This window comes from Salmo salar, chromosome ssa06 (genome assembly GCF_905237065.1).
Source record: "Salmo salar chromosome ssa06, Ssal_v3.1, whole genome shotgun sequence".
NCBI classification, from domain to species: Eukaryota; Metazoa; Chordata; class Actinopteri; order Salmoniformes; family Salmonidae; genus Salmo; species Salmo salar.
The window spans coordinates 26343055-26487233 of NC_059447.1; the positions used below are offsets into that span (position 1 = coordinate 26343055).

General features: G+C 43.3%; 7 protein-coding genes, 1 long non-coding RNA gene and 1 pseudogene across 13 annotated transcripts; 6 read left to right on the plus strand and 3 right to left on the minus strand.

Annotated features, from left to right (window-relative positions):
- Window positions 1–2024: 2024 nt before the first annotated feature.
- On the plus strand, window positions 2025–40330 carry LOC106606774 (calcium-binding mitochondrial carrier protein SCaMC-3). The gene is made up of 10 exons (XM_014203132.2): window positions 2025–2915; window positions 25653–25776; window positions 26530–26617; window positions 26830–26941; window positions 27320–27478; window positions 27666–27818; window positions 28287–28400; window positions 28539–28706; window positions 32404–32554; window positions 35816–40330. The coding sequence occupies exons 1-10, from the start codon at window positions 2697–2699 to the stop codon at window positions 35995–35997; spliced, it is 1470 nt and encodes a 489-aa protein (XP_014058607.2). The 5' UTR covers window positions 2025–2696; the 3' UTR covers window positions 35998–40330.
- Window positions 40331–44020: 3690 nt separating this feature from the next.
- On the minus strand, window positions 44021–44679 carry LOC123743547 (uncharacterized). The gene is made up of 2 exons (XR_006770403.1): window positions 44608–44679; window positions 44021–44099 (listed from the first exon to the last, which is right to left on the minus strand). It is a non-coding gene; the product is annotated as an uncharacterized lncRNA (long non-coding RNA).
- Window positions 44680–53001: 8322 nt separating this feature from the next.
- Window positions 53002–67549, plus strand: LOC106606759 (pyridoxal-dependent decarboxylase domain-containing protein 1). Of its 5 annotated transcripts, none has more exons than XM_045720046.1 (24): window positions 53002–53216; window positions 54662–54738; window positions 54892–54960; window positions 55109–55189; window positions 55753–55899; window positions 56210–56399; window positions 56553–56621; window positions 59452–59530; window positions 60034–60118; window positions 60229–60277; window positions 60405–60506; window positions 60713–60838; window positions 60946–60996; window positions 61689–61769; window positions 62621–62681; window positions 62898–62968; window positions 63047–63152; window positions 63434–63605; window positions 63793–63911; window positions 64060–64181; window positions 64406–64498; window positions 64620–64716; window positions 64807–64905; window positions 65058–67549. In XM_045720046.1, the coding sequence occupies exons 2-24, from the start codon at window positions 54662–54664 to the stop codon at window positions 65345–65347; spliced, it is 2436 nt and encodes an 811-aa protein (XP_045576002.1). In that variant the 5' UTR covers window positions 53002–53216; the 3' UTR covers window positions 65348–67549. The 5 variants fall into 5 exon arrangements, with proteins under 5 accessions (XP_045576002.1, XP_045576001.1, XP_045576003.1 ...); XM_045720045.1 differs by having other exon boundaries at window positions 53004–53216; window positions 55750–55899; XM_045720047.1 differs by lacking the exon at window positions 61689–61769 and adding an exon at window positions 61310–61354 and having other exon boundaries at window positions 53006–53216; window positions 55750–55899.
- Window positions 67550–69270: 1721 nt separating this feature from the next.
- Window positions 69271–84466, plus strand: erf3b (Eukaryotic peptide chain release factor GTP-binding subunit ERF3B). The gene is given in 14 exon segments (NM_001140159.1): window positions 69271–69709; window positions 71710–71757; window positions 76292–76540; window positions 76925–76958; window positions 77106–77183; window positions 77298–77478; window positions 77709–77863; window positions 79544–79684; window positions 79920–80013; window positions 80325–80405; window positions 80672–80845; window positions 80975–81064; window positions 81211–81379; window positions 83622–84466. Coding segments are annotated over 14 exon segments (1740 nt in total). The 5' UTR covers window positions 69271–69516; the 3' UTR covers window positions 83675–84466.
- Window positions 84467–85336: 870 nt separating this feature from the next.
- On the plus strand, window positions 85337–87017 carry LOC106606776 (phosphoinositide-interacting protein-like). Its single transcript, XM_014203133.2, has 2 exons — window positions 85337–85404; window positions 85675–87017. The coding sequence occupies exons 1-2, from the start codon at window positions 85402–85404 to the stop codon at window positions 86017–86019; spliced, it is 348 nt and encodes a 115-aa protein (XP_014058608.1). The 5' UTR covers window positions 85337–85401; the 3' UTR covers window positions 86020–87017.
- A 521-nt stretch (window positions 87018–87538) lies between these two features.
- Window positions 87539–90253, plus strand: LOC106606777 (transmembrane protein 238). Its single transcript, XM_045720050.1, has one exon. It carries the CDS (start codon window positions 87903–87905, stop codon window positions 88425–88427), a length of 525 nt encoding a protein of 174 aa, XP_045576006.1. The 5' UTR covers window positions 87539–87902; the 3' UTR covers window positions 88428–90253.
- Window positions 90254–96539: 6286 nt separating this feature from the next.
- On the plus strand, window positions 96540–105491 carry LOC106606773 (zinc-binding protein A33). 2 transcript variants are annotated; one of them, XM_045720051.1, is made up of 6 exons: window positions 96540–96896; window positions 102822–102917; window positions 103073–103303; window positions 103447–103469; window positions 104533–104651; window positions 104805–105491. In XM_045720051.1, exons 1-6 carry the CDS (start codon window positions 96717–96719, stop codon window positions 105344–105346), a joined length of 1191 nt encoding a protein of 396 aa, XP_045576007.1. In that variant the 5' UTR covers window positions 96540–96716; the 3' UTR covers window positions 105347–105491. The 2 variants fall into 2 exon arrangements, with proteins under 2 accessions (XP_045576007.1, XP_014058606.1); XM_014203131.2 differs by lacking the exon at window positions 96540–96896 and adding an exon at window positions 101050–101894.
- A 675-nt stretch (window positions 105492–106166) lies between these two features.
- Window positions 106167–119192, minus strand: LOC106606772 (long-chain fatty acid transport protein 1). The gene is made up of 13 exons (XM_014203130.2): window positions 118694–119192; window positions 118095–118262; window positions 117500–117894; window positions 114587–114754; window positions 110669–110738; window positions 110428–110519; window positions 110156–110265; window positions 109795–110004; window positions 109453–109579; window positions 109116–109253; window positions 108799–108963; window positions 107978–108124; window positions 106167–107831 (listed from the first exon to the last, which is right to left on the minus strand). The coding sequence occupies exons 2-13, from the start codon at window positions 118259–118261 to the stop codon at window positions 107674–107676; spliced, it is 1947 nt and encodes a 648-aa protein (XP_014058605.1). The 5' UTR covers window position 118262; window positions 118694–119192; the 3' UTR covers window positions 106167–107673.
- A 1114-nt stretch (window positions 119193–120306) lies between these two features.
- Window positions 120307–121845, minus strand: LOC106606758 (prostaglandin E2 receptor EP1 subtype-like; annotated as a pseudogene).
- Window positions 121846–144179: the final 22334 nt, after the last annotated feature.

Below are 144179 nucleotides of genomic sequence, written 5' to 3' on the forward strand. Positions count from 1 at the left end.
GGGAGTAAGAGAGAGACGGGGAGAGAGAGATGTGGAGAGAAAGCAGGAGGGAGTAAGAGAGACGGGGAGAGAGAGATGTGGAGAGAGAGCCGGAGGGAGTAAGAAAGACAGGGAGAGAGAGATGTGGAGAAAGATGTGGAGAGAGAACAGGAGGGAGTAAGAGAGAGACGGGGAGATGTGGAGAGAGAGCCGGAGGGAGTAAGAGAGACGGGGAGAGAGAGATGTGGAGAGAGAACAGGAGGGAGTAAGAGAGAGACGGGGAGATGTGGAGAGAGAGCCGGAGGGAGTAAGAGAGACGGGAGAGAGAGATGTGGAGAGAGATGTGGAGAGAGAGCAGGAGGGAGTAAGAGAGAGACGGGGAGAGATGTGGAGAGAGAGCCCCCTCTGAAATGGTCACCTCTGAAAATATTGATAGTTTCGACGAAGATGCACACCGACAGCAAGACTCATCCATCTCACCAGAGAAAGCATTTCGCTACACCTGCAATAACATCTGCTAAACATGTGTATGTTACCAATAACATTTGATTGTATTTGATTTTGAAACAGCGCCCCTCTATCTTAGTGTGTGTGCCTCATGTATATGATACTGTCTGGACAAAAAGGGTGTGACAGGTCATATTATTTTTGGCCCGACAGCATCAGATACATGGGCTACAGATACTATGACAGAGGAGAGCTGTTTGTCTCGCCCGGATGCTTTCTCTGGTGAAATTGATTCAGCTTCTTGTGAACTGGTGGAAAATTATGAAACACGGATAGACAAGAATGATTAATAATACGTTTTTCCCTTTTTTTATTGTCACATTTTTGGTGGAATCCTGGCCTCAATTGGCATCCATGAATACGTGCCACTTGGTAGGCTGAATTTCATTACACTTATGGTGTTTGTAATAGATGTCCCTTACCATTCAAATGGCGTGTGCACAGTGTACTGGTCGGATGCTGGACTTATTTTGGAGTAGACTAATGTGAGCAGGTGACCTACTTAACCTGCTTTTTTTAAGTGATTTGTTTCACTACATGTACATATTACCTCAGTTACCTCGACTAACCGGTGCCCCCGCACATTGACTCTGTACCGGTACCCCCTGTATATAGCCTAGCATGTTATTTTACTGCTGCTGTTTAATTATTTGTATGCTAATACCCTTATATTTTAATGCAAACACTGCAACAATATTTTTGGAATTGATTTATGATTTATTTGAACAAGGAAATGTGCCTAAGCTGAAGTATTTAATGCGTTGAACCATCATAATTATATTGAAAATATCCACCTTGCATCGATTAAGGTTCAAAATGTTATGGCCCCACTAAACTGGGTCTGTGCCCCATCTTGGCCACCCCATTCAAAATATTCTGGACATGCCACTGGTGGAGAGAGAGAAAGGGAGAGAGAGAATCTTGTAGTCCACTTTGGTTTTATTGAGCTACTACTGGGCCATGTCAACATTTTTAGAACTGTGACATGAGCCTCCCTCCTACTGTCTCTGCATAATCTGTCATATCCCATGCATGCTGACCAGCGGTTTCCGCCAGAGCCGCGTCACGGCGTGCAAACCCCATTATGTATCTATTAATACCCAATAAGAGGCTATCAATGGGTTCAATGGGGATGGGGCAGCCAACAGCACCCTTTACTTTCACTGTGAAAATGGAGATCACATTAATGTTCCTGTATTACAAATTCAGAATTAATTTGAATGAAATGTCAGTCAGGTGTTTAGGCCTAACATGCTGACAAGACCGGACACGTTGCGTGCGCGAGCGTCGCAAAATATATTTAGAAATCCATGTTATTCAATTATTGCACCCACATTGCTCGCGCCAACGAGCGTCTGCGTTGCCAAGGGCTAAAAGGATACTGTGGTAGCCTGTTGTGTGGTAGAGGCTAGATTGCAATTACAGTTTGAGGGATTTGATGCTGGTGTGTGTGTCATATGAGCAGCTGCAATAATGATAGCGGCTATGTAATGGACAGAAGGAAGCATCATAATCTTACGAGAGAGGGGGGGAGAGGATGGACCTGCTGAGGTGAAAGTAGATGATTTTTGTTAGGCTTCTACTACTACAGCTACACCTAACCACTCTGTTCTAACATTCGAACCTTTCAAAGTAAAAGGGAACTCTTTCTCTCAGGAACACTCACACACAAACACCGCATTGAGCACGTTGTCAGAGATGACAGCATAGAAGTTCCACCCGGGTATCCTACATGCGTGCACAAAACTGTAGCTGTGATAAAATATAACGAACACCGGGAGCTTGGTTCGCTTCGTTGCATGGGGGACTCACTGCATATCCAAAAGGCAGAGCCAGTCCCCTGACCAACAGACTAATTCATTTGAATTAGTTCACGGATTTAATCATCGCCGATGTCACGAGATACGTAACGGATACGGGGATTAATATTACAGGCACCGATAGTTTACACCGCGCCCGGTGTACTGACATTCTCGGCAACGACTCGGTATATTAAACCAGTGCCTCGGTAATGAGACAAAGGGAGAACATCAGTTATTTCAGTAAGACTATCGTGTCATTTCGATATACCATAGTTCCGGGATTTGAATAGGTAGGCTATCGTAACGATTAGAACAAAAAGCGCTCCTTCAATTTTTCCACGCCTGCTTCGCTGCAGCAGGTTGGGATAATAGCCACCACCACCAGGATTGCACAAGTCTCCCATTCACATGGGCGAAGGCAGGGCTCGGTTCTGCTTTGGTTGGACCCGGGCTCGCTGTCAAGACCAAGACAAAGGTGTGTCGGACCCTGGGAGGGAACCGGAAACGCGAGAGAGATGGGCCGAACTGTTCGACCAACTGGACCTCAATAAAGACGGTAAAGTCGACATTAACGAGCTGAGGATAGGACTCGCTGCCCGCGGTTTACTTCGCAGTGACGCGGAGGAGGTGAGAGGAATAGTGATGATGGGGGTATTCTCAATAGACGTGTATCCCTTGAATTATAGCCTGCATGGCACATTAATTGTGTGTGTGTGTGTGTGTGTGTGTGTGTTTGTTCTTGGCTGAGTAAGGAGTAAAACGATTATGTCCTGTCAAACAACACAAACGGATCATACACTATGTATGACATAGGCCAGGGGTTCCTAAACTTTTATTTTCTGATAGCAAATTCATCAGGGACCCCCTCAAAATCAGAACACAACTCAGACTTTAGAGTGAGGTAAAAAAAAAAAATAGCATACAAGAAGTTTCATGACTGCTGCAGTGCATGCATGGCCAGACTAACCAATACTTCAGCCATGGAAAGTAAAATGTAAACAACAATTGGATGGAATACAATAAGTTTTTAGTTGAGAACTGGATCATTGATGGAGTACTGTGGATCCCTGTGAGCCTCCCAGGCCCTGTTGTGTGTCTATGGGTATATTGTAGATTAATAATATTGTATTGTATTCTATTGCACCAACTTCTTGAACAGACCCCTTGGCCAAATGTGTGTACATTTGTGTAAACTGTTGTTGTGACAACTGTTCTACATTTCTTAACGTTTAAACAACACATTTTTTAAAATGTTTTTCCGTTAAAGGTCCGAACAGTGAACATCATGTTTTTTCATAACCTTTGAGGATATTTGGATGAAACCAGTGAAAAATTACTGTAGCCGGTACATTAACAAAGTTGATCATGAAGTTACTGGTCCCCTCCCCCATATCAAACACTTGAATTCAGGGATTACTTCTGTCTTTATTTAACTAGGCAAGTCAGTTAAGAACATATTCTTATTCACAATGACCGGGGAACAGTGGCTTGTTCAGGAGCAGAACGACAGATGTTTATCTTGTCAGCTCAGGGATTCGATCCAGCAACCTTTCGGTTACTGGCCCAACGCTTTAACCACTAGGCTACCTGCTGCCCCTTTAGGGCCGTAAATGTTATACACCAATGGTAGCGGCTTGTAATCTTAACTAATTTAAATATGTAACGCCTTAAAACCGCCATCACATGTGCGCATCATACGGCTTTGTTTACAAACCATAATAGCTCAAGTAGAACGTGGCATAACGATACTGGTAACTAAACTTTTCATCTGTGTTGTAACTTATAGCTAGCAAGCTACTTACCATCCTGTCGGAAAAAACACACTGTGTTGTGACTGGATGCCATAGGGATAATTTAACATTACACTATTTTCTGAAGAACGAAGACATCCAAAACAGGATCATAACACCGGTGTGCAGTGCACAGTTCGAGCGAAGTTGATTTATTAATTGGGGAGAACATTTGATGTCTTGCCAGGAAGCTAATCCTGAAGATGGATGCTGAACCATCATTGACAGTGGATCAGTTTGTCTTGCATACACTGACCATAATGTAAGTATGAGTCTGACATGGTGGCTGTAACTGTGGCTACTTTGACGGTATATTTTCTGCAACACAGCTGATAGTCACTATATGGTTTTGTTCTTCCATCTCTAAGCCCCCTACATTGAGTCTGAGGACTGACAGCACACAGCTGATATGAAGGAATGTTGTCCACAAAAGGAGTTCTGGTGTGCATAGTATTTGTAATTTACCCCTGAAAATTATATTCTGCCATTCAATTATGTGGGTTGTTGTCTTATATTTGCTGAAGCTTGTGTTATTGGGGTTCTAATGATATACATTTTAGAAAATTCAACATCTACTCGGTTTGCACATCTTCCAGGCAACCACGGCAGCAGGAATGCCATGATACAAAATCAGCTTTCCCAAGGCAAAGGGGGGATATGCTGAAAAGCCTGTGAAGACAGAAAAAAGAAGGGGGATATGCTGTGAAGCCTGTGAAGAGAGATCGAGTGAAGACAGAAAAAAGAAGGGGGGATATGCTGTGAAGCCTGTGAAGACAGTTCAAGTGAAGACAGAAAAAAGAAGGGGGGATATGCTGTGAAGCCTGTGAAGACAGATCAAGTGAAGACAGAAAAAAGAAGGGGGATATGCTGTGAAGCCTGTGAAGACAGACCCAACAATACTGTAATAATAATATTTATTGTTTACATAATTATTCACTTCAAATCAATTGAGCATTTCAGGCACACACAAATTCCAATTACAAACATTGAAAAGTTCACTAAATATTGCATATTTCAAAATGAGTACTTCAAAAACACCAGAAAACACATTGTAGAATGAGTAGATCACTACATCAACAAAATTATAACGTCATAACTCAGAACAGTGAATAAAATGAAATTAATTTCACTACCCATTTAACAAACATTTCTCTTTTCAATACCCTTACAGGCTACGTAGACAGGCTCCTGGATCTCCTCTTCAACAAGGTCACCCTTGATCCAGTGCCGTATATGGGGAAGATGTGCGAGCTGTCCATCCCAGAACCCCTGTCTGCCCAGTGTGAGAGGCCTGACAAGGAGGAGGCCATACCTGGATTTGTCACCAGCTTCAATCTTCGGGGTGACTGAAGCCAAGTGGGTGACTGAAGCCAGTTTGATTGAAGTGGGGTACATGGGTCCCCTTCCTCTCCCGATCCCGTCCCATCAATCTCTGTAGTTGGTTGCATTTCCCAAAGCCTAAGTCATTTACTTTTACATGATATGATATCACATTTTCTTTTATATAGTTTTTCTAACATTTGGACGGGAGATGAGAGTTAAAAATTGTAAGAATCAATGGGGTCCTGTACACTGTAGGGCAGCCGGGTGCCTATATTGCGGCTTATGGCTCTATTTAATTGTTTTATGTCAAATGATATCTTACCATTATTTCTCACCTTTATTTCTCATGAATGTCCATGTTGATCAATATTTCAGATATGCTTGCCTAATGTAAATGAACAAATAAATGTCTGATCAATACATACAATTCTGAACATATTGTCATTTATAATGCTAATGCAGAGGCACCAATCAATTGTCCAGTACTCTTATTGTATGCTTTTTTTCATGTACATTCCCTTATGTCTTAGCTTCTAAGGGGACTCAGACTTGACTAATTCTGCTGAAGAAGTGTATCAGTGAACAGTATTCTGTAATTAGTTACAAAACAATAGAAATGCAATTGTGTATTGCTGCTGTTTGACTGATATCTAACAGTCCATTATCAGCTTTGTTGAGAACATTTTGCTGAGAAAATGGATTGAGGAATACTATTTAGGTTCAGAATGACATGTGGCCCATTGTTTAGCTGGTCATCATTGACATGTGGCCCATTGTTTACCTTGTAACCTGGCAACGACCACAAGGGTGTTTCAAAGAGCTGTCATTCAAGGCGAGCACATGATATAAGCTCCCCGCCCACTCAGCCTGTTCTTTCAGGCTTCCTGATAGTTAGAGATGGGAGAAAGGGTACAATTTCTTCAATTCTGAGCATTTTAATAGTGTAAAAATGTTATGGGTGATGTTTCGGTCATTCAAATTTTTACTTGGGAAATAGGATGACTGTGCGGGACCTTTAAAACAATAAGGAAAAATAATACAATTCCACATGCACAATGCAGAATAGGGTCCTATTGTATATTGTATCCTTTTCCCTCTTGCTCTCATCCAACACTTCTCACTCTGCCCCTACTCGGATGGTATTGCGCCGTCCCAACCTTCGCTCTCTCTCTCCCGCTACTCTCTCCTCTTCCATCCTATCATCTCTTCCCTCTGCTCAAACCTTCTCCAACCTATCTCCTGATTCTGCCTCCTCAACCCTCCTCTCCTCCCTTTCTGCATCCTTTGATTTTCTCTGTCCCCTATCCTCCAGGCCGGCTCGGTCCTCCCCTCCTGCTCTGTGGCTCGACGACTCACTACGAGCTCACAGAACAAGGCTCCGGGCAGCCGAGCGGAAATGGAGGAAAACTCGCCTCCCTGCGGACCTGGCATCCTTTCACTCACTCCTCTCTACATTCTCCTCTTCTGTCTCTGCTGCTAAAGCCACTTTCTACCACTCTAAATTCCAAGCATCTGCCTCTAACCCTAGGGAAGCTCTTTGCTACCTTCTCCTCCCTCCTGAATCCTCCTCCCCCTCCCCCCCTCCTCCCTCTCTGCGGATGACTTCGTCAACCATTTTGAAAAGAAGGTTGACGATATCCGATCCTCGTTTGCTAAGTCAAACGACACCGCTGGTCCTGCTCACACTGCCCTACCCTGTGCTTTGACCTCTTTCTCCCCTCTCTCTCCAGATGAAATCTCGCGTCTTGTGACGGCCGGCCGCCCAACAACCTGCCCACTTGACCCTATCCCCTCCTCTCTTCTCCAGACCATTTCCGGAGACCTTCTCCCCTTCCTCACCTCGCTCATCAACTCATCCTTGACCGCTGGCTACGTCCCTTCCGTCTTCAAGAGAGCGAGAGTTGCACCCCTTCTGAAAAAACCTACACTCGATCCCTCCGATGTCAACAACTACAGACCAGTATCCCTTCTTTCTTTTCTCTCCAAAACTCTTGAACGTGCCGTCCTTGGCCAGCTCTCCTGCTATCTCTCTCAGAATGACCTTCTTGATCCTAATCAGTCAGGTTTCAAGACTGGGCATTCAACTGAGACTGCTCTTCTCTGTGTCACGGAGGCTCTCCGCACTGCTAAAGCTAACTCTCTCTCCTCTGCTCTCATCCTTCTAGACCTATCTGCTGCCTTTGATACTGTGAACCATCAGATCCTCCTCTCCACCCTCTCCGAGTTGGGCATCTCCGGCGCGGCCCACGCTTGGATTGCGTCCTACCTGACAGGTCGCTCCTACCAGGTGGCGTGGTGAGAATCTGTCTCCGCACCATGCGCTCTCACCACTGGTGTCCCCCAGGGCTCTGTTCTAGGCCCTCTCCTATTCTCGCTATACACCAAGTCACTTGGCTCTGTCATATCCTCACATGGTCTCTCCTATCATTGCTATGCAGACGACACACAATTAATCTTCTCCTTTCCCCCTTCTGATAACCAGGCGGCGAATCGCATCTCTGCATGTCTGTCAGACATATCAGTGTGGATGACGGATCACCAGCTCAAGCTGAACCTCGGCAAGACGGAGCTGCTCTTCCTCCCGGGGAAGGACTGCCCGTTCCATGATCTCGCCATCACGGTTGACAACTCCCTTGTGTCCTCCTCCCAGAGTGCTAAGAACCTTGGCGTGATCCTGGACAACACCCTGTCGTTCTCCACTAACATCAAGGCGGTGACCCGATCCTGTAGGTTCATGCTCTACAACATTCGCAGAGTACGACCCTGCCTCACACAGGAAGCGGCGCAGGTCCTAATCCAGGCACTTGTCATCTCCCGTCTGGATTACTGCAACTCGCTGTTGGCTGGGCTCCCTGCCTGTGCCATTAAACCCCTACAACTCATCCAGAACGCCGCAGCCCGTCTGGTGTTCAACCTTCCCAAGTTCTCTCACGTCACCCCGCTCCTCCGCTCTCTCCACTGGCTTCCAGTTGAAGCTCGCATCCGCTACAAGACCATGGTGATTGCCTACGGAGCTGTGAAGGGAACGGCACCTCCATACCTTCAGGCTCTGATCAGGCCCTACACCCAAACAAGGGCACTGCGTTCATCCACCACTGGCCTGCTGGCCCCCCTACCTCTGAGGAAGCACAGTTCCCGCTCAGCCCAGTCAAAACTGTTCGCTGCTCTGGCACCCCAATGGTGGAACAAGCTCCCTCACGACGCCAGGACAGCGGAGTCAATCACCACCTTCCGGAGACACCTGAAACCCCACCTCTTTAAGGAATACCTAGGATAGGATAAAGTAATCCTTCTAACCCCCCCCCTTAAAAGATTTAGATGCACTATTGTAAAGTGGTTGTTCCACTGGATATCATAAGGTGAATGCACCATTTTGTAAGTCGCTCTGGATAAGAGCGTCTGCTAAATGACTTAAATGTAATGTATATGGTGGTCCTATAGATCCGGTAAAGAGGTCAATCGAACTTGAACAAAACAATAGAATTGCCATGGAAACGCGTGGGGGAAAGGGCACCTCATTGCCCCCAGTTAAATTAGCCTACATTTAGGCTATCTTTTGCATGTGTATTTCGCACTATGTTGGGGTAAAAATCGTATAATACTTGTATAGATGTCAACCCCAACATGATGCTAAATTGTAATTATTTCGCCTCTATGGCCTATTTATTGCCTTACCTCCCTAATCGTACTACATTTGCACACACTGTACATAGATTTTTGTATTGTGTTATTGACTGTACGTTTGTTCATTCCATGTCTAACTCTGTTGTTTGTGTCGCACTGCTTTGTTTTATCTTGGCCAGGTCGCAGTTGTAAATGAGAACTTGTTCTCAGCTGGCCTGCCTGGTTAAATAAAGGTTCAATTAAAAAATGTATAATAATAAAGTGCTAATACGTCATCAAGTTGGAAAAATGGCAGAGAAAGGCAAGCGACATCCGCGAACAAAGCTACACAGTGTTTATCAGTGCCGTTCCCAACATCCTTAGCTAGCTAGCTAACATTCAATCCCTGTGTTTGTCAGTGACGCTAGCGACCAGCAAGCAGGCTACAAGCTAAATCAGCTGATGAAATCACTAGCGACGATATACTTCCACATATTTTGTGCAGGAGTAGAGAGGTGTTTTGTTTGTACAATTTTTTCACTATCAGCGCATGCATCTGTCCCAGTGCCCATGTTTCATAGCGAGTGAGTCATGCACAAGACAGGTTGTGTGAGACAATGCTTGCGAATGGATTTAGAATTTTGGAATATTGATAAAATGTCAGTTGAGATTTCAAATGCGCATCGTCTTCAATGCTCATTTTGGCCAAGACACTTGCAGACTCGATTGAGGTATATCGAACACAACAGCAAGTGGCCACTCGATAAAGGGTTTAGGGGCCAAGTGTTCTGTTTGAGATTAAACCTATGACTGCGGTAGATAGAACGTCATTGCCCCCTAGCGGTCATACGCAATAGATGCGGTAAAGGAGTCAATGGAACGCAGACGTTCCATTTTTTTAAATTTCACCTTTATTTAACTAGGCAAGTCAGTTAATTAAGAACAAATTCTTATTTACAATGATGGCCTACCCCGGCCAAACCCGGACAATGCTGGGCCAATTGTGCGCCGCCCTATGGGACTCCCAATCACGGGCCGGATGTGATACAGCCTGGATTCGAAACAAGGACTGTAGTAACGCCTCTTGCACTGAAATGCAATGCCTTAGACGCTTTGCCACTCCGTGATAAATCATTTGAAAGATGTATATCTCTTACTAACATTACAGAATTGTTGCGTTAGGTACAGTATTTTAACAAAATACATTTTTCCCTTTATGATGACGATCGGGACCTGTTAGTGGTAGTTTTGTAATAACAGCACTGTGATAAAAAATATATATATAAAATACATTGTTTTTCAGTTAGAGATTTAAAAAAAGATTTATTAAAAAATGATGTCAAAAAATTGTTGATCTTGTCGCGGACCCCTTCAGTACCTAGTGGACTCCAGTTTGAGAAGTACTGACATAGGCAACTGTGTAGTTCCTGTGTTTACTATAAACAAGTATATTTGTTTATAGCCTACTAGTACAATGAACAGGAACTAACCTGCTTCACTTATTCCGAGTGTATAGGCCTCTCATATCAAGTCTTCAACTGCCTGAGCTATGAGCTATGGTCCAGTCTAGCAGGTGTCTCGGTGCTCTATTTTGGCCCTGTGATGTCACAGGAGAAGCAGGCAGAGTGTTCTACAGGCAGTGAGAGGCATTTTACTACAGATATTAAAAGAGTTCCTTGAAAGAGAGTGCTCATTCAAATGTATTTATAAAGCCATTTTAACATCAGCAGTTGTCACAAAGTGCTTATACAGAAACCCATAGATGACCAGCAGGGTCAAATAATAATCACAGTGGTTATAGAGGGTGCAACAGGTCAGCACCTCAGGCATAAATGTCAGTTGGCTTTTCATAGCAGAGCATTTAGAGGTTGAGAGAGAGAGGTCGAGGGGGGCGGGGGAGGGAGACGAATCAGCAGGTCCGGGACAAGGTTGCACGTCCAGTGAATAGGTCAGGGTTCCATAGCCACAGGCGGAACAGCAGAGATTGGATCAGCAGCACTGGATCAGTGCTCCATTACCCAGACATCTGAGACCTATTTCAAAACTCCACTGCTCTCTCTAACTCAAAACAACACAACATTAACCAGTGCTATTTTCACACATCCCTCCAACTCAAGTTGCCTGTCACCAGTGCTATCTGAAAACTCTATCGCTTCAACACAATACTGATGCATGCTTTTCTGATCTGCTTGTCCCAGTACATGACAGGAAAGCAACACTTTCCTGGATGAATATTTTAAAGGTACGACTAATGTAACAGTGTAGGTTCCGTCCCTCTCTTCGCCCCAACCTGGGCTCGAACCAGGGACCCTTGCACACATCAACAACTGACACCCCACGAAGCATCGTTACCCATCGCGCCACAAAAGCCGCGGCCCTTGCAACGCAAGGGGCAACCCTACTTCAAGTCTCAGAGCGAGTGACGTCACCGATTGAAACGCTATTAGCGCGCACCACCGCTAACTAACTAGCCATTTCACATCGGTTACACTCACCCCCCCTTTGACCTCCTCCTTTTTTTCCCCGCAGCAACCAACGATCCGGGTCAACAGCATCAATGTAACAGTGTAGGTTCCGTCCCTCTCTTCGCCCCAACCCGGGCTCGAACCAGGGACCCTTGCACACATCAACAACTGACACCCCACGAAGCATCGTTACCCATCGCGCCACAAAAGCCGCGGCCCTTGCAACGCAAGGGGCAACCCTACTTCAAGTCTCAGAGCGGGTGACGTCACCGATTGAAACGCTATTAGCGCGCACCACCGCTAACTAACTAGCCATTTCACATCGGTTACACTAACACAAACCTGGTGCAGCCTTGACCCCGCCTGACCTTAATATCAGTGTCTGGCACATACACACACACACACACACACACACACACACACACACACACACATCTTAACCTCAGTCTTCAATTCAAATTTTATTTGTAAAATGCTTTGTAAACAACAGGTGTAGACTAACTGTGAAATGCTTAGTTATAGGTCCTTTTCCAACAATGCAGAGAGAAAAAAGTAGTAATAAATACACAATGAGTAACGATAACTTGGCCATGTACACAGGGTACCAGTAGAGAGTCGATGTGCAGGGGTACGAGGTAATTGAGGTAGATGTGTACATATACTATAACTAGGAATAAAGTGACAGATAATAAACAGTAGCAGCAACGTATGTGATGTGTCAAAAAAGTTAGTGCAAAAAGGGTCAATGCAGATAGTTAAATAGTTAATCAAATAGCTACCCGGACTAACTAGTTATGGCTTGTGGGTAGAAGCTGTTCAGGGTCCTGTTGGTTCCAGACTTGGTGCATCGGTACCACTTTCCATTCGGTAGCAGAGAGAACAGTCTATGACGGTTGGCTGGAGTCTTTCTTTTACAGCCCTCCTCTGACACCGCCGGGTATAGAGGTCCTGGATGGCAGGGAGCTCGGCCCCAGTGATGTACTGGGCCGTTCGCACTACCTTCTTTAGCGTCTTGTGGTCAGTTGCTGAGCAGTTGCCATACCAAGCGGTGATACAGCCAGTCAAGATGCTCTAAGTGGGGCAGCTGTAGAACCTTTTGAGGATCTGACTGCCCATGCCAAATCTTTTCAGCGTCCTGAGGGGGAAGAGGTGTAGTCGTGCCCTCTTCACGACTGTGTTGGTGTGTGTGGACCATGATCCTTAGTGACGTGGACACTGAGGAACTTGCAGCTTTCGACTCGCTCCACTACAGCCCTGTCGATGTGAACTGGGCGTGCTCGGCCCTCTGTTTCCTGTAGCCCACGATCAGCTCCTTTATCTTGCTGACATTGAGGGAGAGGTTGTTGTCCTGGCACCACACTCCCAGGTCTCTGACCTCCTCCCTATAGGCTGTCTCATCGTCATTGGTGATCAGGCGATCGTTGGGGATCAGGCGTTGGGGATCACCGTCATGTCGTCGGGAAACTTAATGACGGTGTGGGAGTCATGAGTGGACATGCAGTCGTGGGTGAACAGGGAGTGGTGGATGTGTTGTTGCCTACCCTCACCACCTGGGGACGGCCCTTCAGGAAGTCCAGGATCCAGTTGCAGAGACAGGTGTTCATTGCCAGAGTCCTTAGCTTAGTGATGAGCTTGGAGTGCACTATGGTGTTGAAGGCTGAGCTGTAGTCAGTTTATAGCATTCTCACATAGGTGTTCTTCTTGTCCAGGTGGGAAAGGGCAGTGTGGAGTGCAATAGAGACAGCCTGAGCTGTGGATCTGTTGGGGTGGTATACGGATTGGAGTGGGCCCAAGGTGTCTGGGATGATGGTGTTGATGTGAGACATGACCAGCCTTTCAAAGCATTTTATGGCTACAGATGTGAGTGCTACGGAGCAATAGTAATTTAGACAGGTTACAATGGCGTTCCTGGGCACAGGGACTATGGGGTCCACTTGAAACATGTAGGTATTACAGACTGGGTCAGGGAGAGGTTGAAAATGTCAGTGGAGACACTTGCCAGCTGGTCAGCCCATGCTCTGAGTACGTGTCCTGGTAATCCGTCTGGCCCTGCGGCCTTGTGAATGTTAACCTGTTTAAAGGTCTTACTCACATCGTCTACAGAGAGTGTAATCACACTGTCGTCCAGAACAGCTGGTACACTCATGCATAGTTCAGTGTTGCTTGCCTCGAAGCGAGCATAGTTAGCTAGTCTGGTAGGCTTGCGTCACTGGGTTTCGTACTAGGATTCGAACTTATCCCGACCAGAAGCCATGGATTACAGTCAACATCTGCACTGAGCTAAAGGCTAGAGCTGCCGCTTTCAAGGAGCGGGACACTAATCATGATGCCCTCCGATGAACCATCAAACAGGCAAGGCGTCAAAACAGGACTATGTACTTTCGGTCACTGTGGGGAAAATGTTGTCGATGCACTCATTAATGAAGCCGGTGACTGATGTGGTAAACTCCTCAATGCCATCAAATGAATCTGAGGACATAATTCAGTCTGTGCTAGCGAAACAGTCCTCTAGTTTAAACTGTCATCACCAGGGATTTGGGATACTACTGTGTCACTGCGCGTCTGCACAATGTCATGAGTTCAACTCAGCCTGGCTGGCAGAATGGCTGGATTTCTGACTACTAAAGTCATCTCTTTTGCAGGACATTTTCCATTCAGTCCAGATAATATGGTTATGATAGTAGTTGATGATTGGGGATTTCTCTTCACTTAAAATTCTATACACCTTGCATCTGTGGTGTGCATAAACCGATTAGAAAAGTCCCCACAGAGGCCAGTAGAGCCACATAGCCCAGTAGAGCCACAGAGCCCAGTAGAACCACAGAGCCCAGTAGAGCCACAGAGCCCAGTAGAGCCACAGAGCCCAGTAGAGCCACATAGCCCAGTAGAGCCACATAGCCCAGTAGAGCCACATAGCCCAGTAGAGCCGTAGAGCCACAGAGGCCAGTAGAGCCACATAGCCCAGTAGGGCTACATAGCCCAGTAGAGCCACATAGCCCAGTAGAGCCGTAGAGCCACAGAGGCCAGTAGAGGCACATAGCCCAGTAGGGCCACATAGCCCAGTAGAGCCACATAGCCCAGTAGAGCCAGAGAGCCTCGCCGGATTCAAGGGACTCAAAATACATACTACCGTGCTCTGAGAACGTAAACTGGAACACAGGAGGGTCGGCGTATGAGTCCAAATCAATGTATGCGAAACGAAGCACAGAGGTCACTTCTCGAATACATACTCTGTTGTGCATCATTTGAAGTATGCATTGATGCAAGCTTCAATGCCAAGTATGCACAGAAATATGATGCAACCACGTAAAAAATTATGCAACATTTCTTGAAATCAATGGCGGCCGTTATTTGAGCAAAAGAGAGAGAAAATAAACGTGAACATTTTGTAATTATGTCATGGTATAAATCCATGACATAATTAGCTAAATATGCAGGTTTAAAAATATATACTTCTGTGTATTGATTTTAAGAAAGGCATTGATGTTTATGGTTAGGTACAGTCGTGCAACGATTGTGCTTTTTTCACAAATGTGCTTTTGTTAAATCATCCCCTGTTTGGCGAAGTTGGCTGTCTTTGTTAGGAAGAAATAGTTGAAACACTGTTCGCAACGAGCCAGGCTGCCCAAACTGCTGCATATACCCTGACTCTGTTGCAAGAGGTGACACATTTTCCCTATAACTTTTTAAGGTATAGGGGGCAGTATTTTCGATTTCGGATGAAAAGCGTGCCAAGAGTAAACTGCCTAATACTCGGGCCGAGAGTCAAATATTTGCAGATTATTAGTAGATTTGGATAGAAAACACCCTGAAGTTTCTAAAACTGTTTGAATGGTGTCTGTGAGTATTACAGAACTCATATGGCAGGCAAAAACCTGAGAAAAATCCAACCAGGAAGTGGGAAATCTGATGCTTGTAGTCTTTTCAAGTCATTGCCTATCTAACACACTGTGACTTAGGGTTCATTTTGCACTTCCTAAGGCTTCCACTAGATGTCAACAGTCTTTAGAACCTTGTTTCAGGCTTTTGCAGTGAACAGAGAGCGAACAAGAAGGCCGGGAAGTTGGTGACTCAGAAAATGACATGAGTTCAGTGGCGCGCATTCACGTGATGAGGTAGCTGTGTTCCATAACGTTTTTCAAGACATTGGAATCGTCCGGTTGGAATATTATTGAAGTTTTATGTTAAAAAGGCCCTAAAGACTGATGCTATACAACATTTGACATGTTTCTAAGAACGTAAAGAAAACTTTTTTTGACTTTTCGTCGTGAAATTTTCAGCGTGCTTCCTACATTTGGAGTAGCTTACTGAACGCGCAAACAACAAGGAGGTATTTGGACATAAATTATGGCCTTTCGAACAAAACAACATTTATTGTGGACCTGGGATTCCTGGAAGTGCCTTCTGATGAAGATCATCAAAGGTAAGTGAATATTTATAATGCTATTTATGATTTTAGATGACTCCAAAATGGCGGGTATCTGTATTGCCTGATGTATTTTTCTGAGCGCCGTACTCAGATTATTGCAAAGTGTGCTTTCCCCGTGAAGCTTTTTTGAAATCTGTCACAGCGGTTGCATTAAGAAGATGTTTATCTATAATTCTTTGAATGACAGTTTAATATTTTATCAACGTTTATGATGAGTATTTTTGTAAATTGTTGTGCTGATTCACCGGAAGTTTTGGAGGCAAAATGTTTTCTGAACATCACGCGCCAATGTAAAATGGTTTTTTTGGATATAAATATGAACTTTATCGAACAAAACATACATGTATTGTGTAACATTGAGTCCTAGGAGTGTCATCTGATGAAGTTCGTCAAAGGTTAGTGCTTAATTTTAGCTGTATTTCTGTTTTTTGTGACCCCTCTCCTGCTTGGAAAATGTCTGTGTGGTTTTTCTTGTGTTAGCACTGTCCTAACATAATCTAACTTTATGCTTTCACCGTAAAGCCTTTTTGAAATTGGACAATGTGGTTGGATTAAGGAGAGGTGTATCTTTAAAATGGTGTAAAATAGTTGTATGTTTGAGAAAACTGAATTATGACATTTTGTTGTTTTGAATTTGCCGCCCTGATATTTCACTGGCTGTTGAATAGTGTGAACCGTGGGTGGGACGGTAGCGTTCCACGTAGCCTTGAGAAGTTAAAAGAAATTCATGTTAGCAGGCAATATTAACTAAATATGCAGGTTTAAAAATATATACTTTTGTATTGATTTTAAGAAAGACATTGATGTTTATGGTTAGGTACACGTTGGAGCAATGACAGTCATTTTTCGCGAATGCGCACCGCATCGATTATAATGAACGCAGGACAGTCTAGATAAACTAGTAATATCATCAACCATGTGTAGTTAACAAGTGATTATGATCGATTGATTGCTTTTTATAAGAGAAGTTTAATGCTAGCTAGCAACTTACCTTGGCTTCTTACTGCATTCGCGTAACAGGCAGGCTCCTCGTGGAGTGCAATGTAAAGCAGGTGGTTAGAGCATTGGACTAGTTAACCGTAAGGTTGCAAGATTGAATCCCTGAGCTGACAAGGTAAAAATCTGTCGTTCTGCCCCTGAACAAGGCAGTTAACCCACCGTTCCTAGGCCGTCATTGAAAATAAGAATGTGTTCTTAACTGACTTGTCTAGTTAAATAAAGGTGTACATCTTTTTTTTAAATAAAGAAAAAAAATCGGCAGATCGGTGTCCAAAAATACAGATTACCGATTGTTATGAAAACTAGAAAACGGCCCCAATTAATCGGCCATTCCGATTAATCGGTCGACCTCTTGCACATACAGTGCCTTCAGAAAGTATTCACAATCCTTGACTTTTTCTGCATTTTGTTGTGTTACAGCCTGAATTTAAAATGGATGAAATTGAGATTTAGTGTCACTGGCCTACACACAATACCCCATAATGTCAAAGTGGAATCATGTTCTTTGAAATTTTAACCAATTACTTAAAAATGAAAAGCTGAAATGTCTTGAGTCAATAAGTATTTAACCCCTTTGTTATGGCACGCTTAAATATGTTCAGGAGTAAAAATCTGCTTAACAAGTCACATAATAAGTTGCATGGACTTAGTCTGTATGCAAAAATAGTGTTTAACATGATTTTTGAATGATTACCTCATCTCTATACCCCACACACACAATTATCTCTAAGGTCCCTCAGTCGAGTAGTGAATTTCAAACATTGATTCAACCACAAGACCAGGGAGGTTTTACAATGCCTCACAAAGAAGGGCACCTATTGGTAGATGGGTAAAAAAAAGCAGACATTGAATAACCCTTTGAGCATGGCGAAGTTATTAATTACACTTTGGATGGTGTATCAATACACACAGTCACTACATAGATACAGGCGTCCTTCCTAACTTAGTTGCTGAGAGGAAGGAAACCGCTCAGGGATTTCACCATGAGGCAAATGGTGATTTAAAAAAAGTTACAGTTTAATGGCTGTGACAGGTGTAAACTGAGGATGGATCAACAACATTGTAGTTACTCTACATTACTAACCTAAATGACAGAGTGAAAAGAAGGAAGCCTGTAACAGAATAAAAATACAACAAAACATGCATCCTTTTAGAAATAAGGCACTAAAGTAAAACTGCAAAGAAATTGGCAAAGAAATCAACTTTATGCCCTGAATACAAAGCATTAGGTTTGGGACAAATCCAACACAACACATAACTGAGTAGCACTCTTCACATTTTCAAGCATGGTGGTGGCTGCATTATGTTATGGGAATGCTTGTCATCGGCAAGGACTAGGGAGTTCTGAAACGGAATAGAGCTCACACAAATACACATCGACTGGGATATTCTGTAATGATGTCAGTGATCACTGTGCAATTGCTTGTGTTAGAAAACAAAAATGACCAAAGCCAAACCCCGTTATATTTTTAAAAGACATTTTAGACAGTTTGATGAGCAAGCGATCTTATATGATCTGTACCATAATATTGACAGAGTAAGTCTGATTCCCGATGTTGACACTGCCTGGGACTATTTTTAACTGAAATTTGTGTCGATTTGTGATAAGCATGCCCCTGTGAAGAAGTTTAGAATCAGTGGAAGGGACAGTCCCTGGTTTTCAGATAACTTGGCAGAATTAATTAGAAAGAGAAACATCTCTTGGGCTTAAGCTAGACATACAAATACTCCTGTTGACTGGGCCTCCTTCAGAGCGCTAAGAAACAAATGCACAGGATTGATCAGGAAGTCCAAATCAGATGACTATTTAAATGCAGTCACAGAGAACCTAAACAACCCTGCCAAGTTCTGGAAACTATTTAAATCAGTGTCAGGTTCTAATGTATCCTCTGGCCTTCCTGACCATTTAATGATGGATTCTAATGAAGTGAAGGATAAAGCCCATGTTGTAGGGGCTTTTAACAGGCACTTACATTTACATTTACATTTACATTTAAGTCATTTAGCAGACGCTCTTATCCAGAGCGACTTACAAAATGGTGCATTCACCTTATGGGGGGGGGGTTAGAAGGATTACTTTATCCTATCCTAGGTATTCCTTAAAGAGGTGGGGTTTCAGGTGTCTCCGGAAGGTGGTGATTGACTCCGCTGTCCTGGCGTCGTGAGGGAGCTTGTTCCACCATTGGGGTGCCAGAGCAGCGAACAGTTTTGACTGGGCTGAGCGGGAACTGTGCTTCCTCAGAGGTAGGGGGGCCAGCAGGCCAGTGGTGGATGAACGCAGTGCCCTTGTTTGGGTGTAGGGCCTGATCAGAGCCTGAAGGTATGGAGGTGCCGTTCCCTTCACAGCTCCGTAGGCAATCACCATGGTCTTGTAGCGGATGCGAGCTTCAACTGGAAGCCAGTGGAGAGAGCGGAGGAGCGGGGTGACGTGAGAGAACTTGGGAAGGTTGAACACCAGACGGGCTGCGGCGTTCTGGATGAGTTGTAGGGGTTTAATGGCACAGGCAGGGGGGCCCAGCCAACAGCGAGTTGCAGTAATCCAGACGGGAGATGACAAGTGCCTGGATTAGGACCTGCGCCGCTTCCTGTGTGAGGCAGGGTTGTACTCTGCGAATGTTGTAGAGCATGAACCTACAGGATCGGGTCACCGCCTTGATGTTAGTGGAGAACGACAGGGTGTTGTCCAGGATCACGCCAAGGTTCTTAGCACTCTGGGAGGAGGACACAAGGGAGTTGTCAACCGTGATGGCGAGATCATGGAACGGGCAGTCCTTCCCCGGGAGGAAGAGCAGCTCCGTCTTGCCGAGGTTCAGCTTGAGCTGGTGATCCGTCATCCACACTGATATGTCTGACAGACATGCAGAGATGCGATTCGCCGCCTGGTTATCAGAAGGGGGGAAAGGAGAAGATTAGTTGTGTGTCGTCTGCATAGCAATGATAGGAGAGACCATGTGAGGATATGACAGAGCCAAGTGACTTGGTGTATAGCGAGAATAGGAGAGGGCCTAGAACAGAGCCCTGGGGGACACCAGTGGTGAGAGCGCATGGTGCGGAGACAGATTCTCGCCACGCCACCTGGTAGGAGCGACCTGTCAGGTAGGACGCAATCCAAGCGTGGGCCGCGCCGGAGATGCCCAACTCGGAGAGGGTGGAGAGGAGGATCTGATGGTTCACAGTATCAAAGGCAGCAGATAGGTCTAGAAGGATGAGAGCAGAGGAGAGAGAGTTAGCTTTAGCAGTGCGGAGAGCCTCCGTGACACAGAGAAGAGCAGTCTCAGTGGAATGCCCAGTCTTGAAACCTGACTGATTAGGATCAAGAAGGTCATTCTGAGAGAGATAGCAGGAGAGCTGGCCAAGGACGGCACGTTCAAGAGTTTTGGAGAGAAAAGAAAGAAGGGATACTGGTCTGTAGTTGTTGACATCGGAGGGATCGAGTGTAGGTTTTTTTCAGAAGGGGTGCAACTCTCGCTCTCTTGAAGACGGAAGGGACGTAGCCAGCGGTCAAGGATGAGTTGATGAGCGAGGTGAGGAAGGGGAGAAGGTCTCCGGAAATGGTCTGGAGAAGAGAGGAGGGGATAGGGTCAAGTGGGCAGGTTGTTGGGCGGCCGGCCGTCACAAGACGCGAGATTTCATCTGGAGAGAGAGGGGAGAAAGAGGTCAAAGCACAGGGTAGGGCAGTGTGAGCAGGACCAGCGGTGTCGTTTGACTTAGCAAACGAGGATCGGATGTCGTCAACCTTCTTTTCAAAATGTTTGACGAAGTCATCCGCAGAGAGGGAGGAGGGGGGGAGGGGGAGGAGGATTCAGGAGGGAGGAGAAGGTAGCAAAGAGCTTCCTAGGGTTAGAGGCAGATGCTTGGAATTTAGAGTGGTAGAAAGTGGCTTTAGCAGCAGAGACAGAAGAGGAGAATGTAGAGAGGAGTGAGTGAAAGGATGCCAGGTCCACAGGGAGGAGAGTTTTCCTCCATTTCCGCTCGGCTGCCCGGAGCCCTGTTCTGTGAGCTCGTAGTGAGTCGTCGAGCCACGGAGCAGGAGGGGAGGACCGAGCCGGCCTGGAGGATAGGGGACAGAGAAAATCAAAGGATGCAGAAAGGGAGGAGAGGAGGTTGGATAAGGTTTGAGCAGAGGGAAGAGATGATAGGATGGAAGAGGAGAGAGTAGCGGGAGAGAGAGAGCGAAGGTTGGGACGGCGCAATACCATCCGAGTAGGGGCAGAGTGAGAAGTGTTGGATGAGAGCAAGAGGGAAAAGGATACAAGGTAGTGGTCGGAGATTTGGAGGGGAGTTGCAATGAGATTAGTGGAAGAACAGCATCTAGTAAAGATGAGGTCAAGCGTATTGCCTGCCTTGTGAGTAGGGGGGGAAGGTGAGAGGGTGAGGTCAAAAGAGGAGAGGAGTGGAAAGAAGGAGGCAGAGAGGAATGAGTCAAAGGTAGACGTGGGGAGGTTAAAGTCACCCAGAACTGTGAGAGGTGAGCCATCCTCAGGAAAGGAACTTATCAAGGCGTCAAGCTCATTGATGAACTCTCCAAGGGAACCTGGAGGGCGATAAATGATAAGGATGTTAAGCTTGAAAGGGCTGGTAACTGTGACAGCATGGAATTCAAATGAGGAGATAGACAGATGGGTCAGGGGAGAAAGAGAGAATGTCCACTTGGGAGAGATGAGGATTCCAGTGCCACCACCCCGCTGGCTCGATGCTCTAGGGGTATGCGAGAACACGTGGGCAGACGAAGAGAGAGCAGTAGGAGTAGCAGTGTTATCTGTGGTAATCCATGTTTCCGTCAGCGCCAGGAAGTCTAGGGACTGGAGGGTAGCATAGGCTGAGATGAACTCAGCCTTGTTGGCTGCAGACCGGCAGTTCCAGAGGCTGCCGGAGACCTGGAACTCCACGTGGGTCGTGCGCGCTGGGACCACCAGGTTAGAGTGGCAGTGGCCACGCGGTGTGAAGCGTTTGTATGGCCTGTGCAGAGAGGAGAGAACAGGGATAGACAGACACATAGTTGACAAGCTACAGAAGTGTTGTTTCTTGTATTATTGTCTCCTGTGTCTTTAGAGAACTGTTTCACTTTGATATCCTTTTTCTTCTGTCCTGATTTTCTCTTTCTTTTCTTCTGTTAACTAGATATTCTTTGTTGTTCTTCGTATCTTCACTTCATATCTGCTGGTTCAGTTTTGATAATGGTGGGGCCCAGGCCTCTAATGTAAGCTCTGTTATAGTCAACTATGATATAGGCCCTCATGTGATCCATTTTAACTTTGAGCCTGTCTTATACTGAGGTCTATAAAGCACTAAAGGCAATAGACACGACAAAGTCTGCAGGTCCAGACAACCTGGACCCCCAACTCTTTAAGATAGCAGCTGGTATTATTACTGAGTCTGTGGCTCACATTTTCAACTTTAATCTCTTGACCAATTACATACCCAGCATTTGGAAATCAGCTTATGTCATCCCACTGCTAACGGGTGGAGATCCTTCAGATGCTAATAACTATCGTCCTATCTCTAAACTCCCTATCCTGGCCAAAGTCTATGAATCCCTAGTGAACTCACAGTTAAAAAAACTTCTTAATTGAAAATAACATACTGAGCGGGGTTCAGACTGGCTTTAGATCGGGGCACAACACCACAACTGCAGTTATGGCAGTGGCAAATTACATCATTAATGGACTTGATAAAAAGCAACATTGTGGTGCTCTGTTTGTGGATTTATCAAAGGCCTTTGATTCAGTTGACCATGAATTGTTGCTAGCTAGACTCAGAAACATTGGTCTCAGTGAAGGGGCAGTAAATTGGTTTAGGAACTATCTTTCTGACAGAACACAATGTGTATATACTGACAATCACAAGTCTAGCTTTCTTGAGATTAATAGAGATGTGCCCCAGGGTTCCATTTTAGCTCCTGTGTTGTTCTCAATTTGTATTAATGATTTGGGAAATTAGATGCAACCAGCAAAGTTACATCTATATGTAGATGTTACAGTTATATATTAATGTGCTCCTTCTCTGGTTCAGGCTGTTGAAGAGCTCCAGACTGCTTTTCAGTCACTGCAGGCCTCCCTTTATGGTCTCAAACTGGTCTTGAATATACAAAAAACTAAATTCATGACCTTTACCAGAGCTAGAACTCTGCCAGAGAACATGAGCATTGTCACATCTGGTGGCTTATCCATTGAAAAAGTGTCATCCTACAAATACCTAGGTATTTGGTTGGATGACAAGTTGTCCTTTAAAGTTCATGTGGATAATCTTGTGACAAAGCTTAAATTGAAATTGTGTTTTTATTTTGGTAAAAGCTTGCTTCCCGCTTATGGCTAGAAAGAAGCTTGTTCACGCCACTTTTCTCTCTGTAATTGATTATGGTGACTTGTTGTATATGCATGCAACCTCCTCCGTCTTACAGAGACTGGACTCTGTTTATCATGCATCCTTGCGCTTTATTACAAATGCCAAGTCACTCATCCACCATTGCACAATGTACCATTGCACAATGGTAGGTTGGACCTCACTTTATATGCGCAGAAAGATACATTTGTATGTGTTCATCTACAAAACCCTTTCGGGTAAACTCCCTCTTTACCTCTGTAGTCTGGTCTCCTTCACCACCAGCAGTTACCATACCCAGTCTGCTAGGTGGTTGCTACTTAAAGTCCCCAGGACATTCACGGTATTAGGCAAGACTGCCTTCTCTTCTTGTGCACCAGATGCATGGAATAATCTACAATCCATGCTTCATCTAGATATGTTAGTGCCACTGAATGAATTTAAAATATTGATGGGATGTTACGGAGGAGTGTAAATGCTTTTATTAGGCTGGATCATGTTGTTGTATTGTTGTATGTTTTAATTCTGTAATGTATTGATTGTTTCTGCCTTCTTGGCCAAGTCTCCCTTGAAAAAGAGACTCTGGGTCTCAGTGTGCTTTTCCTGGTTAAATAAAGGTTAAATAAAATTGAAAAAAGAGCTAAGCACAGGCAGAATCCTAAAGGAAAATCTGGTTCAGTCTACTTTCCAACAGACACTGGGAGACAAATTCACCTTTCAGCGGGAAAATAACCTAAAACACAAAGCCAAATATACACTGGAGTTGCTTATTAAGACAACATTGAATGTTTGTGAGTGGCTTAGTTACAGTTTTGACTTAAATCGGCTTGAAAATCTATAGAAAATATTGTACAATCCAGGTGTGTTAAGCTCTTAGATACTTACCCAGAAAGACACTCAGCTATAATCGCTGCCAAAGGTGATTCAAATATGAATGATTCAGGGGTGTGTTTTTACTTTGTCATTATGGGGTATTGTATGTAGATATGTGATAGAAAACAATCAATTTAATCAATTTTGAATTCAGGCTGTAACACAACAAAATAAATCAAGGGGTATGAATACTTTCTGAAGGCACTGTAGGTGATAGTGCACTTGCTTTAAGTAACACTCACACAGAAGCACACAGATAGCACTCCTCAGGTTACATTTAATCAGTAATTTAGGTTAGCATAAAGGAAATTAGTTTAGGAGATCACTCCACCACACTCAGTAGTTTAGTTTAGCATCACTCCTTTCACATAGCATCATCCCTCCCCAGCCATGCAGCAGATTAGTTTAGCATTATCTCCACACTCAAATAGTAGGCTAGTTTAGCTAAGCGTCATCACCCACAGCTGTGCTTGTCCTTCAAATCTCCTCTGGGAGTTTTCAGACACCACAGGCAATATCACTCTAGACCAGAATGTATTTGTTTGGGAATGCTTAAATAAACTTTGCTCTGATTATATTTGTGTCATGGAGGGAGGGGGCCAATTCAAAGGCATACATAAAGTTATACTTGTCATGTGTTATACAGACAGCTTCCATCAGCTACACTTAGAGGTTACAATTCAAGCATTTATACCTGACAGAAAATTGAAATGGTGAGGATAAGTGGAAGGATAAGTAGGATAATCTCATTTGAATTTCATAAGAATATGCAAATCCTCCCTGCTATCTCATTAACAATGTCAAGGATTTTGTGGATTCTTGAACTGCTTATTCATCGTGGATGTATTCATAAAAAATACAAGACGGACAGACTCAGAAAGAACCCCTTGATAGGCTTAGACAAGATTCTGAAAACGTTGCTGCCAAGATTGAGCAAAATCTCTCCTTTCCGTGTGTGTGTGTGTGTGTGTGTGTGTTGGTCAAGTGCATTGGTTCAGGTCAGATTCCAGTAGCATGTGACTGTTACTGAAGATTAACTGGACACTGGGCACAGGAGTGAAGCGGATTATGACGAGGTCAGAGTAGGGGTTCTCTCACTCTCGCTCTCTTGCTCTCTCTCTATACTATTCTCTCGCTCTTCCTTTCTCACTCTTGTTCTCTCTCTATTCTTTCTTTCTCTCTCTCTCTCTTCCTTTCTTCCTCTCCTTGTTTGAGGAAGCACTAGAGAGGATGAATATAGAACAGTTCTGCTGATTGTTTTATGTTTGCAGGTTATGATCTTGTAAAACTGACCTTTAAAAGGTAATAACAATAGGCTTTGTTGTCATTTCTCACGCACTCCTTCCTGCTTCTTCCCTTCACTCCATTTACCTCTCACCCCCCTCAAACTATCACCTTACCCTAAGTCTCACCCCTGGCCCCAACCCACCCCACACTTTTTCACCTTGTCACATCCCCCTCAACCTCTCTCTCACCCCCTGTCCCCTACACTGTTTGACCCTTCACCCCCTCCCTATCTGCTATTTTTACCCCTCCTCTCACCCCAATCCTACTCCTGCAGATAGTGCGTGAGAGTGACACCAACCATGATGGCTTGCTGGACTTTGAGGAGTTCTCTCAGTACCTGTGGGCCCACGAAAAGGAACTGCGGCTCATGTTCCACACACTGGACCGCAACCACGACGGTCGGCATGGCCACCTCACTCACACACGCACATGCATACACATTTACATTTTACATTTTAGTCATTTAGCAGACATTCTTATCCAGAGTGACATACAGTTAATGCATTCACACACACAGAAAATAAGTATTTAAATAACATTATAAACTGGGTGGTTCGAGGCCTGAATGCTGATTGGCTGACAGCCGTGGTGTATCAGACAGTATACCACGGGTATGACAAAACATATATTTTTACTGCTCTAATTAAGTTGGTAACCAGTTTAAAATAGCAGTAAGGCACCTCTGGGGTTTGTGGTATATGGCCAATATACCACGGCTAAGGGCTGTATCCAGGCACTCCGCGTTGTGTCGTGCGTAAGAACAGCCCTTAGCCGTGGTATGTTGGCCATATACCACACCCCCCCGGGCCTTATTACTTAAATAATCATGCATTTGAACCCAAGTCTGATCTAAACACACATAAGTAGACATATGTAGGAGGGCCACTTGGATACAATGTCCTTTCACTCACAAAACACTGTTTAAATTGTTCATACATGCACAGAGCATTCTATGTCACATTGCACTGGTATGGTAATTTATCCGAATGTGTGGTATGACTGCATGAATGGTATTTAGTATCATACCACATTAATGCATGTAGTTCACAAAGTAGCCACACACACACACATCACTGTGCTCTAACTGTACTATATGCCTGTATGTACATATTACATATTGTGGGCACTGATGGGATTCACTGTTTATGCAGGGCGCATTGATGTCGGGGAGATTCAACAATCGCTGCACAACCTGGGACTGGAGGTGTCCACAGAACACGCCATCAAAATACTACAGAGGTGTGTGTTTGTGTGTGTGTGTGTGTGTGTGTGTGTGTGTGTGTGTGTGTGTGTGTGTGTGTGTGTGTGTGTGTGTGTGTGTGTGTGTGTGTGTGTGTGTGTGTGTGTGTGTGTGTGTGTGTGTGTTTATAAGCTTGTCTGTGTGTCTTTATGTCTATGTGTGTGTGTGTGCGTGCGTGTGTGTGTTGACACTGCTCTGTGTGTTCTCTCAGTATGGACAGGGACGGCACCATGACTATCAACTGGAATGAGTGGCGAGATCACTTTCTGTTTAACCCTCTTCACAACATGGAGGGCATCGCCCGCTACTGGAAACATTCTCTGGTCAGTCAGTACTGCCTAACTATGACTTCTATCTCTACACTCTCTGGTCAGTCAGTACTGCCTATCTATGCCTTCTATCTCTACACTGGTTTAGATCTTTGCTTGACATGAAGTAGCACAGATATCATTACATGGAATTTTCAATTATTTATGTAATAAAATGTAATTACAGAGTAGCTATAGAAACTAATAATTACAACTGTGGCCATTTTCTCGATCTATGTTATATAGTTTACATTGTTTCTGATGCTTTATCCAGGAATTTTAGTTTGGTAACCTTAGAGAAGGGATCATGTAATATACATTTGGTGAATACAGATAGTTCTGGATGTCAATCAAGTTTATTTCACTTACCAGTGTTTCTCTGTGATTTCTCAGATGTTTGACATCGGAGAGCACATGACAGTGCCGCCAGAGTTTTCCCAACAAGAGCGCCAGTCGGGGGTAGTGTGGAGGCAGCTGGTTGCCGGGGCGATGGCAGGGGCGGTGTCACGTACAGGAACCGCACCCCTCGACCGTCTCAAGGTCTTCCTACAGGTGAAGGGTTACTGTTGTGTTTACTACAGACTCAGAGGTTAGAGGTCAGTGCAGTGCTGATTAGTAGAATTAGGTGTGCTAGAGCAGGGCTGGAACAAAAGCCTGCACATCCAGTAGCTCTCCAGGAGGAGGGTTAGTCCTGATGTACAGAATGTTATTAGAGTTACTGACCCTGCTGTCTCTCTAGGTGCATGGCTCCAGCTCTAGGGGGATCAACCTGTGGACAGGGCTGAGGGGGATGGTCCAGGAGGGGGGTGTACGAGCCCTCTGGAGGGGCAACGGCATCAACGTCCTCAAAATAGCCCCAGAGTCTGCCATCAAGTTCATGGCCTACGAACAGGTGAGGGAAGAGGACTGTACACACCTGTATACAAATGTGGGTGTAAGAGGCACCAGAGGTTGATTTGGATTTATTACGGACCAATGTAAGGAGAACACTGATACACACATCTGTAAACAAGTTCTGGTGTATGGGGTAGTCATTAGTGAAGCATAGGAATGAAGGAGTCACACACCCACACTGAGGTGTGAAATGTTGCTCACACACACTCTGTTTCTCACCCTGTCAGACACACCCTGTGTCTCTACGTGTTGTGTCTCTGACTCTCCTCCTCCACCCCAGTGTGACTCACGTATTCCCTCCCCATCCCCATCTCCCCAATCTACACCTCCCCCTCACTTTATATCCCTGCCTCTCCCACCTCCCACAATCTATCCCCCTCACCCCTTAATCCCTGTATATCCCTGCCTCTCTTCCACCTGCCTGTCTCTCCTCTCCCCCCTGTCTCCCCTGACTCCTCCATCTTAGATCAAGTGGTTGATCCGGGGCAGAAATGAAGCGGGTACTCTGCGGGTGCAGGAGAGGTTCATCGCTGGCTCTCTGGCTGGAGCCACCGCACAGACCATCATCTACCCTATGGAGGTGAGCGAGGGGAGACAGACCGACAGAAAGATAGACAGACTTTTTATTGAAAAAAGAAACAGGATTTTCTCTAATTTTGCTTCTCTTCCTTGCACACCCTCTCTCTTTCCCCTTTCTCCTCCCTTTCTCCCTCCCCAGGTGCTGAAAACTCGTCTGACCCTGAGGAAGACTGGCCAGTACTCTGGCATTGTAGACTGTGCCCGTCAGATCCTGAGGAAGGAGGGGGTGCGAGCCTTCTACAGGGGCTACGTGCCCAACACACTTGGCATCATACCGTATGCTGGCATAGACCTGGCCGTCTACGAGGTGTGTGTAAGAAAGTGTGTGTGTGTGTGAGAGAGAGAGAGAGAGAGTAGGAGAGAGACCGTCATCAAAATTTTTAAACGTATATATTTTTCACACCTTTATATGTTTTAATAAAATCAACTATATGCACTGAGCTTGTCTGATGCTTTAAGCACACTGCTTGATGAAATAATTAAGACACACAAATGACTCAAGAGGCAGCCAGAGATCAAGATAACCAGAATTTAAAAAATCTGTTCTCGACCCTCCTCCTCCCGCTGCTGCTAGCCTTCGTAGATTCTGCTCGGAACGCTCCTGAAGTTGCCGGTAATAGGATAGAATGATGGACTGTGCCATGGCCTCTGCAATGTTTTAGTCCACTGAGACAGGCACGAGTCAGACAAGTGTCTCGTCGACAAACAGCCTATCGACCAAGCAATCGACCAGTCAACTAAATGGGGTCAGCCCTGTGTGTGTGTCTGCCTGCCAGCTGTGTTTGATGTTTTCTGGGAAAGCTAAACCTCATCACTGGCCCTGTCCCTTGTACTCAGGGGAATGCCAGTCAGTATGTATGCTGTTGTTACTGTTGCCCAGCTCTCTCGTAAAAATGACTTTTATGTGTTTAAGTGAACTTTGAGTTTTACTTTTACTAGCAGTCAATGAGCCGTGGTTCTCTTTACTACGTCCTCATTTTTTTTAATGCAATAAAGTATCTGTCAAATAAAAAATGTAGCCTATCTATCCCTTCTCTTATTCCTCTCTCGTTTCTACTCAAATCAAATTTTATTTGTCAAATACACATGGTTAGCAGATGTTAATGCGAGTGTAGCGAAATGCTTGTGCTTCTAGTTCCGACCATGCAGTAATATCTAACAAGTAATCTAACCTAACAATTTCACAACAACTACCTTATATACACAAGTGTAAAGGAATGAATAAGAATATGTACATAAAAATATATGAATGAGTGATGGCCGAACGGCATAGGCAAGATGCAGTAGATGGTATAGAGTACAGTATATACATATGAGATGAGTAATGTAGGGTATGTAAACATTAGTGGCATTGTTTAAAGTGGCTAGTGATACATAACATCAAGATGGCAAGATGCAGTAGATGGTATAGAGTACAGTATATACATATGAGATGAGTAATGTAGGGTATGTAAACATTATATGAAGTGGCATTGTTTAAAGGGGCTAGTGATACATTTATTACATACATTTTTCCATTATTAAAGTGGCTGGAGTTGAGTCAGTATGTTGGCAGCAGCCACTCAATGTTAGTGAGGGCTGTTTATCAGTCTGATGGCCTTGAGATAGAAGCTGTTTTTCAGTCTCTCGGTCCCCGCTTTGATGCACCTGTACTGACCTCGCCTTCTGGATGATAGCGGGGTGAACAGGCAGTGGCTCGGGTGGTTGTTGTCCTTGATGATCTTTTTGGCCTTCCTGTGACATCGGGTGGTGTAGGTGTCCTGGAGGGCAGGTAGTTTGCCCCCGGTGATGCGTTGTGCAGACCTCACTACCCTCTGGAGAGCCTTACGGTTATGGGCGGAGCAGTTGCCGTACCAGGCGGTGATACAGCCCGACAGGATGCTCTCGATTGTGCATCTGTAAAAGTTTGTGAGTGTTTTTGGTGACAAGCTGAATTTCTTCAGCCTCCTGAGGTTGAAGAGGCGCTGCTACGCCTTCTTCACCATGCTGTCTATGTGGGTGGACCATTTCAGTTTTCCGTGATGTGTACGCCGAGGAACTTAAAACTTTCCACCCTCTCCACTACTGTCCCGTCAATGTGGATAGGAGGCTTCTCCCTCTTCTGTTTCCTGAAGTCCACAATCACCTCCTTTGTTTTGTTGACATTGAGTGTGAGGTTATTTTCCTGACACCACACTCCGAGGGCCCTCACCTCCTCCCTGTAGGCCGTCTCGTCGTTGTTGGTAATCAAGCCTACCACTGTAGTGTCGTCTGCAAACTTGATGATTGAGTTGGAGGCGTGCATGGCCACACAGTCGTGGGTGAACAGGGAGTACAGGAGAGGGCTGAGAACACACCCTTGTGGGGCCCCAGTGTTGAGGATCAGCGGGGTGGAGATGTTGTTACCTACCCTCACCACCTGGGGGCGACCCGTCAGGAAGTCCAGGACCCAGTTGCATAGGGCGGGGTCGAGACCCAGGGTCTCGAGCTTAATGACGAGTTTGGAGGGTACTATGGTGTTAAATGCTGAGCTGTAACCGATGAACAGCATTCTTACATAGGTATTCCTCTTGTCCAGATGGGTTAGGGCAGTGTGCAGTGTGATTGTGATTGCGTCGTCTGTGGACCTATTGGGGCGGTAAGCAAATTTGAGTGGGTCGAGGGTGTCAGGTAGGGTGGAGGTGATATGGTCCTTGACTAGTCTCTCAAAGCACTTCATGATGACAGAAGTGAGTGCTATGGGGCGGTAGTCATTTAGCTCAGTTACCTTAGCTTTCTTGGGAACAGGAACAATGGTGGCCCTCTTGAAGCATGTGGGAACAGCAGACTGGGATAAGGATTGATTGAATATGTCCGTAAACTCACCAGCCAGCTGGTCTGCGCATGCTCTGAGGACGTGGCCGGGGATGCCGTCTGGGCCTGCAGCCTTGCGAGGGTTAACACGTTTAAATGTTTTTCTCACATTGGCTGCAGTGAAGGAGAGCCTGCAGGTTTTGGTAGCGGGCCGTGTCAGTGGCACTGTATTGTCCTCAAAGTGAGCAAAGAAGTTGTTTAGTCTGTCTGGGAGCAAGGCATCGTGATCCGCGACGGGGCTGGTTTTTCTTTTGTAGTCCGTGATTGACTGTAGACCCTGCCACATACCTCTCGTGTCTGAGCCGTTGAATTGCGACTCCACTTTGTCTCTATACTGATGCTTAGCTTGTTTGATTGCCTTGCGGCGGGAACAGCTACACTGTTTGTATTCGGTCATGTTTCCGGTCACCTTGCCCTGATTAAAAGCAGTGGTTCGCACTTTCAGTTTTGCACGAATGCTGCCATCAATCCACGGTTTCTGGTCGGGGAATGTTTTAATAGACGCTGTGGGTACAACATCACCGATGCACTTGCTAATAAACTCGCTCTCCGTGTCAGCGTATTCATTAATGTTGTTGTTCAACATTATGCGGAACATATCCCAGTCCACGTGATCGAAGCAATCTTGAAGCATGGAATCCGATTGGTTGGACCAGCATTGAACAGACCTGTGCGCGGGTGCTTCCTGTTTTAGTTTCTGTCTATAGGCTGGGAGCATCAAAATGGAGTCGTGGTCAGCTTTTCCGAAAGGAGGGCGGGGGAGTGCCTTATATGCGTCGTGGAAGTTAGAATAACAATGATCCAGGGTTTTGCCAGCCCGGGTCGCACAATCGATATGCTGATAGAATTTAGGGAGCCTTGTTTTCAGATTAGCCTTGTTAAAATCCCCAGCTACAATAAATGCAGCCTCAGGATATGTGGTTTCCAGTTTACCTCGAGTCGAATGAAGTTCTTTCAGGGCCGTCGATGTGTCTGCTTGGGGGGGAATATACACAACTGTGATTTTGATCGAAGATAATTCTCTTGGTAGATAATACGGTTGGCATTTGATTGTGAGGAACTCTCACCCCTCTACCCCTCCTCTTTCTCCTCTCTCTTTTCACTCTGTTTACTTTTTCCTTCTCTTTTCTTTCATCTCCTCTTCTCTCTTCCCCTCCCCCTTTCCATCTCAGACTCTGAAGAATGCCTGGCTCCAGCAGTACAGTAAGGGCTCTGCTGACCCGGGGGTGTTGGTACTGCTGGGCTGTGGTACTGTGTCTAGTACCTGTGGACAACTGGCCTCCTACCCCCTGGCTCTCATTAGAACACGTATGCAGGCCCAGGGTGAGACTGGTGTTCAACTGAACTGCAATTATACCTTCTACCTTACTACATAACATAGATGATATTACATAGATAATATAGATTCTATTATATTGTATAACATAATCTATAACAAATGAATTACTACCTACTATGTCAACCTATTACCCTATATCTACAGTGCCTTCGGAAGTATTCAGACCCCTTGACTTTATCCACATTTTGTTACATTACAGCCTTATTCTAAATTATCTTCAGCAATCTACACACAGTACCCCATAATGACAAAGCAAAAACAGGTTGTTAGACATTTTAGCACATTTATTAAAAATAAAAAAACAGAAATACTTTATTTACAGAAGTATTCAGACCCTTTGCTATGAGACTCGATGTTGAGCTCAGGGGCATTGTAGCTCTCTTCACGACAACAGACACAGGTTGGTTCTTTGAAACGGGCGTTTATTGCATTGCTCGTCTTTTTCTCCGATGCATCCACGTCACGCCATGAGAACTATATGTTTGAATGAACACAGTAACGTTGATAAATTATACAGTACTGAAACAAAGAAATACAAATGGCGCTCGGCGCAACAATACAAATGGCGCTTGGCGCTACAATACAAATGGAACTTGGCGCGACTATAAACAAAGTTCTATAGGTTGAACAAAATACCTCGTTGGCTGCTTGTCCTGAAAAGAGGTTCTTGAATTCTTAAAGTCCCTTGAAAGTCCCTTTACTGTCTTTCTTAGCCTCTGCCATCAACAATTATGACTCAGACTAAGATCTGCTTAAGTTAGATTGCACACAGTCAATTAACAAATTCCGTAGCAGTAACACAACAGAGAACGTTAGTTCCGGGATGGAACATAAAAACACAATCAATGGCCTAACGTTAATTTACCTGTTACATCACATTTAAATTCTTATCTATACATCAATAAATTATTTTTTTATTTACTACATCAAATAAACCTTGAATTATGTATTAATCATGCATAGTGAACACAGCATCTATGTAACAACACTTACAGGCATCATGTTTCCATTGATCATCCTTGAGATGTTTCTACAACGTGATTGGTCCACCTGTGGTAAATTCAATTGATTGGACATGATTTGGAAAGGAACACACCTGTCTATATAAGATCCCACAGTTGACAGTGCATGTCAGAGCAAAAACCAAGCCATGAGGTCGAAGGAATTGTCTGTAGAGCTTCAAGACAGGATTGCTTCGAGGCACAGATCTGGGGAAGGGTACTTAAACATTCCTGCAGCATTGAAGGTCCCCAAGAATACAGTGGCCTTCATCATTCTTAAATGGAAGAACTTTGGAACCACCAAGACTGTTCCTAGAGCTGGCCGCCCGGCCAAACTGAGCAATCGGGGGAGAAGGGCCTTGGTCAGGGAGGTGACCAAGAACCCGATAGTCACTATGACAGAGCTCCAGAGTTCCTCTGTGACGATGGGAGACCCTTCCAGAAGGACAACCATCTCTACAGCACTCCACCAATCAGGCCTTTATGGTAGATTGGCCAGATGGAAGCCACTCCTCAGTAAAAGGCACATGACAGCCCGCTTGGAGTTTGCCAAAAGGCACCTAAAGACTCTCAGACCATGAGAAACAAGATTCTCTAGTCTGATGAAACCAAGATTGAACTCTTTGGCCTGAATGCCAAGTGTCATGTCTGGAGGAAACCTGACACCATCCCTACGGTGAAGCATGGTGGTGGCAGCATCATGCTGTGGGGATGTTTTTCAGCTGCAGGGAGTGGGAGACTAGTCAGGATCGAGGCAAAGATTAACAGAACCACATACCGAGAGATCCTTGATGAAAACCTGTTTCAGAACGCTCAGGACCTCAGACTGGGGTGAAGGTTTACCTTCTAACGACAACGACCCTAAGCACACAGCCAAGACAATGCAAGTCTCTGAATGTCCTTGAGTGGCCCAGCCAGAGCCCGGACTTGAACCCGATCTAACATCTCTGGAGATACCTGAAAATAGCTGTTTAGCAAAGCTCCCCATCCAACTTGACAGAGCTTGAGAGCATCTGCAGAGAAGAATGGGAGAAACTCCCCAAATACAGGTTTACCAAGCTTGTAGCGTCATACCCAAGAAGACACTATACTGGAATCGCTGCCAAAGGTGCTTCAACAAAGTATCAAATCAAATGTATTTATATAGCCCTTCTTACATCAGCTGATATCTCAAAGTGCTGTACAGAAACCCAGCTTAAAACCCCAAACAGCAAGCAATGCAGGTGTAGAAGCACGGTGGCTAGGAAAAACTCCCTAGAAAGGCCAAAACCTAGGAAGAAACCTAGAGAGGAACCAGGCTATGAGGGGTGGCCAGTCCTCTTCTGGCTGTGCCGGGTGGAGATTATAACAGAACATGGCCAAGATGTTCAAATGTTCATAAATGACCAGCATGGTCAAATAATAATAATCATAGTAGTTGTCGAGGGTGCAACAAGTCAGCAACTCAAGAGTAAGTGTCAGTTGGCTTTTTCATAGCCGATCTTTGAGAGTATCTCTACCGCTCCTGCTGTCTCTAGAGAGTTGAAAACAGCAGGTCTGGGACAGGTAGCACGTCCGGTGAACAGGTCAGGGTTCCATAGCTGCAGGCAGAACAGTTGAAACTGGAGCAGCAGCACGGCCAGGTGGACTGGGGACAGCAAGGAGTCATCATGCCAGGTAGTCCTGAGGCATGGTCCTAGGGCTCAGGTCCTCCGAGAGAGTGAAAGAAAGAAAGAGAGAAAGAGAGAATTAGAGAGAGCATATTTAAATTCACACAGGACACCGAATAAGACAAGAGAAATACTCCAGATGTAACAGACTGACCCTAGCCCCCCGACACATAAACTACTGCAGCATAAATACTGGAGGCTGAGACAGGAGGGGTCAGGAGACACTGAGTAAAGGGTCTGAATACTTATGTAAATGTGATATTTCCTTTTTTTATTTGTATAAATTAGCAACAATTTCTAAAAACCTGTTTTTGCTTTGTCATTATGGGGTATTGTGTGTAGATTGATGAGGGAAAAAACAAATGAATCAATTTGAGAATACGGCTGTAACGTAACAAAATGTGGAAAAAGTCAAGGGGTCTGAATACTTTCCGAAGGCACTGTATTACTGTTCGGGCTATCCAAACAGAGTTGAATGCATTCAGTTGTACAACTGACTAGGTATCCCCCTTTCCCCTATCTATTAATAGCTATCTAACGGATATAACTGAACTGAACAACAGATGTTTTCGCCCTCTTTCCCTCTTTCCACCAGCCTCTACTGAGGGTGGGCCCAAGCTGTCCATGGTTGGTCAGTTCAAGCACATCATATCACATGACGGGGTACCTGGGCTCTACCGCGGCATCGCCCCCAACTTCCTGAAGGTCATTCCTGCTGTCAGCATCTCGTACGTGGTATACGAACACATGAAGAAGGCTCTGGGTGTGCAATCGTAGTGAGAGGAAGTGAGAAACAGAAGAAAGAGAGGGATATAGAGTGCAGCTCTTGGATTTCAAGATGGAGAGGAAGACAGCAGAGGTTTGAGGGATAGAAGACAGATAGTCCACCCTTTTCATACACATTCAGTAAGCTTCCCGTTTACACCTAGCTAGACAGATATACTCACTGTTCAAATCTCTCAGCCCCTCATAACACTGTACCGTCATTAAGACAGAGGGAAGAGTCTGCTATCAGGCTGAGCTGAAGTCTAAGAAACGGCTGTGTCCGAGACAGATTAGGAGGAGGAGCTGTGAGGGGAAGGAATGAGAGCGAGAGAGAGAGGGTGGAAGAGAGAGAGAGAGAGAGTGTGTGCGTGTGTGTCTCGGCAGAATCTGGGCCATTCTTCCTCTTTGTTTATGAGCTGTAACCCCCATTATAGTCACATCTCCACAATAAGTCTGTGGGTTGCCCTCCAACCAAACACAGTGAAGCACACAGTACAGTTTGTATACCTATATGTAGCCACTTATCTAAGGTCAGTTTCATGTTTCGTGAATATAAAGTGATCTTCCTCCAATGACCTTGACATGTACTGTATATCCGCTCTTTACTACACAACAGAATATGTAGGGTTGTTCCACAGTGTGCTGTTGCTAGAACACTACCAAGCCAAAGTACCCCACTCTTTATTTCAATATCTCAAAGGAGATTAGAATTGGATTACATGCAAGAACGTACATTCTAATGGGGGAGTTTCTAAAGTTCTTTAACGAGGAAACTTTTTTGACGTTTACATGATGTACTGTATATTGATACAGTATGTATTTTGTAAGGGAAAGATTCTGAACACATTTGCAAGAGATACTTATACAGGGTCTTATACAGGGTTGTATACAGAGCTGTTCCTCTGACCTAGTCAATGAATGGCTTTGCACTTTTTAGAAAGGGAATGTTTCTCCCCTATTTCAAGTGGCTCTTATATACATAGAGTCAGGTCCAAAATTATTGGCACCCTTGATAAAGATGAGCAAAAAATACTAAATAATACACATTTTGAGCTATATTGTCTGCTCCAATAAAATGGAACATTATATAATTTTATACTAAGACAATTACTGAGAGAAAGAGATTTTGTTTAAAGCTAGAATCCTCAAATAACAAAGCGGTCAACCAAAATGTAACCACTCTCAAACTCATAGACAGAGCTACGGATGCAAGGACTGACCATCAATGAGATGAAAATGATTGTTTTAACCATGTTTTGAGGCTCTACATTTACATTGTTTACAAACATTGGAGTAAAACAAGCTTATATTTTGGATTCTGATGCGGTATGACAGTAGGACTAAGCTCGTGAGGCATTTATAGGTTATATTCTTCAATAATCAATGGGTTTATATCATTAATTTATAAGTCCAAAAAATGGATGTAGCAACTAAGGATTCTTGCTTTAACAAGTAAAAAAAAACATTAAAAAAGGGGTCAAATTTACTGCCAGCCCTGTTTCCATTACCTTTCAATACCAAACCTTTGATGTGTGCTTGGGGTTATCGTCTTGCTGGAAGATCCACTTGCAGCTAGGTTTCAGCCTCCTGGCAGAGGCAACCACGTTTTTGGCTAAAATGTCCTGTACTGGGTAGAATTCATGATGTCGTTGACCTTAACAAGGGCCCCAGGACCATTGATAGCAACATTGCCCCATAACATGAAATATCCACCACCATATTTTACAGTAGGTATGGGGTTATTTTCTGCATATGCATTCTTTCTTTCGAAGCAAAATCCAGCACTGGTGTGCATGGCTAAAGAGTTATATTTTCATGTCGTGGAGTGCATGCTTAGTCCATGTTCTGTGTGTAATGGCTCCTGCATCATGTGAGGTAGTTAGATAAAGATCAGACCTGAAAGAATGGGCTCAGTTTGAGGCTTGGCCAACCCATTTTGTTGTGGATATTAAGAGAGTATGTTTGTCCTCCATGACACCATTGTGTTGTGTATTTATTTAGTAGGTTTTGCACTACAATACAGTTTGTTTCCTAGCTAACTAACTCCTCACTATAGTGTGGACCTCATAATAGCGTATACTGAAAGCAGTAGGATGAAACGTCCAGGAGGTATCTGACAGTGCCGCAAACCTTTCCATGACACCCTAATGCAAACATTGGGGAAACCAATTACTGTATAGGCTGGATGAATGCTCCACAGAGATCTTAATCGGTTCTAGAATTATATGAATAGTAACCAATTTTATGAGATTTTACATGTAATTCTATGAAATGCACATCATTATAATTTCATAGCGCAGGCACAATTAACTTTGACTGTAGTTTAATTTAGGTTTAGAATGAGAAAGTAATTACCTTTAATTCTATGATAAGTTATGTGATTAATATATTTTTTTTTTACCCATACTCTGCCCTCGTTGTATTGGGATACAGTAATGGCCTCTATGATGGATGTCAATAGGTTTAAATTAGAGCAGGAAATTGAATAAGCTGCTTAAGTGTTGTTACATACTGATGAGCAAAGACCATAACATAGATTCTATCAGACATTGCTGCTGACATAGATTCATATTAATTCATATGTCACACGTGTTATTTATCATTTGGAAGCCAATGACTTGCTTTCCCTGATGAGATTTCCACCATCATGTCCATCATGACTATTGAAAGCCATCTATTTGCCTAACTAACTGGTGATTCATTTTGAAATATCTTGTCTAAGCCTTTATATCTTTGCTGGCTCTTTGGCCAGACTTGTATCACTTTTTAACAGGATGGGAAATACGTGAAAGGGAGGAGTTTTAGATAGTAGTTCCTTGAAATGAAATAGGAAGGGAATGAAAAGGGTAGATGAGAGAGAAGTTATTAAGAGGTAACTGTAGACAGATGAGTGATGCATTTACTTGAAAAATACTGAAAGCAACTCCTGTATTTTGGATAAGAAATGAATTGAGCATAACCTCCATAGTAAACAAATGTAATATTGTAAAAAAAATGATATATTGTTAACATCGCAAGCTATGCTTGTGAATGTTTGCTTCATGGAGTATTGAAAGATCATATTTTCTTTCAAAATACTTTGAATGCTTGCTTGAATGCTTCTTAGTGTTGGAATGCCTTGAATTTGCAGAATGTCATCGTAGAGCATGATTAGTTCATGCTAGTATATTTAAAAAAACAGACTAAAACTGTATTTTATGTCTTTAGACTGCTCTGTCTATCATAATAATAATTATAGACATATTATACTTATTAACACCCTTTATAAAACTGTGCGGTCTAACCCTCTTCTTTATAATATGATATATGCCATTTATAAAGGCTACTGGTAGAAACCCCTTTCCGTTCAATGACTCGTCAACAGTCATTCATGTTCAATAACATCCATTTGTTCTCTCTCTGCACTTTATGAACAGCCATTAAGTAAAATTAGCCTTCACTCTGTTTTTATTGCATGAGTTGTAATTGCTTAATGACAGATAGTCTGTCATTGTTAATGTTCTCTGGAGCTCTTGCAGTGAATAAGGCTGCTGCTCTGTTCACAAGTCTTGTGTTTACTTATCTTCCTAAATCTATGTTATATTTACTTCATCTACAAACATATAATATATTTGCTGGATATATGTTTTGAATATAGCTGCTACCACCCCCTACCTACCTTTTCAGTCTAAGTAATAATATTCACTATCTAATCGTCGTCTTCATAACAGACATCGATGCGGGCGTAGATTGTATCAAGAAGTAAAAAATGGGAGACTAGCAAATGCACTTTTTTTTTTTTTCATTGCTTGATATTTTGAGGGCTACTGTATTGTATAGAATTCGGGAGGTTGTTGGTTCTGTCTGGTATGAAACCAGCAACTCCCATGCTGGGCATGTACACTACTGTAGCTGCAGTGCCAATAGGACTAGCCCTCTTGGCAGTGGTCGTAGTATGTGTATCACAGGGTTGCTACAATATGTTTATTGAACTCTGCATTACATATACTCTGCAAGTATTATGATCAGTATTTTTTCTAAAATGATCTATTGTGTATGTGTAGAAAATGATTCAGAACTGTAGTTATTGTCTATAGAAATGCATTGCCATGGCATGGTTGCTCGTATGGCACTTTTATTTTCAAGAAAATTGCTATTTACCTTGTCTGGTGAATGTGGTGGATTGGGTTGGCCCGAAATGGTATATCTACAAATAAATACATCATTTCAGGATTTTATTGCATGAGGTGATGCCTGTGCATCTCTGACTGTATATCTGCATTATATGTCAATAAGATGTACATACTCTTATAGGTACAGATACTGTAATTCTGAAATTGCGACAAATAAAGCTATTTTCAAGTCATTTTTCTTTGCAGTTGTTTTCATTTTCCATTCACTGTCTGTCAAACCTTTCCCACTTATAGGCCTGCTGTATGTGCTCACCCACTGGGCAAACCACTTAATTTTTTAATTTTTTTTTATTTCATCTTTATTTAACCAGGTAGGCTAGTTGAACAAGTTCTCATTTACAACTGCGACCTGGCCAAGATAAAGCAATGCAGTGCAACACAAACAACAACACAGAAATGTAATGTGATATCACTGTGCTTCATCTAATAGCACAACCAAATGACCTGAATTGTAGTTGAGATTACATTAAAAGTACATAATGCAAGTGATCAATGCTGTTGGGAGATTCTGTGCAGATATTTATATTGTGGAGATCTCCACCTCTGACCTTTGCCTGCCATCTTGAAATTCTATGAATACATAATAAGACTTTTATAGTTAAAGTACCCTCAAAATGTGGCCATGGATGAGTTACTCATTTTAAGGTTGAATTAAAACTGTTACATTAGTCTGTATTACAAAAGTCATATCGAATTGTGTTAGGTTGAAAACGCAACCAAATATCAACATATAAAGGAGATGTATCTAATGCTTGGACAGTTACATATGTGCCACTGCCTTAATTATATTCTTTAACTTACAGTTTTTGTTAAGTTGGAGACGTGAATCCAACATAATTTGTTAACTTATTGAGAAGTTAATAGGCTATTGACTGTATTGAAAAAGTTATATTGTGTTTGGTTATTAACACAACCAAATATCAACATTTGAAGAAGAGGTATATTTTGTGCCACTGTCTTAGTCTGACTTTAATTCCAGTTTGTCTAAAACTTTGTAATTGATATGTTGGATTCACGTCTCCATCTCAACCAAAAATCTAAGTCAAAAATAGGACTAAATCAAATCAAACTTTAAATGTCCTATTCTTTAACTTAGATATTTGGTTGAAATGGAGACGTGAATCCAACATATTCATTATTAATTTGAAGATTAAATTTGACATCAACCAAAGCATGAAACACATGTATTGTCTATTTTTTGTTATAACCCTATATGTAACCCTGGTTTGAATTGAAACAACAGCTGTTGATGACGTCACAAATTCTATATAGTTGAGGCTTGAATCCCGTTAGCGGGATCGATATGATGACAGCCAGTGAAAGTGCAGGGCGGCAAATTCAAAACAACAAAAATCTCAAAATTAAAATTTCTTAAACATACAAGTATTATACACCATTTTAAAGATAAGATTCTCCTTAATCCAACCACGGTGTCCGATTTCAAAAAGGCTTTACGGCGAAAGCATAACATTAGATTATGTTAGGACATTACCTTGACAAGAAAAACCACACAGCCATTTTCCAAGCAAGGAGAGGTGTCACAAAAAACAGAAATACAGCTAAAATTAATCACTAACCTTTGATGATCTTCATCAGATGACACTCCCAGGACTCAATGTTACAAAATACATGTATGTTTTGTTCGATAAAGTTCATATTTATATCCATAAACCCCATTTTACATTGGCGCGTGATGTTCAGAAAATGTATTCCCACCAAAACATCCGGTGAATGAGCACATCAATTTACAAAAATACTCATCATAAACGTTGATAAAATTTACAACAGTTATTGAAAGAATTATAGATACACTCTCCTTAATGCAACCGCTGTGTCAGATTTTAAAATAGCTTTACGGCGAAAGCACATTTTTCAATATTCTGAGTACAGAGCTCAGCCATCAAGCAAGCTATACAGTTACCCGCCAAGTTCTGGAGTCAACTAAACTCAGAATTAGTATTATAAATCTTCCATTACCTTTGCTGATCTTCGTCGGAATGCACTCCCAGGACTCCCACTTCCACAAGAAATGTTATTTTTGTTCAAAAAACTCCATATTTCTGTCCAAATACCTCCGTTTTGTTCGCGCGTTCAGATCACTAATCCAAAGGCATAACGCGTGAGCGTAAAACCAGAGACAAAATGTCAAATAGTTACATTACCGCTCGTAGAAACATGTCAAATGATGTTTACAATCAATCCTTAGGGTCTTTTTAACATAAAACTTTGATAATATTCCAACCGGATAATAGTGTATGCATTACAGAGGAAAAAGAAGGAGCGGTGCGCCTTCGTGAGCGCACAGTAAACAACTCACTGGCCCCAGGCAGTCCACTGATTGACTGAGCTCCTATTAACAGTAACAGTAGAAGGATGAAACGCGTTTCTAAAGGCTGTTGACAGCCAATGGAAGCCTTAGGAAGTGCAAAAGGACCCCACAGACACTGTAGTTTGAATAGGGATTAGATAGAAAAACTACAAGTCACTTGCTGGTTGGATTTTTTTCTCAGGTTTCTGCCTGCCATATGAGTTCTGTTATACTCACAGACATCATTCAAACAGTTTTAGAAACTTCAGAGTGGTTTCTATCCAAATCTACTAATAATATGCATATCTTACTTTCTGGGAGTGAGTAGCAGGCAGTTTACTCTGGGCACGTCAGTCATCCTAGCTACTCAATACTGCCACCATCCATAAGAAGATTATTGACAAGTTACAGTTTTTCTCGATTGTTTACACACATTTTCTGAAAGCATGCCTCATATTCTCAGACCTCTACACACAAATCAAAAAACACACACACAATGGGCAAAACCCCTCAATTCCCCAGCAAAATGAAACTTTACATTCAAAACAATGTTATTTCTTATCAAAATGGTATTTTGTTTTCAAATGACACACACAAACCATCATATGAATAGACATTTATAAGAACCAGTTGAACACTGATGTGCTCAATGTAAAACACTATGATGAATGGAAAACACTTCTTCTCCATTCATCATAATGACTTAGGCCTTTTTTTGGTTCAGTGTTGCCATTACTACAGACAGTACATACATAAGTGTGTTGTAAAATATTTGAGAATATTGTTTTTATACTCAAAACACACAAATACACGGTAACAAATATATTTTAATTTTCCCACAAAAACAATGTACACAGTGTACATCCCATTCCCAACCAACACAAAGTTGCACATACAGTGGTCTACATACAAAACAGAAGAATTTAATCTATACAGTTAAAGTAAAAAAATATATATATATATGTTTAAAAAACTATGCTGCATCCTCTCTTCTGTTGCGGTCTGGCCACAGCACCTCATCCACATCACAAGCAATGTTTTCCCTGGCCAAGCAGCGGGGGAAATATCGCCTAGCATAGCGATTCCAGCCATGAAAAGCATCAGCTGCTATATCTCCACATGCGTCTTCCATAACTTGGAGAAGAGGTATACGCGTTTGTGGATTTCGGTCATACACTTTCCATCTCCAGGCAGAAAAAAATTCCTCAATAGGATTGAGGAATAGAGAATATGGAGGGAGATAAACAACTAAAAAGCGTGGGTGGGCAGTGAACCAGTTTACGAACCAGAGCAGCTCTGTGGAAACTTACGTTGTCCCAAATGACAACGTACCTGAGCTGCTCTGGGCCATCTACCTGATCTGGTGGAATGAGTGTGTTGTGTAGGGTGTCCAGGAATGTGATCAGATGGGCGGTGTTGTAGGGGCCAAGGGTAGCATGGTGATGGATGACGCTGTGGTGGGTAATCGCTGCACACACTGTGATGTTCCCTCCGCGCTGGCCAGGGACTTGAACAATGGCACGCTGGCCGATGATATTCCTTCCCCTCTTTCGTCTTTTTGTGAGATTGAATCCAACCTCATCAATGAAGATGAACTGGTGCTCCACTGCAGCCACCTCTAGCTCAAGGACTCTCTGAAACTGTAACGGCCGTCGTCAAAATGAGACCAAGGTGCAGAGGAGGATGTGTTCATCTTGAAAGATTTGAATGGACCGAATGAACACTTACAAAATAAACCAAAAACGACCAGCAACAGTTCTGTCAGGTTACAAAAAACTAAACAGAAAACATTCACCCACAAAACCCAAAGGAATAACAGGCTGCCTAAGTATGACTCCCAATCAGCAACAACGATGTACAGCTGTTCCTGATTGGGAGCCATACCCGGCCGAAACAAAGCAATCCCCAACAGAAATACAGACATAGAATGCCCACCCAAATCACACCCTGACCAAACCTAAATAGAGACATAAAAAGGCTCTCTCAGGTCAGGGTGTGACAGAAACACACATGACAATATCAGAAATAGACATGGAGTGGTCACTATTGTGAAGCACAATCATTATGATTACAATACTGAAATATGTATAATTTATACAGTGTTGAGAGTATGCATCAATTGTGGGATTGTATAGGACTCACTTGCACATAGTTATATCGCAATTCTTTGACTCTTTCTGAATTGCGTTCAAATGGCACCCTGTAGACCTGCTTCATCCTGAGATTATTTCTGCGCAAGACACGGTCCAGTGTTGATAAGCTTACCCTATCAATATTTTGAAATATCTCATTGTTTTCTATTATTTTTCTTTGTATTTGCCGTAATGTTATGGCGTTATTTTCTAGGACCATGTTCATGATTTCAGTTTCCTGTTCAGGAGACAGAACATGTTCCCGACCACCTTGTGTTGGTAATCTTTCAGTTCTGCCAAACAAATAGTAAAATACTGTAAATACAAAGTAGGAATACATTTCCCAAATACTTGAAACATACTTTATTTTTACAGTCCTACAGAACAGTCCACAGGCAATACTGTACTACTGTACTCATTGAGTACTGTATTGATATGCAGTACTACAATTTTCTAGTGAGAGTAGATTTCTTACCTATTCTCATTTCGGAATGTCCGGATGATGGATGCTACAGTGTACCTGCTCAAATTTGGCTGTACTCTTTGCACAGCCTCCCTCATTGTTAGACCATGGTTGACCACATGATCAACCAAAGTGGCTCGGATCTCATCAGAGATTACGGTCCATGGCCTTCCTCGTCCTCTTCCTCGTCCTTGTCCTCCCCGTCCTCCTCCTCTTACTCTCACTCCTCTGGCTCTGCCTCTGTTTCCAATGTTGGCATCCATTGCTCCAAAACAGAAGAGCTCACCTGTTGCCCTTTTATGCTAAAGCTCTGATTGCTAATTGTAAAACTGTGTGACGGGTGTTTGCCCATGTGATGAGTCAGTGTGCATATTTGAATGGCAGTGTGTTCATTGTGAAAACAAGACATTTTCTGCATGAAAATTGTGCCAAATGCAAAGAATTGTGTGTAGTGTTTTGAAAAAAGTGTGTTTTAGAACTGCAATTTGAGTGTAAAGCAGGAATTGTGCTTGTAGTTTAGCAGAATTGGTTCAGGGGGTTGGTGCATGAGTTACATGTTGTGGTCATTGTGTCTCAAGTACCAGTATTTGTGTGTAAACAATTGAGAAAAACTGTAATAGGCTATTGACTGTATTGAAAAAGTTATATTGTATTGTGTTTGGTTATCAACACAACCAAATATCAACATTTGAAGGAGAGGTATATTTTGTGCCACTGTCTTAGTCTGACTTTAATTCCAGTTTGTCTAAAACTTTGTAATTGATATGTTGGATTCACGTCTCCATCTCAACCAAAAATCTAAGTGAAAAATAGGACTAAATCAAATCAAACTTTAAATGTCCTATTCTTTAACTTAGATATTTGGTTGAAATGGAGATGTGAATCCAACATATTCATTATTGTCACGTCCTGGCCAGTATATAAGGTTAATTGTTTTGTAGTTTGGTCAGGGCGTGGCAGGGGGTATTTGTTTTATGTGGTTCGGGGTGTTGTGTTCTGTGTTTCGCCTTGTGCCTTACCAGACTGTTTTTGTTGATCGTTCGTGTTTTGTTATTTTGTACGTTCATTTTGAAGATAATTAAAAATCAAGATGAGCATTCAAGTACCTGCTGCGTATTGGTCCACATTTTCTGATGGCGATTTCGCATTATCGTCAGAAGACGAAGACAACAAGTGTGACAGAATCACCCACCACCAAAGGACCAAGCAGCAGAGTAAGGAGCAGACGGAGTTCGAGTTGGACTGGCGGGAGAAGTGGATTTGGGAGGAAGTTCTGGACGGGGCCGGACCCTGGCATCAGGCTGGGGATTATCGACGCCCGCAGGGGGAAATTGAGGCAGCCAAGGCAGAGAGGCGGTGGTACGAGGCCAAGTACGCGCTGAAGGAGAAGCACGAGAGGCACCCCCAAGAAAATTTTTGGGGGGGGCACACGGGTAGTTTGGCTAGGCGTAAGAAGAGCCGGAAGCCAGCTACTCGTGGTTATATGGAGGAGCGTATGGGGTGGAGAGCGCTATGTTTCGCTGAGGAGCGCACTATCTCACCCATACGCACGCACAGTCCGGTGCGCGTTATTCCAGCCCCTCGCAGGTGCCGTGCTAGAGCGGGCATCCAGCCTGGTAGGAGGATGCCTGCGCAGCGCATCTGGTCGCCGGTACGCCTCCGAGGACCAGGCTACCCAACTCCCGCTCTACGCACGGCTACCATCAGGCCCCTGCACAGCCCAGTCTGCCCTGTACGGGCACCCCGCTCGTACAGGGCTACTAGTTCCATCCAGCCAAGACGGGTTGTGCAGGAGGTAAGATCGAGACCGACTGTGCGCCTCCATAGCCCTGGGTTTCCAGCTCCTGTCTCTCGTGCGGACCCGGAAGTGCGTCAACCCAGTCCGACTCGTCCTGTTCCCGCTCCCCGCACTAGCCTGGAGGTGCGTGTACATAATCTGGTAAGCCCAGTACCAGCACCACGCACCAGGCTACAAGTGCGTCAACCCAGCCTCGCCAGTCAACAGTCTTCATCAGAGCTGCCCGCCAGTCAACAGTCATCATCAGAGCTGCCCGCCAGTCAACAGTCATCATCAGAGCTGCCCGCCAGTCAACAGTCATCGTCAGAGCTGCCCGCCAGTCAACAGTCATCGTCAGAGCTGCCCGCCAGTCAACAGTCATCGTCAGAGCTGCCCGCCAGTCAACAGTCATCGTCAGAGCTGCCCGCCAGTCAACAGTCATCGTCAGAGCTGCCCGCCAGTCAACAGTCATCGTCAGAGCTGCCCGCCAGTCAACAGTCGCCAGAGAGGTCAGACTGCGCTGAACTGCCGGAGTGGCCAGACTGCGCTGAACTGCCGGAGTGGCCAGACTGTGCTGAACTGCCGGAGTGGCCAGACTGCCCTGAACTGCCGGAGTGGCCAGACTGCCCTGAACTGCCGGAGTGGCCAGACTGCCCTGAACTGCCGGAGTGGCCAGACTGCCCTGAACTGCCGGAGTGGCCAGACTGCCCAGACTGTCCCGAATTGCCAGACTGCCCAGACTGTCCCGAATTGCCAGACTGCCCAGACTGTCCCGAATTGCCAGACTGCCCAGACTGTCCCGAATTGCCAGACTGCCCAGACTGTCCCGAATTGCCAGACTGCCCAGACTGTCCCGAATTGCCAGACTGCCCAGACTCTCCCGAATTGCCAGACTGCCCAGACTCTCCCGAATTGCCAGACTGCCCCGACTGCCCCCCGGCGATGCCAGACTGGCCCAACTGCCCCTCGGCGATGCCAGAGTGGCCCGACAGCCTGGAACGGCCGGAACCAGAGCCACCTCCAGAAATAGGTGGGTTGGGGAGGGGGGGGTGTCGCACAGTGCCGTCGTTGACGGCAGCCACCCTCCCTTCCCTCCCTTTAGAAAAGGGGACTTTTTGTTGGTGTTGCTTGGGGTTATTTTTTGTTAAGGTGCTTCTGGGGTAGCACCTTTAAGGGGGGGGTACTGTCACGTCCTGGCCAGTATATAAGGTTAATTGTTTTGTAGTTTGGTCAGGGCGTGGCAGGGGGTATTTGTTTTATGTGGTTCGGGGTGTTGTGTTCTGTGTTTCGCCTTGTGCCTTACCAGACTGTTTTTGTTGATCGTTCGTGTTTTGTTATTTTGTACGTTCATTTTGAAGATAATTAAAAATCAAGATGAGCATTCACGTACCTGCTGCGTATTGGTCCACATTTTCTGATGGCGATTTCGCATTATCGTCAGAAGACGAAGACAACAAGTGTGACAATTATTAACTTGAAGATTAAATTTGACATCAACCAAAGCATGAAACACATGTATTGTCTATTTTTTGTTATAACCCTATATGTAACCCTGGTTTGAATTGAAACAACAGCTGTTGATGACTTCACAAATTCTATATACGCCTAAATAGTATCATTGATGACTTATAGAGTATGGTTATATTTCGTTTACTCTATTAAACCTACACTTTGGATTGACTTCAATAGCAACTGTGAATCTATTTAGTTATTAAGATATATCTCTGTAATCATTCTGATAATAGCACATTGGTAGTAGTCCGTGACAAAGCAAAGCAGGGCTGAACTTGGTTAAAACCCTGGATGGGAGATCAAATTGATAGCTGTAGATAGATCAACTCTCCAGTAGGAGGTTGTGGATATAACATTGAAGATCTGATGTGTTTCAAAGGTACAAATCCAACATATGTTATACAAGGTTTGTCCATGTTTAACATTTGTTACCATGAGGACAATTCTGTGGTTGAAATTTCATCCTCAAAACAACAGTTTACGTTGATGACTTTTTGTAAAAGAAAATATTTTCCACATAGATGCCACATCAAAATATGTTGACAAATTACGTTGAAACAATGCTGATTCAACCAGTTTGTGTCCAGTGGGCAGAATCAATACCTGATAAATGTGAGGTTAAGAAAATGTTATACAATACAGCTTTATTGCCCATATGTTACAGCAAACAACGAAAATGTGTCTTCTGCTCTGTACAAGTATGTGTACATCACCACACATACAATTGAGATGAGCACAGGGTCAAGCTGCAGTGCAGCATCCCTGGATGGAGAGTGGGGTTAAGGACCATGCTCAAGGGCTCCACCGTAGGGGAATAGCTTGAGGATGTGAACCCAGCAACCCTCCAGTTGTCGGATCAATTCTTCCCTTCTTCCAGCACCCGGCCCGGGACACGAACTGAACACTTTTCGGCTACAGGTCCAACTCCCGCTGGGCTACCTATAACAGTTGAATGAACTTTGGTTCATCTGCATTTGCACATTTTAACGGTGCCGCTATATACACTCCCCTACATATTTATTTGGACAGTGAAGCTAAAACATTTAAATGTAGCTCTATAATCCAGCATTTTGGATTACAGATCAAATATCCTTTTATTTGAGGGTATTTTCAGACATATCTGTTTTACTGTTTTTACTGAATGCACTTTATGTATCTAGTCCCCTCCATTTGATGGTGTCAAAAGTATTTGGACAAATTCACTGATATTGTATTCAATTTACTCACGTTTAATATTTGGTCCCATATTACTAGGACGCAATGATTACATCAAGCTTGTGACTCTACCAACTTGTTTGATGGATTTGTAATTTGTTTTGGTTGTGTTTCAGATTATTTTGTGCCCAATAGAAATTAATGGTAAATAATGTATTGTGTCATATTGGAGTCACTTTTATTGTAAATAAGAATATTATATGTTTCTGAACACTTCTACATTAATGTGGATGCTGCCATGATTACAGATAATCGTGAACATTGCACACTCACTGGACACTACCCACACACTCACACATACTTCCACTGACACTCCAACTCACATTCATACACTCAAAGACACAACCCCCCCCACACATGCATATTGACGCCACACATACACACACTGCACATACACTGCTTCTACTCTGTTATTATCTATTTTGATTTTTCTACATTTTGCTACGTTACAGCCTTATTTTTAAAAGAGATATTTAAAACATGTTTACCTCCTCAATCTACACACAATAACCCATAATGACAAAGCAAAAACAGTTTTTTATAATTTTTTGCAAATGTATTACAAATAAAAAACTGAAATATCACATTTACATAAGTATTCAGACCCTTTACTCAGTACTTTGTTGAAGCACTTTTGGCAGCGATTTCAGCCTTAGAGATGGTTGTCCTTCTGGAAGGTTCTCCCATTGCCACAGAGGAACTCTGGAGCTCTGTCAGAGGGACCAGAGGGACCAAGGCCCTTCTCCCCCAATTGCTCAGTTTGGCTGGGCGGCCAGCTCTAGGAACAGTCTTGGTGGTTCCAAACATTTTCCATTTAAGAATGACGGAGGCCACTGTGTTCTTTGGAACCTTCACTTCAATGCTTCATACATTTTTTGGTACCCTTCACCAGATCTATGCCTCAACACAATCCTGTCTCGGAGCTCTACGGACAATTCCTTCGACCTCATGGCCTGGTTTTTTCTCTGACATGCACTGTCAACTGTGGGATCTTATATAAATAGGTGTGTGCCTTTCCAAATCAGATCCAATCAATTGAATTTACCACAGGTGGACTCCAATCAAGTTGTAGAAACATCTCAAGGATGATTCATGGAAACGCACCTGAGCTCAATTTCGAGTCTCATTGCAAAAGGTCTGAATACTTCTGTAAATAAGGTATCTGTTTTTTTTATATGTAACACATTCATGAAGAAAAAAAATATTTTATCAATTTTAGAATAAGGCTGTAACGTAGCAAAATGTGGAAAAAGGGAAGGGGTTTGAATACTTTCCGAATGCACTGTATATACAAATGTATGTGGACACCCCATCAAATTAGTGGATTTGGCTTTTTCAGCCACACAGCCACGCAACCTCCATAGAAAATCATTGGCAGTAGAATGGCCTTACTGGTCAGTGACTTTCAACATGGCACAGTCATAAGATGCCACCTTTCCAACAAGTAAGTTCGTCAAATTTATTTCCTGCTAGAGCTGCTAAGGTCAACTGTAAGTGCTGTTATTGTGAAGTGGAAACGTCTAGGAGCAACATCTGGTCAGCCGTGAAGTGGTAGGCCACACAAGCTCACAGAACGGGACCGCCGAGTGCTGAAGCGCGTAGTGCATAAAAATCGTCTGTCCTCAGTTGCAATGCTCACTACCAAGTTCCAAACTGCCTATGGAAGCAATGTCAGCACAATAACTGTTCGTCAGGAACTTCATGAACTGGGTTTCCATGGCCGAGCAGCTGCACACAAGCCTAAGATCACCATGCGCAATGCCAAGCGTTGGCTGGAATGGTGTAAAGCTCGCCGCCATTGTACACTTGAGCAGTGGAGACACGTTCTCTGGAGTGATGAATCACACTTCACCATCTGGCAGTCCAACGGATGAATCTGGGTTTGGCGGATGCCAGGAGAATGCTACCTGCCCGAATGCATAGTGCCAACTGTAAAGTTTGGTGGAGGAGGAATAATGGTCAGGGGCTATTTTTTATGGTTCGGGCTACGCCCCTTAGTTCCAGTGAAGGGAAATCTTAACGCTACAGCATGCAATGACATTCTAGACGTTTCTGTGCTTCCAACTTTGTGACAACAGTTTGGGGAAGGCCCTTTCCTGTTTCAGCATGACAATGCCCCCATGCAGAAAGCGAAGTCCATACAGAAATGGTTTGTCGAGATCGGTATGGAAGAACTTGACTGGCCTGCACAGAGCCCTGACCTCAACCCCATCGAACATCTTTGGGATGAATTGGAACGCCAACTGCGAGCCAGGCCTAATCGCCCAACATCAGTGCCCAACCTCACTAATGCTCTTGTGGCTGAATGGAAGCAAGTCCCTGCAGCAATGGTCCAACATCTAGTGGAAAGCCTTCCCAAAAGAACGGAGGCTGTTCTTCTGGGAAGCAGCAAAGGGGGGACCAACTCCATATTAATGCCCATGATTTTGGAATGAAATGTTCGACGAGCAGGTGTCCACATACTGTTGGTCGTGTAGTGTACTTCTGGCACCTTCAAATGGGGGGACTTAATTCACAATCCTTTCATTTCTAAACGGTAAAACAGATATTTATGAAAGAAACTCAAATAAATTATGACATTCTGTACTGTTGCCTCATGTTAAAATGTTTATCTCAAATTCAAAATGCTGCAGTATAGAGCCAAATTAAAAGTTTCAGCATTACTGTCCAAATAATGACATAGTAATATAATTACATACACACATCCATATTCATTATTAGTCATCATCATCATCTATTCTAGGGTACTACCACTGAGGTATAATAATAAGAACGTGTACTGCACTCTGGGAGAATCTCAATTGCATTTCTTTGATTCTTCACTTCCCCTCCCCATTGAGCTCATCCAATTGGGAGTGGTTTCCCCTAGATAACACAAATCTGCTTTTTGGTCTTAATTTAAGGTCAGGCATTTTCTGTGTGGTTTAAAAAAATAAAAAATAACTAGTGAAGTCAGTTAAGAACAAGTTCTTATTTACAATGACAGCCTACCAGGAAACAGTGGGTTAACTGGCTTGTTCAGTGCAGAACGACAGATTTTTGCCTTGTATCGAATCCCAGAGCTGACAGCAATTTTTCAGTTACTGGCCCAACACTCTAACCACTAGGCTACCTGCCATGGTTAAGGTTAGGTTTAAAATCAGATTTCAAGAAGATAAATTGTAAAATATAGCCAATTTTGACTTTTTGGCTGTTTTATTCTCCCTCTGTTTGAATACATCCTACATTCACTGAAATAATCACTTATCTGTCTATGATGGACTGGTGCATAATGCACTAGATGCCCTGCTTTCATCCAAATAGATCATTACTTCAATGAATGGAGGAATTAATTACTCGGCTATTTCAAAGTATTACAGGGGCCCAATTTAAAAACCCTGCACTCCACTGCCTGCTAGTCAGCTAAGCACCTATCAGCCAATCAAGATACACACAGCACCACATTGGTGGTGTGGCAAGCGTAGCGATACGTCAACTCTGCCAGCGTGGAATACGGAGCGCCAGTCCAGGAAGTTAACATTTACAGGAGTTAGCGGGATAACGAAGCTGTTCAGCCGTCAATATTATAATATTCCCCACGTCCATAAAGAGTGGATAGGCGGCGTATCCTTTTCTCAAGCTTTTCAACTGTCTGAAGCCACCGCGTCACAAAGTAAGCACAAACGGGCTGTCAATCTTGGTGTGGTCCAAGCGGTAACGCTAGGCAAACTATGGCTAGCAATGCTAGTACGGCTAGCAGCACCAACAGCGGTAAGCCAGCTGTCATTGCTAAGAATTACGCGGAACTAGATGTATTTCCTTTATTCACGCAATGTGGCATTTAACCCTTGCATGTCCTTGTTTTTTCATGGCTTATGTCGTCAATTAAGAAGCTGCCACCTTCCATTCATAAAACAGCTTATCATCGTGATGACGATGCTGTTAATTTGTTATGGATGGTCACGGATAGCTGACTGACTAGCGCAGTTGCCGCGTTCAAAACAACTGGGAACTGTGAACTCTCCCACTTCAGCGCCCCCAAGACAACTGAGAACGCGGGGGGAAACGAGCTCCGACTGGGAAAATCGTTTTGAACTACAATACCGATGCTGTGTTTTAACATTTAGAAAGGTCAATAATCATCGCTTTCAAACCGATTTTCGAAACATGCTGATATGCCCCTTTTCATATCAGCAATAAATAAAATAAAAATATACACTTACTTTAGCAGTTTTGCACATATCCACAAGATGTGTGTGCCTCCAGTCGACGAACTACACTTTCCACAGTTACGATTACACACAGATATTTGGAGCATGCTAGATGGCTATTTAGCATAGATGGCTACCTATCTCTTCCGTAAACAAGTAATGCAACTTGGAGATATGGCTGTGTAGTATTTTAATTTGATATGGAAGATACGTTAGTTATGTTTCCAAAACCGTAAGGCAAGCGATGCGTGTTATAGAGCAAGCGTCAGGGCTCTTAAACTCCCCTGGTCAGAACATACTTCAGTAGACAACCAGAGAGTCATCATGATCAAGGATGTTATTTATTGGTTAACAGACATTTACTGAAAGACAAATATTTAGGCAGGACATAAATATATTGAGTGGCATGTTGTAGAAGCAGAAAATCAGGTTTGATGAAATCAGCCAGGTAATCCAACTCTATCACATAACAGGTGTATCCATAACCACACCCATTATCATTTCAGACAGAAATTAGGGCCTTGAGGCACCACTGGTAATGAATAGAAGTTATAGTCAGACTGTATTTACTTTCAACTGCTTCTCCAGTCGCCTGGAATTGGCAATAACATGAGCTAGACTATGGTAGAGTCTGTTACATCATGCCAATGTCAATATTTGACTAATATTAACAATTAGATTGACCTCTGTCTACTATACCTCTGATCCACCTCAATGTGCAGTCCAATAGGTGACAGAGGAGGGTAGAGGGAGGATTAGTGTTAAATATAAGGCTTTAGAGGGAGAGAGAACTGGAAGATGTGTTTTTAGCTAGTCTCTGGCTATGGCTCTGTCTAACTCTTGAGATGGAATGAGGTATCCATCTGCTTTAGTGTCTTTTTGCTCAGTCTCTGACTTCTGACCGTAGATGATGGTCGACCCCACACTCGCTGAAATGGGCAAGAACCTCAACGAGGCCATGAAGATCTTGGAGGATGGCCGAAAGTAAGCTTTTATCAATTGGTGTTTGTTCATAAAGATGTATTACACTGGCTGTTAATGACACACATATCTTCGCACATACTGTATGTTAACACAAGTCAGATGCACACACCTGAAGGACTATCTGACTTGTTTGTTTTGTTTGTTTCTCTCCAGGGCATCAGAACCGGATGCAGATAGACGACAGTTCAGCAGGTGTAGTATCCCTGGACCCCTACAGGGAGAGTGAGTACAGCAGATACCCCTGTTTCTCACTCTCAATCTAGTGTCTTTCTGTCTCTCTCTCTCTCAAACATACAAATGTGGATGGTATTTCACAGAAGCAATGAGTTCCCTCAAGCAACGCGTTGTGTGTTTTGTTCCAAACTTCCAGTGGGCAGGATGTGGCCAGTATACTCCAGCTGGTCCAGAATCTCATGCATGAAGATGAGGAGGAAGACAAGCCAAGCCATCGGTAGGTCTGACATTAAAACACCACTACTGAGAGCATATGTCAGTTGGAAGGCCATCTTAGAATTTTCTTATCAGTATAATAAGAATTTCCAAGTGAACAAAAAGAAGTCGTTGATAATATCAATAAAAAATCTATCCAGTTTATTAAAGTTGCAACAGGGAGACGCCTCCAGAACAGAGGCAGAGAAAATGTCTATCTGGCCTCTTGGAGACAGGCCCTTTATATTCTAATCAGTGTTCTGTAAAAAACAGCCTAAGAGGCTTGTAGGAAGTCAAAACAAATTGCAGTGACATTGTCAGCTGCTACAGAATCACACCGTGTTTCACAGAATACAGTAATAATCAGTGTCCTTGTACCTCTAGTCTGGCGTCAATCACTATCAACAGAACCTTGCACAAACAGAACGTGAAAACATATAAATATGCTAAGCATTGTGTTAATCACTCTTCACTGTATATGAACTTTATTCATCTTAAATATTCTCAATACAATCAGTATAATACAGTTTATCAACATCACGTCTTTGTGACCTCACTTCCTGTGTGTGTCTTGTCCCCCAGCAGGATGCAGAATGTCGGAGAGCAGGGTCACATGGCGTTGCTAGGACACAGCCTAGCAGCCTACATCTCCGTGCTGGACAGGGAGAGACTCAGGAAGCTGATCACACGCATCGCGTCTGACACAACACTCTGGCTCTGCAGACTCTTCAGGTGTGTGTCTGTGTAACAGTATAGCTTCCGTCCCTCTCCTCGACCCCAACCTGGGCTTGAACCAGGGACCCTCTGCACACATCAACAACAGTCACCAATGAAGCATTGTTACCCATCTCGCCACAAAAGCCGTGGCGAGATGGGTAACTACTTCAGGTCGCAGAGCGAGTGACGTCACCCGATTGAAACGCTATTAGCGCGCACCACCGCTAACTAACTAGCCATTTCACATCGGTTACATCTGGGTCTGTCTGTCGAGTGCATGTGTGTGCTTGTTCCTGGTGCATTGCTAATTTTGATGTCCTGCCAGGTATGAGAGTGGCTCAGCATACTACCATGAAGATGACAGAGAGGGCCTGCTGAAGGTGTGTCGCCTGGTCATCAACACCCGCTATGAGGACTACTCCACAGAGGGCTACACCGTGCTCAACTCCAGACAGCCTGTCATTTACCAGAGCGCCACCTGCAGGCCTGGCCTGGGACAGCACCTCTGCAGCCAAGTAGGCGTAGAAGCAGGCATAGAAACGCATTGCGTGTTCTTACATGAAGACACACAGACAAACAATTTTGATGTTACTTTAGTGTTATAAGAGAAGATATTTCAGAAGTTATTCAATGTAGATTGACTTTAACAGAAATCCTCTCTTCCTCAGCTGGGTCTGCCTCTGTCCAGCCTGTGCACCGTCCCCTGTAACACCATGTTTGGATCCCAGCACCAAATGGTAAATCAGCCTCATTTAGATAGGGCTCATACAATGTACACTACATTACCAAAAGTATGTGGACACCTCATTCCAAAATGATGGGCATTAATATGGAGTTGGTCCCCCCACTTTGCTACTATAACAGCCTCCACTCTTCTGGGAAGGCTTGCCATTAGACGTTGGAACATTGCTGTGGGGACTTGCTTCCATTCAGCCACGAGCATTAGTGAGGTTGGGCGATTGGGCCTGGCTCACAGTCGGTGTTCGATGGGGTTGAAGTCAGGGCTCTGTGCAGGCCAGTCAAGTTCTTCCACACCGATCTCGACAAACCATTTCTGTATGGACCTCACTTTGTGCAGGGGGGCGTTGTCATGCTGAAACAGGAAAGGGCATTCCCCAAACTGTTGTCACAAAGTTGGAAGCACAGAAACGTCTAGAATGTCATTGCATGCTGTAGCGTTAAGATTTCCCTTCACTGGAACTAAGGGGCCTATCCCGAACCATGAAAAATAGCCCCTGACTATTATTCCTCCACCAAACTTTACAGTTGGCACTATGCATTCGGGGCAGGTAGCGTGCTCCTGGCATCCTCCAACCCCAGATTTGTCCGTCGGACTGCCAGATGGTAAAGCGTGATTCATCACTCCAGAGAAGGCAGCGAGCTTTATACCACTCTAGCCGGTGCTTGGCATTGCGCATGGTGATCTTAGGCTTGTGTGCGGCTGCTCAGCTATGGAAACCCATTTCATGAAGTTCCTGACGAACAGGTATTGTGCTGACATTCCATCCAGAGACAGTTTGGAACTTGGTAGTGTGTGTTGCAACCGAGGACAGATCATTTTTAGGCACTACGCACTTCAACACTTGGTGGTTCCGTTCTGTGAGCTTGTGTGGCCTACCACTTCGCGGCTGAGCTATTGTTGCTCCTAGACATTTCTACTTCACAATAACAGCACTTACAGTTGACCGGGGTAGCTCTAGCAGGGAAGAAATTTGACAAACTGACTTGTTGGAAAGGTGCCATGCTGAAAGTCACTGAGCTCGATTTTAATACACATGCCAGCAAAAATAGACAAATCCACTAATTTGAAGGGGTGTCCACATACTTTGTGTGTATATATACATGTGTGTGTATATAAACGCGTGTGTGTGTGTATATAAACTCAGCAAAAAAAGAAACGTCCTCTTGCTGTCAACTGTTTATTTTCAGGAAACTTAACATGTGTAAGTATTTGTATGAACATAAGATTCAACAACTGAGACATAAACTGAAAAAGTTCCACTGACATGTGACTAACAGAAATGGAATGTGTCCCTGAACAAAGGGGGGGTCAAAATAAGTATCTGGTTTGGCCACCAGCTGCATTAAGTACTGTGGTGCATCTCCTCCTCATGGACTGCACCAGATTTGCCAGTTCTTGCTGTGAGATGTTACCCCACTCTTACACCAAGGCACCTGCAAGTTCCTGGACAATTCTGGGGGGAATGGCCCTAGCCCTGACCCTCTGATCCAACAGGTCCCAGACATGCTCAATGGGATTGAGATCCAGGCTCTTTGCTGGCCATGGCAGAACACTGACATTCCTGTCTTGCAGGAAATCACGCACAGAACGAGCAGTATGGCTGGTGGCATTGTCATGCTGGAGCGTCATGTCAGGATGAGCCTGCAGGAAGGGTAAAACATGAGGGAGGAGGATGTCTTCCCTGTAAAGCACAGCGTTGAGATTGCCTGCAATGACAACAAGCTCAGTCCGATGATAATGTGACACGCCGCCCCAGCCCATGACGGACCCTCCACCTCCAAATCGGTCCCGTTCCAGAGTACAGGCCTCGGTGTAACACTCATTCCTTAGTTGCCTTGGTTACAGGGTGTGGTGTCTTTCTCTCGCATCCCGCCGATCTCAGGGGCTCTCTAAGGGACTTGCTGGGCTCTCTCATTCTGTCTATTGTTGGTGGGACCAACCCTGTTCCCCCTGCCTGCTCATTCCTTCGAATCTGACCATCACCCCTGGTGAGACAAAACCGCGACTCCTCAGTGAAGAGCACTTTTTTCCAGTCCTGTCTGGTCCAGCGACGGTGGGTTTGTGACCATAGGTGACGGTGATGTCTGGTGAGGACCTGCCTTAAAACAGGCCTCTGTCCAGCCTCTCTCAGCCTATTGGGGACAGCCTGAGCACTAATGGAGGTGTTGTGTGTTCCTGGTGTAACTCTGGAAGTTGTTGTTGCCATCCTGTACCTGTCCCGCCGATGTGATGTTCGGATGTACCGATGCTGTGCAGGTGTTGTTACACGTGGTCTGCCACTGCGATGACGATCAGCTGTCCATCCTGTCTCCCTGTAACGCTGTCTTAGGCTTCTCACAGTACGGACATTTCAGTTTATTGCCCTGGCCACATCTGCAGTCCTCATGCCTCCTTGCAGCATGCCTAAGCCACGTTCACGCAGATGAGCAGGGACCCTGGGCATCTTTCTTTTGGTGTTTTTCAGAGTCAGTAGAAAGGCCTCTTTAGTGTCCTAAGTTTTCATAATTGTGACCTTAATTGCCTACCGTCTGTAAGCTGTTAGTGTCTTAACGACCGTTCCACAGGGGCATGTTCATTAATTGTTTATGGTTCATTGAACAAGCACGGGAAAGAGTGTTTTAAACCCTTTACAATGAAGATCTGTGAAGTTATTTGAATTTTTACGAATTATCTTTGAAAGACAGGGTCCTGAAAAAGGGACGTTTCTTTTTTTGAGTTTATGTATTTAAGATACTGGGGTGCCTGTATGTGGACTACCTACCATACTACCCTGATTTTTAAATGGAAAACAATATCTTTCTCCCTGGGTGTTTTGCTGTTTGCAGGACATTGCCTTGCTGGACAAGCTGATCAGAGAGGATGTGGAGACTGGGAAGCTTCCATTGCTGTTGATCGCCAACGCTGGTCAGTGGGGAATTCTATCATCTTTTTAATACAAGAAGTGGCAAAGAACACACATCTACTCTTTAAAAGTTTTATTTTCTCCAAGATTGTGTGCTTATTGAAAAACCTAGCATGGTGACACTTTAAAAAAAAATGAAATTTAACCTTTATTTAACTAGTCAGTTAAGAACAAATGTATTATTTACAATGATGACCTACCAAAAGGCCGCCTGTGGGGACGGGGGCTGGGATAAAAAAAAAAAGTGTATGTATGTGCACACACATCACAACAAGAGACAACACAACACAGAGACCTAAGACAACAACACAGCATGGTAGCAACACAACACAGTTTTACACTCTGAAGTGAAACAATGTTTACCCCTTGACCAACCAGGATGTTATTGTATGACTTACTTGGTTGATTTAACCTTTATTTGACATGTCAGTCCCTCTATCACTGACATATTGACCAAGACGTACTGCAGAGTGACTCAGAGCCTACTCACTGCCTGTCTTCCCAGGCACCCCTGGGGCGGGACACACAGACAAGCTGGGCCGTCTAAAGGAGCTGTGTGAACAGTATGGCATGTGGCTCCACATAGAAGGGTGGGTAACAACATTACACATACTTGTAATACTTCTAATATGTCTTTAACCAACCATATTGGAGGGGTTTGTAAATGCTTTATAACTGCTTGGTCTTTTCTGTCTCTCAGGGTCATCTTGGCCACCCTGGCTCTGGGGGAGGTCTCGTCCCCCGTGACGGTACGGATAGGATATGCTCTCCCATTCTGTGACCCTCCGAACTCTAAATTAATAAACTGTAAGATGCCTGTATAGTACGGTAATGTAATATGTCTACTATGTGTCTTTGCCCCCTCCCCTGTCCCAGGCGGCCACCAGGAGTGACAGTATGACCCTGACCCTGGGTCCGTGGCTGGGCCTGCCTGCTGTCCCAGCTGTCACCCTCTACAGACACGAGGACCCAGCCCTGGTACACTTTCTTCTTCCTGTTCTCTCTTCTTTGGTATCCCCTCTTAACTCTCTCCCTGTCTGTAGCTGTAGGGCCTTTAAACTTGCATCCTTTCTTCCTGCCTCTCTTGAAGTTACTAGAGATCTGACATGACTGGATTGGTGTAGGCTATGTGGTGGAATCTTTGGTTTCACCTATCCATTTGAGTTCTCTCTCTCCTGTGTTAGTCTCTGGCAGCTGGGTTGACCTCCAGTCAGCCAGTAGAGAAGCTGCGTGCCCTGCCTCTCTGGCTCTCCCTGCAGTACCTGGGCCATGATGGGATAGTGGAGAAGATTAGACACGCTGTAGAGCTCGTAAGTACTTTGGGTTAGTAATTACCATGTGGGTAAGCGATCTGTATTAATTTCTAACACCTTACTGCTAACAAACTGACCTGTGCCGTATCTCTTTTTGTCTGTAGAGCCAACAGCTTCTGGAGAAACTGAAGACTCTGGCTTCCATAAAGACTTCAGTAGGTCCACAACTTGCTGTTTAACTATCTACTACTATTAATGTATATGGAAAGCATTTATGCATTGAGGCTGTTCTAAGCAGTCATAAGCTGTTTATTGTATTTTATAACGCACTATGGGTGTAAACGAAGGCACTATAAAGCCATTACACATAGGTAGGTCATATGATGAAGGCCCCCAATATATGAGCTTTTGCTTGTTGAGTTTTAAGATTGTTTTCTAAAGTTATCCTATCATAAGATCACACAACTCTAACACATAAAACACCTTTATAAAGATGCGGGCGTCTGACGTCTGTTTTGTCATCATCAGGATGAACTTGACTCTGAGATCTCTTTCGTCGATGCTTTGACTATGGTAAAGAAACGGCACTGAGCCTCGCTAACAGAGACCTCCATCATACTGTCACAAAACAAAGACCTTGTTCACAGGCATCAGCTCTGAGCAGATAATGACCTTTATAAAATCTGAAACAGAGTGTGAATTTGATTGACAGATGTAGATGATATAAAGATCATTGGAACGGTGCAGTGCAGTAACTGCTGAAGCTGATCTGGTGAACAAGCAGTGTGTGTGGGTCTGGTTACTGTGTTGATGGTGGCTTTGAGTACCGTTTTGTTGTAGTGAGTGTCGTGTGTTGGAAGTGTGTGTATACTGTAGATAGTGAGCTGTTGGGTTGCCTTGGTTACAGGGTGTGGTGTCTCTCTCTCGGATCCCGCTGATCTCAGGGGGCTCTCTACGGGACTTGCTGGGCTCTCTCATTCTGTCTATTGTAGGTGGGACCAACCCTCTTCCCCCTGCCTGCTCTCCCCTTTCTTTCTCTGTTTCACTCCGTACCTGACCATGTTTGTCCACCTGAATGCCCTGAAAGGCACTGTATTTGAGACACCGCGCAAATCGAGGGCACTCATTTGCTAAAACTGCAATCAGTCCACTTCCTGATCCCTGTCCATTCATCACTACAGGCATGTTTTAGGCACAGCAGAGAATGTACTGTCCCTCCACCACCACGTCTTCACAGAATCCTGATGACTCTAAAGTTGAACTTTGGCCCAGGCGTCATCAAAGATGGACCTCACTGTGTTTACATTGTACCCCTAACAGGGTACAACAGTAACAATCCAACATTGTAGTACATACCCTTACTGTGAATTGTTAGAGGTGGGGAGAAATTACCAGAAGGAAATAGTAGTGTCTTTTCTGTGCTGAGATTTTCTCCAAAACTAACATTTGCCCGAATTAATGATTTATGTACAAAGTATACACAGTACATACAATATAATGGTCAGTTGTAAGAGTTAGTCATGTATATAAAGTCCATGGAAAACACAGCCATGTCCATTGTGAATGGAAGTCATAGGCATTGACATTTATGCCCAAACTTTTTTTAAAGTTGCATGATTTAACAATCTCCATGCAGACCAGTTTGACTGCTCAAACAGAGGATGTGTGTCACAAACCCAGGCATCTCCATAGCATCACATCACACAGCTTCTCCGGCCCATTCTCACACAGTACACCTGTTTGCATGTTAATGACAACAGAGTTTTAAAGGTCAAAGGTTATGATCCTGGATGTGTGGAACCTCACCTGTGTGTCTGTCTCACCTTTCCTGTGCTGCAGGTGGAGGATGAGCTCAACTCTCCAGTAGTCGTGTTCAGGTTCTCCCAGGAGACCAGTGCAGGTGAGTGGTTAACACTACTCTTCCTGTTCCAACACATTTTCCTCAACTAACCAGGAACTCTTATTCAGCTGCATCCAACTTACTTTAGATGCAATGTGTGCATTCAAATGATGTAATAATGCAATCAAATGAGAATCACGTAAATATACTATGTATTTGAATTTGGCATGTTACATGTAATAGGTCATAATGCTATGCCCTCTTCCCTCTACTCAGAATCCAGTGGTGGTTCTGTGGAGGGCTACTTTGCTGGAGAGAGAGAAGTGCTAGATTCCCTCAACAGATGGGTGAGCATTTGTATACATGTGTAACGGGTGAGACAATCTTGGTTGGTTGATTGGTTGATTGATTGTGTCTGCCTGTAGCTGTGTGAGCGGTTGGCACAGCTGGTGCCCGCCAGCGGGGTAGACATAGTGGAGTTGGAGGACGAGGGCACCTGTGTCCGCTTCACCCCTCTTATGACCGCCGCAGGTAACACACACAGACTCACCTGTAGGACACACGTACATACATCATAAAGAAAGGCACACACTCACCTGTAAAATAAACATTCACATGTAAGACACACACTCACCTGTTAGACATACCATAATTTGTATTACACACACTCACCTGTACAGTTAATGAAGAACACCTGATCATCGTCAGTCAATCCACCCACCATAGTGGGTGTTAGTCAGGCACAACTCTCCTTTTGTTGACCCTGTAGCTGTTGACCTCTGAACTCTGCCCTCTGACCTGTTCCCTCCCAGCCCTGGAGACCCAGAGGTGTGACGTGGATCTGCTGGTGGAGCGGTTGACTGAGCTGGTTCCTGTGCTGAACTGTACGCTGCGTCTCAGACTGGACTTCAGAGAGGAGGTGTACCGCCACTCTGCCCTCAGTTACATAGAGGACCTCAGCTGGCCTGGCCTGGGAGCCGTCAGGTAGGAATATACTGTTATTCATTCAGTATTAGTATCATTAGTAGCTATGTAATTACCATTTTACCATTCCATTTCATAGTAAATACCTGGTCATTTCTGTACAGTAAAATAATGTGCAACTGCAACCAAAATGTTTTGTGTAAAGCAATGTGACTTGTCCACAAAATGATTGTGTGTATCCACTCAGGTATGAGCCGAGGATTGAGGAGCTGAACGACAGTAAGAGACAGCTGGAGGTGGAGAAGATCAACAGTGAGCTGCTGGTGAAACTAGGGGATCTGGACGCAGACCTCATCTTCTCCACCGGTCAGTACTGTGCCTGTCCACAGCACAGAGCTCCTTTTATCACATCTGAAACGCAAGGTTTCATTCTTTCACTCAATTCAAGGAATGATTCAGACCTGGTTCTGATTCTGCCTGCTTTACCTCTTAACTTCTCTCCCTCCATCCTCAGGCTTGGAGTTCGGACCCGAGAAGGACTGCATATTTATTGGCATGGCAACGGAGGACCTAGACGTGGCAGAGCTAGTGGATATGATAGCCGCCCTGGGGAGGGACATAGAGGAGAACGGCAGGGTAACGCTATCTCCTTCTACTCTGTTTACCTACAGTCTGTCACTTCCTCCAATATGGCTGGTACTTCTGTTTACCTCCAGTCTGTCACTTCCTCCAACATGGCTGGTACTTCCAGATTATATAGATTTTTGATGATAAAATGTAATCAAATCTATGCAATACTACAATCCTATTGCATTGATTGAGTTGTAAATGACTTGTCTTCTGTCCCATCTTGTCACTAGCTATTAGAGAACATGACAGAGGTCGTGAGGAAAGGCATCCAGGAGGCAGAGCTCCAGCTCCAGAAAGACAACCAGGACAAGCTCATGGAGGAGGTGTGTGTGTGTGCGTATTTTTGTATGTGTATGACATTAATCAATGCTTTGTATACATGCACATTTTATGGACTGATTTGTATAAAAAATATTCACCATCATCTCTCTCTCTCTCTCTCAGGGTGTGTTGAGACAGATTCCTCTGGTCGGCTCTGTGTTGAACTGGTTCTCTCCGTTCCAGAGCACTGTGAAGGGCAGAACCTTTAACCTGGCTGCAGGTACACAACTGTGTGTGTGTGCCTTCTCCTAGGTTGCTCCTGTACATCTGCATTCCGGTGGTATAATAAGTGACTGTGTGTTTCCCATAGGTTCCCTGGACTCCACAGAGCCCACCTACTCCATGAAGGCCCAGACAGGTGGGCTGGCGTCACCAGAAACCCCTACCTCCTCTGCCAAGAGACTGCCAGGTATGGTCTCACTTAATCTATAGATGGGATATTCTTGTTATTTCGCAGTCATTCTCTTTTAAAATCAAGGGACATATTTTATTTATTAAAAATACTGGAAATCTTAGACTACTATTCTCTGATTCCTCCTCTTTTTCTTCCTCCACTTGCAGGACAGAGGCTGTTCCGGCGCGAGGGTGCGGGGGGCTCTGACTCCCACAGTGAGACCAGCTCCGTGGGCCAGGCTGAGGATCTCTCCAGGGAGAGGGTCCCACAACCCACCCCACCTTACCTTGTCCCAGACGAGGCGGTTTCCATGGCCCCTGAGATCTCAGAGACCCCCCAGGTGCCGGCTAAACCCGAGCCCACGCAGGAGAACGGCGAGGTGGGTACACAGGAAGGGGAACAGGAGGAGAGACAGCCTGAGGGCCAGGAGGCACCAGTGGAGGAGACAGGCAGATAGGACAGCCCCCAGGGCAGGGTTATTTGAAACGAGCTCTGAAAGGTTCCAGGCCAGTCCAGCAGGTTTTGCAGAGCAGGGATTCATTCCATTCTCAAATAATTCTTCCTTGCCTCTTTTCTTGACAACTGTCTCCTTATAGATCTAAAGGGACTGGAAACTGGGATGAGAGATAATTAGACAGCAAAGGCTTCATTTAGCCTACCAGAAGGGTTGTCATTTTATCTCTACTTTATTTTTTCTTTCCAGTCCCTTGATGACTGGGCTCTAGGTCAAGGACAAAGGGAAGGAACCAGGATTTCAGAATGGAATCCAGCCTTAGTCTCTAGGGTTGTGTCTGACTGTCTGAGGACTCAATCATTGTGGGTTAATAAATAACTATGTTGGAGTAGGACCTAAGAACTCTGGTCAAGCAGGAACTACACCTGAGGCAGGGAGTCAAAGGTGAAGGGTCGTCTGAGGACTTCCTGGTTCATGGCCTCCACTCTACTTCAGTCGGTCTCGTCATGGCCCGGAGGTAAAACGGCTTATATGCAAGCCAAGTAATGTGTGACTAACACTGGAAATAAAACAATTTTAGTTTGTATGTAATGTATACACACCTATTTCTATCCACTCAATCGCCATCATGATCAGTAAAACCAGCTCTATATAGAGGGAAATGTAGTAGAAAAATGAAAGCATACTGTGATATGAATTGAACGAGAAAGAATACACACATCCACCTGTTTCTGATCTTTAAACACACCCACAGTATATGTGCACTACCCCAATAGACCCTCCACGGTTTGTCAAACACCCTCCTGTTAATTTTTTCACATACTTGGGTCTGATTGGTGTATGTTTTTAATAATATGACCAATGGGGCTAACATTTCCTTACATCCCAAGCAAAGTCTTGCTTAACATGCATTCTGAGGAAATACTTTTTTTTTTTCTTTGCCAAAACATATAGTGGCTGTAAGTTATGTTGATGTTTCCCGTGAGAAAGACATACTGTAGCCTAGTAGCTATTATAATGCCTAGACTAATGATAACATATTTGCAGGTTAAAGGATTTGGTTTCGATGCAGCTGTTTAAAAAAGAAACGATATATTCCATTTGTTCTGTCCATTATTACTGCACTACCTTATTTAATGTTGCACATAGTATGTGTTAATCAAAACCTTTTCAATTCATTTATTTTTATTCTCAAAATAAGTCTAGAATTTGTTGCAATAACTACTTTGATGAAGAATTATGATTCCTGACTTGAATTGACACTATTTCCGTCCTGCTTCCATTACAATCTCTATTTGATTTCACATACCTTTTCTCTAAGCCCTTTGTCAAGGATCCAGTTTTATGTTCCTTACATACGATAGTCTTCAAAAGGGAGAAGTTACCTAGAGAATTTAACTATTCTCGACCTACAGCTCTAAAGGGGTTTACGACATGTTTTGTACACAGTTGTAATTACTGAAATGAAAGGTGTTACATTCTCGTTGCCCAATCATATTTCTGCTATGTAGTCATAAAAATTGGGAGAACTTTAATGACCTAGGGTGTCAGACTACTGACGTTACAAGGACTTTGAAATGTGAATCATTTGCTTATAAAACTGCTTTTGTATCCACTGTACAACACTGTGCCGTTAGACATTTTTATATCCAAAGCAGACAGAATGGAATGAGCTTATACTTTTAAGTTTTTCTTAACTTAGAATGTGCACTTAACTTGAAAATACAAACGTAATTGTTGTCTTCTGAATTTGATACTATAAAGATGATCTTGGTTCACTGTACTCTGATATAATTTCCGTTTGTCGTAAGGCTTTGTTATTATGTCTTTATCACCTTACTTTATTGAGGGCATTGTTTTCATATTCATTAAACATGTATGTACATGTTACTTTTTATTCCGCTCCTAATCAGCAATTCTGGTGCAATAATCTACTCATAGCAAAGGAGAAAAATAACATATTTAATGTTGAACTGGGAGTGTTATTTTTGATACACCATTAATTTAGTTTTCTGAAGTGAAAATATTGAATAGATTAATGTTTTAAGGACATAGGTGGTTGAAGTACTGCACTAGTATCATTGAAGTTCAATGCCTGTTTCGCAAAGATGTCTGAAAAAACACTGGTCAAATGTAATTTCATGGGATGGAAAGAGGGATATATTGGATTCTTCAATCAGCTTTATTAAAACATGATATAAAACAGGTTTGTGTTATCAATCATTTGCAGGGACTCTTGAATTTACAAGTCAAAAGTGTTAATCATTGTTAGTTACGAATGTATCAGTAATTCCACAGTCAACATCATTGAAATCCTGATTAGTACCAATGTCAGGTTGATGTGTTTCTCCCCATCAGAAATAACCAGTGGAATCAGTATGGGGAATTAAAGAACCCAAATACACTCTGCAATGCTCAAACCTTTTCCTCAGTGTTATTTCGCCCTGCCTTTGTTGATGCACCGTTTTGTGCTGCTGGACATTTTGCTAGACATTCTCCCCCTAGTGGCAGAATTAGTACTTTGCACCAAGGCCTCAGCTGAACCTCAGCAGTGTCCATACAGAACAAAATTATAAACGCAACATGTGAAGTGTTGGTCCCATGTTTCATGAGCTGAAAAAAAGATCCCACAAATTATCCATACGCACAAAAAGCTTAACTCTCAAATTTTGTGCACATTTATTTACATCCCTGTTAGTGGGCATTTTTCATTTGCCAATGTAACCGATGTGAAATGGCTAGTTTGTTAGCGGTGGTGCGCGCAAATAGCGTTTCAATCGGTGACGTCACTCGCTCTGAGACCTGAAGTGGTTGTTCCCCTTGCGTTACAAGGGCCGTGGCTTTTGTGGCGCGATGGGTAACGATGCTTCGTAGGTGTCAGTTGTTGATGTGTGCAAAGGTCCCTGGTTCGCACCCAGGTTGGGGCTAAGAGAGGGACGGAAACACTGTTACACCAAGATATGCAACAATTGTAACTTGACAGGTGTGGCATATCAAGAAGTAGGAGTATTTCTGTCTGTTGGGAACTCATTCTGGTTGGCTGGGCCTGGCTCAACAGTCACGTTAAATCCATAGATTAGGGCCTAACGAATGTATTTCAATTGACTGATTTCCTTCAATGAACAGTAACTCAGTAAACACGTTAATTGTTGCATGTTGCGTAAATTTTTTCCCCCCAGTATGGTTCACATTTATGGGAATGAAAACGATCTATCTAGAAAAAAGAGAAACGCACACCTATAAAGGCGAGGTGCTGGCTAGCGGAGTAGAACACTAGAAAATAAAGGAAAGCCGCACACTCTAAGAGCTCAGATGCAAAAATTTTATAACCAACGTTTCGACAGCGAAGCTGATGATGATACCCTGATGAAGACAGCTTCGCTGTCGAAACGTTGGTTATTAAATTTTTGCATCTGAGCTCTTAGAGTGTGCGGCTTTCCTTTATTTTCTAATGAAAATGATCTAAACTTGCATATGTTTACCTATGTGAAAAGGACTGCAATGCCATTAGATACCCACTGTCTGTCAATAGAGAAGGCCTACACTGTGGAAAGAACTCAGAAACAGGCCTATACAAAAATATCCAATGATACCGTTTGTTGCAGATGCACTTTCTAGATTTTTGTGCGGGATGTTAATTTGAGGTAATGAAATTGAAGTTTAAACGGGATACGTGTGTTTTGTAAATAATAATGTTCAGACTGGCCTTTGCGCGTCTCGTGCAACGTTTGCCGAATCGGAACTAAAAAATGTTGAACCTGCAAGATGGGTCAGCAACGTTGACGTAAAAAGTGTGCTTTCCGTGTGTATGGAAATGTAGTTTTCTCGCTTCCTCCATTACGTTCTTCCGAATAACGGCGACACCTGCAATGCACAGCATCTCCCAGTATGCAACTGGTTGTCGCTCCCGTCGGCTGGGGAGAGTCAGCAGCACACGAGGACTTGCTGGGAGTGCTGAGTCGAATCTTGCTTTCTCGTATCCCTTTACCGAGAGAAACCGGCTATTTTATCGCAAGTAAATCGAACACATATTAGACAGAGAGGGGAAGTTTTATCAATTTTATCGGGTGACCTCAATAACGGGTTAATAATAGGGGCGGACACTAGCCAGTTCAGCAACTGCGTAACGCAAGTATTTATCCACAGTAGTGAACATCTAGCAAAGACCCACGATGGACCCGAGAGACGCTGCCCCTGATTCCTGGGAACAAGAGGATGATGTTGAGGTCCCGGTCGACGGGAAACTCGATAACGAATTCGCCGCCCTCAACGTGAATGCCAAACCGTTTGTCCCCAACATAAATGCCGTCGAATTTGTCCCGTCCTTCTTTCAGAAAGGCCCCTCGGAAGATCCTGATTCCGGTGGTAAGTTCGCGGTCACTCACGTTTGCGTTTTGCTAGATGGTTAGCTAGCTTGTTAGCAAGTTAACTTAGTTAGCTAGCTAACAAGCGCCACAACACACATGCGTCTACACTTCAGAGACCGCGTAAAGTAGCTAGTTAACGTTGAAGGCAAGCATTAGTTACCAAATTAACGGTATTTAGCTAGGCTAGTTAGTTAGAAACCGAACGTTAGTTTGTTAGTTAGCTAAGTTACTAACGTTAACTGTATTCGGTAGTTGGTGGATTGTTAATGGCTTGTTAGTAGCTAATATTTTCGGTAGGTTTTAGCTAACTATAGAAACCTTATGTTTCTAACCACTACTTAGTAGCTAGTTGCCGGTTAGCTAACTTAGCTTGCATTTAGCAAGCTGTCGCCGACAGTGTCTATAGTTAAATACGTTAGCTAATATTAACCATATGTGAGGTTTTGGACATTCGAGGTTTTAGTTAACTAGGTAAAGTAGCGAACGTTATCATTTTACCGAATGTTAGTTACTGGCATAACTAAGTTAACGTTAGTTAGCCTATCCTATGTCAGTCGTGTGACAATTGTGTACGTAACGTTGGTAAGACAAACGGTCCCACATTTTTTTACTGTCTACGTGGGCTATGTAGTCAGAAATGGCTAGCTAAGACATTCTTGGCCAATTGTGCTTTTTTTGGTCTACCTCCCACAATGTAAGTTAAGATTTCAAGATATGTACCCAACTAGCTACTGTAGATAGATAACTAGTAATTATTTGAACGGGTACAACCTTGCCCCTTATAAATTGCAAGACATGACAACTTTAGGAGCTGGTAACTAGTGTTGACATTATTGGTGTGACGTGGACGATCTTACTTTGCATACGGTCCATAAGTGGAAGACAAACTTGTGAACAACGTGTCCCAATTGAGCAGACCAAGAAAGCAGAAATAACTAGTCAGAGCCATTTATACATGTTACTCTTACGTTTTGATGTAATGAAAATGAGCTGTGGCATGTTTTGGTCAGTTCTGTCTTTTGCCAAATCCAATATGGAGGGGAATGTGTAAGGTGCTTGTCTTGAAACATAAATTACCATCCTTTCTAGAAAAGCTCTTAGGTTGTGGTGGTTATGCATTATCTATTAGGCAATACTAACTTGTAAGTCATGAGGGGATTCAAATCTAGCTATTTTCCCAGTCTGATATTTTTGACCTACAGCTGTCTTATCCTTTAACCTCGGCTTACCTGTTAACATGCTGGACACGCCTGTACAGGCATTCTGTTGTTGATGGACATCACCAATGTGTGTTTATACTAAAGATATTCAACCGCTCTCGAGGAAAATGTCAGCCCAGTAAAAGTATAGTAAACATCGAGCTGTTGGTGGGTTAACCTCTTCCGGTGGAGTGTTGTTGCGTATGGATGGGCTAGCCGACAATGTCACAAGTGGTTGACGCTTCAATGGGGCAGAAGTCAGATGTTGTGATTCTGGATGGCCAGATGGCTACCAACAATGACAAGAAACTGCCATGCGGGGAATCGTGACTACTGTCAGCTAGTTTCATCTTGTTCTTGAGACCATTTCTTGTGTTCATGTGTTTTAACTGATTCCATGTTAACTGAAATTTGCTAGCTGACCAAGAACTTTAACAATGTATTTGAGATCACAAGTGCTGATTTTGCACACAAAAAATTCAATGAACATTGAAGAAATATAGTTTACATGTTGTCAATAATCTAAGCCAACCCGTATGTTTTGCCCCATAGTTGCGCAGGCTTTGGTTGTTGCTAAACAACCAACCTGTCTATAGTACATATTGCGAACCAGTTAACTGGGGGAACTGGTGTTGCAGTTTGTTGGCCTCATAAGAACTGTGTTAGTTGTGACCATTGTGGTAGACTGGAAGAGCGCTGGTCGGTAGATTTCACACCAATCCCACCTTACATTTTATTTGATGAATAATGTCTGATGAAAGAAGCGTTAATGTGAATATGCTCTACCTCTTTTTTTTAGCGGACATTGAACCAGTTGTTGCCACCATGGAGGTCGCAGAAACTGCAGGTATGTATATGTGTGTGTTTTACACCTGTGGTCATTTTGCTCTGTTCAGCGTTATCCATGAATGGCTTAGCTAGCCTCACAATCTATGGGCCCAGACTCTGGCCTCCGTAAATCCTGTCAACACACTGTTCAACGTCCACCAAAGCAACGGTCACTGGCATGAATCACTAATTGATGCTCGTGGGCCTCAGTCTTCTCACTTAGTAGTCACGAAGTTCTGACATGTATCTAGTACAGCTTCTAGAACACATTTCTGGTGCACATTCATTGTTGCCGTGGAAGGGTTCTGTATGTCAGCTATTTTTGGCCGCTGTGTGTCCCTTCTAGTCTCATTATGTGTAGATGACCACCAGTTGACTAGCTAATGTCTTGTTACATTATATTTAGACAAGAACCCACCCTCTCTATTATACGTACAAATTAAGGTGTGTTGTAATGCCAGTGAATTCTTTGAGGGTGCTGTACTGTCATAATAAACAGATTGATGCTGGCTAGCTCTGTCTGCGCACATAGCTTTGGTGCAGACAAAGACCAAACTTGATGTCTGGTGTGGAAACTTGGTGCCTTATTCCATTTGGAGTAGCTGCAGTTCTTAATTTTCTGGGAAACGGAAGTTTTGGACTGAAGAGAGATTTCTGCGCATGTGCAGGATCCGCTGCGTGCTTTCCCCTCCAAGTCCTTTGAGCTACTGCTCAGTGCTTGCTCACTCCGTGACTCCGCTGCCACTTGTTCGAAGAAACGTTGTTCTTTGTCTGTTGTAACAGTAATCAAAGCGAACATAAGCACGACACAACAGGCAATTTATTTTTCATGGGGGGGTTGTTATTTAGGCAAGCTGTATGTACACAGCCTATCAACAAAGCAAGACTCAGGCAGTCAGTAGTACGGGTGTAATGGTACAAAGATTCCTACTGAGCCGTTTGGTACAGGGACCTGGGTTCATTCCGCACTGTGAACCTGAATGAATACATAAATAAAAATGCTAGGCATGCACTGCGTTGTATGCCTCAAGTAAGTCAAAATTGGGAAAAACATTTTGGGATATTCCGTTAACAACTGGAGCTTATGCGTGCGTTGTAATCAAAACTCAAATGTTATTTGGCGCATTTCAATCTGTTCTTTTGTGAGGCGCTGCCGGTAACTAGTTTTGTACGATTGTGAGTGGTGTGTTCAAAAAACCAGGACGATTCTCCGTTGTTTAAATCTCCAGTTTGGAAACCTTTTTGCTTACCAGAAGATTACAGCGGCAATGAACAGAGTATGTCGCCACTGATCAACAAAAATGCCTATACAACTGCCAACGCCTCAAACATGACACATTTAAGCCGACTTCACCCCGGTATTCCTACCACTGGAGCAAGATGGAAATGCAAAACAGTAACTGTCTCCCCTCTGCATTCAAGCAACCCTTTGCAGCTGATTCTGCCACGGAAATTACAAGAGCGATAGCTATGTTTTATAGCTGCAAATATTTGCGCCCATTCTCGGTTGTTGAGAAGAATAGGGGGTTTCATCACCTCGTGAAAGTGCTCAAGCCACGTTATGAACTTTGCCCTCTCGCACCCGTTTCAGCAAACGGGTGTTAGTCCCCGCTCTATGTAAGCAAGCTAAAGAGGAAATTGTCAATTAATTGACCAATGCACCCTGTGTTGCCCTTACGACAGATGGATGGACCACCAGGGCTACAGAGCTACTTCACTGTGACAGCCCATCACTTTACCCCGGAGTGGGAAATGAGAACTACTGTGCTACAGACACGCCTCACTCGAGTCACACGTGCGCATATTTTTCTTTGTAAGAAAACATAGCATAGGCCTACACAATGTTTGAGTCATGTTTACATATTGATTTCACACAGATATTGCACTTTTATTTTAGTTTTGTAGATGGGTGGTCGTGTGTTTTCATTTAAGAAAATACAAAGTGTTGGTATTCCTGATTTGTGCTCTCATCAGGTATTATGACTCATGATCATATATGGAATTTGTAACTGTTGGCATTTAATTTTCCGCTTTACCGAACCGTGACCCCAAAACTGCAATACCCACCTAACTGGGTTTGGTAAACCGTTACAACCCTTGTCAACAGCGATGTTCTTTATTTTTTTTTTTGTATTTTCTTTTTGTATTTTTTTTTTTTTAATATGCAAATGTTGGCTATTGGGAGGCAGAGTTCTTTATCAGTAACTATGTCGGCATAAATCAAAAGATTTCATCACAAAACTCTGATCGTTTTGCACCAATGCAAAGTGCAGACTACGTCTTGCTTGTGCTACAGCAATATCTGTTACAACAGACGGAGCCTTCATATATATTTTTGGAATGTTCGTTTCAATCAGCTTTTCAGAACTGAGGCAGATAGACGGGCTACATGTCAATCAAATTGGTTGAGGGTTCAGTAAAGTGTGAGTAAAGCATAGAGTTTATTTCACTTTTTGTATATTACGACTTCACTTGCTTTGGCAATGTATAACATAATAACCTATGTTTCCCATGCCAATAAAGCCCCTTGAATTGATTTGAGTAAAGAGAGACTTGAACGTGCGTGTGTGTGAAATAACATGCGCAGAACATGATTCGGCTCATTCGTTTTGAGAAGTTGGGGGTGGAAACTCTGTAATTGTAGCCTCTGCCTATTCCATTTTCCACTTTACCCCAGAGTGTGCACTCAACCTCATGGTGAAGTATAATTAAAGTTTTACCGATGAAACGTCTGCTTACCAACCATTTGATCTCTATCAGTTTCATGGGGATTTTCATTTAGATCTTGAGTTCTACAGTTTGGAAGTAGCCTACAGTTGTCTAAAATGATGAACAGTAACCAGGTTTCCATCCAATTTTTTTTATGCGAGTAAAGTACACCGGATAAAAATGTAGTGACAGGCCTGATGTGAGTAAAAAAATGTGGGGAACTTTCAAAATGTCGACAAACTACGCTACACAATGTGGGATCTTTTTGTTGGTTTAACTGAATTCTAGAGCGCGCGTGCCAATTCCAGAGTTGGCACACGCTATATTATTACGTGTTTTTTGTGTGAGAAACCCATCAGTTGAAATGTGAAGGAAACCCATTTAACTTGTACCGCAAAGGGTATTTTTATGTGCACTGTCATCACGCACAGCCTTATCTGCAACAGGTACATTTGATGGAAACGCGTCTCTGGTGGGGAAATGCGCATGTTGGTTTTTATACAGATTTGAGAATGTCAGCGTCAACCTGTGGCCAATTGGATGGTAACCGAGCCAGTGAGTGAAGTTCAGAGCAGATGGTGTTAAGAAGCTGTAGCAGAGCCTACCTGTGTGTTTAGTTTAAGTCAAAGCACTTATTGAGTTTTGGACAAGAGTAACTCGTAACATTATACTAGTTATTATATTATGTAGAAGACTATCATTATGTGATCTAGCAGACATTGATTCAGCTTTGCTCTAACTTTATTGAATGAGCGCCATTCGTCTGAGTAGAGCAGAGACTGTGGGTAAAGTAGAGAATCCGACACGTGCAGAAGCTTCGGGACCTTTCGCTGTTGGGAAGAGGGGTCCAGAATGATCCCCAGTCACTCCATTCAATTAGTCTGACTTTTCCTGTGACTGGCAAAATGACTTCAGCCTGCCTTACTGTTGAGGTCTTACATAATTTACATTAGGCTAAAAGTTGTGAATGTGCAGGATGGAAGAAAGGCTTGAAGTCCAGCCAAACAGGTCCGGGCCCAGGCTGCCTTGGAGCACTCACTGACCTCTAACCCATATTCTACTGCAAGTGTTTCCTGGTCCTGGGGACCCAGAGGGGTAGACATTTTAGTTTTTTCCCCTAGCATTACACACCTGATTCCACTAATTTAACCTTTGATTAAGTGGAATCTGGTGTGTAGTAAGTACTAAGTTAACCAAATGTGCACCCATTTGGATTAAACACTACGGATTTCACTGTCTCGTAGTTGGAATGATGAGCCATGCTCTTCAAGTGTCAGCATGGTCTGTCATCACTACTACGGTCTTTAAAGCAAGTAGGGTGCTGAATGGTTACACTATTTCAGGCGTTAAATGGCTTTTTCTAGAAATCAAAGAAGGAAAAATTGTATCAATGTTATTGGAATGAACTCTGACCTTAAACTCTAATGTTCTGTAGATTTGGCATTCTGTAGTTTTAGCTGTAAAATCTTGTCAAAACTGATGCCAGAAGTTTAGCTGTAGTAACCATTAACAAGCTTACTCGTAGAACAATCCCCTCATGGCTAATTAATTGGCTCTAACTGTACTATATGAGTACTCTGCATCAGTGCCAGCCTGTAGTGTACCCCTAGTTAGGTTTTCCCCTTTGAATATGAAATCTTATGTCAAACTAATTACATTACATTTACATTTATTTTATCTATCTAAACTAAAACATTTGTAGAGAAACTTAATTTACTAAATTCTTAGCTACGGTGGTAGGCTTTTTCACATCAGACCTGAGACCAAAGGAATCTATTTTCAAACTCAAATCATGATTACTTATTCCACACCACTAATGCTCTGTTCGGTTTGTCCCTGGTCAGCCCCGGTGGAGAACGGCGACTCTGAAATGACCACAGAGGAGACGTGGGACCTGAAAGGGGTGGAGCCCAATGAGGAAGAACCAGGAGGAGGGCCTGGTGGCGACGGGGGACCAATAGTTGTTGAGGAGATTCTGGAGGAGGAAGTCCTGGAGGAGGAGGAAGATGTGCCAATCATGCCTAAAGTGGTAGCCCTCCCACCAGACGCGCCCAAGAAGGAACATGTGAATGTGGTGTTCATCGGTCATGTTGGTGAGTGGGGGCACATCTGCTTATTTCTTCCTCTTTTTCATGGCTATTGCAGTGGTTTCACATACTATCACTTAGGTGTGTGGGTCATCTCTGCGTTGCTCTGTTATTTCTTGGTTTCATTTGATCCAATAAAACATGTTTATTGGCAGCCCTATATAACATCCAGAGTGTATAGTTGTCACTGCCACACCTGGATTGCTGATTGGGGTTTCTGTCAAAGAAACAAATCTAGGGGAAACGATGCTATTGCCTTAATAGGAAACAGTGAAAAAACTAGGCAATGTTTTGTATTTTTTCATTTAATCAGCCCTGTTACAAGGCTAGACAGCACAGGCCATTTTTATCTGCTCTCACCACTCCCTGTTGTCCCTCATCTCTCCCTAGATGCTGGCAAGTCTACCATCGGAGGACAAATCATGTGAGTATCTCTCTTTCTGTTGTGGTTATGAATCATTCAGTCCAATGGGGCTTTTAACACCTGTTGCATTTCTCACCACCCCTCCACTCTTTGCGCCTTCCCCCTCTCTTCATCAATCCATCTGGTTATCCCCTTCCTCACTGGTAGGTATTTAACGGGCATGGTGGAGAAGAGAACTCTGGAGAAGTATGAAAGAGAAGCCAAGGAGAAGAACAGGGAAACCTGGTGAGTTACACTCTGCTTTTTACCAGGGTCTACTGCAAAAAGTATATGAAATGGCATGACTAAAGCCTGTCAGTATAACAAGGGTTTAACCCCCTCCCCTCCTCTGTTTGCCAGGTACCTCTCCTGGGCTCTGGACACTAACCAGGAGGAGCGAGACAAGGGGAAGACTGTGGAGGTGGGCAGAGCGTACTTTGAAACTGAGAAAAAGCACTTTACCATCCTGGACGCGCCAGGCCACAAAAGCTTTGTGCCCAATATGATCGGAGGAGCGTCGCAAGCTGACCTGGCTGTGCTGGTGAGTCCATAGTGTCATGCTGTTGTGGCTGCAAATACCAAAAATATCCAGTTGAGAGACAAAGATCTCTTGAAATGGTAAATATAAAGATTATAAAAATAACGATTTGAAATTAAGAAGGAACCATGATAAATATTTGTTTACTTGGTCGTAAAATACATTGTTTTGAAATCTACACAGCAATGTCACGGTTCTTTGAATGATTTTCGATGTGTATTTCTCCTGCCTAGGTGATCTCAGCCAGGAAGGGAGAGTTTGAGACGGGCTTTGAGAAGGGTGGACAGACACGGGAGCATGCCATGTTGGCCAAAACGGCGGGGGTGAAGCATCTGATCATCCTCGTCAACAAAATGGACGACCCCACAGTGAACTGGAGCCTAGAGAGGTGCGCAGTTACCACTTAGAGCACAGAAATCACATCAGGCTACAGGAAACTGGTAGTCATGAGTGCTTGTTTCAGTTTACATGAACATGAAAACACCCATTACAGACAAGATGCTATAGTGATGGTCAAAGCCTAGGGTGGAATCCTTTGTTGATGTAGGGTCTTTGTAGAACTTTAACCACTTACATCAAGATGTGCCGCTAGCGGAACGCCTCGCAAATATCCAATGATAGAGCGTGACGCGAATTACAAACACCTCAGAAATCCAAAAACTTCAATTTTTCAAACATATGACTATTTTACACCATTTTAAAGACAAGACTCTCCTTTATCTAACCACATTGTCCGATTTCAAAAAGGCTTTACAACGAAAGCAAAACATTAGATTATGTTAGGAGAGTACCCAGCCAGAAATAATCACACACCCATTTTTCAAGCTAGCATATGTCACAAAAACCAAATCCACAGCTAAATGCAGCACTAACCTTTGATCTTCATCAGATGACACTCCTAGGACATTATGTTATACAATACATGCATGTTTTGTTCAATCAAGTTCATATTTATATCAAAAACCAGCTTTTTACATTAGCATGTGACGTTCAGAACTAGCATACCCACCGAAAACTTCTGGTGAATTTACTAAATTACTCACGATAAACGTTCACAAAAATTATTTTTTTAAATAGCTTTTCGGTGAAAGCACATTTTGCAATATTCTGAGTAGATAGCCCGGCCATCATGGCTAGCTATTTTGACACCCACCAAGTTTGGCACTCACCAAACTCAGATTTACTATAAGAAAAATTGGAAATCCATTTGCTGTTCTTCATCAGAATGCACTCCCAGGACTTCTATTTCAACACCCAATGTTGTTTTTGTTCCAAATAATCCATAGTTGTATCCAAATAGCTGCGTTTTGTTCTTGCGTTCAAGACACTATCCGAAGGGTGACGCGCCGGCGCGTATCGTGACAAAAAAATTCAAAATATTCCATTACCTTACTTCGAAGCATGTCAAACGCTGTTTAAAATCTATTTTTATGCGATTTTTCTCGTAAAATAGCGATAATATTCCGACCGGGAGACCTTGTTTTCGTTCAAACACTAAAAATAGAAAATGGAGTCTTCACATGCACGCGCCCACCCGTGTCATTGTTCTCAGAACGACCACTTTCCAAAAGCCCTACTGTTTTTCGCCCAGGGACTGCAGAGTCATCATTCCCCATTCTGGCGCCTTCTGAGAGCCTATGGGAGCCTTAAAAAATGTCACGTTACAGCAGAGATCCTCTATTTTCGATAAAGAGGCTATAGAAGGACAAGAAATGGTCAGACAGGGCACTTCCTGTATGGAATCTTCTCAGGTTTTGGCCTGCCATATGAGTTCTGTTATACTCACAGACACCATTCAAACAGTTTTAGAAACTTTAGGGTGTTTTCTATCCAAATCAAATAATTATATGCATATTCTAGTTTCTGGGCAGGAGTAATAACCAGATTAAATCGGGTACGTTTTTTTATCCGGCCGTAAAAATACTGCCCCCTATCCTAAACAGGTTAACGGAAATCATGCATACATTGAAATCATTACAAGATTTGCTCGAGAGTTTAACATTTATTCTCATGCATCAGAAATCCAGCTCAACCAACAATTAATTTTTTGTTTAACCTGAAACCTCAGGTACGAAGAATGCAAGGAAAAACTAGTGCCATTTTTGAAGAAGGTTGGCTTCAACCCCAAGAAAGACATTCACTTCATGCCCTGCTCCGGCCTCACAGGAGCCAACCTCAAGGAGCCTGTTGAGTCGTGCACTTGGTATACGTGAGTATCACCAGCTTTTACACTGCTGTTCCTGGGCTGTGTTCACTAGGTACGAAACGGAGGAAAACAGTCAAATGGAGAGGTACTATCTGTTCTTGCCCAGTAAGAAACACTCCTTCCTTCTCTGTTAACGAAGCCACACCAAAGGTACTATAACGTTCCAGTGTGAATGGATTGAATATTCTCCTGACGCTACTGTCCTGACCTGTTTATTTCCTCTCTGTCTGTCTTCCAGGGGGTTACCATTCATTCCACATCTGGACAGTTTGCCAAACTTAAACAGAGCGAGCGACGGACCAGTCAGATTACCCATTGTAGACAAATACAAGGTGAAGACGACCACATTATGGAACCTTAATATTTTTATTCTATTGCCATAAATATGGCAACCAACTCATTATATTTAAGTGTTTATTTAGATATGGTTGTCCTTTACATGACAGTATTTTGATGGTCAACAACTGTAGTGGGCCATGTCATTCGTACTGCCCACATCATCAGCAGCTACTGTACATTTAACATCCTATTTCCTGGTAATAAAAAGCCTATTAAACCACACTAGTTTTTAAGCCTCTCACACTACTGTAGAATACCTTTTTTTGACTTGGGTTACTTTCTACTGTTGTTCCCCACCCTATAGGACATGGGTACTGTCATCCTGGGGAAACTGGAGTCAGGGTCCATCAGTAAAGCACAGCAGCTTGTCATGATGCCAAACAGGGTAAGACATTCTCCAGCAGCCTGCCATGGAACATCCAACGCCCATCAGAGCATTAGAGCTATAGCTAATCCTAGCTAATGGGGTGGCAAGTATCTTAAGCCAGAGTTTAGTCATAGGTTTTTTTTTCTCATATTTTCCATTTGTCTGTGCCACACGGTATCGCCCTCTGTTTTTTTTACCATAAAGGTGTTCGCTCCATCTCTTATGAACGTGTGTTAATGGCTGCGTATCCCTTCCATCCTTCCTCCTTCCATCCCTCCTTGTAGCACACAGTGGAGGTGTTGAGCCTGCTGAGTGATGACGTGGAGACAGATGATGCTTCTCCTGGAGAGAACCTGAAGCTGAGACTGAAGGGCATCGAGGAGGAGGAGATCCTGCCAGGCTTCATCCTCTGTAACGCTGAGAACCTCTGCCACTCTGGACGCACCTTTGACGCCCAGGTACGCCAGTCACCACACGATACTAAGGTGGTTGGAGTTGGCCCGTAGTCCTGTCTGAATGTCGCCCTAATGGCAAACATTTTGGATTTATTGGTGTTTGTTTTTACTCAGTGTTGTGTGTTCTCACAGATTGTCATCATTGAACACAAGTCCATTATCTGCCCTGGTTACAATGCTGTCCTCCACATCCACACCTGCATCGAAGAAGTGCAAATTACGGTAAAGATACTGTCATAATGCCATAACCTACAGAAGGAACCATCTTAATTTTGAATCTGCAATGTATTCCCTTTAACTGCACCTGACAAATAGTGTTTTAAAGACATGCCACTATAGTTATTGTGATGGTTCCGCTCCACATCTAGGCCTTAATCTGTCTGGTAGACAAGAAGTCGGGAGAGAAAAGTAAGACGCGACCGCGCTTTGTGAAACAGGACCAGGTGTGCATTGCCCGTCTGCGCACTGCCGGAACCATCTGCCTTGAAACCTTCAAAGACTTCCCCCAGATGGGACGGTTCACCCTACGGGATGAAGGTACGGGCCTCTGCCATCACTGGGACTGTTAGTAGGCGGCAGGTAGCCTAGCGTTGAGCCACTAAAGGAAAGGTTTCTCGGTCGAATACCCAAGCTGACTACTTGAAAAATGTCGATTTGCCCTTGAGCAAGGCACTTAACCCTGATTACTTATGTAAGTTGCTCAGGATAAGAGCATCTGTTGACTGATGAAAGTGTATATGTAAAATTTTAGTAGTCCCTAAATGGCCATGCTGGAAGGGACAATGGTTTAAATGTAGTCCAAACTGAAACCAAGGTTAAGGTAGGGCTGGGTGATATACCGTATTTTATGATATACCGGTATTGATGCAGGGACCGACTGGTTTGGGTTTTTACTTTACCTTCTATACCGGTATTTGAATGTTTGGTTTGTTAAATGTGATACGCGATGTGTAATGTCCATTTTTATAGGTTACTTCGTTACTTGAGTCAGCTCTCCGCTCTTTCTCTCCGTGCCACTTTCCACACAGACCTAGCCACGCCCCCTGTCACTCAAGGAGCGCATTTGATGTTCCTTAACCACTAGACACTTGTGTTGAGTCTGCATGGTCAATGCAACAATGTTGATGACAGCAATGCTGTTTTCACTTTGCTTCTTAATATAAATCCACTAGCGTTCTATAATGACACTTAGTGTGTTTCTTACATCAGCAAACAGCTAGTTTGTCTTTTCTTAGCAAGTTGCCCTAAATCTTGAGACACTAATTGTTAGCCACTAATGCTAATAGATAGCTAGCTAATAAATGTACTGAGTAAGAGTAAACGTAGCTAGCTAATACAGCCTGATAATACCAGTGATGGTGTAGACCTAAATCAGCATGTTTGTGCAACAGTATCTTCTAAATCAAAGAGGAATATGCAAAGCAAGAATATGTTAGCTACATGAAGTAGTTAAGAGAACATGCAATGTAGCCAAAGCTTATCGGGTTCCCTAGGAAGCACGTATCAACACTTTAGTTCCTTCCCTGTCACAATAACTCCTCCCTGGCATTTTAATTCGTTGTCATCTCAAACACTGTATTCAAAGTGCCCACTATTATATTCTAACTATAGAATTAGAATAGTCATTATATTTCCATGATTCAAACAGTTTTACTCTAATTCGCAGGTCAAGTTGCATTTGCAACATTTGGTTAAAAATAAGTTCTTGATTATTTTCCCATATCGTGCAGCCCTACATGGCAGTATGGAAATTCTCAATTGAGCAGTGGTGTAAAAATACTTTCAAGTTCACCTTGTTTTTTTTTGTATCTGTAAATTTTACTTCACTACATTCCTAAAGAAAATAATGTACTTTTTTACTCCATACATTTTCCCTGACACCTAAAAGTACTCGTTACATTTTGAATGCTTGGCAGGACAGGACAATGGTCCAAGTCACGCACTTGTCAACAGAACATCCCATGTCATCTACTGCCTCTGATCTGGAGAACTCACTAAACACAAATGCTTTGTTTGTAAATTATTGTTGAGTGTTAGTGTGCCTCTGGCTATCCGTAAGCAAGAAAATGGTGCCGTCTGGTTTTCTTAATATAAGGAATTGTTAATTATTTTTGCTCTTGATACTTAAGTACATTTTAATCAATTACATTTGTTTTTTATACTTAAGTATATTTAAAATCAAATACTTTTACTCAAGTAGTATTTTACTGGGTGATTTTTACTTGAGTAATTTTCTATTAACGCATCTTTTACTTTTACTCAAGTATGACAATTGGGTACTTTTTTCCACCACTGTAATTGAGTGCAGGAGATGCAGTAATGATAAGTGCTGACATTTGTTTTGGTTGAATTGAACACTATAAAACAATCAGAATGGGGGAAAGACTCATTGAAATCACTTAATGTATGTGTTGCCACCCTAGGATCACTCACTACTCATAAAGTAAATGTAGAACTTTTATTCAAAAACGAAAAAGTCTTACTGTCAATTTTTTTTCAAATACCGTGATAGAATATTTTGGTCATATTGCCCAGCCCTAGATTAGTCTGTTAGTGTTTGAGTTGCATTCGTGGTGAAAAAGTACTGTTGGTTGGGGAGTGGGGTAGAGCGGATGGGTCATTCATTGGGACCCTAAACAGGGAGGGAGTCTGTAGGAGGGGGTCGGAGAGTGGAGGGGCTCCACTTATGACGTTTTGATTTTAATTTAAAACTAGCCCATTTGGACACGAGTAGACCGGGGCTTTGCTGTTAACCTACGTCTCTGTGTCCTCTCCCCAGGTAAGACCATTGCCATTGGTAAGGTGTTGAAGCTTGTTGCTGAGAGGGACTGAAGCGGTTGCATGGGAGTCCCCGGTCACAGTCCGGCACCATGGTGGGGTGGGGGTGGGGGTGAAGAGTGGGGTCAGGGGTCATCGATGGGAACACAGGCGGCGGTGACGGAAACTCTGCTCGCGGCCCTCCTCTCTTCTCTCCCCCCTTTGACCTGTTGATGATCAGCTTAAAAAACTTATCTGAAAAAGAAACCTGTTTTTAAGCAAATGAAAAACGAGATCAAGTACACACGAGTCAGCTTTCTCATATTGAGAGCTCAGCTATGCCATTTTTGGGTTAGGCCCCGCCCCCCCAAACCCATTCCCTCACACCCCTACTCTGGTCTACTCATGACCATAACACAATTGTTTTCTCTTCCAGTTTTTTATTATTTTTTCTTCCATTATTGAAAATGTAAAATGGCAGCAGTTATATCTGTAACCAGACGAGGACCAGGATTTGCTTGTAATACAGAAAAATATATTATTTACAAAAAAAAGATGTTTGAGAATTTAACAAGTTGAAACCAAAATGTTATTATCTTGGTTGTACAAACGGTTGCAAATATCCACTAACTTCCCAAAATTCAGAATCGGGGGAATAGGCAGGAAATCTGGAATCCTTCGGCCAGGATTTCTGGAAAACCTGGGAATTTTGTGAAAATTAACAGATTTTTGCAACCCTAGTTGTACATGTCTCCCATTGCTTTTACCCACTTTTGGTTTCTCTTATATGGCGTTCTGGCAGTGTGCTTGAGCGCCTTCACATGTTGTTAAAGCAAACTACTATGACAATAAAATATAAAAATTGGAGATGTGCTAGTTCTTTATTTGGGCTGTTTCACAGAAGTGTTTAACGCTAGAGGAAAAATATAATTAAGTTGACATGAAATTTGTCATTTAATCTTTATCATGCATACCAATTTTTTTTATTTACCCTGTGAGAAAGATGGAATTTAGTAGAGCTGTTTCATGGCACAAGTGTGTTCGGGCAGTCCTTTTCAAAGCCTTAAATACTTCATTTCAACCCATACAGAATGTGCCCTACAGCTGGATATTTGCCTGTGTGTAATGATGACCACTTGTGTACCTTTTGTACTCCTCTAAATTACATGACCAGCAGGTGGCGCCTCTCTTTTCTCCCTTTTAAGTTTTACCGGAATGGATATTGTTTTAATCACAGATCAATTTAATAAATCAAACATGACTTGTATTTACGCTAACCTAATTATCCATACACAACTGACATCTGGACCCAATTAGAATGTGTCTATAATACTCTCCCATACCATAAATTGCCCATTCTCCATAAGCATCATGCCCTTTTCAAACTTAAATTCGATCAATTTGTAGCATTCAAATGTACAGTATTCAATTGATTTTATTTGTAGAATTTGGCCATCAGGCCCCATCAGAAACAGTCCTGATGGCATGGCCCTGCCATAGCCCTTCCAGCTGACATCTTAGAAAGAATAATTTGCTGTTCCATTTTCCCATAATACATAGCCTAAAATACCATGTGGGAAGAATATACTGTATGTCAACAGGGCACAAACTGGAGCAAAGCAGAGATTGTCATGACATGGTGGAGGGACACAGAGCGGGATAGGGAACTACAGGGTGGGGTCACTGTTCTGTGGGTGTGGCTTTGGCCATAGTGGTTTTGACAGTAGTCATCAGAGGAGCAGCCAGCCAGCCTCTGACCAACACTGGGCAAAGAGCGAGAGGCAACACAGGCGAAACGCCTAATGGTAAGTGAGGACATCGTTTTTTTGTTGTTGTTTTGAATTAAATTGAAAACTACAGGATTTGATTTAATGTAGAAATGGGATGGAATTTCTTTTTCCATATTTTATTGCAATTTTCAAATATGATCTAAAATAGTGAGTTCTGCAATGACAGATTGGTTGATAAAATAGTAAACCGTACATCTCTGAATGTATGTCTGTGAAGTATCAGTGATTTGATAAAGTCCTATACTTTTAAGTGGTGTCTGTTCTGATCTGGTATCCCTTCCTAAGCACAACCCAAGGATGCAATCCACAGTGGTCACCGTTGTTGACGTGGATCGTAAAACCAGCTGCACCAGCACCAACCATGACACCCAGGACACTGAAGTAACGACCCCACTGAACCATGTCCCTGACGGGGTCACCCTGGGCACTAACTTCCCCTGCTGGTACTACACCAGGCCCATCCTGGCCATCCTTATCGGCGGAGTGCTGTTCGGCTTGGGCACGGCCCTCTCCCTGCTCTACTTTACCCAGGTGGGGAACGTGCCCTACCTGCTGGGTCCTATGTTCCTTTCTGTGGGGCTCATGTTCCTGGTCACGGGGCTGGTGTGGGTGCCCATGGTGAAAGACTAGAGCACAAGGCTCTGACCAAGGTCAATGGCAAGGCGCTTCAGGTGCACGAACAGCACTGAAGAGCCATGGACTCTTCAAGCTAAAACTATGTTGTTCTGTTTTGTACTGTAGAGTAGGTCAACTGTGTTAGTGGGGTTTTCTCCCAACATAATTCTGAAAAGCACACTTTCTAAAAGATGTATAAATGTGTGAGGAGGCAGGTGTAACATATCATAGATGTATTTTTATTTAACCTTTATTTATGCAGGTTAGTCTTATTCATATAGATTCCATTTTGCAAGAGAGACCTCTGTGAAATGCACTGTTTATCTTCTGTATGTAGCTGTCCTCTATCTAGGCCCTAATACAAATATGGGATTGAATGACCTCGTCCTGTAAAAGTGCACATCATGTGATTGCTCTGTTGGAGGGTTTTAACATGATCGAAACATGGCCCTGCTGCTGCGGCCCAGGCTACCCCATGTTTCTGTCTGATTGTGATCTGTAATAGTTGTTTTTCCTCCATAAACCGCTGTTGTAGTGGATTGCTAAATCCTTTAGAAACAGGATTACAGAGTCCGAAAATTCTACCGGACATTATTATAGCTGATTGTTGAAGTCATTATGGACACTGAGTGGTAGTGGGTGCACCCTCGCTCTGTCCCTCAATACTGCTGCTGGATTAAATAATATAACCTTTTATGTTTCTGGGTCAAAAAGGATGTGTCCATCTGGTCAAAAGCAAAACATTTTTTAAAGGAGGTGGGGCCAGTGGGATTTGAATTCGGTCTAAGTTAGCCAAAATGTTTACATTTTTACCTAAACTTGAGATGTTAGTTTTACTTTGCATTGTGCATTTGTTCATTCAATCATTCATGTAGGCTACTCTGATTCCATTAATATCCAACATTGTGAGAGCAGCAAGTCTTCAGATACCCTTTATCTTCTTTCTAAATGTGTAATTTTATTTATGAACATAATGCAGCAATTGTGTAATGAATAATAAATTAGATTTGATAGACTAGTCTCATTTTCAATGTACAGTAATAAATTGTATGGGGGCACATGTTTTTCTGTACAAAAGACCACAAGGTGGCAATAGACCTACATGCCATTACTTAGCAGTCAGGTGAGAGGTTGGGTGTATCACATTATACTGAGGCTGCAGACAGGCAGTCCAAATCAGATATTTTTTTCCACTAATTGGCCAATCAGATCAGCTCTGGAAAAGATCTGTGAAAAGATCTGATGGTATTGGACAAACAGTAATTAGTGGAAAAAAGATCAGAATATGGCTGCCTGTGTAAACACAGCCTTAGAGGCTTTTGTCTGTCATTACTGTTTTAATTTATAGAAAAAATCTGGATGTGAATAGATTTCTGCCATTCTTCTTGTGGAAATGAGGGTGAGAAACACGGAATGAGTCAAATGTTGTCCAGAATGTCATTCCACAGGTGAAAGGAATATCATGATGCTTGTGAACAGACATTAGTGTGCCATGTTTGGCGTCTCTCTGCATATTGGACTGATGACCGATATCTAGAAAATCAGAACTATCATGGCTCCTTTCTACAATGCATGTCACACATGTCCTACCTCCTTTACAGTATTAATATGGCTGGTGTCGTGCCAGTATCCCGTCTACCCAGCACCCCCCCGACCTCACCTGTCTAAGGCTACCACGCCCCACCTCTGTGCTGTGCCCTGTGCTGTGACACAGGAAAACCTGAATAGGGCGAGCTTCCTCACCTGTCTCACCTTACCTGTTCAAACAAACGGCTCCGTTTGAAACTCTACCCCAACCGAATTCCACCAGGAAACCAACTGCAAATGATAGTTAGAAAATAAAAAGTGGTCTAAACAAAGTATTTGTTAGGCCTCTATCTCCAAGCCAATTTAGAGGCATGGAGCCGACGTACCGCGGTCTAGGGCGCTGTTCCTGCGCCTTTTGGTTGGCAGTGTCCTTCGACATATTCGGGCTGCTCGTTCTTTTGATCGGTGTTTTTGCGGACATGTTCTTCTATGACTTTTTAATCTACGCCGGGGCCATTATCATCTTCCTCAGCCTCGTCTGGTGGGTGTTCTGGTACACGGGCAACATCGAGGTCCCCCCGGAGGAGCTGGAAGATGACGTCGGGCTCTTGAAGAAGGAGCGGGGCATCGCAGGTGCGGTGAGGCGGTTATCCAGCCGTCTCTCCAACAGTGTCAGGAACTCTCTGCGGAGGAATGGAGGCCCCCCCCGCGGGGTCGCGAGAAGGGCAGGGACCGGGCTGTCTACGACGCACATGAGGGATGCCCAACAGCAACCGAAGCCCCCGCCTGTCGTATTGGCGATGGGGCCGCTTGATGAGGACATGCACACGGTGTCTGCATCCGTGGACACTGACATACCTGTCCCTCACACAGCTACAGAGACCTCGGCCATATGATGCGCAGAAGGTTAGCCTATTATTTCCAATCGGTCATTAAGCCATTTAGGCTATAGCCTAGGGATACATTTTGTTATTGGACAGGCCTAATTTTCATTAAACATGTGCATAGATTATAGGTTTTATAGGCCAACTTCATTCTAGGCTATTGTTTTTGCTTGATAATAGCCCACAACTTTGATCCACAATTCAGTAGGCTATAATGTTCCTTATAATAAAATGACAATGTGTTTCAGTGAATGAGGAAAGAAACTGTGTGATCTAATGGAAACAGACTTCCTTTATCTTTCTGTTAACCATTAACGCCATTGAATGGCAGTGCACGCCTAAAGACAAGCCCTGTTCAAACAATACAACTGTTTCTGAGAGGGCGAAATAGATCTGCTGCTACATGAAACAAAGAAACGTAGGTTGACCAGGAATTGTCTATCTTAGGAGTTAGGACACATTTTTGACATCGATCTAAACTGATGTAAGCTACTGTATGACTGTATGTTGCAACTATGACATCATGAGGTGACCATATATTTTGTCCAACAGTAGTTAGAGGCTTGGCAGCACTGAACCCCATAAGGCTATTTCACGTGTCCATCTCACAATGTTTACAAGTGCATTTCGTTTTTAATATTGTCCTATGGGCTTTTTTCTTAACATTTCATTTTTAAAATCAAATTGTGCTCCTCAGTGAGGACTTTTTGTTTGTTTTATGTTAATTTTGTGAATAATTTGTGAATACTTTGTGGATAATCGATGCAATACTTTGATAATACAGAGATTTTTTTCTAGCAAATATGTCAGACTTAAGTGCTACTGAGAAGGTGTTTGTTGTGAACTTGACCTCGCACCTGTATTCTACATCCCCGTCCACAGTGGTGATAAGCAATATAGCACATTAACAACCTTTGTACCCTATGGATTTCCCTACCTTTATTTATACAGACATTACTTTTGTATGTCCATATGGCTGCCTCATCATGCTTTATGATTCCCAAGGTGAAAACAAAACATTTTACCTGTTTTGTATTTCCAACTGACAATTCTCAGATTTTTGCCAAACACAATACCTACACATTGACTAGAGTAACATGAGTGTTACTGTGTGGAATGACAACACTGATTATCTACGATAGGCTAGCTTAAACCTTGACGCCTTGTTACTCCACACAAAGTATGGGAGCGGTGTACTGTATTATGTTTTTTTTTGCTTCAGTCAGGGTCCTTCTATCACATTGACAGTGATTATATGAGGAACTGCAAAAAAAAAATGTAATGGCTGAGGGGTACTACAGATGTAGGATCTTAATTTGATCACCCGGTTGCAGGAGAACTTTCCTGGTTTAAAAAGGCTTCTGAAGTTTGTAATTTCCACTTTGAAATGTCAAACTTGTCCATTAATTATAATCCACATAACAATTCACATTTCTTGTTGCTGCAGGATTATTTTCCTGCTGTAGCAAACTGGCTCAAATTAAGATCCTACATCTGTAGGCTTCCCTGCCAAATTTCAGGTGGCTGAAATTTTGGACATTTTACATATACTATACATACATTCTATCATGTATGAAGAAATAATCACACAGATCTCAAATCATTAGTCACCAAACAAATTATCAATCACAAACAAACGCTTTGTCAGTCAGCAACAGTGGCGACCTGTCATTCAGGGCAGGTGGTGCTTTTGAGCCCCATATATTTAGCCAAAACAAAAGCAGTTTTTTTGGAGGGGGGTTGCCTATTTTGGTATTAATACGTGTCACATATCAGTTTGCAAACATTGTAAAAAAAAATAACATAATAATCATTGAGTTAATAAAGCTGCATACAAACATGGTCTATTTTTTTGCTCTCTTGATTAAGGCAGCTCCAAAATGCAGGTTTTTCAGCCTAGCTCAGTGGTTTCTGTGGTGGTGGGGCAGCCAGCGGAAAATACGGAGCGTAGGGGTTGGCAGTGTTCTCTAGTTTCGCCTTAATTTGCTCAGTGTTCTGTCACTCATGGGGACACTACGTCACCGCCAACTCTAAGCCCCTTGGGCGCTGCCATAGAGTTACATTAGAAGTGCCCATCCAAGAAGGCTCAAGGTCATTGGGGCGGCAGGGTAGCCTAGTGGTTAGAGCGTTGGACTACCGAAAGATTGCAGGTTCAAATCCCCGAGCTGACAGGGTACAAATCTGTCGTTCTGCCCCTGAACAGGCAGTTAACCCACTGTTCCTAGATAAAATGTCAAATCACGTTATATCTACAGTAGCTTTGAATGGACTGATCATGTCAACATCATACTTTCAAAATCTTAGCTAGCAGTCATCATCATGAATCAAGTCGACAATCTACAGGGAAATCATTTTTAATCCTTGTCATATGAAGATAAATAATAGATAAAAATGTATCAGTACTCATCGGCCATTGGACATAAACACTACACATCAAGTTGGAAATTGCAAATTCAACAATGGTTTGGAAGGAATCAGTGGCTAACTGCAAGCATTGGGAAGCAATCACTAGCCTGCTATTCAGTGGAGTGGCTGTGTGGTCCCAAGTCTGGGTTTAAGGTTCTATTTTCCAAGCTTAAAATGATAAACATTCAGCATTGGCCATGCTGTCAATCCAGCATGATTTCTGCTGCACTCAAAACAACTGTTAACTCGGAACTGAGAAATCTGACTTCAGTGAGTTAAAGACAACTGGAAACTCGGGGGGGAAAAAACAACCCCGACTGGGAAAATCCGTTTTGAGCGGTCATCCAACGCAGAATTGTAAGTTGGGAACTCAGGCCTCTTTCTAGAGCTACAACCTGAAGATCCCTGACTTCATGATGATTCAACCTTGTTTTTTTCTGAGTTCCCAGTTGTCTTGAGAGCACCATAGATCCAGAGAATGCCAGATTTTGATGACAAAATTTGCCCACAAATGACTGCCGCGCCACCTTCCTGTTCAAGTGAGCACAGCACAACAAGGTGAGTCCAAAAATGTCTTGTATGCTGCTGCATAAATGATGTAATATGACAGGGAGATATGTATACTGTAGCTAAGAAAGTAATACTAAGTGTATGTTGTGCAGTAAGCCTCACCCTAATAATTTGGTCCATTTTCCCCTCTTAATTTCGCCTACTGTTCTGACTTGGTGGTACACTTGTAGCCTATAATCTGTTTTAGAGAAATGTAATCATCGAATATTGGAAGAGCTTTCATTGTCTGCTTATATGCCCCTTTATTTATCCTATGGTTCTGACTTGTTGTACAGGGAAAACACTGTAAGAACGGCCCATGTTCTGAATTCTGTCGCTGCACATTTCAATAGTGCTCAACAAATAGTTACATTGACTACGTCCGTCCTAGCTCGCTTATTAATGTCTTAATCGAAATTACGGATTGCCTCTTATCCGCTTGTCGTCCCCTTATGCCATAGTTTGTACATCTCAATTGTCAGTAGAAACCACATTTGTTTAAGCAAGTCAGCCATATCAGCTATGTTTTTTTAAAAGGCAGTAAATGAGGCTGAATGAAATGTTTAGCTGCCTGACAAGGCTCAGCTGATAGCCAGGTGTAGCAGTGGTAAGGTGTTGGGACTGCTGTTGGGACAGCTTTATGTAGGTCCTAACAGTTTGTGGGCTCAAGAAGAGGAAATGGGTTCAACAAGAGGCAATTATGCTCAGCTTTGGTATGGAATTCCCCTTCCTGTAACTATATCTGGCCTGCCAGCCATGTACATACCGTACATATAGTGCCTTCGGAAAGTATTCAGACCCCTTGACCTTTTCCCCATTTTGTTACGTTACAGCCTTATTCTAAAATGGATTAAATAGATTTTTTCCCTCAATATCTCATAATGACAAAGCAAAAACAGGTTTTTAGAAATTGTTGCACATTTATATATATATATTTTTTATATTACATTTACATAAGTATTCAGACCCTTTACTCAGTACTTTGTTGAAGCACCTTTGGCAGCGATTACAGCTTGAGTCTTCTGTATTTGGGGGAGTTTCTCCCATTCTTCTCTGCAGATCCTCTCAAGCTCTGTCAGGTTGGATGGGGAGCGTCGCTGCATAGCTATTTTCAGGTCTCTCCAGAGATGTTAGATCGGGTTCAAGTCTGGGCTCTGGCTGGGCCACTCAAGGACATTCAGAGACTTGTCCCGAAGCCACTCCTGCGTTGTCTTGGCTGTGTGGTTAGGGTCGTTGTCCTGTTGGAAGGTAAACCTTCGCCCCAGTCTGAGGTCCTGAGTGCTCTGGAGCAGGTTTTCATCAAGGATCTCTCTGTGCTTTGCTCCGTTCATCTTTCCCTCGATCCTGACTAGTCTCCCAGTTCCTGCCGCTGAAAAACATTCCCACAGCATGATGCTGCCACCACCATGCTTCACCGTGGGGATGGTGCCAGGTTTCATCCAGATGTTACGCTTGGCATTCAGGCCAAAGTGTTCAATCTTGGTTTCATCAGACAAAACAATCTTGTTTCTCATGGTCTGAGAGTCTTTTGCTGCCTTTTGGCAAACTCCAAGCAGGCTGTCATGTGCCTTTTACTGAGAAGTGGCTTCCGTCTGGCTATTCTACCATAAAGTCCTGATTAGTGGAGTGCTGCAGAGATGGTTGTCCTTCTGGAAGATTTTCCCATCTCCACAGAGGCACTCTGGAGCTCTGTCAGAGTAACCATTGGGTTCTTGGTCACCTCCCTGACCAAGGCCCTTCTCCTCCAATTGCTCAGTTTGGCCAGGCAGCCAGCTCTAGGAAGAGTCTTGGAGGTTCCAAACTTCTTCCATTTAAGAATGATGGAGGTTGTAAAAACATCTCAAATTGTAAAAACATCTCAATGATGATCAATGGAAACAGAATGCACCTGAGCTCAATTTCGAGTCTCATAGCAAAGGGTCTGAATACTTATGTAAATAAGGTATTTCAGTTTTTTATTTGTAATACATTTGCAAACATTTCTGAAAACTATTTAATCCATTTTAGAATAAGGCTGTAACGTAACAAAACGTGGAAAAAGTCAAGGGTTTTGTATACTTTCCTAATGCACTGTACAGCTGCAATATCAGTGGCTTCAGTTTCTGCAAACCCTGTCTGGAGGAGTTCTGGGAGCAGCATGGCTCTGAAAAAGGTCCTTCCCACTTACAAAAAAAATAAAATACTACACTACACACTGTAGTATCCCTTGATCATGTGTAGGATTTAGCATATCATTTTCTAGTATTCTGTAGAATACTGTAGTAAATACTACAGAAATGTCAGCTGAAATACTACAGTCCACAAAAAAGACTACAATTTTTAAACTATAGTAAATACTACAGTATTTCATTTGTATAGACCCTGCACATTCCCCTCTCCCATATCCCAATATGTGGAACCCGTAAGTGAAAAGCCTACATGTCAAGTATAGACTTTCTATCTATCCTTTTGTTATGGAAAATGTGCTCTTTTAGTGTTCCTCAAGGAGAAGCCTCCACTTCTATGTCAAAGATAATAAAACAAAAACACTTTTGCACTACTATCACACCCTGATCTGTTTCACCTCTCCTTGTGCTTGTCTCCACCCCCCTCCAGGTGTCGCCCATTTTCCCCATTATCCCGTGTGTATTTACAGTGCCTTGCGAAAGTATTCGGCCCCCTTGAACTTTTCGACCTTTTGCCACATTTCAGGCTTCAAACATCAAGATATAAAACTGTATTTTTTTGTGAAGAATCAACAACAAGTGGGACACAATTATGAAGTGGAACGAAATTTATTGGATATTTCAAACTTTTTTAACAAATAGAAAACTGAAAAATTGGCCGTGCAAAATTATTCAGCCCCCTTAAGTTAATACTTTGTAGCGCCACCTTTTGCTGCGATTACAGCTATAAGTCGCTTGGGGTATGTCTCTATCAGTTTTGCACATCGAGAGACTGACATTTTTGCCCATTCCTCTTTGCAAAACAGCTCGAGCTCAGTGAGGTTGGATGGAGAGCGTTTGTGAACAGCAGTTTTCAGTTCTTTCCACAGATTCTCGATTGGATTCAGATCTGGACTTTGACTTGGCCATTCTAACACCTGGATATGTTTATTTGTGAACCATTCCATTGTAGATTTTGCTTTAGGTTTTGGATCATTGTCTTGTTGGAAGACAAATCTCCGTCCCAGTCTCAGGTCTTTTGCAGACTCCATCAGGTTTTCTTCCAGAATGGTCCTGTATTTGGCTCCATCCATCTTCCCATCAATTTTAACCATCTTCCCTGCCCCTGCTGAAGAAAAGCAGGCCCAAACCATGATGCTGCCACCACCATGTTTGACAGTGGGGATGGTGTGTTCAGGGTGATGAGCTGTGTTGCTTTTACGCCAAACATAACATTTTGCATTGTTGCCAAAAAGTTTGATTTTGGTTTCATCTGACCAGAGCACCTTCTTCCACATGTTTGGTGTGTCTCCCAGGTGGCTAGTGGCAAACTTTAAACAAAACTTTTTATGGATATCTTTAAGAAATGGCTTTCTTCTTGTCACTCTTCCATAAAGGCCAGATTTGTGCAGTATACAAATGATTGTTGTCCTATGGACAGAGTCTCCCACCTCAGCTGTAGATCTCTGCAGTTCATCCAGAGTGATCATGGGCCTCTTGGCTGCATCTCTGATCAGTCTTCTCCTTGTATGAGCTGGAAGTTTAGAGGGACGGCCGGGTCTTCGTAGATTTGCAGTGGTCTGATACTCCTTCCATTTCAATATTATCGCTTGCACAGTGCTCCTTGGGATGTTTAAAGCTTGGGAAATCTTTTTGTATCCAAATCCGGCTTTAAACTTCTCCACAACAGTATCTCGGACCTGCCTGGTGTGTTCCTTGTTCTTCATGATGCTCTCTGCGCTTTAAACGGACCTCTGAGACTATCACAGAGCAGGTGCATTTATACGGAGACTTGATTACACACAGGTGGATTCTATTTATCATCATTAGTCATTTAGGTCAACATTGGATCATTTAGAGATCCTCACTGAACTTCTGGAGAGAGTTTGCTGCACTGAAAGTAAAGGGGCTGAATAATTTTGCACGCCCAATTTTTCTGTTTTTTATTTGTTAAAAAAGTTTGAAATATCCAATAAATTTCGTTCCATTTCATGATTGTGTCCCACTTGTTGTTGATTCTTCACAAAAAATTACAGTTTTATATCTTTATGTTTGAAGCCTGAAATGTGGCAAAAGGTCGAAAAGTTCAAGGGGGCCGAATACTTTCGCAAGGCACTGTATACCTGTGTTTTCTGTCTGTCTGTGCCAGTTCGTCTTGTTTGCCGAGTCATCCAGCGGTTTTCTCCTAGAGCCGTTTCCCCCCCCCCCCCGTCTCTGTTTTTCTCCCCAGTCTCTGTTTTTCTCATCCTCCTGGTTCTGACCCTTGTCTGTCCTGACGCTGAGCCTGCCTGCTTGATCATTCTGCCTGCCCCTGAACTCGAGCCTGCCTGCCTCCCTGTACCGTTTTGGACTCTGACCTGGTTAGGAACTCTTGCCTGTCCCCGACCTGCCTTTTGCCTACCCCTTGGACTATAAAAGATATCAGAGCTCAAACCATCTGCCTCCTGTGCCTGCATCTGGGTCTCGCCTTGTGTCGTTATAACTACAGTGAATAATATAGTATATACTCTTTTTTTACTACAGTATTTATACTATAATAAACTGTAAATACTACATTAATGTCTGCAAAAACTGTGACTGTGTGTAGGTTTGTCTGTGTGTGTGTGTGTGTGTGTGTGTGTGAGAGAGAGATATAGAGATATGGATAGAGAGGGGGAGAGAGAGATGGAGAGAGAGAATCAGTATCTGGGAATCAGTACCTGGGAATCAGAAGGGACGTGCATGCTACTCTTCAGAGGGGTCATCTTATGTAAAATTGTTCTCAGTTGATTTATACTTTTCTGTGAAGTGATAATGTTCTGTTCATGTGTAGATAAAACATTTTTTTGCACAAATGACCTGTTCACTTGTGGATTCCCCCTTCTCCCATTCAATGCCACATTCAATAACACTGTATTTACAAATATTTGGAGAAAAATGTGTCTGAGGGGCGAAACCTTACAGGCCATAGGTTCAGGTCACTGTAACCATATCTGAGGCAACTGCAGCCTGTTATAGACACATGCATGCAGTAAAGAGCCGTACATTCAACTCCAGCTCTGAGGTAGAATGGAGGCTAAACTCTCCAGGAACACGTGTTCTCCTGCTGTGCTGTATGTAGTGAGGTCTTCACTGTCCCATTGGACCTCAGCTGCCAGACCTGTGGCTGTAGCTTCTGCATACCCTGTCTGGGTGAGTTCTGGGAGCAGCAGGACTCTGAAGTATGTGCATCATCAAAAGACCTCCTCAGAAACCTCCACAGAGAAAGTGTGAGGAACATTGGATCAAACTGTCACTCTTCTGTGTCACGGACTTGCAGCCTATCTTTTCTGAGTGTCCTCTAACAGGGCAGTATGTGGACCACAGGGTGTACCCCATTAAAGAGGCTCTGGAGGACTGCAAGGTATGCTTAATAGAGTAGTTTGTTATGGTCTGTTTCACAGATGTCTGCATAACCTTAAAGAATAAGTTCAGTATTTTACAACTTAATGTTAGATGGTTCCTTAACCTGAAAGTAGTACATGGGCTTAGAGAAACCACAATCTATGGTGCAAACTTGAGCCACCGCTAGATGGGACTGATAGGGGCAACTGTGCAATATTCTACATTTCAAAGTCAAATCAACTGAAATTAACTCCATGACTTAATTTGATGTTACTTTAAGGTGATTTGGTCAAAAAACTTTTGAAAATTATGCTGTTGTCCCAATCATTCTATTGAATTTTAGCTAGCGGTGGCTAATCTCAGCTGAAGTTTGTAGTGACTGTTTAATGAAACCCGAACCATGGACTATAGTTTCTCCTGGCTAATAGACTACTTTCAGGGTTAGGAACCATCTAACATTAAGTTGTAAAATAGCCTAAAGATAAGGCTATTTATGTCTCATGCATGATTTAGCCAAGATTTTGAGTACCTTAAAAGTTTGGGCAGTAACACCCAGTTTTTAACCTCAGCCCCCATTCCTCCTTGGGTCAGTGTGAAGTCGGTCACTCATGTCAGTCTCTTCAGTCAGCTATATTGTAGGGTGGGATGAACCACCATATGTGGGCTCAGTTGATTGGCTCTTTCATTGGATGGTTGTGTGTGTGTGTGTGTGGGTGTATGTGTCAGTAGTACCTGGTAATCAGAAGCGTCCCAGTGTCGGCGCTGGTGTACATTTGCATAGTAGCTGGAGTCCATCATTGAAGAGTCTCTGTACTTACTTCATGCTGCTCATCAGAGGGGTCATTCTGTCAGGGAAATTGATCTCAGTTGATTTTTTTGTTGTACTTTTAACCGCTTTTTCTCCCCAATTTTTGTGATATACAATTGGTAGTTACAGTCTTGTCCCATCGCTGCAACTCTCGTACGGACTTGGGAGAGGCGAAGGTCGAAAGCCACGCGTCCTCTGAAACACGACCCTGCCAAGCCGCACTGCTTCTTGACACACTGCTTGCTTAACCTGGAAGCCAGCCACACCAATGTGCCAGAGGAAACACCGTGCAGCTGGCGACAAGGTGTCGCTAGAGCATGATGGGACAAGGACATCCCGGCCGGCCAAACCCTTCCCTAACCCGGATGATGCTGGGTCAATTGTGCACCCCCTCATGGGTCTCCCGGTCGTGGCCGGCTACGACACAGCCTGGGATCAAACCCAGGTCTGTAGTGATGCCTTAGACCGCTGCGCCACTCTGGAGGCCCTCAGTTGATTTTGAAATTTTGTCTGAGGTGATAATATTCTTCTCAAAAGGTAGTTCATTATAATCACAAATTATAATAATTTTCCAGTTCAGGTTCTCTCACAATTTACAGTGGCTAGCGAAAGTATTCACCCCCCTTGGCATTTTTCCTATTTTGTTGCCTTACAACCTGGAATTAAAATATATTTTTTGGAGGTTTGAATCATTTGATTTACACAGCATGCCTACCACTTTGAAGATGCAAAATATATTTTCTTGTGAAACAAACAAGAAAAAAGCCCCAAAAAACTGAAAACTTGAGCATGCATAACTATTCACCCCCCCCCCCCCCCCTAAAGTCAATACTTTGTATAGCCATCTTTTGCAGCAATTACAGCTGCAAGTCTCTTGGGGTAGGTCTCTATAAGCTTGGCACATCAAGCAACTGGGATTTTTGCCAATTCCTCAAGGCAAAACTGTTCCAGCGCCTTCAAGTTGGATGGGTTCCGCTGGTCTACAGCAATCTTTAAGTCATGCCACAGATTCTCAATTGGATTGAGGTCTGGGCGTTGACTAGGCCATTCCAAGACATTTAAATGTTTCCCCATAAACCACTCGAGTGTTGCTTTAGCAGTATGCTTAGGATCATTGTCCTGCTGGAAGGTGAACCTCCTTCCCAGTCTCAAATCTCTGGAAGACAGAAACAGGTTTCCCTCAAGAATTTCCCCGTATTTAGTGCCAGCCATCATTCCTTCAATTCTGACCAATTTCCCAGTCCCTGCCGATGGAAAAACATCCCCACAGCATGATGCTGCCACCACCATGCTTCACTTTGGGGATGGTTTTCTCAGGGTGATGAGAGCTGTTGGGTTTGAGCCAGACAGAGTGTTTTCCTTGATGGCCAAAAAGCTCAATTTTAGTCTAATCTGACTAGAGTAGCTTCTTCCATATGTTTGGGGAGTCTCCCACATGCCCTTTGGCGAACACCAAATTTGTTGTGGTGCCATATTCTTTCCATAAAAAAAAAAAAATGATTTAGTGGTTCTCCGTGGGATGTTCAAAGCTTCTGATATTTTTTTATAACCCAACCCTGATCTGTACTTCACAACTTTGTCCCTGACCTGTTTGGAGCGCTCCTTGGTCTTCATGGTGCCACTTGCTTGGTGGTGCCCCTTGCTTAGTGGTGTTGCAGACTCTGGGGCCTGTCATAACAGGTATGTATATATACACAGATCATGTGACACTTAGATTGCACACAGGTGGACTTTATTTAACTAATTATGTGACTTCTGAAGGTAATTGGTTGCTTCCAGATCTTATTTAGGGACTTCATAGCAAAGGGGGTGAATACATATGCACGCACCACTTTTCTGTTTTTACATTTTTTAAAACAAGTAATTTTTTTCATTTCACTTCACCAATTTGGACTATTTTGTGTATGTCCATTACATGAAATCCAAATAAAAATAAATTTAATTGACAGTTTGTAATGCAACAAAATAGGAAAAACGCCAAGGGGGATGAATACTTTTGCAAGGCACTGTAGATATTCACTTGGGCTGAATATTAAGTTCACACTTGATTTACAAAGCTTGGAGTAAAATAAATGTCAGAGGGGCGAAGGCTCACAGGCCAGCGTAACCATATCTGAGCCACTGCGGCCTATTATAGATGCATACCGGAGTCCAGCTCTAGCTCTGTGGGAGAATGGAGGCCAAAGCTTCCACTCTCCTGGAGGATGATGATCTCTCCTGTGCTGTATGTAGAAAGGTCTTCTCTGTTCCTGTGGTTCTCTGCTGTCATACTGTAGCTGTAGTTTCTGCCATCTCTGTCTGGATGAGTTCTGGGAGGAGCAGGGTTCTGAAATATGTCGTCTGTGCATTATCGACTACCCTGGAGGTCCTCGGAGAACATGTGAGGAACACAGGGACAAACTGAAGATCTTCTGTGTCACAGACCTACAGCCTATTTGTGATTATCATTGGTCAGTTGACCATAAGGATCACAAAGTGTACCCAATAGCTGAGGCAGTGGTGGACTGCAAGGTAAGCCGCGACAGCAAATCTATTTAGTGTTTAAATCTATTCCCAGTGCAGGAGTTGATCCTTGTGAGCTAACTCCCACTACCCAAACTATTAGGTTACTATAATAATAGTTTCGGCAACCAGAATGCACATTCAGCTAAATGCCACTAAACTTTAATGACTTCGTCCCCAATAAATAGTCCCTAAGTGTGCCCAAAAGTGTTGCTGTTTTGATGTTCCTCTTATAAAATCCATGATTCTGATTTGAATAAGACCGTCAGGCACCAGAAAGCTGGACAGAACAACAAAATGAATACATTAAAGGGATAGTTTGCTTTTTTTAAAGTTTGGCTTATTTTCAACTTTCCTAGGGTGTTTTTGTTTCCACCAAACCGTTTTTAAATGAGCTTGCTGGTTATTTAGTAAAATCCAGAAACAACAACACCCTAGGTTGAAAATGAGCAAAACTTTTTAAAAAGCAAACTATCCTTTTAAGACATTATAGGTCTTAGAAATTATACCTGTAGGCTTTGGATAAAGTGTTACCAACAAATGCAGGTTAGTAATTTACAGTGACTTAAATTGACTTATTTAGGACAAAATAAAAAATAAAGTAAATTATGGCCCGTTTGTACAACAATTTAGTATTTTAAGACATCTTGGACCCTGGGCTGTTTTTAGGACAGGGATTTGTCAAATGTTAGACCCAGCACTTAGTCAAGGCTAAGGAAAACTTTGCAGGGGTCAGTGGAGGTGTATTTTCTTACCCTCCTCCCTCCCACCTAATACATTCTCGCCATCTATTAATACTCACCGTCTTCCCATCTTTTCTTGGTTATTGTGTTTCTTCCCAGACATCCCAGACGGACCGTATCAGTCTTATGGAATACGCTGGCCTCACCAGTCTTGTGACTTATTAAATGATCAAATGATTATTGCATCACCCTCATCAAAATGTTATTGGCTGTATAAGACAGACCCCCTTGCATCATCACTCTGACGTGCCAATCTCCCCCCTTTCCAACAACACTGATCTCAGAACACTGCGTCAATGAAATGGGACTATCACTCGCTCTCTGGTCTTCCTTCAAAGATATCTGGTGGATAGCTGTGATTTATCATGCAGTGGGAGGTGTTTATTTGCATATCCACTACTCAAGCCGATGGAAGCCCTATGGACATATTCATTTCCTTTAAGCATTAAAGTTTAACTGAGGTAGACCCCAGAGAACCCCAGCAACAGCGGTGGGAGGAGCATAGTAACCTTATCTGACCCTGCTGCTGCTCCAGCCCTGTTTTAAAAACCTGACAGGCAGAATGACGTCCAGGCACCGCCAAGACAATCTCTCCTGCCCCGTCTGTGGAATTATCTTCAACCAGCCCGTTGTGCTCTCCTGCAGACACAGGTTCTGTAAAACATGCCTTCAAGACAGCTGGAGTACCCAGGATGGTGAGGACGACTGCCACTTCTGCCCTCTATGCTGGAGACGTTCCTCCATGAATGAGATTGTGGTAAACACCATTCTGGAGAAGACCTGCGAGTCCTTCAGGAAGGAGATGAGCAGCAGGAATAACCCTATAGTGTGTAAGGAACACGGAGAGACACTATCACTCTTCTGTCTGGACGATCTGCAGCCCATCTGTGTTGCGTGCCAGACATCGGTGGTACATAAGGGGCACAGGCTCTACCCCATTGGGGAAGGTGCACACGACTGTAAGGTAGGCGAGCACAACCTTGGTTGTCTTCACCGTGCCGTCAGTGTCACTGTCACTGAATGTGTCTCTCATCAGCCATACCCTCGCTCTTAACTTTGCTTGTCAGAGGGAAACTAACTTTCATCTGTACGTTCAGTCTCATCTAACCTCCGGCTGCCATCCTTTACCGCCCGCATTGTCAAATAACTTGCCCAAAACTTTCACAAGTTGCTAAACCAGCAGCACTTCTTTCATCATGAAAAGGAATATATTACTTTTAATTTTTTTGTTTGGCAGTTTTGTTTTGTAAAAACGTGCGTGTTATAGAAACCATCTTTGACACAGTGGGATGGTTAACAGGGGGGTTTGGAAAAGTTGATCATTCTATTAATAGATTCATATGTTGGGTTGGTCGATGCTTGGGCCCCTGGGAGGAATGAAACCAGATCCCAGGTCTCTCAAGTGTACCCCTCTACATTCCCCTCCTCCCCTGGCCCACCAGCTGTCTTTGACCCTGTTTTAGGAACAAGAACCATTTTAATGTTAGACTTTAATACTCAAAGACAACATCAACAGAGCATGGATCATGAGCTTCAGTGTGCCTCAATGCAGAAAACTCAATGTCCAAACTTTCTACATTGCTCTGGCACGTTGACTTTCTGAATCTGTGTGTAGTCTTTTGTTTCATCATCGTCTCCACCCTCTCTGTCCCTCAGTCACATATTAATGTTGCCGTGGCATTAGCTAGGTCCAGCTATCAATTGATCTGGATCTTTCAGTCAAGGAGGTATTGGGAACTTTTACACATGCAGCTGAATGCTGTGATTGGGCTGCGATGCAGCGGTACCTGACAGATGAAACCAACACATTGTGCTGTTGACAGCCTGGCTTATGGCCAGCCTGACCCTGTAGTATGTGTTAAAGTGTAAATATCTTGCCATTACATTCCAGGAGGAACTCAAGACTGCATTGACCCCATTGAAGGAGAAGCTGCAGCTGTTCAAGAAGGCTATGGTCGTCTGTGATCAAACGGCAGAGCACATCAAGGTGGGATATTGTATTTCTAGCACTTTAGAAAGATTTTGATGGTGTCCTATCTGGATCAATACATCTTCTAATGCTGATGGAACACATCATCAGTAATGTAACCTGGGTTCATTGAGTGTTCCAGGTATTTCATGTCTAAACATGTCTAATTCCAGAACCAGGTTGAGCATACTGAAAGGCAGATAAAGGATGAGTTTGAAACCATTCGCCAGTTCCTGAGAGATGAGGAGGCAGCCAGATTGAATGTTCTGAAGGCAGAGGAGGATCAAAAGAGTCTGCTTCTAAAGGAGAAGATTGAGGAGATGTCCAACGAACTGACGTCCCTCTCAAACACCATCAGAACTGTAGAGCAAGAGATGAGGTCTCAGGACATCCCATTCTTACAGGTATACACAGTATGAAGTTAAACCCTACTTACAGTACAAAGGGAATTCCCATAGCAAAATAAAGACTAAAATATAGAAACATAACATGCATGTGGAATATTGTAGCTGTCCATCTAAAAGTGATACATTTACTTGCTTTTCAGAACTACAAGGATATCATCAAGAGGTAAGTAGAGTCAGGAATAGCCATTCGTTTGACCCATGGGTTGATGTCATGAGCTAACAGAGGCAAAATACAAAAATAGACAGAGATCCATACTGCCTCACTATCATGTGCCCATAATATACTAATGAAAACAGTCATCTAGCTAGTGAATGTGGCAGACACATCTAAGGCTGTGTGTTTCCAGATTCAATTATTATCTTAACTTAGGCCAAGAATCAATCAGATCGATCTTTAACCAGCGATAGCCGACACCTGCATTGCTGATGGTTTGGCGGTATCGGTGGTGTAACTGTGTTGGAGCTGTCAGAATGGTGAGCAGATGCTCTTGATCATAGTCACAAAGCCACACCCCTCCCACTCACGTTGAAAGTTTAAAATGAGAAAGTTTAGGCAATATAGAAATAATGACCCTCAAATAGAAAATCATAAAACTAAATAATAAGGATTTGTATCAGCCTAATTGAGGTGTAGATTACATCTCAAACTCCAGTATTCGAAATTGTAAACAAGGCGACTCTGTGCAGACAATAGCAATGTCCACTTTAGGTGTAATGCCGGGAGCCGCTTGTGTATTTGACAGCTCTAACACAGTTCCACCTCCGATATCGCCAAAACAACCGCTATGCGGATGTCGGCTTAAGCATAACTGATTGAAAAGAGCCTTTAAAGGTAGACTCAGCGATATGACGCAGGTGCACAAAGTAAACAGCATACAACAACTAAGAGCGTTGAAGCGCGAGGCTAAACTTCTTAGCTGTTTTGGTCCCTACCACGCTTTAACAGCATGAAGGGAACCCATGCACACATAGATACCGTGTATGACTGTGTGAAAGTCTTGCATCTCGCTCATCGCAATATCTGCGGTGCTGCTCGTGGCAATGTAATTTCACAGAGTCTACCTTTAATAAAAACAGATCATCATGTTAAAATGAACTTTACTTTGACACAAAATAGCAATAAATATGATACAATCCATCATACATCAATTTCATGGTAAAAGAAGATATATTTTCGCTGGTATAATAGACAGGATATGACTCATCACTGAATGTCGTCATTCCAGAACCTGGCATATGCCGCTGGATCCAAAGATGATTCCTGGAACTCTGATTGATGTGGCAAAGCACCTGGGTTCTGTAAAGTTCAACATCTGGGACAAGATGAAGAGCATCATTCAATATAGTGAGTATTAATGAAATATGAGTCAGTAGAAGTGACTGTACTGTTTCCTCACTGGAAATAAAGTTATTCTATATATTTCACTTAATCTCAGTTCTGCCCTTTCTATCATCTCTGTCTTCCATTTGAGGCTCATCTCTTCTCCTCTCTCCCCAGCTCCTGTGACTCTGGACCCCAACACAGCCGCTAGCTGCTTCATCCTGTCTGAGGATCTGACCGTGGTCCAGTGCTGCTCCCAGGTCTTCAAGCTCCCAAACAACCCCGAGAGGTTTGACATCAGCGCTGAGTTACTGGGCTCTGAGGGGTTCTGCTCTGGCCGCCACAGCTGGGAGGTAGATGTAAAGGCTAACACGTACTGGGTGGTAGGCGTGGCCAGCGAGTCCATCAACAGGAAGGGCAAGCACGTGCTGACGCCAGCCGAGGGCTTCTGGACTATACGCTTCCGCAACGGCGAGCACAAGGCGTGCATGGCACCGTGGGCACCCTTGACCATGATGAGGAAGGAGCCCCAGGTCATCAGGGTGGTGTTGGACATGGACAGGGGCAAGGTGACCTTCTTTGACCCCCGGGAGAGGACACCCCTCTATACGTTTACAGACCTCATCTCACCCCGGGTGTTTCCTTACTTCTGCACGGCCTGTAAGGAACACCCACTGAGACTGCTGCCCGTCCGGCTGTCTGCTGCTGTGGAGCTCTAGAGGGCTCCATGGGGGTTCATCACTAACAAGCAGTGGAGGCTCAGTTACTTACAGATAGATCCAGTTGAGTTTACTACCTAGTCCTAGATGATGAAGGCTGATCACTTGGAAGGGACAGTCTGGAATAAAGCATGTAATGGTCTTATGTTTGTGAGTATTATGTGTCTACAGATGATATACACTGAGTATACCAAATATTTGGAACAACTTCCTAATATTGAGTTGCACCCCTTTTGTCCTCAGAACAGCCTCAATTCGTTAGGGCATGGACTCTACAAGGTGTAGAAAGCATTCCACAGGGATGCTGGCTCATGTTGACTCCAATGCTTCCCAGTTGTGTCATGTTGGCTGGATATCCTTTGGGTGATGGATCATTCTTGATATACACAGGAAACTGTTGAGCATGAAACACCCAGCAGCATTGCAGTTCTAAACACACTCAAACCGGTGCCACTGGTACCTACTACCATACCCCATTTGTCTTGCCCATTCACTCTCTGAATAGCACATATACACAATTGTCTCAAGGCATAAAAGTATTTCTTTAACCCGTCTGTCCCCTTCATCTACACTGATTGAAGTGGATTTAACAAGTGATATAAATAAGGCATCATAGCTTTCACCTGGTTAAGCTTTGTCATGGAAACAATAAGTGTTCCTATTGTTTTGGACAGTCAGTGTACATGTTGACTTGAGAAGTAGCAAGTCCTGAAATCGGTAGACCTGAAACTAGTTAGCAGCCCTAAAAAGGTACAAGTTTGTCCTAGCATGCCAGAGCCCTTATAACTCTGTTCTGAATCACAAAATAACATAACACTGGTGTCTTTTACAAACCTTTATTCTGAGTTACACCTAAACAAATGTATGAAAATGGAGAGCTAGACTAATGTTCAATCAATTCTACAATATTGCTTTATTACATAATAATAGGGCAACCATGATCGCTGACTAATTGACAGATTTTCAAGATATTGTTTAAATAATGTTCTTTCTTATGTATTGGAGTTTCTTAGTCAGGTTAAGCATAAACCCCCAATAGTTCCAGGACACACAGGGCTCCCACAGGGCTTCCACAGGGTTCCCACAAGGCACATAATATCAATGTGTGTGAACCTGAGTGGTCAGTCAGTACATATCATCCATTACTTCAAACATGTTACGTAATCGGGTTTAGTTTTACATAAACAAATGTAATCTCACAATGGAAACTCCTACAGTTAGTTTTTGGAATAAGAGGCATGTTCAGCTGCAGAATGTTCTATCATACTACTAACACACTGGTAGCAACACCTCATCCAACATGGACACTCAAGTACTGCTAAAACCTGTTCAGGATTTTGTTCTTTACATGGTGGCACACTACTATTACAAGGTTGGGAGCAAATAGCCTGGAACACAATCTTCTTCCAGAGACTGGTATCTCAACGACTGTGGTATATTCAGTCCCAGCTCTTTTACACTCTCATTGTAACAGACGTCCTGGTTTCAAGTGAAAACTTGTTCTACTCTATGTGCATCGTAGTGTTGAAGGCTTGAACGTTTTCATTTGGCTAAACTAAGAAACAACACAAATGAAGAAATATATAAATCCAACCTTGTCCTTGGACATTATTGATACAGTGTTAAAACATGGTTTTGTAACAGTACTAAGGTTTCCCTATTGATGAATCAGTAGCCCTTCGGTCCCCTGATCTAGACTAGATCCAGGGAGCTGGTGTAGGGAGAAACACTGATACATGGAGACTTCAGCAATAACACTACTTAAAGCCTGCAGGTGTAATGCTTTATAACATGTTCTAAGCACAGATGAGCCTTTATAATAAGGCTTATACTATGTTATTTTTCACAACATATGAAAATATCAACTGACAAAATTGCCGGATGTTTAGACAGGATCATTATGAGTTGATAAGACATAAGGGGTCATGCATGCTTATGACAAGTCTTATAACGCATTGTAACAGCATGATAAGGCTTTTCCACTCCAGCATATCAGTCTCCAGTATCTGACACCTTGACAGTCACTTTCCTAAAGCCGGGTGTGCACTACATGACTTTCAAAATCCTAACATGGCTGAACCTCTCGCACTAAACGACCGTCTTTCCTGTAGTATTTTGTTGTCTTTCCAACGTAGTGGTGCCACACAAAACGATGTGGCACAGACAGGGGTCACACTACAAGATTCCTCACTTGGTCGTGAGGATTGTCCATACCAATGTGTCTCGCGAAAACAGTTATGTGGTTAGATTTAACGTAGCTACAACAAGCTGTGGCTCAAAGCAGCCTCATAAACGTGTTGTGTAAACCCAGCTTAAAGTAGTCCATCTCATAGAGCCATTCTACCCTCCACTATAGCACTGTGTAGCTCCTCATTCACAGCCTCATAACGCCCTGCTCTGGAGTTCAAAAAGTAGATCTGGTCAGTTGATAAGCGTGGATCGTATCCCTCCCTCTGCAACCGGGTCTTCTGGATTTTAAAGGTACCTAGGAGGAGGGAAACAAAGAAAATAGGTCATTAATGCATTTCATTTTTCTTGGAATGAGCATTAGATGCTTCATGCAAGGCCTTATAAAAAATACAATTGATCAATATTTCACATTAGAATTAGCCTTGTGTCCAGTCCACTCACCTGTGGTGTCTACTTGTGGGGAGATGCGTAGGAACACAGGGCGGGCGTAAGGAGGCAGGGCCTGTTGGACCTCTCGCAGGAATGCATCACAGTCAAATGTCCCTGTTGGGTCTGCGATGGCAGCCATCCCTGCCTTCCCTTCCACATCTACGGGGAGACAAACATACACGTCAGGCTTTTCACAACACCATGCTGCAAATGGCCAAAGACAAGTCTTCCTAATCACTCAACTTCCCTGTTGACTGGTCGATTTTTACATTTATTTAACAGGGACAATGCTGTCAAATCAACATTTAAAAAGGCCCAATTCAGCTGTTTTTACATCAATATCAAATCATTTCTGGGTAACAATTAAGTACAATAGTGATATTTTTCCATTAAAATGTAAAAAAATAAACAAATAGCTTATTTTTAGCAAAAAACTATTTCTCAAGCTAGAATTTTGCCTGGGAGTGGTTTGAGTGGAGAGGAGACAACTGAAAACTAGCTGTTACTGGCAGAGAGGTTTGGAACTCTTATTGGTCGATTAACTAGAATTACCACCTGGTGATGATACCAGGCGAGCCAAAACTCCACTCAGGCAAAACCTGCTGATTAGAAGTTCCTGTGTAGATTATATTTTCAACCAACAACTATCAGGAAATAGCACTGGACAATTTTGTTAACACTTTTACAGAGTTTGTTTCATCAGCTGTACAATGAAACACAGGAAAACAGAATTTTGACTGCACTGGGCCTTCAAGTGGAGAGTAACTCCTGGTTTCACCTCCTGTCACTATCATACATGTAACATGGTGCACATAATGTGAACTTCATCTCACCTGGTACAGCTACCCCATACACAGCCACATCGGCCTGGCCCAGCAGACCACTCAGTGTTCCCTCCACCTCGGTGGTGGAGACGTTCTCTCCTCTCCAGCGGAACGTGTCCCCACTGCGGTCCCGGAAGTACATGTAGCCCAGCTCATCCATCACCAACACATCCCCTGGGAGGAGGTAGAGAGAGGTGAGTTGATTACACATTACATTGTGGTAAAGATAAGGACTGATATAAAAGCATTAATTCCAAGTATGATAATCGAAGTAAACATTAAATCCATAATTATTGTTTAATCACACTAAGGGCCTGTGGGTTTACCTGACAGATATGCCGAGTCATTTTTCTTGAAGACGTTGTTGGCGATCTTCTTCCTGGTGGCATCCTGGTTGGCATAGCCATCAAACCTCCGTAGCGGGTCCTGTTGGTTGATCCTTCCCACCAGCAGCCCTGGCTCCCCTGAAGAGAGGAGTCGTACATGGAGAGGTCAATCTATCCAAGTGTAGTTATGAATCCCTTTTTACATACATTTTTCACAAGATGCTTTACAGTTACCCAGGTTAACATTCACACACACAGTTGGTTTTGTAAAAGTCCTATATTTATCGATATCGTGTCTAAAAATTTCGATTTTCGATATCGGTGCCCATTTACTTACCAGGACAGCAGGGCACACACAGGCCGTGCCTGTCCCTCACTAGTTCCGTGGTCTCCTCATCCACTTTCATGAGGCGGATTGGGTACACATTGGGCAGGATGCGGCTGTTGAACCCACAAGCTCCCACCTTGTCAGTGGAGAAGACATAAAAAGTATTTGATACCACAGGAAGACCCTTTTATGTAAATAAGAAATAATAATGGCCCAAGAATAGATCCTTGAGGTACACCACATTGTGTTGTGGCTCTATAAAAGTCGCAGTCTTTAGCAAAAATATATTGCTCTCTATTATTTACATACTTGTTGATCGAGGCAGTTGACAACATTGCCCATGACCCCTACCTTGCCGTCCATGTTGGCAATGCTACAGTTGCATTCGGTGGCTCCGTAGAACTCCCCAACCTGGGCCACCCCAAAGCGCTCGGTGAAGGCCTCCCAGACGCTAGGGCGCAGCCCATTCCCCACCGCCAGGCGAACCCGGTGACCCTTCTCAGATGGCCGCACCGGCTGGGACAGCAGGTAGCGACAGATCTCCCCTATGTACTGCACCACCTAGTGGACGGATGGGGAACAGCGTAGACATCAGATTTAAATTCAATGCGGGTTTCAATCAAAAATCTTATAGCTGCACATCGACCACTCAAGAGTCAGGATGTTCTTCCTATGCTCAAAGAAAAGGATCCATAAGCTTTTTTCTACTTACAGTGCAGTTGTGCTTGATGCAATCTTCCCAGAAGCGACTGGCTGAGAATTTCTTCTTCACCACCACAGTGAGTCCATTGATGAGACACTGGCCTACACCCATGATGTTACCTGTACAGGAGAGGAACATTGGACAGCCAGTGAGGGTGACAGGTTGAGGAGCAGAATCAGGACCATACTGTCAGACCAAACCAAATGACTCCTGAAAGACGGTGGAAGGTGGTGGGACAGAAGCAAAAGATGGAGAGATGAATGAAGAGAAGACACACACACCTGCAGAGTGGTAGAGGGGAAGGCAGTCGTAGATGATGTCATCCCGGCGCATGCGGAAAGCATGGTATCCAAAAGCAGCGATACGGTAATACCTGAAGATAGAACAATACAAAAAGGATTCCATAATCAAATACATGAATGCAGTGGGTGCTAAGCTATAGCATTGGGAATCATCATACGCAGAAACACACCAGACAAGTGTATCACTGCTGGATATTAGGATGCTGCGACAGAGACTCACCGACTGTGCACCACTATGGCAGCTTTAGGGAGTCCTGTGGTGCCTGAGGTGTATATATAGAACAGACGATCTGTTGAGGTTGGTGGTTGTGGGGGAGGATGGAGAGAGAAGGGTGAAGAGAAGGAGAAGGACAGGGGGGGAAATGGGAGGGTGGAGGAAGTATAAAAGGAAGGGAGGGAAGAGGGAAGCAGGGGAGGATGGAGAGAGGAAGGGAAGGTTAAATAACATGACTGAAACAACACATTCTATTTACAACAGTGAGACTGACAATCACAACAACAGAGAGACAAGTGGTAACTGGTACCCACGCAAACCAAGATGCGGACACCCACTCACACTGTCCTCACACCACATCTAAACGAGAGCACAGAGACCCCAGATAGCCCATTTAGCAAAACCCCTGCATCTCCATACAGTAAGGGAAGAAAGTATTTGATCCCCTGCTGATTTTGTACGTTTGCCCACTGACAAAATAATGATCAGTCTATAAATTTAATGGTAGGTTTATTTGAACAGTGAGAGACAGAATAACAACAAAAAAATCCATAAAAACGCATGTCAAAAATGTTATAAATTGATTTGCATTTTAATGAGGGAAATAAGTATTTGACCCCTCTGCAAAACACGACTTAGTACTTGGTGGCAAAACCGAACCTTCAGCTCCCTCCACAGATTTTCTATGGGATTAAGGTCTGGAGACTGGCTAGGCCACTCCAGGACCTTAATGTGCTTCTTCTTGAGCCACTCCTTTGTTGCCTTGGCCGTGTGTTTTGGGTCATTGTCATGCTGGAATACTCATCCACGACCCATTTTCAATGCCCTGGCTGAGGGAAGGAGGTTCTCACCCAAGATTTGATGGTACATGGCCCCGTCCATTGTCCCTTTGATGCGGTGAAGTTGTACTGTCCCCTTAGCAGAAAAAAACCCCCAAAGCATAATGTTTCCACCTCCATGTTTGATGGTGGAGATGCTGTTCTTGGGGTCATAGGCAGCATTCCTCCTCCTCCAAACACGGCGAGTTGAGTTGATGCCAAAGAGCTCCATTTTGGTCTCATCTGACCACAACACTTTCACCAGTTGTCCTCTGAATCATTCAGATGTTCATTGGCAAACTTCAGACGGGTATGAATATGTGCTTTCTTGAGCAGGGGGACCTTGCGGGCGCTGCAGGATTTCAGTCCTTCACGGCGTAGTGTGCTACCAATTGTTTTCTTGGTGACTATGGTCCCAGCTGCCTTGAGATCATTGACAAGATCCTCCCGTGTAGTTCTGGGCTGATTCCTCACCGTTCTCATGATCATTGCAACTCCACGAGGTGAGATCTTGCATGGAGCCCCAGGCCGAGGGAGATTGACAGTTCTTTTGTGTTTCTTCCATTTGCGAATAATCGCACCAACTGTTGTCACGTTCTCACCAAGCTGCTTGGCGATGGTCTTGTAGCCCATTCCAGCCTTGTGTAGGTCTACAATCTTGTCCCTGACATCCTTGGAGAGCTCTTTGGTCTTGGCCATGGTGGAGAGTTTGGAATCTGATTGATCGATTGATTCTGTGGACAGGTGTCTTTTATACAGGTAACAAACTGAGATTAGGAGCACTCCCTTTAAGAGTGTGTTCCTAATCTCAGCTCGTTACCTGTATAAAAGACACCTGGGAGCCAGAAATCTTTCTGGTTGAGAGGGGGTCAAATACTTATTTCCCTCATTAAAATGCAAATCAATTTATAACATTTTTGACATGCGTTTTCTGGATTTTTTTGTTGTTATTCTGTCTCTCACTGTTCAAATAAACCTACCATTAAAATTATAGACCGATAATTTCTTTGTCAGTGGGCAAACATACAAAATCAGCATGGTATCAAATACATTTTTCCCTCACTGTAATACTCTCCGGGATGGCCAGTTGACTGACTGGGCTTCCCACTGATATGCCTGAGATTGACTAAGCAATAACCTAGAGTAAGTTTCCCAAACCTCTCCTTGAGTACTCCCAGCCTGTTCCACTTATTCAATTTATTCCCATTCTAGTACACCTGATAAAAATAAATAAATATATACAGTTGAAGTCAGAAGTTTACAGACACTTAGGTTGGAGTCATTAAAACTCCACAAATTTCTTGTTAACAAACTATAGTTTTCGCAAGTCGGTTAGGACATCTACTTTGTGCATGACAAGTCATTTTTCCAATAATTGTTTACAGACAGATTATTTCACTGTATCACAATTTCAGTGGGTCAGAAGTTTACATACACTAAGTTGACTGTGCCTTTAAACAGCTTGGAAAATTCCAGAAAATGATGTCATGGCTTTAGAAGATTCTGATAGGCTAATTGACATCATTTCAGTCAATTGGAGGTGTACCTGTGGATGCATGTCAAGGCCTACCTTCAAACTTAGTGCCTCTTTGCTTGACATCATGGGAAAATCGAAAGAAATCAGCCAAGACATCAGAAAAAAAATTGTAGACCTCCACCCACAAGCCTGGTTCATCCTTGGGAGCAATTTCCAAACACCTGAAGGTACCACGTTCATCTGTACAAACAATAGTTCGCAAGTATAAACATCATGGGACCACGCAGCCGTCATACCGCTCAGGAAAAATATGGGTTCTGTCTCCTAGAGATGAAGTGCAAATCAATCCCAGAACAATAGCAAAGGACCTTGTGAAGATGCTGGAGGAAACAGGTACAAAAGTACCTATATCCACAGTAAAACGAGTCCTATATCGGCATAACCTGAAAGGCCGCTCAGCAAGGAAGAAGCCACTGCTCCAAAACCGCCTTAAAAAAGCCAGACTACGTTTTGCATCTGCACATGGGGACAAAGATGGTACTTTTTGGAGAAATGTCCTCTGGTCTGATGAAACAAAAATAGAACTGTTTGGCCATAATGACCATCGTTATGTTTGGAGGAAAAAGCGGGAGGCTTGCAAGCCGAAGAACACCATCCCAATCGTGAAGCACGGGGGTGGCAGCATCAGGAAAATTATGTGGGTATATTGAAGCAACATCTCAAGACATCAGTCAGGAAGTTAAAGCTTAATGCTGGGCCAATTGTGCGCTGCCCTATGGGACTCCCGATCACGGCCCTGGGTTCGAACCAGGGTCTGCAGTAACGGCCTTAGACCGCTGCGCCACTCAGGAGGCCTGATACATCTAATCAAGGGCTTGATGATTAGTTGACAGGTTAAATCAGGTACGCTAGTACTGGAATAAATAAAATACATGGAATTGGCTGAGGGTATGTGAGGAGAAGTTAATATGCCCTGGAGATAAGTTCATACTAACAACACATAATTTACTCAAAGCTCAGCTGACACCTGGAGCTGTCAATCAAAGCCACATCTGCCCTAGATTGAATCTGTGACACGGATACCAAAAAAGAACCACGACTGAGTAGAATACAAAATCACCAGGAAATTGGGATGGATCAATCATCTTAGGGAAAGAGCTTCCAATTTAGTCTTGGTAATTACAGCTCTTTGTCTGAGTGAGACAATGAGTGACAAGGAAAAGTGACTGAACTGTTTTATTTCACTTGAAAAAGTGAGGATGACAGTGGAATATTCATTTGGAAAACACTCCATGCATACAGATCCATTTTTTTTCATGTGGGCTCATTTTACCTGTCAGCTCTGACCTACTAAGCTGTCAATGTGAGATGGGTATTAGCAGATAGTTGTGGACTCCAGCTAAACTGTTTTACATATGACGAGATACATTTTATCTTGTTGGAGACTGGCCAGAGATTGTGAGGTATATGTTACCTTGGCAGCAAGAGAGCATAGTAGTGTGTAGTATTATGATGTTATACACAATATTACATTCTGAAATGCTTCAAAATAAGTGTCCAGCCACAGGTATCTGTAAGATATAGGAGACTGGATGAACAATAAGATGCGAGGGAAAGGAGGACACTCACCATTGAAGCTCTTGGGTGGGATGCAGGGAGGAGGGGGCAGTGTAGGGGCCGAGGCCAGGATATAGTCCAGATTCTGGGCAGCCAGGGAGGCCAGACAGTCTACACTGAGCTCTCCTGTACAAAACCGCACCATCGACGGGCTCAGGGATGAGCTCACCTCCAACATGGCTGAGGAGACAAAGAGAGGAGGGAGAGAGATAGGAGTGCGAGAAATAGAGGAAAGAGAGGCAGAGATATGAGGCAGAGAGAAAGGGGGAGAAAGAAAGGAGAGAGATGATGGGAGAGATGGAGGGAGAGGGATAGAATAGGAATAGAAGAGGGATAGGGAGAGTAGAGGGATAGAATAGGAATAGAAGAGGGATAGGGAGAGTACAGGGAGAGTAGGGGCATAGAAGAGGGAGAGGGATAGAAGAGGGAGAGGGATAGAGGAGGAATAGAAGAGGGAGAGGGATAGAAGAGTTGAGGGAGAGAAGACGGAGAGGGATAGAAGAGGCAGAGTAGAGGAGTGAGCCACAGGATATTTCAGAAGGGGACTTTCACTGGGAGAGTGAATACATAATTGAAAGGTAGTTATCGATTAACTACCTGGTCAAGGGAAGAGACTAGAGGTCGACCGATTAATCGGAATGGCCGATTAATTAGGGCCGATTTCAAGTTCATAACAATCGGACATCGGTATTTTTGGACACCGATTTGGCCGATATTTTTTTTTTTTTTCACATTTATTTAACTAGGCAAGTCAGTTAAGAACACATTCTTATTTTCAATGACGGCCTAGGAACGGTGGGTTAACTGCCTTGTTCAGGGGCAGAATGACAGATTTTTACCTTGTCAGCTCGGGGATTCAATCTTGCAACCTTACAGTTGACTAGTCCAACGCTCTAACCCACCTGCCTTACATTGCACTCCACGAGGAGCCTGTCTGTTACGCGAATGCAGTAAGAAGCCAAGGTAAGTTGCTAGCTAGCATTAAACTTATCTTATAAAAAAACAATCAATCAATCATAATCACTAGTTAACTACACATGGTTGATGATATTACTAGTTTATCTAGCGTGTCCTGCGTTGCATATAATCGATGCAGTGCGCATTCGCGAAAAAGGACTGTCGTTGCTCCAACGTGTACCTAACCATAAACATCAATGCCTTTCTTAAAATCAATACACAACTATATATTTTTAAACCTGCATATTTAGTTAATATTGCCTGCTAACATGAATTTCTTTTAACTAGGAAAATTGTGTCACTTCTCTTGCAACAGAGTCAGGGTATATGCAGCAGTTTGGGCCGCCTGGCTCGTTGCGAACTAATTTGCCAGAATTTTACGTAATTATGACATAACATTGAAGGTTGTGCAATGTAACAGGAATATTTAGACTTATGGATGCCACCCGTTAGATAAAATACGGAACGGTTCCGTATTTCACTGAAAGAATAAACGTTTTGTTTTCGAGATGATAGTTTCCGGATTCGACCATATTAATGACCTAAGGCTCGTATTTCTGTGTGTTATTATGTTATAATTAAGTCTATGATTTGATAGAACAGTCTGACTGAGCGATGGTAGGCACCAGCAGGCTCGTAAGCATTCATTCAAACAGCACTTTCATGCGTTTTGCCAGCAGCTCTTCGCAATGCTTCAAGCATTGCGCTGTTTATGACTTCAAGCCTATCAATTCCCGAGATTAGGCTGGTGTAACCTATGTGAAATGGCTAGCTAGTTAGCGGGGTGCGCGCTAATAGCGTTTCAAACGTCACTCGCTCTGAGACTTGGAGTAGTTGTTCCCCTTGCTCTGCATGGGTAACGCTGCTTCGAGGGTGGCTGTTGTCGATGTGTTCCTGGTTCGAGCCCAGGTAGGAGCGAGGAGAGGGATGGAAGCTATACTGTTACACTGGCAATACTAAAGTGCCTATAAGAACATCCAATAGTCAAAAGGTATATGAAATACAAATCGTATAGAGAGAAATAGTCCTATAATAACTACAACCTAAAACTTCTTAACTGGGAATATTGAAGACTCATGTTAAAAGGAACCACCAGCTTTCATATGTTCTCATGTTCTGAGCAAGGAACTTAAACGATAGCTTTCTTACATGGCACATATTGCACTTTTACTTTCTTCTCCAACACTTTGTTTTTGCATGATTTAAACCAAATTGAACATGTTTCATTATTTATTTGAGGCTAAATTGATTTTATTGATGTATCATATTAAGTTAAAATAAGTGTTCATTCAGTATTGTTGTAATTGTCATTATATATTTAAAAAAAATTATATAATAAATAAAATATTAAATTGGCCGAGTAATCGGTATCGGTTGTTTTTTGGTCCTCCAATAATCGGTATCGGCGTTGAAAAACCATAATCGGTCGACCTCTAGAACAGACAAATCATAATTACAAGAAAGATAGTGTACTGATGCATTATGCATAGAATGTTGACAATAAAAGTGCAACAAAACAAATGAGCAGACAGAACATCACTGTTGACCCAGACAAACAGAAAGCCAGACAGAATACTGACATAAGCAGACGGAACACTGCTGCCAAACAGAATGTCGACCCACCCAGACAGAATCAACAGACAGAACTCTGAGATGGAATATTGCAACAGACCATCAGAAAAAAATTGTTGGAATGCTTTATAATGATAGTTAGATGTCTGAAATAAGCAGACGTAAGACTGTTGCCAGACAGTTGACCCACCCAGATGTACAGAGACAGAATTCTGAGATGGAATATTGCAACAGGCCATCAGAACATTGGATATTATCTTTGGAATGCTTGCAAGAAGAAGCCTGCAAGCATGAATAAGAGGAGTGACCCGATCCTTGATCAGCACTCGTACTCTGAGACGCTTTGTGAATACCGACCCCAAACCCCACATTTCCCCATCTCTGAATCCCACCTACCACCAGCCAGCTCGGCTCCGAACACGATCCCTCTGGACGCAGACACTCCAACACAGTGCAGGAGAGCATCCCTCTGCAGGTTGAAGTTGATGAGTGCTGCCTCCACCCCCACCTTGGCCAGGCCCAGCCAGAGGGCCACCTGCAAGGGCCGGCTCTCCATGAAGAGGGCCACCACATCCCCCGGGGCCCAGCCCTGGGCCAGAGCCCATTGGGCCACAGCGTTAGACAGCAGGTCCAGCTGGGTGAAGGTCCACGTCTCTCCTGTGGCATCGTAGATGAGGGCGAGTTTATTTGGGTGCTGCTTCACCGTCTGGGCAAAGATGGAGGGGATATTGCTGTTGCGTCGTAGGTGGTGCCACAAGGCTATCTTGACTCGTAACAACACATAAAGGCCACTGGAAGGAGTACAGAGATGGAGATTAGGGAGAGAATGTTACTATTTTACCATTACCTATAGTGATGATGACTAACTAGCAAAAGGTACATTTCCTGAAGAAAATGTGTGTGCCTGCTTCAGCAGTCTGAATGTGTTTTTTATGGTAGTAGAAGTTGATGCAAGCACACTACATATTCTTAACAAATTAAAGGCACTCACTTTAGGTCTCTTTTGGCAGTACGGACTACGATGTAGAGGTACTTCCAACCACCTGTGCCCAGAAAGACCCCGAAGCCTGCTGCTAAGCTCCAGGACCAGGGTACCCCGAAGAGACGCAGCAGACCCAGCGATCCCAGAGACAAAGAGGCACTCGCTGCATTGCGCATCCTAGCAGTGGAGGAGATGAGTTTCAAAGGGTTATAAGGGTGGGATAAGTGAGAGAGACAGGCCTACAGCATGGTGTTAAAATGTAATGGCAGAGGGGTAAGGATAGAGGGTGTACAACACGTGGCAGTGGAGGACAGAGAGGTAAGAGTGCTTTTGGACCAGTCTCTCTTATACAAATGACTCACTTGACTGTAAATGACTACCTAACTTGACTAATTTCAACAGTGAAAAAGTAAATATGTGTAATGAATTAAAATTAAATGCGAGGTAGCCTCGACCTTATAGGATGGCTTATAGGATTACATACTGTATAGTTGGTGTTTGAACCGTGATTTATTTGTTGTTTTAGGCAGGCTAGTTAAAGTAGCACTGTGCAAAAATGTTATCATATAATGCAGCCTTGCCTACAGAGCGTAGGCCTAGTCTCTTACCTGTGATCATACACGACCCGACGACGAACTATTTGAGAGCGATGTCCCTAACCTTTCACCTAGTAACCGAGTATTCTACAAAATGTTCAATAGCGCTTTAGCCACTACCAGGCTTGTACACAAATTAGAATCGCCACCACACGCTGTTGAGTTCGTTGCAAGGATAACATTTATCATTTGAAATATAGCTACATTAATACGTATCTAAATGTTAACAACAGTTTAACTGTCACAGCACCAAATTGCTATCAGAACAACGCCTCTCAAGTAACAATGCATCAAATACATAGCCTACGCTCTCTAAAGAATTCCCGAAACAGATTCACTAAATGATGGAATGACTAGACAGTTAATGGATACTTATCTATTTGTAGTAGCCGAAATATAAGATTCACAGAACTATGTACTCCATATTGAATGTTATTGCATTGCGACGACCACCAACAGCACCACCCTAATAGTATCGTCCTTTCTCTGTGAACTCAGCCATTTGCTCCTCATCGAATTACCGACTCAATCCCATTGGCCGATGTTATGATGACGAAGGGGAATCCGCCTCTTGACCCGCCTGTTTCAGGTTCACTTCATCCAGTTGACCAATGATTGCAAGTGTTGCTACATATTGAGAATATTAAATCACATTCAGACAAATACTGTGTACTGTATACAGATATCCTACTGAAACGATATATCTGTGTGATGAAACAATCCCTGATCTATTCTCTACTTTGTCATACAGAGGCACTCAGGTAGGCTGTACTTTCCTTTTGAGTGAAATAGTTTTGACCTCTACAGTAGCCTAATTCGTTCTACAAATGTTGAAATGAAACTTTATGAAGGAGCAGCTATTTATTTTGAATCACAATGAAGCAATTCCATGCGGCCATTTAAAGTAAACATAAACATTACAGTCTGGTGGGTTACAACAAAGACGATCTATTATATTGACAAGACAGTCAAGTGGCCGCTCTAACAAAGGAAATACATCTCCTCAAAGATGGAAAGCAGGTGCGGGAGGCGAGATCAGGTGGGACCATTCTAGGCAATGAGAGGGCAGAAAAAGCGTGCGAACAACAGGCATAACTCTGATATAAAGTACTTTTTTTCAAAGTTGCCGAAATACCACGTGTAACAACCTAACCATTACAAAATGTGTATTCGATCAAATAAGCCTCACGTAGCAAATGAGCAATTCATTTTTTTTGTTGACCAAATTTGACACTCATTGACCATTCAAAAATTCCTCACTTCGTGGTCATATTTTCATGGAAAGATTTTGGGCGGAGTAAACCCTGTCCCTTCGCCTCTTCTTCACTGTTTAGAAGCATTTCAACACAAATACAGTAGTACAAATTAGAGACTGATAAGCTTGCAGGTGTTTACAGGTCACCAAACTAAGTGAAACATCTCTAATGTGTTTATGAGTTGACTATCCCATGATTGCCAACTGCTCTTCTGCTATGAGTATATGTCCACATTCTTGTACTGTAGGCCTATGCATCGATGTGCAGCATCTCAAATCTGTTTCACTTGGTGTTTTCAGTTCTCCCTTCACTCAGTTCATCACAGAGAGTGTATCCACAAATGGGAATATCTTTACACACATTCATGGGTCAGTGTAGTCCAATTCCCTGTCTGCATGAGGCTGTAGTGCAGGAGCTGCTCTGTGTCAGGGTGGACCTGGAGTCTGGCTGGAGGATGCGGAAGACCCTGCGCAGCACAGCCCGTCTGAGCAGGATGTAGACCCAGGGGTCTAGGATCTGGTTCCAGGTGGCCATGCGGAGGCCCAACAGAACCAGCCTCTCTGACTGACGTACCGTGTGGCTGGAGCCTCGCCCGCCGCGGCAGAACTGACCCACCAGCAGAGAGATGGAGATCTGGTGATGGTGGACAGAAAAGCCACTATGTCAGGGACATAAAAGCCACTGTGGGTCACTGAAAGACACACTGTATATGAGACAGGCCTGAATCAATAAGGTGAATATGTTGTAATCTACTATTAATTTTAGAAACACTTGTGTGTCTGTGTTTAAACAAGCAAAAGCCTTGTCTACGATAAGCAGGCTACCAATGTTAAACCATCTGCAGTATAAACAAGGTCAAATGTTAGTGGAGGCTCTAGCTACTCACTAGAAAGGGGCTCCAGCACACACAGGACACCATCGTGATCACTGTCAACTGGGCCATCATCTCTACATCCAGCGAGCGTAGGGGAGAGGAGGAGGTTCTTCCATATCATCCTGGTGCTGCTGTAGTGTTTGTCCTGATGCCCTGGGAGCTGAGCCTGGCCTGCAGCAGAGCCAGCCCGCTCAGGGTGTTACAAATCAGGGAGAGGCTGAGCGCCATGAGCCCCAAGCCGGAGAAGGTGAGGGCCAGGCTGGTGTCAGCCGTGGAGAGCGGCTCGTGGACTGTCAGAAAGCACCAGGTACCAGGGAATTGGGTTGTGTAACTACCCACGTCCACCAGGGGGAGCCCAGCCGGCAGCAGGGCCAGGGAGGACAGCAGGAGGACAGCCAGACGCATGTGGGCCACCGTGATCAGGGCAGAGTGGAGGAGGGGCTGGGTAATGCCCATACAACGCTCCACGGCCATGGCACTGCCCAGTAATAGAGGGCACAGGCCGAAGAACACCAAGCTGGCACCGAACAGTTGGCAGAACATCCCGGCAGGCTCGGTGGTGTCACGCATCCCTGCAGCCACCCTGTGCCTCCGACTCTGACCCAGGTGCAGATGGAGGGCAAAGGCACCAGGGATCAAATTACCAGCCAAGTCGGTTAGCAGTAGAGCCCCCACTAACAGCAGGAACGGAGCTTTGGCCCGATGTCTGAAGCGTACATAGGACTTGGCCAGGATGCCCAGGGCGCTTAGGTTGGAGAGGCCACCCAGGGTCATGGTGAAACAGGACAATCCAAAGGTGGGAGGGTTGATGGGGGGTGGCAGTGTGGTGGCATTCAGGGTCTGGATGGATGGACAGGGGCAGGAGGAGAAGTTGAGCTCTGGGAGGTGGTGGAGGACAGAGGGAGAGGAGGGGGCAGAGACTGTAGCCATGATGTCATAGAGGAGCAAGGAGTATTCAGCTTCAATGCCATCTGCAAAGAATGAGAGATATTAAGTTGAAGACTGGTTCAAACGTTTGTAAGCAAACAGTACTTGCTTATTAGATCTATGTAATCCAGCCTGGTCTCATAGACTAGACGTAACATAGTACATGTAAATTCAGGGCACACAAATTTGTATCATATGTTACGTTTGGTATGGGTACATAAAACAGATGATTACTTAAGTTGGGGTGGATGGGTGCGTGTATAACGCAAATGTCTAGCAATGCAAAGGTTGTGAGTTTGAATCTCAGCACGGACAACTTTAGCATTTTAGCTAATTAGTAACTTTTCAACTACTTACTACTTTTTAGCTACTTTGCAACTACTTAGCATGTTAGCTAACCATGCCCCTAACCATAGCCCTTTTAGGTAACCCTTCCCCTAACCCTAATCTTAACCCTTTAACCTAAATCCTAAACTTAACCCTACCCCTAACCTAGCTAACGTTAGCCACATAGCTAGAATTCATAACATATCATACTTTTAGCAAATTCATAACATATTGTATGTTTTGCACATTTGTAACATTGTCCCTTTTGCAAATTTGTGACATAATACGAATTGTAATTCGTAACATATCATACGAAATGGGTGATGGACATCAACAAATTAATGCATACCATACGAAACTAAACATATACTAAATGTAGTGTCATGGATTTACGTGCAGAACTATACTAAATGCTCTGAGACCAGATTGTGTAATCAGTTGTAATAGGACAGGGATGAGTACTGGCGTGACTTTAATAAGAGACAATTTGAGAATCTGAGAGTCATACTTACATAAGGCCATTGAACAGTTAAAAATAAATTATGTTGAATTGTCAAAATGAAAGGTCTCTCCAAAGGGAAATTCATTTTCTGCATGACTACAACTTAGTACTAATTTAATTTAACAAAACTCCTAAATATCTCAAGTGCACCTGTGTGATTACGAGCATTGTATGCTTCCCTTTGAGGAGGCACATTGAGTGATTAGAATAGTGACAGGTGGTCTGTGTAGGACTCTTGAGGATTTTAACTTTGCATTAGAACAGACCCCGATTGCACTGAAAAGTCTGTAATGAGACACTAATGGGAACTTGCCTGGCGCTTTCTTTGCCTCTGTGCCCTTTCAGGAACCATATCCAAACACTTACAGTACCTTCGGAAAGTACTCAGACCCCTTGACTTTTTCCACAATTTGTTACGTTACTGTCACGTCCTGACCAGTAAAAGGGGTTATTTGTTATTGTAGTTTGGTCAGGGCGTGGCAGGGGGTGTTTGTTTTGTGTGTTTCGGGGTTTTGATGTATGTTCTAAATTGTTCTATTTCTATGTTCATTCTGTGTTCCCTATCTATGTGTTGTATTTCTTTGTTTTGGGCTGGTATGGCTCTCAATCAGGGACAGCTGTACATCGTTGTCGCTGATTGGGAGCCATACTTAGGTAGCCCTTTTCCCCCCTGTCTTTTGTGGGAAGTTGATTTTGCATTGCTGTTAGTAGCCTGCGAAATTGTTCGTTCGTTGTGTTGCTTCTTGTTTATTGTTTTTGCTGGTTCACCGTTTATATTAAAATATGATGAACCCAACCCACGCTGCGCCTTGGTCTCACTCTAACGACGGACGTTACAGTTACAGCCTTATTCTAAAATTGATTACATTTCCCCCCCTCATCAATCTACACACAATACCCCAAAATGACAAAGCAAGAACAGGTTTTTAGAATTGTTTGCTAATTTTTTATTATTAAATAACTGAACTGTCATATTTACATAAGAATTCAAACCCTTTAGTCAGTACTTTGTTGAAGCACCTTTGGCAGCGTTTACAGCCTCAAGTCTTCTTGGGTATGACGCTACAAGCTTGGCACACCTGTATTTTGGGTGTTTCTCTCATTCTTTTCTGCAGATGCTCTCAAGCTCTGTCAGGTTGGATGGGGAACATCGCTGCACAGTTATTTTCAGATCTCTCCAGAGATGTTTGATCGGGTTCAAGTCCGGGCTCTGGCTAGAGACTTGTCCCGAAGCCCCTCTCTCCCGATTGCTCAGTTTGTCCAGGTGGCCAGCTCTAGGAAGAGTCTTGGTGGTTCCAAACTTCTTCCATTTAAGAATGATGGAGGCCGCTGTCTTCTTGGGGACCTTCAATGCGGCAGGCGTTTTTTGGTATGCTTCCCCAGATCTGTGCCTCGACACAATCCTGTCTCGGAGCTCTACGGACAGTTCCTTTGACCTCGTGGCTTGGTCTTTGCTCTAACATGCACTGTCAACTGTGGGACCTTATATAGACAGGTGTGTGCCTTTCCAAATAATGTCCAATCAATTGAATTTACCACAGGTGGACTCCAATCAAGTTGAAGAAACATCTCATAGATGATCAATGGAAACAGGATGCAACTGAGCTCAATTTTGAGTCTCATAGCAGAGGGTCTGAATACTTATGTAAATAAGGTATTTAGGTTATTTTTATTTATTTTTGCCAAAAAATCGAAAAACCTGTTTTCATTTTGTCATTATGGGGTATTGTGTGTAGATTGATGAGGAAAAATTATAATTTTAGGATAAGGCTGTAACTTAAAATGTGGAAAAAGTTGAGGGGTCTGAGAGGGGTCTGATTACACCTCTCTGGGAAGAGGTTATGATTAATGACTCATGGTGTATTCATAACAATATACAGGAACTCAAGTCATTCTGCTCACCCAACCTATAATTCCTTACAATCAAATGACAGCCATTTTACTTACCAAGAGAATTCTCGTCAGTTATAGTCACAGCTGTGTACATTCCCCCTCAAGCACACACCAAGACTGCCATCAAGGAACTTCACTGGACTATATGCAAACTGGAAACCATATATCCTGAGGCTGCATTTATTGTAGCTGGGGATATTAACAAAGCAAATTTGAGAACAAGGCTACCTAAATTCTACCAGCATATTGATTGCAGTATACGCGCATGGGCAAAATCCTCGATCACAGCTACTCTAACTTCCAGGATGCATACAAAGCCCTCCCCCACCCTCTCTTCGGCAAATCCAACCACAACGCCATCTTGCTCCTACCGTCTTATAGGCAGAAACTCAAACAGGATGAACCAGTGACGAGAACCAGTCAACGCTGATCCAACCAGTCGAAAACCATGCTTCAAGATTATTTTGATCACGTGGACTGGAATATGTTACGGTCAGCCTCAGAGAACAACATCGACCTATACGCTAACACGGTGAGTGCATTTATAAAGAAGTGCATTGGAGATGTTGTACCCACTGTGACTATTAAAACCTACCCTAACCAGAAACTGGATGGATGGCGGCATTCGCTCAAAACTGAAAGCCCGATCCACCGCATTTAACCATGGAAAGAGGTCAGGGAATTTGACTGAATATGAACAGTATTGTTATTCCCTCCGCAAGGCAATCAAACAAGTGAAATGCCAGTACAGGGACAGCAATTCATCGGCTCAGACACGAGACGTATGTGGCAGGGTCTACAGGAAATCCCGGACTACAAAAATAAAACCAGCCACGTCTCAGACACCGACGTCACGCTTCCAGACAAACTAAACACCTTTGCCCGCTTTTAGGATAATACAGTGCCACCGTCGCGGCCTACTAACAAGCACTGAACCCCCCCCCTCCTTCTCCGTGGCTGATGTGAGTAAAACATTTAAACGTGTTAACCCTCGCAAGGCTGTCTCTTATTCATCCCTTTACATTTCTGTGTATAAGGTAGTCGTTGTGAATTTGTTAGATTACTTGTTAGATATTACTGCACTGTCAGAATTAGAAGCACAAGCATTTTGCTATGCTCGCATTAACATCTGCTAACCATGTGCATGTGACTAATAAAATTTGATTTGATTTGGCCCAGACGGCATCCCAAGCCTCGTCCTCAGAGCATGTGCAGACCAGCTGGCTGGTGTGTTTACGGACATATTCAATCGCTCCCTATCCCAGTCTGTTGTCCCCACATGCTTCAAGATGGCTACCATTGTTCCTCTACCCAAGAAGGCACAGATAACAACTGAACTAAATAACTACCGCCCGGTAGCACTCACTTCTGTTATCATGAGGTGCTTTGAGAGACTAGTCAAGGATCAAATCACCTCCACATTACCGACCACCCTAGACTCACTTCAGTATGCATACAGCCCCAACAGGTCCACAGATGACACAATCGCCATCACACTGCACACTGCCCTATCCCATCTGGACAAAAGGAATACCTATGTAAGAATGCTGTTCATTGACTACAGCTCAGCATTCAACACCATAGTACCCTCCAAGCTCCTCATTTACATTTACATTTACAGACGCTCTTATCCAGAGCGACTTACAAATTGGTGCATTCACCTTATGATATCCAGTGGAACAACCACTTTACAAAAGTACATCTATATCTTTTTCATTTTTGGGTGGGGGGGTTTGAAGGATTACTTTATCCTATCCCAGGTATTCCTTAAAGAGGTGGGGTTTCAGGTGTCTACGGAAGGTGGTGATTGACTCCGCTGTCCTGGCGTCGTGAGGGAGTTTGTTCCACCATTGGGGTGCCAGAGCAGCAAACAGTTTTGACTGGGCTGAGCGGGAACTGTGCTTCCGCAGAGGTAGGGGGGCCAGCAGGCCAGAGGTGGATGAACGCAGTGCCCTTGTTTGGGTGTAGGGCCTGATCAGAGCCTGAAGGTACGGAGGTGCCGTTCCCCTCACAGCTCCGTAGGCAAGCACCATGGTCTTGTAGCAGATGCGAGCTTCAACTGGAAGCCAGTGGAGTGTGCGGAGGAGTGGGGTGACGTGAGAGAACTTGGGAAGGTTGAACACCAGACGGGCTGCGGCGTTCTGGATGAGTTGTAGGGGTTTAATGGCACAGGCAGGGAGCCCCGCCAACAGCGAGTTGCAGTAATCCAGACGGGAGATGACAAGTGCCTGGATTAGGACCTGCGCCGCTTCCTGTGTGAGGCAGGGTCGTTTTCTGCGAATGTTGTAGAGCATGAACCTACAGGATCGGGTCACCGCCTTGATGTTAGCAGAGAATGACAGGGTGTTGTCCAGGGTCACGCCAAGGCTCTTAGCACTCTGGGAGGAGGACACAATGGAGTTGTCCACCGTGATGGCGAGATCATGGAAAGGGCAGTCCTTCCCCGGGAGGAAGAGCAGCTCCGTCTTGCCGAGGTTCAGCTTGAGGTGGTGATCCGTCATCCACACTGATATGTCTGCCAGACATGCAGAGATGCGATTCGCCACCTGGTTATCAGAAGGGGGAAAGGAGAAGATTAATTGTGTGTCGTCTGCGTAGCAATGATAGGAGAGACCATGTGAGGATATGACAGAGCCAAGTGACTTGGTGTATAGCGAGAATAGGAGAGGGCCTAGAACTGAGCCCTGGGGGACACCAGTGGTGAGAGCACGTGGTGCGGAGACGGATTCTCGCCACGCCACCAGGTAGGAGCGACCTGTCAGGTAGGACGCAATCCAAGAGTGAGCCGTGCCGGAGATGCCCAACTCGGAGAGGGTGGAGAGGAGGATCTGATGGTTCACAGTATCAAAGGCAGCAGATAGGTCTAGAAGGATGAGAGCAGAGGAGAGAGAGTTAGCTTTAGCAGTGCGGAGAGCCTCCGTGACACAGAGAAGAGCAGTCTCAGTTGAATGACCAGCCTTGAAACCTGACTGATTTGGATCAAGAAGGTAATTCTGAGAGAGATAGCAGGAGAGCTGGCCACGTTCAAGAGTTTTGGAGAGAAAAGAAAGAAGGGATACTGGTCTGTAGTTGTTGACATCGGAGGGATCGAGTGTAGGTTTTTTGAGAAGGGGTGCAACTCTCGCTCTCTTGAAGACGGAAGGGACGTAGCCAGCGGTCAAGGATGAGTTGATGAGCGAGGTGAGGTAAGGGAGAAGGTCTCCGGAAATGGTCTGGAGAAGAGAGGAGGGGATAGGGTCAAGCGGGCAGGTTGTTGGGCGGCCGGCCGTCACAAGACGCAAGATTTCATCTGCAGAGAGAGGGGAGAAAGAGGTCAAAGCATAGGGTAGGGCAATGTGAGCAGGACCAGCGGTGTCGTTTGACGTAACAAACTAGGATCAGATGTCGTCAACCTACTTTTCAAAATGGTTGACGAAATCATCCGCAGAGAGGGAGGAGGAGGGGGAGGAGGATTCAGGAGGGAGGAGAAGGTGGCAAAGAGCTTCCTAGGGTTAGAGGCAGATGCTTGGACGTTAGAGTGTTAGAAAGTGGCTTTAGCAGCAGAAACAGAGGAGGAAAATGTAGAGAGGAGGGAGTGAAAAGATGCCAGGTCCGCAGGGAGGCTAGTTTTCCTCCATTTGCGCTCGGCTGCCCGGAGCCCTGTTCTGTGAGCTCGCAATGAGTCGTCAAGCCACGGAGCAGGAGGGGAGGACCGAGCCGGCCGGGAGGATAGGGGACATAGAGAGTCAAAGGATGCAGAAAGGGAGGAGAGGAGGGTTGAGTAGGGGCAGAGTGAGTATTGTTGGAGGAGAGCGAGAGGGAAAAGGATACAAGGTAGTGATTGGAGACTTGGAGGGGAGTTAGTAGAAGAACAGCATCTAGTGAAGATGAGGTCAAGCGTATTGCCTGCCTTGTGAGTAGGGGGGGACGGTGAGAGGGTGAGGTCAAAAGAGGAGAGGAGTGGAAAGAAGGAGGCAGAGAGAAATTAGTCAAAGGTAGATGTAGGGAGGTTAAAGTCACCCAGAACTGTGAGGGGTGAGCCATCCTCAGGAAAGGAACTTATCAAGGCGTCAAGCTCATTGATGAACTCTCCAAGGGAACCTGGAGGGCGATAAATGGTAAGGATGTTAAGCTTGAATGGGCTAGTGATTGTGACAGCATGGAATTCAAAGGAGGAGGTAGACAGAGGGGTCAGGGGAGAAAGAGAGAATGTCCACTTGGGAGAGATGAGGATTCCAGTGCCACCACCCCGCTGACCAGATGCTCTCGGGGTGTGCGAGAACACGTGGTCAGACGAGGAGAGAGCAGTAGGAGTAGCAGTGTTTTCTGTGGTAATCCATGTTTCCTTCAGCGCCAAGAAGTCGAGGGACTGGAGCGTAGCATAGGCTGAGATTAACTCTGCCTTGTTGGCCGCAGACCGGCAGTTCCAGAGGCTGCCGGAGACCTGGAACTCCACGTGGGTCGTGCGCGCTGGGACCACCAGGTTAGAGTGGCAACGGCCACACGATGTGAAGCGTTTGTATGGCCTGTGCAGAGAGGAGAGAACAGGGATAGACCGACACATAGTTGATAGGCTACAGGAGAGGCTACGCTAATGCAAAGGAGATTGGCATGAAAATTAACTAAACAACTGGGGAAGCGAGAGAGCAGTGCCTCCCTCACTAACAATTCACTAAAACACTAAAATATAACTTTTCTAGCTTCCACTTAGAAATTATAATTGATGTAAACTACAGTGGTTCAATGTTTCCAGGAATAGGCTCAAACTTAGTTTATTCAGCTAGATAACTTGGTACAGTATTCTTCCGTGAAACCCACCCAGTGCACCGCGTCCTATGATGCCGAAGCTAACTAGCATGCTAGCATCCAATAACACACGGTTAGCACCAATACTTGGTACAACAAACTACCAATGGATCATTCGTGTCCGTGTCTAGTTCCTTTCATAACGCAGAAGTAATTAAACGTTGGCTAGCTAACACAAAGTCAGTCCTGCTAGCTACACAAGTGGACTACACAACTTGAAAGCTTACGTAGCAAAAATCTTATTGACTAAAAATGATACAGTGCTGGTAGCTGGTAGAGTTGGCTAGCTAGCAGTGGCTAACTAGCAGTGGCTGTGTTTACCTTTATCTTTGATACAAAGACAACTATGTAGTTAGCTAACGTTACACTAATCAAATCGTTCCGTTGTAATGTATTTAGTTTCTACAGTACTGCTAGTTGGTCAAGTTGGCTAGCTAGCAGTGGCTGTGGTGTGGTGATGTTGACGGCATTTGGAAAACGGCGCGAACGAACGAATGCAGCTGGCTAGCTGGCTAGCTAACCTTGTTAGTTTCTCAAAGCTACACCTTTAGCTACACCTTTATCCTTGATGCAAAGACAACTATGTAGCTAACTAGCTAACATTACACTAATCAAATCGTTCTGTTGTAATGTAATGAAATGTGATATTACCTGCGGAGCGAAGTGCAGCACGACTACTCGCGCCAGCATCCGGAAGCTGGAGGCCCTGGGTCTCAACCCAGCCCTGTGCAACTGGGTCCTGGACTTTATGACGGGCCGCACCCAGGTGGTGAAGGTAGGAAACAACATCTCCACTTTGCTGACCCTAAACACTGGGGCCCCACAAGGGTGCGTGCTCAGCCCCCTCCTGTACTCCCTGTTCACCCACGACTGCATGGCCATGCACACCTCCACGTCAATCATCACGTTTGCAGACGACACAACAGTAGTGGGCTTGATTACCAACAACGACGAGACGGCCTACAGGGAGGAGGTGAGGGCACTCGGAGGGTGGTGTCAGGAAAACAACCTCTCACTCAACGTCAACAAAACAAAGAAGATGATCATGGACTTCAGGAAACAGCAGAGGGAGCACCACACTATCCACATCGAAGGGACAGCAGTGGAGAAGGTGTAAAGTTTTAAGTTCCTCAGCGTACACATCACAGGCACACTGAAAATGTCCACCCACACAGACAGTGTGGTGAAGAAGGCACAACTGCGCCTCTTCAACCTCAGGAGGCTGAAGAAATTTGGCTTGTCACCCAAAACCCTGACAAACTTTTACAGATGCACAATCAAGAGCATCCTGACGGGCTGTATCATAGCCTGGTACGGCAACTGCACCGCCCTCAACCGCAAGGCTCTCCAGAGGGTGGTGCGGTCTGCACAACGCATCACCAGGGGCAAACTATCTGCCATCCATGACACCTACAGCACCTGATGTCACAGAAAGGCCAAAAGATCATCATGGACATCAACCAACCAAGCCACTGCTTGTTCACACCGCTACCATCCAGAAGGCGAGGTCAGTACAGGTGCATCAAAGCTGGGACGAGAGACTGAGAAACAACTTCTATCTCAAGGCCATCAGACTGCTAAACAGCAATCACTTACTCAGAGAGGCTGCTGTCTGAGACTCAATCACTGGCCACTTTTAATAAATCACTTTATACTAGTCACTTTATACAATGCCACTAAATAATGCCACTTTAATAATGTTTACATATCTTACATTACTCATATCACATGTATATACTGTATTTTATACCATCTTTTGCACCTTGCCTATGCCTCTCAGCCATTGCTCATCCATATACTTACATGTACATAGTCTCATTCACCCCTTTTAGATTTGTGTGTATTTGGTAGTTGTTGGGGAATTGTTAGATTACTTGTTAGATATTACTGCACTCTCGGAACTAGAAGCACAAACATTTCGCTACACTCGCATTAACATCTCTTAACCATGTGTATGTGACAAATAACATTTGATTTGAATGCACTATGTATGCATGGTTACACACACCAGGCATGCACGCACACACATTGAACCCGATAACTTCAAGCCTGCCCTCAAATCACTGCCTTAGTGTCACTCTGCACTCTCCAGGCATACATATCCCTTTTTCCAAGGTCCTCTAAGAGCACAGCTTCAGTATTTGTCGTGACAGAAATGACACATAACAAGACCCATGGGGCACCCTGGGAGCAGATAGCCATGTGAATGGGTGATGATTACTCATCATCACAGAACTGAGTACTAGTTACATGGTTTGGCTGATAAAAAAGAAAGACAGAAAGTCCCACACTCTAAATACTGTATGCTCCCAACAATTGAATGGATAAACCTAAAACCAAGGATGATTTTTTGGGGGCAGATTTTAGTGACAGCTGTTTTTGCTGAATAGTTACAGGCCAACAGACTGGTTTGTGGAGGTTGTTTTCAGTCCTTGCTTTGTGTATGCTTAGTCCTTGAGTAATGGTAGTCTTTTCCTGCACAACCTAATCTTTTGCAGGGAGCATCGGGCCACATTAATTAATTGATAGACAAGTTAGAGAGATTGTTTCCGTTCCATTTATTGCAAATATGGACAACCAAATACTTTACGAGTAACTTTGATGCCACCTCTATACATCAAAATATCAAAAATATATCTCTTTAAAAAGAAAGTGGTTTATAAGGTCACAATACTGCCATGACGACCATTCATTGTATGGTAAAGAAGTAAGATAGAAGGTTATCTCTCCAAATAAATGTACATTTTTTTATTTTATTTAACCTTTATTTAACTAGTCAAGTCAGTTAAGAACAAATTGTTATTTACAATGATGGCCTAGGAACAGTGGGTTAACTGCCTTCTTCAGGGGCAGAACGACAGATTTTTACCTTATCAGCTCGGGGATTCGATCCAACAACCTTTCGGTTACTGGCCCAATGCTAGAAATGACAACCAAGTATGACTAAAAGTAAGTTAGATGTTCTCCATACACAGAAAACACACAAAATAGTTTATTATTTAAAAAATATATGCTTTTGGTGGAAAAATACAAAAATGTGGGTCGTTCAAGTGAATCAATTTGGCTATTTCAGACAAAATATTACTTAATTTCAAATGTGTATACATGACCTAATATTTTCCATCACGTGTACATGCTTGTGATCCATTTTGATGTCATTTTAATATTATTTCACAATTGTGTTAATACACATACCATTTAACCCAATGTTGCATTTTTGCAACGTTTCCAGAAAATTGTTCTACAAACTTAAATAAATAAATATATTTTCATAATCAGAGGCCTATTAAAAGTATTTCTGAAGGGCAATAATTTGCATATATATTTTTTAATTTTGATTTATGCTTGGGTCTCGAAGAGTTAAAGAAAGAGAGTGAAAAAACAGATTGCTTACAGGGCACTTCTGAGCAGCTCAGAATAGAAAATTGATGCAGGGTTATTGCTCTGTGCCCGTAGTCAACACTTGAATGAGAAAATGACTGATCTCATCACTGAACATGGCCAGCACTCAAGTCTTCATTCATTTCCTCTACAGTCTGCGAGTATAGCTGCCCAATCCACTTCAGCCATGCTAGCCTGACAGAGGATAATGATGTTTCACACTCATGAGCCAGCTCTTTTCAAACAGCAAATTACAACCATCCATCCTTACCTTTCCTTTCTTCTGCTGGGGTAAAATTACACCTGGCACAATACAGAAAAATGACATCTCCAGGTGGGCATGGGAATAATCAGTACCTTTGTAAACTTGCTGGATAGCTTTTTTTTCACTGTACTCCTTTATCCTTCTTTCTATCTGCTGCAGTTTTTGCACCCTCTCTGTCACTCCCCTCCCCCCTTCTTTAAGAGGCTTCCTTGCCAATGAAGGTATACCCACGGAGGAACCAAGGCGAATATAAAGCTAAACATTTCAACTTGAGAGAGTAAGTAAAACTGACAAAGAACCTCCCTGATTATAAGACCACAGGCTTCATGTTAGTAGAGGCAGGGCAGTGACAATGACCTAAGATGAGCCATTAGTCGTCATGTCATCTGAAGTGAATACATTACGTTTCCCCTTGATTCTCCTTATTGCGTTGTGCTCCTGTTTGAATCACAGAACACAAGTGCTCCCTATCAAACCTAACTGCAGATGCAACAATGCTATAACAACTGCAAACACATCTCCTCCCCTAACAAACTTGAGAAGAGCTATAGTAGCTAAAATACATATGAAACAGATGGGGGTTCAAATATTATTTAGGGTATTTCACTTACTTTCAAAGACATTTTGAAGTAACTATTTTGACAGTTTTTCTTTGAAAATAGAAGTAGTTGAATATTGGAATGTATTTAGAAATACACTATCTATTTAACATAATACTAAAATCCACATAAAAATCCTTACATTTAAGGTAGAGATATCTGTTATTTTGTATGTCTCAATCCACCACATCCGCCTATGTTGTCATTCCGCATCTGCAGTGGAAAGTGGCAGAGCTACAGCGCTGTTTGTCAGACCAGGAGACATCCCTAAAAGGGGTCTTCTCACGAAACCGTCTGTAGCTTCTGAACCGTTTGGGCTACAAACTAATATGACGCCACTGTGGAAAGGGGAGACTCTTCTGAAGGTAACCCATACACATTCATGGAAGTATGGAGGTAGTTTTGTGCCAACAAAAATAAGGGGTTAAATATGTGTCCAAAAAAACATATCTCCTAGATATAGGACAGACACTTCAAAACTGTATTTCTTATGATTTATTTTTTTACTCTCTTTTCTTTCATTTTTGAATGTGTTATTCAATGCGTTTCTATGAGCTATAGTTGTAAAGGCCAAATTCAATATTTTATCAAATAATGTTTTATATATATTTTATATATACTTTCTACAATTCTAAATCAAATAGCTAAATGATCCATAGTATGACCATCTTAAAACAATTCCATATGTCAGCTTAGTAACCCCCCCCCCCCCCCACTTTGATTGATGAGATGACATAGTCAATTAGAACCTAATTGTGGCATAGCTAATTAAAATAATTTAACCAATGTAAGTAATTGAACCAATGTTTTGAATATTTTAATAAGCAATTGCATGCCTAGTGCCAACATGATTATTCCTGAGTTAATCACACTTACCTTACACAATCAATCGGGCATGGTTCTTCATATGAATGTCACTTTGTGAAATGATACAGAATGCAGGATTGATGGATGAGGTGCGAAGGTCTTACCCATCCGATACCCAAATCAGCCTCTCTTGTCTGCAGCTGTGCCAGCATGAGTCTGTCAAACTCAATTCTGCAGGCAGAGGAGCACCATCTCTTCTCTCATTACCATAGTCCAGTCACTGAGACACTCATTGTGACACCTCGTTTCCTCTCTTTCTCTCTGAGTCTATATCTCCTCTCGCTCTCCACTCTCTCTCCCCCTTCCCACCCCCCTCTCTCTGACTCTTCTGTCACTTTTATCTGATCTTCGCCCGCAGGACTTGCATAATCTTCTCTCTTAGTGTCTCTCTCTGGGTGTCTGAGCCCTCCTACTGTCCATCTATTTATAATTCACATATTTTCTCATGTTTTCTCTTCATCACAGACATCATCACCAGGATGTTCTGCCTAATAAAGTCTCTGGTCTGTCTGTGATAACGATTATAAGTACCAGTTGTGCTGCAGGGGGTCAGATGTGTGGCTGTGTGGTCCTGTCACCTTTTTGCCTCCACTAATAATTCTAATTGGTTTCAGTATAAAAGGTTGTCAAGTAACATTAAGTAAGTAATATTAGATACATTTTTCATTCCAGTCTCTTATTAGCTGCAATACCATTTAGGGAAGAATACAGATTTGTTTTAATGGTAATATTTTTATTTATTGTTTCACAGTAGTACTTTGTGAGGAGAAAAGTTCAAAGCTAAAAGAGCTTCTTCATGGAAAATTTGATTGGTAGATGTTGGATAATTGGTAGACAATTACATTTCAAAAGGAACTGTAGAGCACCCATATTTAAACGTTTTCATAAAGTATAAAGTATCAGATAAAACAATTTGCAAACATTCAAAACCATCTTTAGACCATTTACTAGACAGGACCGATTTATTTTGATTTATTTTTCAGCATAACATCTAAAAACGTTTTGTTAATTTCTTTACAGGTCTGGTAGGTAACACAAAGATAAGGCAAGGTACCAACACCATAGGCACCACTGTTCAACACCATAGTACCCTCAAAGCTCATCACTAAGCTAAGGATCCTGGGACTAAACACCTCCCTCTACAACTGGATCCTGGACTTCCTGACGGGCCGCCCCCAGGTGGTGAGGGTAGGTAGCAACACATCTGCCACGCTGATCCTCAACACTGGAGCCCCCCAGGGGTGCGTGCTCAGTCCCCTCCTGTACAGCCTGTTCACCCACGACTGCATGGCCAGGCACGACTCCAACACCATCATTAAGTTTGCAGATGACACAACAGTGGTGATCACCGACTACGACTAGACACCGACTGATCACCGACAACGACGAGACAGCCTATAGGGAGGAGGAAAGAGACCTGGCCGGGTGGTGCCAGAATAACAACCTATCCCTCAACGTAACCAAGACTAAGGAGATGATTGTGGACTACAGGAAAAGGAGGACCGAGTATGCCCCCATTCTCATCGACGAGGCTATAGTGGAGCAGGTTGAGAGCTTCAAGTTACTCGGTGTCCACTAATTTTGTCAACAATTGTTTACAGACAGATTATTTCACTTATAATTCACTGTATCACAATTCTAGTGGGTCAGAAGTTTACATACACTAAGTTGACTGTGCCTTTAAACAACTTGGAAAATTCCAGAAAATTAAGTCATGGCTTTTAGAAACTTCTGGTAGGCTAATTGACAGTCATTTTAGTCGATTGGAAATGTACCTGTGGATGTATTTCAAGGCCTACCTTCAAACTCACTGCCTCTTTGATTGACGTCATGGGAAAATCAAAAGAAATCAGCCAAGACCTCAGAAGAAAAATTGTAGACCTCCACAAGTCTGGTACATCCTTGGGAGCAATTTCCAAATGCCTGAAGGTACCACGTTCATCTGTACAAACAATAGTACACAAGTATAAACACCATGGGACCACGCAGCCGTCATACTGCTCTGGAAGGAGACGCGTTCTGTCTCCTAGAGATGAACGTACTTTGGTGAGAAAAGTGAAAATCAATCCCAGAACAACAGCAAAGGACCTTGTGAAAATGCTGGAGGAAACAGGTACAAAAGTATCTATATCCACAGTAAAACGAGTCCTATATCGGCATAACCTGAAAGGCTGCTCAGAAAGGAAGAAGCCACTGCTCCAAAACCGCCATAAAAAAGCCAGACTACGGTTTGCAACTGCACATGAGGACAAAGATCATACTTTTTGGAGAAATGTCCTCTGGTCTGATGAAACAAAAATAGAACTGTTTGGCCATAATGACCATCGTTATGTTTGGAGGAAAATCGGGGATGCTTGCAAGCCGAAGAACACCATCCCAACCGTGAAGCACAGGGGTGCCAGCATCATGTTGTGGGGGTGCTTTGCTGCACGAGGGACTGGTGCACTTGACAAAATAGATGGCATCATGAGGCAGGAAAATTATGTGGATATATTGAAGCAACATCTCAAGACATCAGTGTCATGACGTTGGCCTGATGGGGGAGGTTTATGACCCCCATAAATACCTTTCCCCTTTTCTCTCTCTCTACTCTATAGCGTTGACTCTAATAAAGCCTTTGTTAACATTGAGAGAGAGTCTGGTGACATCAAAAGATGGGAAACTGAACCATATTTCAGTAATCCAACCAGTTGAAAATATGCGTTGGGACTTAATGAATATGATGTCAGTTCAGTTGGCGTCTGAGAAATTATTACTGATGATAGGACGACATAAACTGTATCTTGGAAAATCTACACATTCTAGTTATCAGATTCACATGGAATTGTTGTGCAATTTAAATGTTTAAATATGAAACTATTTGTGAAAAGATGAAATGTAATTTTTAGCTTCTTAATGAGAGAACGGTTTGTCAGAAGAACACCACTCTGCTCACTCAGAGGCCCCGCCCAAGTGAACAGACAAGGGTTGTAAATTATGAAACATGCCATTCTTTCACCACTATATAAACCCGTTGACGAAAATGTAACTTCCTGTTCCAAGGACGTGTGGACTTGAGGTCCCCACGTTGAAAGTACAAAGACCACCTACAGAACTAAGCCAACCTCCGCAAGAACCTAACGAAATGAGCATTGAATTTCAATGTGAAGGTGACGACCTACACGCTGGAAGGATGAATTTCGACTATACCAGCCAGAATATAGCATGAGCTTAAAGTATGGCAACTTGGTATGAACTTTGAACTCTTATTCACTAAAGAAGTGATACCTCCTAGTCGTTGCGTTAGCGCAGCAACTGTAGACGTGAGCTTGGAGAGGACGGACAGAGAAGCTGTTCTACCACACGACAACGGTACTACCAAAAATTAGTTCTACCACCCGACATTCTTCAAAGGACAACCCGGTCTACTATCTACGACCAATCTACCGAAGCGCAGCTCAGAGTAAATATTTATTGCATTTTCCTTTTTCAAATGGGCGGTAATTTAGAATGCATAAGATACTGTATTTACGATAGCATAGCTTCTCCCTTTGTTACTCAGTCTTCCCTCTCTTTCGTTCAAAACCCAACCCCCTTTCTTTGTGTAACCAGCCGTCATATCTGTTCCGTCCGCTAGGGACGTTTTCCTTTATGACATAATTTGTAATCAATGTATGATCCATTCTGTAAAGATGTAATTCTGTGTGATTATTTAGGTATTTAGTAAATAAATAATTAAACCAAATTTTGTATTGCTGATTCAACTTGTTAGCCAGGGTTCGTGAAGATAACCAAGAATTTACAACTTTCAGATGAGACTAAATAAGGTGACGATTGAATATTGACTGCTATTGATGTAAAAGATTACTAGGTCTTTAAGAGTTTATTCAGAAGATAACAGCTCTATAATCATTCTTTCGTGGTGCCCCGACTTTCTAGTTAATTACATTTACCTGATTAAGCTTAGTCAGGTAATATTAATTACAGAGAAATGATTTTATAGAATAGCATGTCATATCACTTAATCCAGCATAGCCAAAGCCACGACATCAGTCAGAAAGTTAAAGCTTGGTCGCAAATGGGTCTTCCAAATGGACAATTACCCCAAGCATACTTCCAAAGTTGTGGCAAAATGGCTTAAGGACAACAGTCAAGGTATTGGAGTGGCCATCACAAAGCCCTGACCTCAATCCTTCCATGGCCTCCAACTGCTCTTAAACGCTAGTAAAACCAAATGCATGCTTTTCAACCGTTCGCTGCCCGCACCCGCACGCCCGACTAGTATCACCACCCTGGACGGTTCCGACCTAGAATATGTGGACAACTATAAATACCTAGGTGTCTGGTTAGACTGTAAACTCTCCTTCCAGACTCATATTAAACATCTCCAATCCAAAATCAAATCTAGAATCGGCTTTCTATTTCGCAACAAAGCCTCCTTCACTCACGCCGCCAAACTTACCCTAGTAAAACTGACTATCCTACCGATCCTTGACTTCGGCGATGTCATCTACAAAATAGCTTCCAATACTCTACTCAGCAAACTGGATGCAGTCTATCACAGTGCCATCCGTTTTGTTACCAAATCACCTTATACCACCCACCACTGCGACCTGTATGCTCTAGTCGGCTGGCAACTTGGTATGAACTTTGAACTCTTATTCACTAAAGAAGTGATACCTCCTAAACATTATTTCGTCGTCGCCAGACCCACTGGCTCCAGGTCATCTATAAGTCTATGCTAGGTAAAGCTCCGCCTTATCTTAGTTCACTGGTCACGATAACAACACCCACCCGTAGCACACGTTCCAGCAGGTATATCTCACTGATCATCCCCAAAGCCAACACCTCATTTGGCCGCCTTTCCTTCCAGTTCTCTGCTGCCAGTGACTGGAACGAATTGCAAAAATCGCTGAAGTTGGAGACTTTTATTTCCCTCACCAACTTTAAACATCAGCTAGCTGAGCAGCTAACCGATCGCTGCAGCTGTACATAGTCCATCTGTAAATTGCCCACCCAATCTACCTACCTCATTACCATACTGTTTTTATTTTATTAACTTTTCTGCTCTTTTGCACACCAGTATTTCTACTTGCACATCATCATATGCTCATTTATCACTCCAGTGTTAATCTACTAAATTGTAATTATTCGCTCCTATGGCCTATTTATTGCCTACCTCCTCATGCCTTTTGCACACACTGTATATAGACTTTCTTTTTTTCTACTGTGCCATTGACTTGTTTATTATGTTATTGGCTTGTTTATTGTTTACTCCATGTGTAACTCTGTGTTGTTGTCTGTGTCACACTGCTTTGCTTTATCTTGGTCAGGTCGCAGTTGTAAATGAGAACTTGTTCTCAACTAGCCTACCTGGTTAAATAAAGGTAAAATAAAATCCCATAGAAAATTTGTGGGCAGAACTGAAAAAGTGTGTGCAAGCAAGGAGGCCTACAAACCTGTGTCACGTCCTGACCCTTGTAAGATGTCATTTTCTATAGTAGAGTAGGTCAGGGCGTGACAGGGGGTGTTTTGTTCTATATTTTCTATTTCTATGTTGGGGTTTCTTGGGTTGATCTCCAATTGGAGGCAGCTGGTCCTCGTTGCCTCTAATTGGAGATCATATTTAAGTAGGGGTGTTTCTTCCTGTTGTTTGTGGGTTATTATATTTTGAGTAGTGTTTGTTTCTCTCTGCGTCACGGTTTGTTGTTTTGTCAGTTCAAGTTTATTTATGTATTGCATTAAGTTTCACGGATTAAATAAATATGTGGAACTACACAAACGCTGCATCTTGGTCCGCTCCTTCCGACAACCGTGACAACCTGACTCAGTTACACCAGCTCTGTCAGGAGGAATGGGCCGAAATTCACCCAACTTATTGTGGGAAGCTTGTGGAAGGCTACCCAACACGTTTGACCCAAGTTAAACAATTTAAAGGCAATGCTACCAAATACTAATTGAGTGTATGTAAACTTCTGACCCACTGGGAATGTGATGAAAGAAATAAGAGCTGAAATAAATCATTCTCTCTACTATTATTTTGTCATTTCACATTCTTAAAATAAAGTGGTGATCCTAACTGACCTAAGACAGGTAATTTTTACTAGGATTAAATTTCAGGAATTGTGAAAAACTGAGTTTAAATGTATTTGGCTAAGGTGTATGTAAACTTCTGACTTCAACTGTATATAATGTGTAATTTTGGGAGGCAAACTCAAAATGTAATACATTTCAACTCTTTATCTGGCATTTTTTTTAAGACCATAACTAAAGTAGATTTGTTTAAGACTATTAACACACTGTGTGACCCTGATTCAACCCACTGCAGTAAAAGTTTCAAGCATAGGATTAAACCAAATCAAAGTTGATTTAAAGTGCATTAAAAGTTTGATTTGGTCTTATTCTTTCACTTAGATTTTTTGTTGAGATGGAGACGTGAATCAAATGTATGTATTATTAATTAATAAAGCCAGACCAAGTCAGTGGCACAGAAAATACATCCCCTTTAAATGTTGACATTTGGTTGTGTTGACAACCAAACACAATTCCGTATGTAATACAGTAAATTGCCTATTAACTTGTTAACAAATTATATGTTGGATTCACGTCTCCAACTAAACCAAAAACAAAAGTTCAAGAATAGCCAGTGGCTCAGATGAAACTATCCACGCATTAGATAGATCTCCTTTAGCCTAAATGTTGATATTTGGTTGCATTGTCAACCAACCCAAACACAATTCAATATTACTTTTGAAATACTGTAAATTGCCGAAAGTTAAGGCTATCTTACAAACTAATGTAATAGTATTTATTCAACCTTAAAATTTGTAATATTCATGGCCACATTTTGAGGTTACTGTAACTATAAATGTCTTATGTAATCATAGAAAGGGTGCATGCTCAAAATAGTATGCGAAGGTTGCAGGTCTGTGGAGATCTTCACAATTTTTATAATAATCTGTGCAAAATCTCAAACAGCATTGATCACTTGCACTATATACTTTTAATGTAATCTCAACTGCAATCCAGGTCATTTGGTTGTGCTATTAAATGAAGGACAGTGATAACACTTTAAGTTGTTTTATAAATACAAAATATCTGACATTGTATTCCAATTTGAACTTTGTTGTTATTTAAATGGTTGAAACCACATTGATAACAGATTTTGATGACAACTACACCAAAAATCAAACATTGTTTTTCATTTGGAATTTTGTTGTGCTTTTAGATGTTTGAAAGCATAGTGAATACACATTGGGAATTCAACAAACTTCTGGCTGTCTTTTTGAGTGGGTGATGTCGTGTCTTTGGCTATGCCGGATTAAGTGATATGACATGCTAACTTATAAAATGATTTCTCTGTAATTAATATTACCTGATTAAGCTAATCATGTAAATGTAATTAACTAGAAAGTCGGGGCACCACGGAAGAACGTTTATAGAGCCGTTATCTTCCGAATAAACTCTTAAAATACTTTGTAATATTTTACATCGATAGCAGTCAATATTAACCCTTGTCTTATTTTCAGTCTCATAATGAAAGTTGTAAATTCTTGGCTATCTTCACGAACCCTGGCTAACAAGTTGAATCAGCAATACAAAATTGGGTTTAATTATTTATTTACTAAATATCTAACTAATCACACAGAATTGCAAATACACAGAATACAATGATGTCATACAGAATTCACCCCTGGTGAACGGAACCTGTATGAAAGCTGGTTATACAAAGGAAAGGGGGTTGAGCTTGAATGAAGATGCGGGAAGATTTAAGAACAGAGAAACAGCAGCTAGGCTATCGTAAATACATTATCTTATGCATTCTAAATTACCGCCCATTTGGAAAAGGAAAATGCAATAAATATTTACTCTGAGCTGCGCTTCGGTAGATTGGTCGTAGATGCTGGCCGGGTTGGCCAACAGATCTTCCTGTAAACTCTTAAGAATGTCTCTGGTGGTAAATTGGATACGTGGTGTTATCTTCGTCTGGTTGTTAGACTGGATCCGTCGTCCGTCCTTTCCTAGCCCACGTAAGCAGCGGCCGCTGCTAACTCAACGGCTAGGAAGTAGCACTTCTGTAGTGAATAAGCTCAAAGTTCATACCAGTTCATACCATAGCTCACGCCGAGGCTGGCTTAGTTCTGTCCTTGACATGTGTGTCCTTCTAACGTAGAGGCTGCAGACCTCCTGTACTGGAACCACTGGTTATCTTTTCGTCAAAGGCTTATATAGTGGAGAGGGGGAGGGAGGTGTTTCATCGTTTATAACCGCTGTCTCTTCACAGGGTTGGGCCACTGATCGAGCAGGGCACTTTCCTTATGAAAACCCAATTCTCTCATTTGGAAGCTAAAATTACATTTAATCTCCTAACAAACAATTTCCATATCAAACATTTCAATTGCATAACAATTCCATGTGACTCTGATAACTAGAGGGTGGATACTTTCCCAGGTACAGTTTATGTCGTCCTGTCATCAATCATAATGTCTCAGATGACAACTGAAATGAAATCCATAGTCATTACGTTATCAAGCATATTTCCAACTGGTTTTATTAACAAAATATGGTTCCTTTCCCCATTTGTTTGATGTTCCCAGACTCTCTATATTTAACACAGGCTATTCAAGTCCTTCAGTAGATTCAGAGAGGGGAAGGGAGAAAGGTATTTATGGGGGGGGGGTCATAAACCTTACCCACAGGCCAACGTCATGACAGTGAATAAAGGTTGAAATCTCATGGATCAACATTTCAACCAAATATTACCCAAATTTCCAAGTTGAAATTACGAAGGTATGCCCAGTGGGGTGATTGTGTTCCATCTGAGCAGATGAAGAGAATTAACAGCAGAGAGAGAGAGAAGGAAGGACACTCTCCTTCTGCTTCTGTATTCCTATCCATCTTCTGCTCTGTATGGGACCCCTGGCCAGGTGATTAGCACTAGCACAAAGGGCAGTTGGAGTTGGAGAGGGATAGAGGAGGATTGGAGAGAAAGGAAAATACAGGGAGAGGAGAAGAGAGAAAGTTGGGGTTGTAGGCTTTGATAATGACCTTCATTCAATCATTTATATATACACTCTAGATGACTGACAGGGGGCGCTGTTTTGAGCCTACACACCTCCATCTTGGCACTCCCCCACCATTGTAACAAATATTTTGGAAGTTAAAGAAATGCATTTATTTATGTCTTGTTTTTGCCATGTTTATTATATTATAGCCACCTTAATGCATACTTTTAAATTATATTATGTGAGCTAAACATAAACATTTAAAATTGTAAAAATATGTTAATGCGTTTTCCTTAAAGTATCCTTTTTAGAAAGTACTGTACTTACTGTCCCCACTACAACAACAAAAATACTTAAAACCTTTTCCTACAGTCAATGACCAAATGTGCCCTCTAGTGGCCTCGTGGGTGGAAAGTTATTAATATTTTTCATGACTTAATAATAAATAAACATTATTTAAAAAATCCCGCCTGAAAATCCAGTGTTTCTATGTCATTGTATTAACATTTTGGCTATGAATAAATCGACTTCTAGAAAAATATTCTGCGCAGAACATATGCACGCACATTCGATTTATACAGCCTTTGACCTTTACAACAATGTATAACATGTCCTATTCGGTTGAAGTATTACGACATAGCAGACATAGCATGTATGCGTATCCCTCCCTATGCAGTGATTTAGCGTGTGCCTCTCACACAACACAGTATTGCACACGGCTTGTATGCTGTGCTTTTGTATCTATCTGTCTAAACAATTGGATAGGTCTTTATTATTCAACAGCATCATATTCAGTCTAACCTTATTTGAGTCACATATACATGGCATTGACCCTGAC

Bases quoted from the DNA above. Each gene is read 5' to 3' on its own strand.
- LOC106606774 (XM_014203132.2), top strand. From the start codon at position 2,697: ATGGGCGAAGGCAGGGCTCGGTTCTGCTTTGGTTGGACCCGGGCTCGC. The intron at 27,479-27,665 runs GTGAAGGGTTAC...CTGTCTCTCTAG, and splicing joins GTCTCAAGGTCTTCCTACAG to GTGCATGGCTCCAGCTCTAG. The intron at 32,555-35,815 runs GTGAGACTGGTG...TCTTTCCACCAG, and splicing joins AACACGTATGCAGGCCCAGG to CCTCTACTGAGGGTGGGCCC.
- LOC106606759 (XM_045720045.1), top strand. From the start codon at position 54,662: ATGATGGTCGACCCCACACTCGCTGAAATGGGCAAGAACCTCAACGAG. The intron at 54,739-54,891 runs GTAAGCTTTTAT...GTTTCTCTCCAG, and splicing joins ATCTTGGAGGATGGCCGAAA to GGCATCAGAACCGGATGCAG. The intron at 54,961-55,108 runs GTGAGTACAGCA...CCAAACTTCCAG, and splicing joins CCTGGACCCCTACAGGGAGA to TGGGCAGGATGTGGCCAGTA.
- LOC106606777 (XM_045720050.1), top strand. From the start codon at position 87,903: ATGGAGCCGACGTACCGCGGTCTAGGGCGCTGTTCCTGCGCCTTTTGG.
- LOC106606773 (XM_014203131.2), top strand. From the start codon at position 101,493: ATGACGTCCAGGCACCGCCAAGACAATCTCTCCTGCCCCGTCTGTGGA. The intron at 101,895-102,821 runs GTAGGCGAGCAC...ATTACATTCCAG, and splicing joins AAGGTGCACACGACTGTAAG to GAGGAACTCAAGACTGCATT. The intron at 102,918-103,072 runs GTGGGATATTGT...GTCTAATTCCAG, and splicing joins AAACGGCAGAGCACATCAAG to AACCAGGTTGAGCATACTGA.
- LOC106606772 (XM_014203130.2), bottom strand. From the start codon at position 118,261: ATGCGCAATGCAGCGAGTGCCTCTTTGTCTCTGGGATCGCTGGGTCTG. The intron at 108,125-108,798 runs GTGAGATGAAGT...GTCTCCCCGTAG, and splicing joins GTATGGGGTAGCTGTACCAG to ATGTGGAAGGGAAGGCAGGG. The intron at 107,832-107,977 runs GTGAGTGGACTG...CCCTCCTCCTAG, and splicing joins CCCACAAGTAGACACCACAG to GTACCTTTAAAATCCAGAAG.